Source organism: Acomys russatus, chromosome 29, assembly GCF_903995435.1.
Source record: "Acomys russatus chromosome 29, mAcoRus1.1, whole genome shotgun sequence".
NCBI lineage: Eukaryota > Metazoa > Chordata > Mammalia > Rodentia > Muridae > Acomys > Acomys russatus.
The window spans coordinates 6,917,775-7,042,795 of record NC_067165.1 but is presented as its reverse complement, the minus strand read 5'-3'; the positions used below and the strand labels follow the sequence as shown (position 1 = coordinate 7,042,795).

At 38.9% G+C, this 125,021-nt stretch overlaps 1 protein-coding gene across 5 annotated transcripts; it reads right to left on the bottom strand.

Moving 5' to 3' along the window:
- Positions 1-3,383: 3,383 nt before the first annotated feature.
- Tut4 (terminal uridylyl transferase 4) lies at positions 3,384-114,472 on the bottom strand. 5 transcript variants are annotated; one of them, XM_051171799.1, is made up of 30 exons: positions 114,371-114,472; positions 91,571-92,446; positions 86,858-87,021; positions 81,273-81,389; positions 77,788-77,965; positions 75,804-75,892; positions 73,777-73,828; positions 70,385-70,454; positions 67,478-67,604; positions 59,743-59,862; positions 59,328-59,540; positions 55,959-56,133; positions 54,570-55,267; positions 50,513-50,663; positions 45,787-45,873; positions 43,011-43,114; positions 39,055-39,112; positions 38,854-38,957; positions 34,699-34,788; positions 33,029-33,142; positions 22,951-23,028; positions 22,594-22,771; positions 22,321-22,368; positions 22,149-22,231; positions 16,980-17,095; positions 15,957-16,126; positions 14,522-14,622; positions 10,519-10,966; positions 5,938-6,096; positions 3,384-4,170 (listed from the first exon to the last, which is right to left on the bottom strand). In XM_051171799.1, the coding sequence occupies exons 2-30, from the start codon at positions 92,352-92,354 to the stop codon at positions 4,103-4,105; spliced, it is 4,944 nt and encodes a 1,647-aa protein (XP_051027756.1). In that variant the 5' UTR covers positions 92,355-92,446; positions 114,371-114,472; the 3' UTR covers positions 3,384-4,102. The 5 variants fall into 5 exon arrangements, with proteins under 5 accessions (XP_051027756.1, XP_051027757.1, XP_051027758.1 ...); XM_051171800.1 differs by having other exon boundaries at positions 15,957-16,123; XM_051171801.1 differs by having other exon boundaries at positions 15,957-16,111.
- Positions 114,473-125,021: the final 10,549 nt, after the last annotated feature.

Here is a 125,021-nt window from a genome sequence, read left to right as displayed (position 1 = left end):
CATGTATTCTTTATTCTGAGACAGGCTATAAGAAAATATTATGCCTCAGGAGGCAGAGGGAGGTGGATTTCTTTGAGGCCAGCCTGGTCTATAGTTAGTGCCAGAACAGCCAGAGCTACTAGAAAACCTGTCTTGAAAAACAAACCAAAAAAAAACCAAATTATGCAGAATGTATTCATATTAGTTCTGTTAAGATTTTTTAAAAGGTGTGTGTGCGCATGAGTGTGTGCGCATGTGTGTGCGTGTGCGCACGCACATAGATGCCCAGATGCTGGCGGGCCAGAAAAAGGTGTTGGATCCCTTGAAGCTAGTGGTTAGAGGTAATTTTGAGTCACCTGACACGGGTGCTGGGGTCCAAACCCGACTCATCATCATCAAACAGCAAATGCTTTTAACCACCGAGCTTTTGTCACAGCCCTTGTAGTTAGATTTCTGAACCACTAGATGTATTTCGCTTTCTACAACTGGAAATTCAGTTCCTTAAAACTTACATTACCTTAACACTAAGAAATTAAGAAAGATGTGATTTTACAGGGAAAACAATGTCAGACGTTGACTAGTAGGTTGTGTGAGAGCCCAACATAAACCTCATTAACCTCTTTCTATTTCTTCAGTAGTATAATCTGAGTTTAATGATCTGAATTCGATCCCTGGGCGCTGTATTATGAAGGAATGAGAAGCCACCTCACTCCTGGGATCTTTACATGCATCCATGTGCAGCGTGTTTCCACATACACAGAAATAAAAATGGAGAGAGGAAAGGTTTTGTTCATTTCTTTTTATATCAAGGATACTAATGTCTAAGAGAAACATGAAGCTAGGGAAAAAAAAGCTGCCTCTTCAGTGTTTTACAAAATTGTCCCTTAGTTTTGTGAGCAATCTTGAAATTAGGCTCCCTTGTGTGGAAAGACAGTTGTCTTCTAAGTGCCCCACTAGCCTAGTAGACAGGAAATCAGTTCCCTTCCAAACTTGTTTTATTTGTTAAAACATCACAAAAGCACATTTTTATAAAATCTTGTGCATATAACACTTGTGGGATGAATGAAGTTCACCAGATAGTGAAAGGATTCATTTTGGAGACAGGGTTTGCCTCTGCCTCCTGTGTGCTGGGATTACAGGCCATGACGTGCCTGGAACTACGTATGTGCCACATTTAGTAATGAGCCAAGCTAGAACCACCTCCACATCAAATGGCACAGTAATATCATCAAAATAATTATGACTTTAAGATTGTGTGTTTATTTTCTAGGATTGATAAATTTTTGTGCTGTTAATTGCTTTTTCAAACAAAAATTAACTATTATGTAAATTGCAAATAGGTTGTTCGGTTCCTCAGCTTAGAACAGTTTTGCAGGTTACTCCAATGGAGGGGCAGATATGTCCAAAATTGACTAAAACAATTCTCATATAAGTTATGCAGCCCTCACGATAGGGGCCTGAGCTCCCAACATGCTCCATTGTAGCAGCCTTTTCTCTTGTTTTTTTTTAAAGACTAGGTTCTATGTATAATTGCCTTGGTTGTCCTGATACTTGCTTTGTAGACCAGACTAGCCTGGAACTCAAGAGAGAGGCACCTGCCTCTGCCTCCCCAAGTGCTGGGATTAAAAGCATCCTGCACCATGCCCAGTGGTTGTTGCAGTTTTTTTAAGGGTTTCTTTGGTTTTTGTTTTCTGTGAAAATCAATTATACACAAAAGAAGAACGATAGTGAAAAGCCTATCATCCTCTTAAACCGGAGGTGAAATATTTGAATGTTTAAAAATGTTTATCTTTGTTGTTGTTTTTGAGACAGTCTATTGTAGACTCAGGCTAGCCTGGAACTCTATGTAGTTGAGGATGACCTTCACTTTCTTGGTGGCTGTTTGAGACAGTCTCACTACATAACCCTGGCTGGCCTCAAACTCAAGATCTCCCTGCCTGTCTCCTAAGCACTAGGATTAAGGTTGTGTGCCATCATGTCAGAAAGACTGTAAATTTCTTGATCCTCCTGCTTCAACCAATGCTGGGACTGCAGGATGCTCCACATTGTTTTTTAACACAAAAGTACAAAGGGATCAGGTGTATTATTAGCAAAAGAAAAGACCTGACCCCACTACTTATCTGTAATGTGAAAACCAACAGTAAACGTACTTTAACTTGGGGGTGTAAATATGGCAGGATACCCACCTGCATTTCAGGAATGTTTGAAATATCTTACGAGTAAAAAAATGTGGCAAGAGCCCAGACAGTCTCCAATTTAAGTAATACACTACCCTTAAAGTACATTTGCTTTTGTTTTTTGAGACAGGGTTTCTCTGTGTAGCCTTGGCTGTCCGGGGCTCGCTTTGTAGACCAGGCTGGCCTCAAACTCAGACCTGTCTGCCTCTGCCTCCCGAGTGGTGGGATTACAGGCGTGCCCCACCACGCCCAGCTTAAAAAACATTTTTGCCTACTAATAGCTTTTGCAAAGATTTATAATTCCAGTGGGCTAATCTAATTAAGGGACTAGAGACAAAAAAACATTGCAGAAGGAATAGCTGAAAAATACGTCACTACTATTGTCAAGCCCGAATTTCAATATAACATACACTTTATAAGAACATTTTGCTTGATGAACAATTTTATGGTCTATAATGATGTGGCTGAAAATTCCTATTATAGGTTTTATGATTTCAGCACTACCTGTACACTGTGGGTTTATGGTGAAGCTAGTGTATCAAACCTATTATTATACTGCCAGTTATAAAAATGGTATAGCACTCACAATTCTGTATAGTTCATAATATATATTTTATATAGTTAAACATATTTCTATTACTAGAAAAGTGTGACTTATCCCACTAGCAGCCAACCTCACACATCTCATGTTTATTTTGTCTGCTGATTGCAACAAGAAGCCAAATATGTTTAAGCAGACTCTCATGTTTGAACAGTGATGGCACCACCCCGTGATGTGTATCTCAGAATACATCCCAGGAGAGAAGGGGATAACAACTGATCACCACCAGTATTGACAAGCAAGTATCTTTCCAGGTGGCAGTACGATCAATGAATGGACAGTCTGGCACATACTAGCTCTTCACTAAAGACTTACTTTTCTGCTACTTTTATTTGGTAAACTAACCTTTTGAAAGAGTTTTTTGTGCATGTGGGCTGGAAGGAGGGTACTGCTACAGATAGAACCCAGTGTCTTGCACATGGTAGGAAAGCTCTTTGTAACACAACCACAATCAAAGGTCTATTCTGAATCAGACTGCAGCATGTAATTGCTACCTTTGGAATTCAAATTATTGCTTTGATCTTCAGTTTTCATTTCCAATGCGAAAAAAAAGACATGACATCTGCTTCTATTACCTTCATACAGAGGTTGTGAAAATCCAGGAAAATATATTTGAAACTCTGAGTCTGATTAAGAATAGTCACTGAGAGTAAAATCTTTCAATTACAATGTATTCCTGTCTAAGCCAGATGAATTAACCAAATTTGACTCTTGTCAAAAAGATTTATTAACTTAAAAATAGAACTTCAAATACAGACAAAAGCAACTTTCCATTCAAGTTTGAATATCTTCAATATACAAGTATGTAAAAGAAATTTTTTTGAATCTTTATGTTGTAATTTTATTTTATTTTTTTACCTTTTAAAAAGTTTTTGGCACTACAAGGTTCTGTAAAGAATAGAAGTGACAAATTTAAAACACATGAAATCCTTTCCTAATTCTTAAGAACAGTATATATAAAGTCTGAAGCAACCAAAGTATGAATACAGCTAATAGAAAATAAAGAATGTAATCTTTAAAATTCTCTCTTTATACAATTCATCAAGGTTAAACAAAACATAAAATTCCCTTAAAAATAGGGTAATAAAATAGATGAAATTTGTATCACTCAATTTAGTGATACCAGTAAAAACTATAGTTCATATTTATATACAAATAATACAGTGTTTAAAAACAGTCTTAGAATTTAAATAAGCTATCTAAATGTGTGTTAAAATTTTAAATCAGGACCTGATTTGTTTTGCTTTCCTTAAATGTCACTTTTTTTCTTCTGAGTGTAACTGACTACTGAGGTACGGATACCCTTGAGAAAGCAGGATTGGCTGGTTGCTGTGGGCTGGCATTATTACTCAGACACATTTCCTCTTGGTGGGTGGGGACAACGCTCTCTGCAGCGACGAGTGGCACATCTTTCTGTAGGAGACAACAACAGAGACAGCAGACTGAAGAAAGGCTTTTGACTACTTAGCTCAGAACCCCTTAAAATGAACTTGTTAACTAGTTATATGGTGTTTTAAAAACCCATATAATAAAAGAAGAAAGACAAAACACTTGGAAGGGAGGCCAGGCGTGGTAGTGCACGCCTTTAATCCCAGCCCATGGGAGGCAGAGGCAGGTGGATCTCTGTGAGTGAGGCCAGCCTGGTCTACAAAGCGAGTTCCAGGACAGCCAAGGCTACACAGAGAAACCCTGACTTGGAAAAAAACAAACAAATCAAAGGGGGGCAGGAGGCGGGGACGGCAGGAAACAAGGAGAAGGAACCCCACAAGCAGAAAAACTGCAAATTCTGTAACTTGAGAGAACTTCCTCAGCTTTAGATCTTTGCTCACAAGGTAAGCCCGCTCTTTCTACCTCTCCCATTTCTCTTACTCTTGGTCTCTCCCTTCCTCTGTCTCTTGTCTCTCTGGGCTCCTCCTTGCTCTTACTTCCTTCTCTCTCCACGTTCATATGATAAACTTTAAAAAAATAAATAAAAGGTAAACCCAGCCACGGTCAAGGTCCTGCCTTTCATTCTGGACCAGTGGTTCTCAACCTTCCTGATGCCGCACCCCTTCAGCATGTTGTGGTGACCCGACCGTAACATTATTTTCACTACTACTTCACAAGTGTAACTTTGCTACTGTTATGAATCATAAACCTATTTTCTGATGTTTTAGGTGACCTCTGTGGAAAAAAGGGCCCTTCAACTACCAAAGGGGTCACAACCCACAGGTTGAGAACCATTGTTTTATATTATCCAAGTATCCAGCAGCTCATAGGCCCGACAGTTAACTCCCTCTTAAGACAGATACTTTTGAATTAAGTAAGAGCTTAAATAAGGCCGGGCGTGGTGGCGCACGCCTTTAATCCCAGCACTCGGGAGGCAGAGGCAGGCGGATCACTGTGAGTTCGAGGCCAGCCTGGTCTACAAAGTGAGTCCAGGACAGGCAAGGCTACACAGAGAAACCCTGTCTCGAAAAACTAAAGAAAAAAAAACTTAAATAAAAGGGTTTTAGTCCTTTAAATGTATGGATTGTAATCTTTATTACCTCAGACACAGCTACTGTATATAATGCTACTGTATAGAACCAGAAAAATATACTTAATTCTAGTGTCATTCATGCCCTACTTTTACTGAACAAATCTGATTCAAATAGTATTAGATCCCCTATTTACAGTTTACTAAATGAAGTTTAAACTCCTTTCCAGAACTTTCCAGCCTACCTTCCCTATCTAGCATTACCATTTACATATCTTTGCCATCTACCTCCTCTCTCTAGTATTACTTTTTCTTTTTTATGTCAGTGACATTTTACATGTATTCCTTTAACTTAAGAACATCTTCCTTCCATCTAAATTCTAGGGTAATAAATAATTCTCATATTACAAGACAAACCTCAGGTGCAATTTCTGGTACATAAACCCTGTCTAGGTAGACAGCTAGGACACGGCTAAGTTATTCTTCTAAACTATTTCTGTTTTACATGCTTGGCTCTCCCAATACAATATGCATTAGTATGGGCGCTGTGTTTTACTCATGCTTGGGTAGCAAGTGCTGAATGTAGTGTAGCATACTGCTCTCTCAACAAATGTTTCCTGGATGCATGAATGTTACTCCTAGATCCTGGCCTCCACTGAGATTCCCAGTGTAGAGTAAAACCCATCCAGCTTGATGGATAACTGATTCATACGCACTAGTACCTTGAGCATAGAAGGGTTTGTTGGGCTGAAATCTTGGATTTCCCTGATGCATGAAGTTTTGATGCAAACCATAAGGCCACGAAGCTGGGACGAGGGGGAAATGGGGACGCGGTGCATGTTCCCATGGAATTGGAGGAGTCAGTCCTCGAAAACGTGGCTCTGCATTCCAACAAGAAAAGAAAATCACATTTTAAAATAATTCATTTACTAATTTAAATATCCTTTCAATCCATATACATACAGAGTATCTACCATCAACTATATGCTATGCTAAATCCTGATACTAAGTTTCTTTTAAAGGATCAGGAATTATTATTTGTCCGAATTACTGGTATACATACATACAACAATGTCTGCTATACCAAGGAAGTTTAATCTACAATTGGACTAACCAGAATTTTAAGAACAGACAAAAGTGGAAAGAAAGAAGAGAATGTATAAAAGTCTGGGAGCAAGAAGACACTGGTCAAGCTGCGCATGATGACACACACCTTGATTCCCAGCCACTTGAGGCAAAACCAGCTGGATCTCTGAGCATCAAGGCCATCCTTGTCTACACAATGAGTCCAGAACTGCCAGGGCAACACAATGAGACACTGTCTCAAAAAATAAAAAACTATACACATACACACAAAGCGTGTGGTAAGATGAATAAATGGTCACGTAGGTACGGATATACATCTCAAAGAATGCTACAAAACTTAAGGTTATCCTTATGATGTCAACTAGGCCAGAGTCCTAGGACTGAAAGAAGCATTTACAAAGAAAAGGTTGAGGTACTGTGGTTGAAAACTTGGGTTTTAGAACATATATAGGTACAAATCACAGATTTGAAAATTACTATGGCTCCTTTCTGAAACTCAGGTTGTAAATGAATATATATATATTTATGGGCTGGAGAGATGGCTCAGTGGTTAAGAACACCACCTGCTCTTCCAAAGGTCCTGAATTCAATTCCCAGCAACCACATGGTGGCTCACAACCATCTATAATGTGATCTGATGCTCTCTTCTGGCCTGCGGGTGTACATGCAGGCAGAGCACTGTATACATAATAATAAATAAATCTTTAAAAAAAAAAAGAAATCTATATATACACACGAACACATAGCTTGAGTCCAGAAATTCACAGTGGATGGAGAAAATAGACTCCTGAAAGTTCTACTCTGACCTCTAAACGTGTTACACATGTTAGCCAACATGGACACACTAATGAAAGAAAATTTTTGAGACAGGGTTTCTCTGTTTAACAGAGCCGTAGCTGTCCTGGATTTGCTTCGTAGACCAGGCTGGCCTCAAACAGGCAAAGGGATACACACCTGCCTCTGCCTCCTGAGTGCGGGGATTAAAAGCATGTGTCACCATGCCCAGTCTGAAACAAATTTAATATGAGTCATGTTCTTCCTATGTCCAATCTCCTCAACAAAGTATAGTTTGTGCCTTTAAGGTACAATTTTTTTTTCAAAGCACAGTACCCACCAAAACTGGATGTTTCTACTTTTCTCATTCAGGTAACAATATTTAACAAAGTAACTGAAAGGCACTCCTAGCCTTCAATTGCTATTAGGAGCTATGAAATGGAAAACCCTGTATTTGCTGCATTTTCTCAATCAATCAGTCTTCTTGGGTTTACAAACTTTTAAAAAGCTACATTGCAATTAAGAGAGCAAAACTTAAGGGCTCAGGGTCTGCAAAATAAATGAGAATAGGTATTATCATGGCCAACAGAGAAATGGCATTTTAGAATAAAAAGCCATTTTTGAAGGTTATACTTCAATTTGCCTTGCTCAGTTTTCACTGCCAAATATGTAACACAATATTAGCTCACTAAGATAATTTCAAAAATGGAAAGATCCAGACATGATGGAGCAAGGCTATAACACTAACCCTCCAAAAGCCGGGGATATCTGTGAGTTCCTGAATAGATAGGGCTAAACATAGACACCCCGTCCCATCACAAACAACAATAAAAAACCATGTAGAGGAAATTACAGAATCAGGTGGGCATAGTGGCGCACACCTGTAATCCCAGCACTCAGGGAGGAGGAGGCAGGCAGATCTCTGTGAGTTCGAGGCTAGCCTGGTCCAGGACAGCCAAGGCTACACAAAGACACCCTGTCTCAAAAAGCTAAAAAAGAAGAGGGGGAAAAAAAGAATGAAAATTACAGAACCTTCTACTTTAATAAATATCCTAGTTTTCAGCCTCATCCATTGCACTTGGGATATGTTGACCCCTGCAATTTTCCTAAATTTAAGAAGCTTGACTGCATAATTGTGGTACAGGGCAAATGCATTCGTGATCTCTTTAGAAAATAAACCTAACTTTCAATTTAAAATAGTCCCATGCAGTCCTACTTTATGCAACTTTAATATTATGAGTTATATAGCTATAAACCAAATACTTGAGTTATTATTTGGTATCAATATAGAACATAAGTAATGCATCTAACATTGTCAGACACTAATCTAGATACTGTAGATGCACAAAAAACAATTCTTAAGACTCCAGAATAGTGGTTCTCAACCTTTGGGTCGCACCCCCTTTGAAGGTGAGCAATCCTTTCACAGGGGTTGCATATCAGATATTTACATTAGGAATCATAAATGTAGCAACAAAAATAATTTCCTAGTTGGGGGTCACTACAACATGAGGCACTGTATTAAAGGGTTGCAGCATTAGGAAGGCTGAGAACCACTGCTTCAGCAGTTCTGTCTAATGGGTTAAATACACAAGTACAATTTTAACACAACTAGACAAGTGCTATGATATAGACACGAAGGTAAGAAGCAGACAAAAGATAAAATTCAACTGGAGGAAAAGATCAGAAAACCAAAGGATTCTTGAGGACAGCGATGTAAATTAAGAAATCTTGCCAGGTGGTAGTGGCGGCACAGGCCTGTAACCCCAACTCTCAGGAGGCAGAGGCAGGCTGATCTCTGTGAGTTAGAGGCCAGCCTGGTCTACAAAGTGTGTCCAGGATAGCCTGTCTTGAAAAGAAAAACAAAATCAATAGGGCAAGGTAGAAGGAATAAAAACGGTATCAGTGGTAATGGAGAAGACATCCGGGTAGCAGCAACTACTTTAATAAACAGAGTAAGAGAAAGTTTGGTAGATTTCCAAGATGTGTTGTTAATTAGCTCATTACGACAAATAAAGATACACCAATAGCACTCTGGAGGCAGAGGCAGGCGGATCTCTGGGTTCAAGACCAGCCTGGTCTACAAAGTGAACCAGGGATAGTCAAGGATACAAAAAGAAACTCTGACTCGAAAAACCAAAAAAGAAACGAAAAGAAAAATATACTACTGGTAACTGTTACGTTCAGAAACAAGAAGTTCATTGTTGATATCTGACTATCATTTTCTATGTTTGAAATTTCCCATAATAGTTGTGAGATGAATAGTTTTAACTACAAAGATGGACATAAAATTAGCAAATATAACAAACTATTTTTAAATAGGTTATGTGTAATAATGTTTTAGTAATATTACATAATCTTTAAAACTTTTTATTTTATGTCTCAAATCTAAGTATTTATTATGATATCAGAAAAAATAACTATTAATTCTACTAAATGCAGTTATCTTTTGCTTTTTGAAAGTAGCCAGCCATGGTGGCACATTTTTGTAATCCAAACTATGAGGCAATAGAACTAAGGCCTGCCATGGCCACCCTGTGATATAGAAGGAATGAGTAGAAGGCTAAAGGGAAAAGGAAAGGAAAGGAAGGGCAAAGTAGAGAGGGAAGAGAACAGGAAGGAAGAAGAGGTGGCATTCCCTTGAGGAACTCATGGCCATACTTGGGTATGTCTCATTTTCCCCAGCTTTGCTTTCAGAAGCCCCCATCCATGCTCGTGGGTTACTTTATTCTCTGCCTTTCTCCTAACCCTGTGTTTAAACTTGTATCAAAACATTTTTATTACCCCCTCCCAATTAAAAAAGAGGAAGAGAAAAGTGAAGGGATGAATAAATGAATGGCTTCTCACTCTAAAACACAGGTCAAATCAAACAACCTCACTAGTGTAAGTCCTGAATCTACCATGACCAACTGGGGGGCTGGGGGGGCACGTCTCATGTAGCTCAAGCTGGCCTCAATGCACTACCACAGCTGGCTTTCTGCCCTGCTTTTGTTCTGAGACAGAGTTTCATTCAGCTCACTCATCCTGAGTGCTGGGATTTCAAGTATGCAGCATCACACACAGCAGGCTCTCCATTTTATCATTCATAAAATGAGTGCCAATAATATCTACACTGAGTATGGTGACAATGAAAAGGCAAACAGTAGGACCAATATTTACAACTATTATCTCATTTAATATTCTCAACATTCCTGTTAGATGCTATTTATCACCTCAGAGATGAAACAAATGCCAGGAGAAACGTTAAAACCTTGTGAGAAATGGCAGACAAGATTCAAATCTTGATAGTCTGTGTCCAAAGCCCATACAGTTCATTTTTATCTAAATTCTATATTCCATCTCCATAAATACAACTTACCTTCCTTTCTTCTCATTGTTATCCCAGGCTCAACCCAACCAACCTTTCCACAGCCAAATACAAAAGGAGAAAAAAGGAAAATTACCCGAATTACCCACTGCACCATTGTTCACCAGGGAATTGGGAGGCACAGTACGAGGCCAGTGTCCATCATGAGAAGAGCTAGGGATTGCCATTGGTCTGGCAGCAGGCTGTGCAAAGATGATACTGGGATCATTCAAGCCAATGTTGCTTGGGGTACTGCCAGGTGCAGAGTGGAGCATGGGGCCATGGATGGGCCACGACGGGGCAGGGATCTGGAGGGGGTGCATTGGCAATAATCCCATGCCGTGCATGGGCGAATACTGAGCTGGTGGTGACTGAGGGAAGTTATACAAAGGCATCTGGACCTGATGAGGGGGCTGGCCTCCCTGCTGGGGTGGGCCAAGCTTCGGCTGGGGTCCTGGCTGGGATGGGGGCTGGGGAATAGCAGGCGGTTGGGGAGAGTTCTGTGGAAATGGCTGGGGCTGTGGAGAGTAAGATGGTGAGTCAGACTGCAGGAAACAAACAACAACAAAAAAAAATTAAACGTTAATATATGAACATCTATTTTTTCCAAAACATTAATATTATTAAAATATAGTTATTTCACTAGAACATCACATACATATAACAACAAATAAAATCTGCTATTGCAAGGAGGTAAAAATTTCCCCAAGGTGCTCAAATTCTCTCTCACATGCATAATGGTTCATGAGCCTTTTTCTTGTTCAGAGACAGACAGAACCTAGCATCATTCCCACCATGAACAACGTATTTCCTCTGTAAACTAGAAACTAACATAAAGGTAACTGCCAGCTACTTTCATTCAGCCCCTGAAGAATTACGCACATAGCCATTATTACTAGGTACTGATATTAGAATACCAACATCTGTGCACTGTGATGCTTAAAAGACTAAGGGCAGGGACATGAGTGAGCAGAAAAAGATTAAATAAGCCATGAGTAGTGGGGCACAGAGGCACATGTCTGTAATGATAATTAAAAAAAAAAAAAAAAAAAAAAAAAAAAAACACTAGTGAAACTAATTAAAAGGAGGCAGTGAAGCCTGGCATGACGGTACATGCCTTTAATCCCAAGCACTCAGGAGGCAGAGACAGGCAGTTCTCTGAGTTCAAGGGCAACCTCGTTTACAAAGCTAGTTCCAGGACAACCAGGGCTATAAGAGAAACCCTGTCTCAAGAAAACCAAAAAGAGCTGCTATGCCTCAGCAGTCCTGAGATTACAATACGGGGACAGAGGGAAGCAAAGGACTATAAGGGCTGATTATTAATTTATTTATTTATGTTTGTTTATTTGAGACAGTCTCACTATGTAGGGGCACCTGGCCTGGAACTCACTATGTGGACAAGGCTAGCCTAGAACTCATAGAGATCTCTCTCAAATGTGTGCTGTTATATTAAAGGTGTGCATCACAACAGTCAAGCCAAGATTTTTTTCCCCTGAGCACATACTGTACACACTGAACTCAAATTCACTATGTAATACACAGGATGACCTTGAACTTCTGGTCCTATTTCCACCTTCAAAGAGCTTACACCTGTATGCCGCCATGCCTGGTTTATACAGTGCTAGAATCAAAATCCAGGCTCTTGTGCATGCTAGGCAGGCAAGCATTCTCCCACCCTATAATGAGCTACATTCCCCACCCTATTATGAGTTATATTTTAAAAAATGAACAATAGAGCTTGGTGACTGACTGGATATAGAAGCTGAAGGGAAGAGAAAAGCAAGAGGAAACTAGACTGTGAGACTGACATTAAGGCTACAAACACTGGACGAAGAGACAGATCTGTAGAACTGGAAAGAAACACATTCTAGACAAATTACAATTGAATTGCTTTATTAAATACCAGTAAAACAATGTCCATCTATTAGGTTCTTATGGGAAAGTGAGATGAGACAGAAGGGCAACTGACAAAAGAAAACTGTGAAAATAACTTTTACTCTCCTGGCTCAGTTGTTGTCTACGAGGCTTACTGCCTCCTTCTGCTAACCCAGGCCTAGTCTTAGAAGCTTCTAGCCTCTCCGTACAATCTAACCTAGGCCTAGAATGTACCGTCTCTGACACTTACTGCTTAATAAGCAATAAGCTCACCTGTACTTGTTCTTTCTGAGCTCTGGCCTGGCTGGTTCAACCCAGCTGTTCTGGCTCGAACTCTTCTCCCAGCTGACTTATTTAATCTGGCTTCTCTCGCCACCTGGAATTGCTTTGCTTGGTCTCAAACTAATTTAGCAGTCTGTTCTAATCTTCTGGCTCCTTCTTGAGTTCTCTCTCTCTGCAACCCATATCTCTACTAAAGCCCTGGTAAAACTGCCTCCTCTCTCTGTAAAACTGCCTCTTAATTGACTTCCCTCTCCTCTCTTCTCATGAGAGTTGCCTACTCTGTCAAATCTTTTCTGATTTGTTACCTTTTCTGCCACTCAATTAAGACATAATTTTCAAACATGGATGCTTCCTTCTACAAACTACTTACCTAATTCTGGGATTAAAGGCATGTACCACCACACCTGGATCTAAGCTTTTCTTTACCTGATACTTGCTCTATACCAGACTAGCTCTGAACTCAGATCTGTTTGCCTCTGCCCTGGATTAGAGGCATGTTTGTATTCTAGTCGGATCACATAGACATAGAAGATCTTTGGATGAGATCTCTTGCCAGAACAGCCATGTTCTGAATTAACATTCCTCTACAGAAAATTAGGAGTGAGAGAAAAATAAATAAAGCCTAAGTTTTATACACAGAATATGTGGGTTCAAGTTCTGGTTTCGAGTTATCACTAGGTAGTAGACACTGAGACTTCCTACTATTCTTCAAATTCAAGAGCTTTTCCTAAAATACCAGTCATCAGATCTAGAAAGGCTAACAGTTAACACTTTCGAGGTAGAAAGCTTAGAAACTTAACTCTTCTTAGTTTCAGGCTTCCCAGCCTTCCCACATCATACTAACATCTACCACTTCGTATCGGCCACCAAAAACATAAAACTCCAGTGATTGAGTGTGATGCACTTCATAAAACAAAGCAGTAAGTTTGGAATAAGGAATTAGTTAGTATAGCATAACTAATTTAAGAGTAAATATAAGTTTATACAATGTTTAAGAACAACTACAAAAAGTTAATAAAAATCACGAGTCTGACCTCTGATTTGATATTCTGTCTTTACAAGTTATATTGTCACTCACTGGATAACCATGGCAACATACACAAAAGTTATTTGCAAATCTGGGCATGGTGGCATAACACCATTAATCTCAGCACTCTGGTGGCAGGGTCGGAGTTCAAGGGCAGCCTGTCTACACTGTAAAATGTGTGCTTTCAATATTACCTATGATGTGATGGTTAGTGTTAGCTGTTGTAGCGGTTTGAGTAGGAATGTCCCCACTAACTCATGGGTGTGAAGACTTGGCCCACAGGAAGAGACACTACTAGAAAGTGTGGCCTTGTGGGAAGAAATGGGTCACTGTGGAGGTGGACTTTTGAGGTCCCAATATGCTCAAGCTACGCCCAGCGTGGCAGTCTCCTTCTGCTGCCTATAGATCAAGATGCAGAACTCTCAGCTCCTACATCAGCACCACGTCTCCTGCAGGCTGCCAGGTTTCCTACCATGATAATGGACTAAACCTCTGAAACTGTAAGCCAGCCCCAATGAGATATCTTTCTTTTAAGAGTTGCTGTGGTCGTGGCATCTCTTCACAGCAATAAAACGTTAACTAAGGCAACTGTCAATTTGGCAGAATCTGGAATGCCTGAGGAGACAGGTCTCTTCCTAGCACACCTTGGCCAGGCTCTGGACTGCATACAGTGTAAAGAGGAAGCTGAGTGTGCATTCACCCCTTTCTGCTTCCTGAATGTGGATGTGATGTGTCAGCTGCTTCAAGCTCCTGCTGCCATGACAGACTAGACTTTGAACTGTAGGTTAAAATAATTCCTTTCTCCCTTAAGTTGCTTTTGTTGGCATAGTTCCTTATAACAAGAATAAAAGAAACTAAGACACATCAAGAAGAGCGCTCTCTTCCTGTCAAATTCATGCACAGACGGAGTACTTACACACTCTGAAGACTGTCTAGTCCTAATGGACTGGTCACCCTGTGGCTGGGCTGAACCAGCCACCTGCTGAGCATTGACAAGATTGCGGACCAGCTGGGCTGCTGAGAGAAGACATCACAGAAAAGAAGAAATCAAAAAATATAGAAAAGGCAGGCAGGCACATTGTTTCACATCTACACTATCAATGTTTGAAGCACTAAGGCAGAAGGATTTTTCTGAGTTCAAGACCTGAGCTACAGGAGTTCCAAGCGAGCTTGGGGTACAGTATGAAACTGTCTCAAACAAACGCCACAGGAAAGCAACAGGAATGAATAAACAAAAATCAATACATTAAGGTTATTTTAGTGGCATTTATGTTTGTGGCACTGGAGGTTATACATGGGATTTCATATGTTAAGGCAAGTATTCCACTCTGAGCTACGACTCTAAACACCAACGTCTCAACAACGTCAAGTCTATAAATGTTATCATTTATACTTTTTGAAAGATTGAACTGTATTTTCTCCCCTTGTTTGTTCTGGTTTTAGATTTTTACTTTTATTGTAACATTTTACATATGTAAGTGTTTTGTATACATGTATGTCTACACACTACATGCATGTAGGTGAGAAGACGGCAGTAGATCCTCTAGGACTGGAGTAACAATTTGTGAGCTGCCATGTGATGTCTAGGCAGAGAACATGGATACGCTCTGGAAGAGCAGTCAACGTTAACTGCTGAATCACCTCTTTAGCCCGCTTATGTTGTTAAGATTTGTGCGTGTGTATGTATGCACACTAGCACACACTAGCCAGAGGAGGGCACTAACCTCTCTGTAGCTGAAGTTGTACGCAGTTACCCATTGTCTATCATGGGTGCTGGGAACTGAACTCAGGTCCCCTAGCAGAGCAAGTAAGAGTTGACTCATCTCTCCAGGCCCTCAACAAACAAAAAGTCTTATTATGTAGCCCAAGCCAGCCTCTTGTTACTTACTGTCTCAGGAATGCTTTAATATAAATTGATTTTCTCTTTTTTTTTTTTTTTTTCTGAATTTGTCTTTAAATTTTACACAGTAGCATATCATAACTACAGCATTGTACACAGCAGATTTTACTCTCAGTGATCTAAATTCCCAGCTCAGATCTGTTAAAAATTAATACCTAGCCAGGGCTCTGTTACACAGAGAAATCTTGTCTCAAAACAACAAACAAACAAAAGAATACCTGAAACTAGGTATTTATATCTGAAATTCCAGGAAAGCTAATGCAAGAAGATTGCAAGTTTGAGGCTAGCCTGCACTATACAGTAAAACTGTCCCCCAAAACAAAGCACACTAGTACTGGGGCTGTAGCTCAGTAGTAAGCCATGGACTTATCAACATGCCTAACAGCCTTGGTTTGAACCCTAGAAACAAGCGAGTAAACAGCCTCAGCTATTTTTGATCTTTTCTACTTACCTGCCACACTGCTATTCCTCTGGCGTGCCATCTTGACCTCTGGGCATTCCCGACGTACATGGCCTGCATCGCCACATATGAAACACCTGAGGTCTCGGGCATCCTTCTCCTCTTCATCTCCTTCCCTCTCTTCTTCACTGTCTTTCTTCTTTAGTCTAAACAGTAAACTGCTGATACCAATAATGTGGAGCCAGGAACTTACAAACTGATCATTCTCAAAACACACTAAACCACACACAATGACAAACAGACTAATATACATAGTTCTATGCTGTGTACATTATAATATAGACAAAACTTGAAGTGTTGTAGGTTTGTTTGGTTTTTGAGGCAGGGTTGCAGTAACAGCCCTTGCTATGCAGGATCCACTGCCCTCAATGTAAAGCTTTTCCCGCCTCTACCTTTTAAGTGCTGAGATTAAAGGGGTGTTCTACCATGCCCAGCCACATTTTTTTTAAAAAAGTTAATATTATGTTTTAAACTTCTAAGATCCTTAGAGACTACATAGCTCTGACCATTCCACAGCTTTCCATGTAGACCAGGCTGGCCTCAAAATCACAGTGATCTACCTGCCTTTGCCTCCCAGGTGCTGGGATTAAAGGTGTGCACCACCACGCCCAGACCTACAGCTATATCTCAAGGCAGAATAGAGGGCATGTATTCCTCAATTTATATAATACACAGATACAGCCCAACGTGAATCTCTAGGATTCAGTTTATTCTAATTTTATTATGAGCTTGTGTGACTATGAAGTCCTTTTTATCTTGCTCCTAGAAATTACAAATTCATACTGTGTCAATAAACATGTCTATTTAAAAAACTGAGTAAATTAATAAACAAACATTATGAGACATCTCTAAACAGAAACATCATTCAAATGAACATTTATTTATTTAAGATACAATAAAAAACTTTGAACTTAAATAACTTTCACACTCAACACATTTCTGAATAAAATTATCAATATAAATTGGTTTCACTTTTATTTCCTCTATAAAGTTAATATAAAATTATTTGCCAACCTTTTCCTTTTGGGGCAGTCCTTCATGTAGTGACCTATTTTTCCACACACACGGCAACAACGGTCATTAGGAGCCAATTCTCCATCTGTTAATACTCTTGAATCAAAGAAGTACTCCTGAAGAAATAATACAATTTTATTATTTTTAAAATATCAATATAAAACTTGCAAAATGCCAAGGAAATCAAGATGCAAAAAAAAAAAAATAGGATTAACAAATATTTTACTATAACTGAAGCTGTGGGTAAAGAAATGAAATTTAGAATTATACAAGACGGTAGTGGCGCATGCCTTTAATCTCAGCACTCGGGAGTTTGAGGCCACCCTGGTCTATAGAGCAAATTCCAGGATAGCTAGAGCTACAAAGAGAAATTCTGTTTTGAAATAAAAATAATTCATTAATTTGAAAATTTAGAATTATTATAACATCATAGGTGGTTAACAGCACTAATTATTTATATCCACCACATTATGCAGTACAATGAAGAGACACTACAGATAAGTGAAACTTCAATAGAGTAAATGCTGTTTTCAATTTCAACCTATAAAAAAAGAAACTATAGTCCGAGAATTCAAATCACTTGCACATGGTAACGAGTTGGTTAAATCCCATAAAAAGGACTTAAAATTTTGTCTGTACTGATTAAAAGTTCATACTTTCTGTTAAACCAAGCTATTTCTATAAAGGAACTATGAGTCCAGGACAACCAAGGCTCTGTTACACAGGGAAACCCTGTCTCAAAAAACAAACAAACAAACAAACAAACAAAAAAACTAAAAACAAAAACAAATCAAAGAAAATGTTCTCCTTTCCAGATGGTTTTATGTAAAGAAATCATCTAGCTTGTATAAAATGTAACTGGATTTGCAACTTAAAAAAAAAAAAAAAATCATGTGGCCAGGCGTGGTGGCGCACGTCTTTAATCCCAGCACTCAGGAGACAGAGGCAGGCGGATCGCTGTCAGTTCGAGGCCAGCCTGGTCTACAAAGTGAGTCTAGGACAGCCAAGGCAACAGAGACACACCTTGTCTTGAAAAACAAAACAAAACAAAAAAATCATGTGTATGGGTATTTGACTGTGAGTGTGTGGGGACCATGTACGTGCAGGAGGCCAGCAGAGGGCGTCAGGCCTGCTGAAGTTGGCGTTGCAAGTGGCTGCAAGCTGCTCTGTGAGTGCTAAGAACTGAAAATGTGCTCTCAACTACTGAGCCATCTTTCTAGCTCTGCAAATAACTTTTAAAGAATATGTAACATTTACTATATAAAGTGGAATGTACCAGAGAAGGCTGGAAACCATTTTCCAAATCTCAGAAATAAGTTCATTTCTCTTTTATCCTCGCACCTTGCTTATTGTTCTTGGTTCTCAGTTTTTCAGAAACACTAGTCTATCCTAAAAACAGGCATACTTTTGGAAGCTAAGAGAGTAAATTTGCTGGCTGTAAATCATAAAAACCCTCAGAAATAAAAATAATAAAACTGTGGTGATACAGTTGTCCAATATTCTGAATAACTAAAATTTCTAAACTATCAAACTTATACCTCAACAAAGCTGCTTAAGTTACCATGATACATGGAAGCAGGTAGCCAAATGGCAAGGAGGGAGTCTTTAGGAAATGAGTAAAGAAGCCAAAGTGTTGGAGCAAACGTGCTTAGAATGGACACAGAAATAAACTCAGGCAAAGTTAAGAAGCCACATGACAGAGGCCCTATAAGACACTGGGACAACCAACCACTGGGATTACAGGAACGCACCACTGCATATAGCTACATTTTCTATCCAAACAACAAGAAGTCCTTTCTCACTTCACCAGTTGCTAAAAAAGGAACAGGCTTCATATAGAATCTGTTCTTCTTTATCCATCACTTCCAGTTAATCACCAAGCAGTGGCCATTCTATTCCTGAATAATCTTCAACTCATGTTTCTCTACCTCATCATCATCAGTTAAAGTGAAAAACTCAGAATACAAATACTTTAAGGAGTTTAGGTGAGAGCCAAACATGAAAAGGAGTACAGTAACTTACATAATGAAAAAGCAAATATTTGTAAAAATTATAAGAAATTCAAACTATGCAAGTAATAAACATAAGGTATATAATTTATGATTGCTGATTAAGAATGTAATTGTCTGTGTGTAGAGAAAGTGACACGTTTAGCTGAGGTTTAAATGAGGGTTGTCTATCCAGACTCATGGCAAACAGTCACCTGTAGTCCATTTCTAACAACAACAAGGAAAGTAGGAGAACTAAGATGTAAAGTGGACAAAGGGCAGGACTTAGTGAATTTTGAGCAAAACAGAACGCAATACTTAAAAGGACTTATTTATTCTTTTATGTGTATGTGTGAGGACCTGCATGTATGTATGCATACCATATGCATGCCTGGTGCCCACGGAGGCCAGAACTCTGGAACTGTAGTTACAGACATTTGTGAACCAATGTGGGTGCTAGGAACTGAACTCAGGTCCTCTACAGGAGCTATTAACACTAACCAATGAGTCATCTCTCCAGACCTTTAAAATACATTTTATAGAATGAGAGATTACAAGTAACTAAATATGTTAGTAAGACCATCAAATTGTATTGAAAGTCCAGCTAAGGGTGGTGAGTATTAATTTGTAATTAATTAATTACTATATATTAGAAACTGCCTAAGTTTATGACTTTTATCCCATCAGTACAGATGATAGCTGGAGTTAGCATAAGGTTGAACATATATGGACACACAAGGACAGTAGGCATTATTGAATAAGGAAAAGTATGAACCAGAAATCAGACAGGGGCTATGAGAAAAGAAGATGGAGACAAAAGACAACTGATGGGTAAGGAGAAAGTAGGTTAATATATATTAGAGGACCAAATGATAGAAGGAAGGAAGGAGAACTACCTAGATGAATAAGAAAGATAAGAGTAGAAAATATACTGTGTGTGTAAATGTTAGCATTCCTCAGATGAGAGCTGTACCCAAACTATATGAATACACGACTTGGGCCAAACCCAGAGCATTTCTTTCTCTCTTCTAGCTGTCCCTAGGCCTATCCCTGGAAGCCCCTAGCCGCCATATAATCTGATCTTATATAACACAAACCTTGAAGACTTCAGCTTCCAGCCTCTGTCTGCTAACCCAGCTCTTTCTGAGTTCTCACCGGCTGGTTCAACTGTCCTGGCCCAAACTCCTCTCCAAACTGACTTATTTAATCTGGCTTTTCTCTTGGCTTCTGACTGAAGTGCTCTGCTTGGCCTCTGACTCTAGCAGCATGTTCTAACCTTGTGGCTTGTTCTTATTCTGTCTGCAACCTGCCTCTAAAACTGTCCTGGTAAAACTGGCATACACACTATTCACACAACACTGCTCCTCTTCTCTCAGGAACAACTCCATCTTCTTTCTCCGTGCTCTGCTCTTAAGTAGCCTCTCTTCCTATGCTGTTTTCATGAGAGCTGGCCTATCGAATCTGACTCTTTCTGTCAAACTTTTCTCTGGTTCATCATTTTGTCTGTCCCTCAATTAAACATCACTTTCAAACTAACATACTTTCATTGTTTGGGATTAAAGAAAGGTGTGTGCTATGGATGTGCCTGTATTCCAGCTAGATCACACAGACCTACAAGGTCTTCAGATGTGATCCCTTGACAGAGAAGCCATATTGCTGGATTAAAATTCCTCTACATGTGTGTGTTGGCTTTTTGAGACAGGGTCTCCTGTGGCCTATGCTGGCCCCATGTAACCAAGCTGGGTTTTAATCCCACTGCCTCCACCTCCCAAGGGCTGAAATTACAATTGTGAACCACCAAGCCCTGCATACTTATCTTTCTGAACATTCTTACAAGTATGCAACATACTTAGCAGTTATTAAGTGTAAGCATTAGAGACAATGAATAGTTCCTGAAAATTTATAATACTGATACAATAAAAACAAATGTCAAAAAGAAAACAAATGACTATTATATTATAAAACACCATATACTAAAAATTAAAATAGAATGAAAGGATTTTAAAAAATGGCTGGCAGAGCCAGGTGTGGTGGTGCATGCCTTTATTCCCAGCACTCGGGAGGCCCAGGCAGGTAGATCTCTGTGAGTTCAAGGCCAGCCTGGTCTATAACATGAGTCTAGGACAGCGAAGGCTACACAGAGAGACCCTGTCTCGGGGAAAAAAAAAAAAAAAAAAAAAAAAAAAAAAAAAAAAAAAAAAAAAAGAGAAAAAGAAATATGGTTAGCAGGCTCATAGGCTCCGTTTTCTAGGCATCAAAATAACGAATGGTTTTAATATTAAATAAAGTACAAAACTTAAGATTTTTATATCTATATGTAACTAGGGGCTAGTTACAATGTATTAAATTGTAAAGTATCACTAAAACTTTTATCCATAATATGAACTTAGTTGATTTCAAGTTCCCGAGGTATCTTGCATGGTACTCTGTACTGTGTGCTTCCATTACCAGGTTCCTACTGAATACACATCAACAGTCAGAATGACCATACTTTCCAGGTAAAAATGTGTACTCTATGTCAATTAATGTATTACTGAAATTAGTATTTTTTTCTAAGTCATTTTGTTTTTTATAATTTTTGTTTTGGAAATTTCCTATTTAATTATGCCCAATATAATTATTATTACCTACTAAGAGGCTGACAGACAAAAATACAAGAGAACCAGTGTTTCAAGAGGAAAATACCCTGCTTTTCTTACTCTACCATAAAAAAGATTCCTAAGACTGGACTAAACAAGTTTTCAAGGACATTCACTATGTGATAACAAATACATGATTATTCTCACTCCAGATTTTTTTTTCTTCAAAGTTGTTCCTCTTAAACTGAAATCTCTTCTGGTCTCCTAACCAATAGGAAGCAAGCAAAAGCTGAGTGAGACCAAAAGCAATGTGTGACAAAAGCCACGGGAGTCAGAAGAAGGAAACTGGCCCTGCTGTCTACTCCTGTACCACTACGGCTGTAGCTGCTGTCTACTCCTGTACCACTACGGCTGTAGCCGACTTGGAGCAGAAGCTGAGGGAAACATCTACTTTGGATTCCTCTTTTCTGTGTATTTCAGAATTAGAAATTTTACATCTGAGGTTTTACTCCCTTCACTCTGTTATCTGTAAAAATCTCAATGACAACAAAGTTCTATAAGAAAAACAAAAAGAATGAAATTTTCAAATAACACCAACTTACAGCTTCTCTGCCAATGAGTGGATAAAAGGGAGTACCAAAAAGTTTCCTTCCATTGATGAAAGCCTTCATAATAAAATTGGTCACTGTTGGAGAAAGAAGATAATAAAAGACTCAGACACTACTATGTCAGAACTGTTAAAGCACACACATACTCTCTACATTTAAAACTTACTTTTTCTAGAAACACCAGCACCGAGGTTATGATTCAAGTCAAAAGGATCTAGAAAAGAAGTATTTGTAAATTAATGACTGTCAGTATCACAGCACAGAGTGGACTCTATAGGAACAGGAGTTTAATGCTGTCTGTTCTCAAACTATCCAAGCCAATGAATTGTTCTTTTTAAATTACTAAGTGACAAAAAAACAAGAGGCTGACTCTTTCAGATCAGTTTTCCTTGCTCAATTTTTCTTGTGTTCTTACATTAACAATAATGTAAACAATCACCTTCAATTGCAATGCATTTAGATGTCCACTGCTTTTCAAAAGTGGTCAACAGCTTTTTCTGCCGAATACTGATTACGTACTCCTTGAAATCAAACTCTTCAGTATAGAAGCGAAGGAGCCCTAACCAAAGCTCTCCTAGGGATTCCGTGTTCTTTCCAAGTGAAGGTAAACGCTTTTTCTTCAGTTAAGAAAACAAATAGGAAGGAAAAGAGAAAGATAGGAAGAGGAGGGTAAGGAAAAAGGAGAGAAAGATGCATATTATTAAAAATATAAAAGAATAAAATCAAGTAAAATTATTAAACTATGTAAATCTTAACATCAGTGAATACTCTATAATGTAAAAATTATACAAATTACCAGTTCTTCTGTTTTATCAAAGAAAAAAGCATTCCATCCATCAACCATTCTCTGTGGAATCTGTTTCCCATCAAAGATCTGCATAAAAAAATATAATTATTGGATCTCAAGTTATCCAACCTGAAGACCTACAAGACCTCTTATCATTTTAGAATTTACTGAATTACTTCCCAAAGAAAAACACTAAGATGTTGTAACTTGATGCTAAGTAATTAATTAATGAGATATACCTAAAACAAAGCTGGGAAAGTATATCTTAAGACTATCAGACTCTCCAAACATATTTAATATCATTTGATGCTGTTTAACCTAGCAAAGTGCATTTGTATGCATACATGTATGTGTATATATATGCATATAAATGCAGCCCAAGATTAAGTGAAATAAAAGGAAAAAAAAGAAAAAGAAATGAAAATAAGTTTCATTAAAGGATGATAAAGGCAGACATATACAATAGATAATATAGATTATATATCCAAAGGAAAGCAGTATCACTGTTTCCTATTACCTTTAAACAGTTACTAATATCAGATAAGGCTGAAACAATACTTAAATATCAGATACGTTTAATGGAAAATTAGGTAGCTTATCACTGACATCTTTATAAACAAATTACAAAACCCTTCTCATTAAATTGCATAATCTGGCCTCAAACTTGAAATACTCCTGTCTCAGTCTCCACAGCAACTGGTAACAGACATGTGTCACTGTGTCTAAGAAATACTATTTTATGGGGGGGGGGGGAGGGAAGCATCCTAAATAAAGTGTTTTAGACACAATTGACTTCCACAAACAATTTTGTGGTTTGTTTTCCTTTTTATGATAGGGTCTCATCATGTAGCCCAGGCTGGCCTTAAATCTCTTATATAGCCAAGGATGACACTGAACTTCTGATCTTGCCTCTAGGTTCTGTGTGCTGAGATTATAGGAATATGGCAGTGTGGCACAATGGCTAGTTTACAATACTAGGAATCAAACCCAGGGCTTTATTCATGCTAGTCAAGCACGCTACCAACTGAGCTACACACCCAGCCCTTCTGACTTGCTTTCCTAAAAGGTTTAATAAATGACTCAACAAAGTAGAAAGGTATACAGTATTGCTTCAGAGTCAGCAAAACTACGTTCTAGTCTCAGGCCTACATGCAGATTACGGTCAAGATAATTATCTGCATAACCCTCCATAAAGTTAACCCAGTAAAAATAAATGTTTACATTAACTACCCAAGTAGTTTGTAAGCTGACATTTTCTTTTAAAGTATTTATTTTGTATTTACTAATGTGGATGTGTGTGTAAACGAGTGCAGAAGGGTGTTGGGAACTGAATTTGAGTTTCTGCAAGAACAGTAAGTACTCTAAACTGCTTAAGCCATCTTGAGAGTAGCCAAATTTACTTTTAAAAAACACTTACTTATTTTTATTTTCTGTATGTGTCTGTGTACAATATGTGTGACCAACATCTATGGAAACCAGGAGGGTGTCTAATCCCCTGGAACTTGAGCTAGAGACTGTTGTTAGGCGTCATGTGGGTGCTGGAAATTCAACCCAGGTCCTCTGGAAGAGCAATCAGAGCTCTTAACCACTGAGCCATCTCTCCACCACCCAAAAATTTACTTTAAAAAATAGTTACATTTATTTATTGTGAATGTGTGTGCACATTACAAAAGAGCATGTGCCACGGCACATATCACACATGTGGTCACAAGACAACGTGCCTGAGGAGTCAGTTCTCTTCTTCCACTTTGCTGAGTTCCAGAGACAGAACTCAGGTCATCAGGTTTGGGGCCAAGGGCCTTACCTGCTGAGCCATCTTGCTGGACTCCCTAAAATGTAACTTTCTTGAAAACTGACATGTGAAACAAACAAAAAATAGAAGTGAATTATTCATTTTAATATTTGTTTTTATTTATTTACATATGTAATTGTGGGTTTTTTGTTTGTTTGTTTGTTTTTGTTTTTTTGAGATAGGATCTGCCTATGTAGCTCTGAATTACCTGGAACTCACTATGTGGATCAGACAAAACTTGAACTCAGATCTGCCTGCCCTTGCCTTTAGTGCTATGATTAAAGTCATGTGCTTCCACCCCTACTGCTAGCCGAGGTACAGAAGTGTTTTAAACATTACATAGCTTTTCTTTCCCTGTCTCCACCTTTCCCAACATATATACAGTAATGAGTCAAAATATCATGAAACCAAATAATGTTTGAAATCACTTGATAAGTTAATCCTCATGGCCCTTATCAAAGAGCAAGTAGCTTACACCCTCTACATGTCTGGCCTCTCAGATTTTATTCTCAGGTTTAAATTCTTTATGGTCAAAAGAGCTACAGCATATGTGTGAAAGCACAAAACCTCACCAGACCAAAGCTTACCATATTCAGGTTGTTAACTGAATACATTCTGTATGTTAAAGATCACATTTACAAACATTAAGCTAATTAAGTAGCTTTGGAATACAGTCACCCAAAATTGTTGAGTTATACATTCCGGTATTTCATAAAACACAAAACTTGAGGACCGGGGAGATTGCTCAGCCTCAAGGAACCCACATAAAGAGCTGGGCGTGGTGGTATTTGTGCTCCTGTAATCCTAGTGGTGATGGTATGATAGGATCCAGATAAGACAGTGAGATTCTAGAGCTGGAGTTGTACGCAAGTAGTAGAGTATTTGCCTAACAAGTGCAAGGCCAAAGCTCATGCTTCAAAGAAGTGAAAGCTTTAAGAGGCTGAAGGATAAATTTTATCATTTAAGATTTAGATGTGGGCCGGGCATAGTGGCGCACGCTTTTTATCCAGCACTCGGGAGGTAGAGGCAGGCAGATCGCTGTGAGCCTGAGGCCAGCCTGGTCTACAGAGTGAGTCCAGACAGCCAAGGTTACACAGAGAAACCCTGTCTCGGGGAAAGAAAAAAATATTTAGATGTTAGGACTAGGGATGTAGTTCAGTGGTTGGTATGGCTTCCTTAACATGTAGGAGATATAAGTCCAATCCCTAGTACCAAAAAGCCAAAATTACATTTGCATAAGAAATTTGAACATTCCCATATCTAATTTATTTTTATAATATTTATGATCTACTCATATACTAAAATTTTACCTTTTTTTAAAGTTATGTGAAAGCAGAATTTACTATGTTAAATATTTGGTTCGTTGGCATTAAGTACACTCACAGTACTGAGCTACCATCACCAGCCACTCAGTCTTTTTTCTTCTTGTTGTAAAACTACAACTCCGTATGTGTACAATTGTTATTTTCCAAACACCCTTTTCCCAGATGTTGGCAACCACCACCCACCAGTCTACTTTGTGTATCTATGAATCTGACTATTTTAAGTACCTAATTGGAATCAAATACTATGTCTCTTTATTAACTGGCTTACCTCATTTGCCATAATGTCCTCAAGGTTCTTTGATTAAATTTAATTTTCCAGTTGATATAGTTTAAGAAAGCATAAGTTTTCATGAAATCAACTAAGAACAACACTCCTAAATCTCTTTTACTGTTAATTTTTATGTAAAGAATTTTCTTGAACTTATGATTTGCTAGAACAGAAAAAAAAAACTCTGCTTAAAAAAATTCCTTTTGACCTGAATGTATTATTTGATCAACAATGAAAAAAACACCAAAAGGTGAGGAATTCAGTTTGGTGGTAAAGCCCTAGTCTAGAGGTTCAATCCCCAGTACTAGAAAAATGAAACAACACTCCAAAAGGCAGAACATAGCATAGTTTTATACCGAAAATTCCAACTACTCAGGAGGTAGAGGCAGAATCCTGACTGACAGGCCAGCCTGAGCAATTTAGTAAGGTTATCATAAAAATAATTATCTGTAACATAAAACTTTTAAATTCATAAAATATCTAATATTATAAGGGAACTTGAGATATAGCTCATTGGTACAGCACTTGCTTAGCATGGAAAAGGTCCTGGGATCAATAAAGAGAACCACAATACAAAACCCAGACAAAATCTTAAAAACTAGCTATTTAAAATTAGCTATATGAAGCCGCAGGTAATTGTTGTTAAATATATCCTTAACATTAAAAACACAGTAGTTTAGGCCAGAGTATACAGAGAAACCCTGTCTCAAAAATAAAACAAAGCAAGTACCATTAAGTATGATATGGGGTTTCTCCTTATAGAGAGATTTGCTCAACTTTGTTCTGAGTTCATAGACACAATAAGACAAGCCAACAGTCTTCTTTGCCATCAGTATGTGCCTTAATTGTCTTGGACACTGTGTCTATAACCTGGAGACCAGACTATGGTTGTGTTGGCAGGAGATAAGGAAAGGTTACTTCTGGGCACTACAAAAAAAGCCAAGCCAAGCTTAGTGGTGCACATCTTTGATCTAAGCATTTGGTAGGCAAAAGAAGGCAGATCTCTTTGAGTTCAAGGCCAGCCTGGTCTAATATGAATTCCAAGAGATTTATGGTGAGTGACTCTGTCTCAAAACAAAACAAAACAAAACAAAAACAAAAACAAAACAAAAAACAAAAAAAAAAACAAAAAAACAAAACAAAAAAAAACAAAACAAAACAAACAAACAAAAAAAAAAAAAAAAGAAGAAGAAGAAGAAGAAACAAAAGCCAATACACTGTACCCAGGAGGCCCACTCAAACTATGGCACCAGACAGGACGATACAGGCTGTAAACTTCAAACCCCTACCCAGATCTAGCCAATGGACAGGACATTCTCCACAGTTGAGTGGAGAGTGGGGTATGACTTCACACGTACTCTGGTGCCTCATATTTGACCACGTCCCCTGGATGGGGAGACCTGGTGGCACTCAGAGGAAGGATAGCAGGCTACCAAGAAGAGACTTGATAACCTATGAGCATATACAGGGGGAGGAAGTCCCCCTCAGTCACAGTCATAGGGGAGGGGAGTAATGGGAAAATGGGAGGGAGGGAAGAATGGGAGGATACAAGGGATGGGATAACCATTGAGATGTAATATGAATAAATTAATTTTAAAAATTAAAATAAAAATAAAAAATTAAACAAAACAAAACAAAACAAAACAAAACAAAAGCCAATACACATGAGGGGACCCAAAGCATATAGATTCAAGCCTTGCTAAACTAGTGTGGGGCATGGGGAAGATCAGGGAGTAAATTTATAAGAAGGGAGAAAGTTGATATGGACAACAATGGGCCTATGGAGACAGTATCTTCTGGAATCAGAAAAACAATTCTGAATTTCCCAATGTGGCTCCTGGTTTGAATGCTGGGCCCATAGGGACTGGCACGATTAGGAGGTGTGGCCTTGTTGGAGGAAGTGTGTCACACTCAGAAGCGGGCTTTGAGGTCTCCTATGCTTAAGCTACACCCAGTGTGGCCACAGTGTCCTGCTGCTGCCTGCACATCAACATACAGAACTCTCAGCTCCCTTTCCAGCACCATGTCTGCCTACATGCCTACAAGTTTCCTGCCGTGACAGTAATGGACTAACCCTCTGAAACTGTATGCCAGCCCCAGCTAAATGGTTTTCTTGATAAGCCCTGCTGAAGTCATGGTGTCTCTTCACAGAATAAAACCCTCACTAAGGCAACAGATAAATAAAGTATTTTTCTCTGGAATGTTGGTAGTAAAAGTCAGAACCTGGAACTTGTATGTTCACCCTCTGTGACCCATTAACCTGTTCCTCAGTTTCAAGGTAGCAAATGAGGCTAGAATCCAATAGCTTAAACCTCAAAATTAACTGGCAATATTTGATTTAAAAACAAAAACAAACAAAAAAAAAAAAAAAAAAACACCCATACTCACTACCAGCAAGGAAGTGAAAAGACCAGGGACATAAATTAACCTAAAAAGAAAATAGGCAACCACAACTATAGATCCCATGAATAATAAAAAGCAATACTATGGATTGTACATTCCCAAATCTAGTAACCTATATAAACCAGACCTATTTGTTTTGTTTTCTTTCTTCTTGCTTGGCTTCATGGTAGTACAGGCTGCTTTCAAACTCAGTATATAGCCCAGGACAACACTGAACTTCTGACCCTTCTGCCTCCACCTCCTCGGTGCTGGAGGCACCACTATGTGTGGTCAATGTGGTACTGTGGAACCAAACCCTGAGCTTCATGCATGTTAGGCAAGCGCGCTACAAATGAGCTGCAGCCCTAGGCTTTACTTACCTGTTTATCTTTTGAGACATGGTTTCACTCTGTAGCCCACACCTGGCATTAATGTCACAGTCTCCCAAATGCTCAATTACAAGCATGAGACATACACCCAGCTAAACCAATTTAAGAGACAGATTTGCCAAAATGTACATAAGAAAAAAAAACCACCCCATTCTGAATAGGCCTGTGTCAGTTAAGACAAAACTAAACTAAATAACTGCCTAATAACATTCATAGGAAAAAAAAAAAACCAACAATGTTTCAGAGTAATTATACATCAAGACCAAGGGAGACATACCCCAAGTATTCAAGACTGGTTTTTTGTTTGTTTTGTTTTGTTTTTTGAGACAGGATCTCTCTATATGGCTTTGGCTGTCCTGGACTCGCTTTGTAGACCAGGCTGGCCTCGAACTCACAGCGATCCATCAACCTGCCTCTGCCTCCCAAGTGCTGGCATTAAAGGAGTGTGCCACCATGCCTAGCTCAAGACTGTTTAAATGTTCAACATTAAAAAAAAAAAAAAGAAAAAGGATTAAAAGTCATACTACTGTTATCATTAGATTCTGAAAAACAATTTAACAAAACTCAATACCCATTCATGAAAATCAAAGTATAACTAGGCCCAGTGGCAACACAACTACTTCGAATTGAAGAAGAATCACATAAACTCAGGAGTTCAAGAGAAGCCTGGACAACACAAAAAACTACATCCTCCAAAATAAAGAGAGCGAGGCATGTGGTCCAGGACCACAATCCAAGCACTTAGGGAGCAGAATAAGAAGGATCACCAAAAGCTCAAAACCAATTTGGTGGATATATCAAGTTCTTTTATAAATTTAAAACAAAATGAAAACAAACAAACAAAAAATCCTCTATAAACAAGGGGGTGGGGATTTTTTTTTTAACTTGATAAGAAAAAAATATCTACATGCTTCTCTTCTCTGTGGCAGGGCGAGCCAGGCAATGGCACGTCTGTTCCGTGGAGCTCACTTGTACTTTTCTTTCCAATCATTGCTGACAGTCACGCTTGCCCAAGTCCCTGAATCGGTCTCCTCCTTATGCTGTCCCCTTGTCATACATGCCACTTTAAAGTTTTCACTAGCTGGGTGGTGGCTGGCACACACCTTTAATCCCAGCACTCAGCCAGCCTGGTCTACAGAGTGAGTTCCAGGACCGCCAGGGCTACACAGAGAAACCCTGTCTTGAAAAAAACAGTAAGACGAAAACAAACAAAAACTTGCCAAAGACCAGGACTGCAGAGATGATTTAGTGGTTAAAATCATGACCTGTTCTCAGAGAGGACCAAAGTTTTGTTCTAAACACCCACATGGTATAAACACACACACACACACACACACACACACACACACACACACACACACACACAAAGTCTGTGAGTGATCAGTAACCGACTCTACGTCAACACTGCCTCAGTCTACCCTGACCTGTTGAAGCCGGTCTTCCACAAGGTTATAGAGGTTAGGTTATAGAGGGCAGGTCCTACAAGTGGATTGTGGAACCCCAGTTTCACAGTATCTGTTTCCTAGCGCATTATATATGCAGCTGCTCCACCAAATACATGAAACCTGATATACTAAGAGAGAAAGGGGCCAACTAACCTTAAACTATACCCTCTACAACAATAAGCCCAAGTATAGCATTTAATTTAGGCTAACTGTCTTAGTTCACTGTATTAATATGAAGCTAACGTGTAAGAAAGAAGCCAAACACAAAAGGGTAGATACTGAGTATGACTGATTCCAACTATTTGATATTCTACACAATGACAAAATTATGGAGATACTAAAAAGATCAGTGATTACAGGCTGGGCGTACGCCTTTAATCCCAGCACTCTGGCAGGAAGAGGTAGGTGGATCGATGTGAGTTCAAGGCCAGCCTAGTCTACAAAGAGGGTCCATCCAGGACAACCAGAGCTTTACACAGAGAAGCCCTGTCTTGAGGGGAAAAAAAAAGAAAAGAAAAGAAAAGAAAAGAAAAAGAAAAAAGATCAGTGATTACTAAGAGTTGGCAGGAAGAGTTTTTTTGACAAAGCAAAGACAAGTTCAAAATAACTGTACTGTAAAACAACAATGTGCATACAATTATGTATTTATCCAAACCTACATGATATATAGCACCAAGAATGAACCCCAATATAAACTGTGGACATGGTATGACTATGATGTGTCACTGTAGAGTCACCAATTTTAACAACGTGTTACTCAGGTTACTAATGGAGGGGACTATGTGCCTGCCAGAATGGGGGTTATATGAAAAACCCTCTACATAGTCTTCATTTTGCTGTTATCTTGAAAATAACAAGAAAGTACAGACTTTTTGGCTAGAAATATGTCTCAGTGGCACAGTGCTCACCTACCATGTATCTATGAGGCTCTAGATTTCATTCACACCACCACAAAGTTTTAAATACAAACACATAATAGCACCAACATAGTACTTAGTTGGGAACTTTTGCCTAAGAAAAAAATAGTTAATTTTTATTTCCCTGATACTGATTATTTTTAAAAAGGAAGGAGCCAGGCGTGGTGACGCACACCTTTAATCCCAGCACTCAAGAGACAGATGGACTGCTGTGAGTTCGAAGCCATCCTGGCCTACAAAGACAGCCAAGGCTACACAGTGAAACCCTGTCTCAGAAAACAAACAGAAAGAAAGAAAAGAAAAGAAAGAAAGACTGCTAAAACCATGTCAATCATGAGACCATTTGAAAATTTAGGATGGCTACCAGATATTTATATCACATGGTTTAGTAGCCTGTCATTTCTTTTTTGCCATCATATAGATTATGTGAGAACAGAATGTGTGGTTCTCCAGCCACGCATAGAGGCACACACTTTTAATCTCAACACATGGGAGGCAGAGGCAGGTCAGTCTTTGAGTTCAAGGATCAAAGACAGCCAGGACTACACAGAGAAGAGGTTTTCCCAATGTTTCCTCTCCTATCTCTAAACAGTTATGCTGCTAAGAAGACAGATTGCATCTTCTCTAAGGCCAACAAACTCACCCTGTACCCAGAATTGGGAGAAATAAGCAGAAGTTGAAGAACTGTTTTGCATAGCTACAAAAAATAACTCTGAGTCACCAATTCTTGGTAAATACGAGCATAATAATCTCCTTTCAATGTGCATTCTTATGATTAACTAATACGACTTTAGAAGAAAAATTTTAAAAAGTCTTCCTGCTTATTCTTGACCAGACTTCTCAAAGTTGCCCAAGTATACACCAGACTACATAAGACTTCTTTGTCAGGCAAGAAGAAGAAAAGTACTCTACAAAGGAGAAATGTACATATTTCCATATGAGAGCCTATAATATGAATGAGTTTGTACTAAGCTACGGGAAGTTGATACACATCTGCAATATTCTTTTGTTTTTACTATTTTCGTGACAGGGTTTCTCTATGCAGCCTGACTGTCCTGGAACTTACTCTGTCTTGAACTCAGATATCTGCCTGCATCTGCCTCCCAAGTGTCAGAATTAATGGCATGCGCCACCACTGCCCAGCTCATCTGCAATATTCTAAGACTACAAAATCCTAAAATATTACAGAAGATACTCAATGTTCCAGTTACCTCACATTTTTCTGGTAGTCAATATGCTCCAATAATAAAATTTTCCAAAAGGTTCACTATTTTAATTATTGCATTAACTTTAACAGAAGCACTCTTGATATTCATGACAGAAAAAAACCCTCATGATATCATGAACTCAGCAAGCTCTCCTGTTTAAATCCATGGTTTGCCCAAAAATATCTACAACAGTTCTTTTTAAGACAGTTCTCACTCAATTGTCTAGGGTGTCCTGGAACACACTATGTAACCCAGGCTGGTCTTAAACTCAAAATAATCCTACTTCTTTGGCCTCCCATATGTTGAGAATGCAGGCATTAGCCACTGTGTTCTCGGCTTTACAACATCCTTAGACACTCACCTCTTGCAGAACGGGGATGACTGGCGGCTTCCTTTGCTGCAGGAAGTACAGCACCATAAGGATATACGCATACGAGGACAGGCTTCCCCGAGACGCGTCTCCAATGTCACAGCGCTAGGAACAGAATTAACACAAATAAAAACTAACTCTCATTCCACAAACCATTCACGACTCTGATATGTTATTTTAAAACCTCACTGAACTGAAAGATATCCAGAAATTCAGTGACGATAATTACAAAAGTGTGAGAAAACAGGCACTTTTACACATTACAACTGAGTATAGAAATTAGTATAATACAGGGAGATGAAGAGATGGCTCAGGGGTTAGGAGCAACTATTGCTCTTTCAGAGGGATCCAGGCTCAGTTCCCAGTACCCTGTGGGAGCTTCACAATCATCTTTAATTCTAGTGCCAAGGCATTCAAACACATGTCTTCTAACTTCTGAAGATACCACGCAGACAAATGCACATGCAGGCAAAACGTTCATACACATAACTTTTTTTTTTTTTTTTGTAGAGCCCTAGCTGATCTGGAATTTACTATGTAGACGAGACTGGTCTCTAATTTACAGAGATCCACTTGCCTCTGCTTCCTGAGTACTGGGATTAAAAGTGTGCATTAACATGCCTAGCAAGTCTTTAAAAATCAGTTTAATACAAACTCTATGAAGAACAGTTAGGCAATATCAAAAGAACAAAAGCAAATCAAATTTAATGACCTACTGTTTCCATTCCAAAAGTTATCTGAAAAATGTGTAAATTAGCCAGGCACAGTGGCACACACCTATAATCCTGGCACTCAGGAAGGCAGAGACAGGCGGATCTCTCTGAAGTCAAGGCCAGCCTGGTCTACAAAGCAAGTCCAGGACAGTCAAAGTTTCACAAAGAGACCTTGTCTCGAAAAAACCAAAAGACTCCAAAAAAAATAAATAAAAAAATAAAAATAAAAAAAAATAAAAAAATAAAAAAGGTGTAAAATAACTAAGAAATTAGATTTTAAAATTGGAATAGTTATAATAACAACACATCAGGGAAAAAATAAGTTTGTCAGTAAAGTTTAGGAGAAAAGTATTAGAGCTATCCACACAGAGTAATACATATACACTTTTTTAAAAATTGGGAAAATAGCTCAGTGGATTAGAATAATTGCTGTGAAAAGCAAACAGGCCTGAGTTCAAACTTCCCAATTTCCACATAAAAGCGCAGAAGGGCTGCATTTGCCTGTGAACCCAGCAGTGAAGGGCAGAGAAGGTAAAATCCTGGGAGCTATCATTTTTTAAAAGCTCAGGTACCAGTCAGGCATGGTAGTCCATGCTTTAATCCCAGCACTTGGGAGGCAGAGGCAAAGGGTATCTGTGAGTTGTGGCCAACCTAGTCTACACGGCAAGTCCTAGGCCAATTGGAGCTACATAGGAAGACCTTATAACAAAAATAAAACTTAAAACATAAATAAATTAAATAATTACATAATGAAAGCTCAGGTACAACTCAGGAGATTAAAACAAGATCACCTGAGTCCAAGAAACATAGCCAGACCCTATCTTAGAGGAGAAAAAAAAGTAAAAACTAAAATTGAGACACTTTTTCACAAGTCTAACGTCAGTGTGCTTCATTGTAGCTATCACAGGTACTAGAACAAGACAGGTAACTTAACTTCTTCGTAAGTACCTTAGCAAACACTTTCATTGTGTATCCCAAGTACTGTACTCTAGGATCAATGGCTGCATACGTAGCTAGCATTCTTGTGTTGTGTTGAGCCTGAAAAATAATTACATATCTGACATCAGTCAATATGTATTAGTTATACTTATAAATCAGATAAAAGATACAATATACTTTAAATATTTCAAGATGCCTAGGAATTAGTCAAACAAATCAACTTTACTCTGAAATCGATAGCAAAACACTAACATACTTTTTCCTTACACAGCTCACAATTGAAAATTTTAACAATACCAATAATCTGTCAACCTTTTTTAAGTCAATATGGGAGAGTGGGAATGCATTGCCTCTATATCACAAATGTCAGGTTTCCCACATTAGTCAAAACTGCAGGGGTCAGTCAGCATATCCAGTGCAAAACACCTAGGTGATCATGGTATCTTCCCTACAAAGGAAGTATTATCTGTCTCAAGTGAAATGTATAAACCAACACCAACCATACTGAGTAGGAGATCACAGACACACTTTCATTTACAATAGCCTCAAAGGGGAAAAAAAAGTATCTAGAAGTAAACCTAACCAAGGAGGTGAAAGATTTCTACAATGTAAACTTTAAATATCTGAGGAAAAAGATAATACACTAGACATAGAATCAATATTATGAAAATGACATTCTACCAAAAATTATGTACAAATTCACTGTAAACCCAATAAAAATTTCTACTGCATTCTTTATAGACATAAACTATCCTAAAATTCATATGGAAACACAAAAGAGCAGATAGGAAAAAAGAAATCCTAAACAACAGGAGCAATATTGGAAGGATAACAATTCCAGAACTGAAGATTCATTACAGAGCCAATAATAATAATAAACAAAAGGCATGTAGACCAATGAAACAAAAATTGAAGGCTGGGCGGTGGTGGCGCACGCCTTTAATCCCAGCACTTGGGAGGCAGAGGCAGGCGGATCGCTGTGAGTTCAAGGCCAGTCTGGTCTACAAAGTGAGTCCAGGACAGCCAAGGCTACACAGAGACACCCTGTCTTGAAAAACCAAAACAAGGGAAAAAAATTTCAAAGACTGAAACATGAGTATGCCTAGTGATAATCATCTAATAGTTGATAAAGATGCCAAAAACATAAACTGGAGAAAAGACAACATCTTCAACAAATGGTGCTGGGGAAACTGGATGTCCACATGCAGACTCTACCAATATCAATCACCTTGCACAAACACTAATTCCAAATGGCTCAAAGACCTAAATGTGAATCCTGCACACTGCAACTACTAGAAGAAAACCTAAGCAGTCCCTTACAGATTACAGGCGTAAGGGAGGATCCCACTTGCTCAGGAAACTGAGCGAACAATTGAGGACCTCATAAGACGAAAAGGCAACTAAGAAACAATCAAGTGAAGTGAAAGCCCACAGAATGGGAAAGAATACGTAACATCTGTAAATCTGACAAAGGATTAATGTTCAGAATATAAGGAATTCAAAATACAGTAAAAATGAAACAAAACAAACAAACAAAATCCATTCAAAGCCAGACTTGGGATTTGAACTGGCAGCTCTTTTTGTTTGGTTTTTTGAGGCAGGGTTTCACTGTGTAACCCTAGCTGTCCTCAACATTGCTTTGTAGACCAGGCTACCTCAAACTCAGAGATCCACCTGCCTTATTAAGTTCTTGGACTAAAGATACACAGCATCACAACAGGCTCAGGAAGTTCTTTTAAAATATAAAAATAAAAATGACTGAGAAATATATCCAAAAAATGTTCATCATCCCTAACAATTAAAAAGAAAAAAACAAACACACACACACTAAAACAACCTTGAGACTTTTGTATTACCTCAGTCAGAATGTCAAAGATGAACAAAACAGTAAACAATAAATGCTGGAGAGGAGTGGGAAACCTTCATCCTCTACTGGCGGAATTGCAAACTGTGGCAGCCACTCTAGAAATCAATGTAAAAATTTCCCTTTAAAAGCTACAAATAAATTTACCATATGTGCTAGCTATACCTCTCCTTGGCATATCCCCAACGGATTCAACATCCCATTCTACAAATACTTGCTCAACCATTTTTTTGTTTCTTTTTTGTTTTGATGTTGTTTTGTTTTTTGAGACAGAGTTTCTCCATATTGCCTTGGCTATCTTGGACTCGTTTTATAGACTAGGCTGGCCTCAAACTCACAGCAATCCTCCTGCCTCTACCTCCCTGAATGCTGGAATTAAAGGTACCACGCCTGGCTTGCTCAGCCATCTTAATTGCTGCTCTATTCATACTAGATAGATCATGTTATCAACAAAAAATATCCTTCAACTAATAAATGCACATATACACTAGGGAAGTTTTCAGCTGTAATGAGAAATAAAACCAAGAAATGTGCAGGAAAATGGATGGAACTAGGAAAAAGAAAATCACGTTGAATGAAATATTGCAGATCCAGAAAGGCAAGCATTACATGTTTCTCTCATTTGGGATTTCCTATGCTCAAATCATCAGATATGAGATAAAGAGTACATAATATGATGTAACTGCAGAAGCCAAGAAAGTAAAAGGAAACCATGGGGAGAAGAAAGGAGCAATAGACAGCAAAAGCAGGGCACAAGTGATTTTGGGAAAAATGGGGCAGACATTTTAATTATATAAGGAGAGGGAGATTAATTCAGAAGGAGGGGGAGAGTAAATTAACAGTAAGAATGTCTGAAAAAGTCAAGAATCATGTTATTATCTAGCTACCTAAAATACCTATAATAAATATATAATTTAAATGAAATTTCCCCATTTGGGCTGATAATGCTCCCCTCAAAAGCCAGACTTAATAAAAATTCCTATACCAGGCATGAAAAGCTCCTTACTGAGTCTCTGGTTAAGGTTATCCAAGACTTCTGAACACAGGCTACTGATGCTGCCCTTACTTACCTTCCAGAGGTTGACAGAACTTTCTACTGCTTAAGACATCATGTTCTTCTGACATAGAACCCGGAGCTCCAATCCAGTTCTGACCAGAAAGCCTCCATGCTAACTTCCAAAGGAGAAAAGCATCTAGTATTTCTATCCAGCTATGACGCCTATGAACTAAAATAATGACCAGCATTCCACCATTTCAAGGGTGCAATAGTGTTACATATACCTTGGAAGTGACCAATGTTTCTCTAATCAGACAAGGCTAGCTCAACAAGATGTAAATCATACTTAATACTGGAATATTAGCTAACTACGTGGGGCCAGTGAATTTAGGGATCTTAGAAGAGAACCTATTACTAAACCAGCAAAATTCCGAACTACATCCTATATATTTATCCATCTACCAAGAGAAGGCATAGGACTTACTCCTCATCAAAGGAGCATCTCCTTGTAACAGATGGAGATCATCAGAGAAAAGCAAAACAAATCAAATGCAGAGAACAAGGCACCATGTAAATGAAGCCCAGCCCTAACTGATCCACCTACAACACAACTCCTGAACCTAGGGCTCAGAAATCATAGCAGAAGAGGACATAGGAAGGAAGAGCTTACAAACCAAAGGAACAGGACATTTGCTAGAAATGTCAGAGAGGCAATACCCATGAAGTCTCATCAACATGGCTATCTAAATAAGACCCAAAGAATGCATCAACAGATACTTTAACATGAAAAGGGGAAGTCTCTACAGGCAACTAAAGAAAGCTAAGAACAGGAGACAACAGTCTTCCTCAAGGAAGAGCCCCCAAATTGGTTACCAATACCAGCTGATCAGCTCTGAAATCATATACATGCAAGAAACTTTATACAAACTGAGCAGATTGTATTTACAAATTTAGTAATATATAAACATATACAACAATTAAAGAAACTGATACCATCAATTTGTGGAAAACAAAGGGTGCATGGAAAGAGTGGGAAGAAAGGGAGGAGAGGAAAAAATGTAATTATATTATAATATTAAAATAGAAAAGTAAAAATTTTTTTCAAGACAGGGTTTCCCTGTGTAGCCTTGGCTGTCCTGGACTCCCTTTGTAGCCCAGGCTGGCCTCAAACTCACAGTGATCCACCTGCCTCTGCCTACCAAGTGATGGGATTAAAGGTGTGTGCCATCATGCCCGGCCAAAAGTAATTTTTAATTAACAATGAAGAATACAATTATAGTTGGGCCTATAAAGAAAAACTTACCAATGTGTTATATAAACTGATATCACCTTCTAGTCCACTTCGTCTGTGTTCAAATTTTACAATAGGCACTTTGGCAGTAGTTATAGGCAGAATGTTTCTTAAACCTGAAGGTGGGGCGAACAAAAATTTAAGCTAATTAAATAACTTTTATAATACTAAAAGGCATTTTTTAAATCATAAAGATAAGATATAAAATTTTACCTGGATGCCTCTTAAGAATTTTTGCCAAATTTTCAATTATTTCCTTACAGTTTAATTTCTGGAAAAATAATTAAGAAAATAAAACTCAATTTGTTCTACTGTAAATTCTATATTAACCAAAGCACTTAACATTAGTAGTTAAAATTTCTACTCATAATGAGCTGTATAACCTTATGAACTAACAGTTGGAAGACACACATCATCACCATAACCCTGGAGCCTGGTAGGATTGCAGAAGCCCAGGCCCTTCTCCAGTCTGAGTAATTACAATCTGTATTCTAGAAAGATCACAAGGTTATTCACACATGGGTGCAAGTCTGAATAGCATTCAAAGAGTTAAATGATTTTAAATATGTGAAATACTTTTACAGAAAATTATCTATGATATCTATTCTTTGGGTTTTGAATGAGTGAATTTATTATAAAATATAGTAAGTGGGAGTAAAAGAATAAAATAGTAAACAGCAAAAAAATAATGAGTGTTAGATCAGACATAATGCAGCAGTAACTACCAGAGAAGACTGGGCAACCAAAACAGCAGGACCCTTTGAACACAGGGCCTCGGCCGAACATTTAGTTGTTTACTTACTGCTTTACAGCTTTAGTTCTGGTACTATACATCCAATAAACTCATTCAAAACAAAACAAACAAAAAGCACAGCTATTCTAGGTCATTCTCTATAATACAACATAACCGGTGTAGTTGTAAGATCTATAAGCTATAAGATGTCATTCTGTTGAAACTTACAGAACAAAATTAAAGATAGGTTTAGTGAGGCAAAACACTGTAATGATAAGAACATAGGCACTAAATTTAGACAAACCTAGACTCAAATTCTGAAGGAGGCTGATACTTAGCATGCCCTGTATCACACTGCTACTCTGTAAGGTCAAGATAATCATAAGATCCTGCCCTACAGAGTTGCTGGAGAGTTACATAAAACCTGTTGTGAAGCATTCAGCAGTACCAGGTGGCAGTAGTGCAAGGTTTTAATACCAGCACTCCATAGGCAGAGGCAGGAGGTTTGAAGCCAGTTTGGTGTGAGGCCACCCTGGTCTACATAGTGAGTTTCAGCACAGTCAGGGCTGCACAGAGAAACCCTGTCTCCAAAAAAAAAATCAACAGCAAGTCTGATGCTAGATAAGCATTTTTGAGATCATCATCATTATCATCATCATTATATCCTCTTCCTCCTCCTCCTCCTCTTCCTCTTCCTCCTCCTCCTCCTCCTCTCAGGGTTAGTTTGTTAAATTTTTGGGTTTTTAAGACAGGATCACTTTATGTAGCTCTGGCTACATAAAGGCAGAGACCCACCTGACTACACCCTAAGTGCTGGGGTTAATGGTGTACATCACCGTACCTGACTTCAAGTTTTTTATAAAACAGGAAATGCTAAGCCTACAAAATGGTCATGAAAGTTTGATGACCTGAGTTCAATTCCTTGAACCCCAATCAAAAAGAGAACTGATTCCCAGAGAGCTATCCTCTGACCTCTAACCTTGTCATGACTCAGGCATGCATGAACATATATGCACACAAAATAATAGTAGTAATAATAATAATCTAAAAAAACGAGCAATTTCTTAAGAGTCAGACAGAAGGATGTACCAGACATCACTGCCATCTTTACCCCAGGCCTACCAATTTTAAATCATCTTCTGGAAGAACTGCCCCAGAAGCACACAATTGCACTACTCTGCTGGATTTTTATGTGTATATGAGAGTATGGACGGGTGAGTGCAGGGTGTGCACACACCACATGTATGGGAGCCCAAGGAGGCTGAAGGTTTCCAATCCCCTGGAATTGGCGTTACAGGTGGTTTTTTTTTTTTTTTAAGCTGACTGACTTGGGTGCTGAGAATGAAACTTGGATCCTCCAAAAGCGTAAGTAATATATACTTTTAATTGCTGAGCCATCTCTCCAGCTTGTGAATTATTTTCTAACAGTAGGTACACTGGTAACAATACAGGTGGCAAAAAGCCTGACCTTGTTCCACTCCAATCTTACAAATGGTACCTGATGTAAAAAACATAAATAACAACAGCAGGACAGGAATATGGCTCAGGTACACAATGTTCAAATAACGTACACAAGGCTCTGGGTTCAATCTATAGGACACTTGGGATTAGGAGTCAAGAGGAGTCAAGTTCTACGGAGACCGGACTATATGATACCCTGTCACAATGCAGCATAGCATAGCACAGCACAGCACAGATAAAAATGAAACCAAAATAAATAGCTTGATGTACTAGCAGTACTGTAGCCAATGAATTTTATCTGAGACACTATTATTGACAAAATAAATAAAGCCAAAGATCTCTACAAGAGTCCACTCTTTTTCTAGTTGTCCCAACAATGGCCTGAGGCACTTCTTTCCCCACCAAGAAACTCTTTTTCTTCACCGGAGCTTGAACACTCTCATTCGTAAGACCAAACTATGGAACACAAAGGCGGTAGGTAAGTTTGTTCATTCCCACTGCTGAGACTGTACTGGCAATGTCTCTTTACAGCCCAACGTTATTCAGAGAGCTTCTGACTTCAGAAAGGAGTGGTTGAGGTTCTACATTACTATTAATAATATATTCAGCTACATTATGGTCTTTAAAAAAAGAGAGAGGCAGTGAGATATAATATGAAGAGCATACACCTAGAAACCACACAGCTCTAGATAGATGCGAATGCTGGCCCAACATTTATAGGATGAGTGAGGTAAGGTTAAAAAAATAAGTTTTTCTTTTCTTTCTTTTTTGTTATTGTTAATATGTTTGTTTATTTATTTACTTGTATGGAGGAAGTGGGAGCACGACATTACGGAGGACAGAGGTCAACTTGCTAAAGTTAGTTCCCTCCTTCCATCATGTGGATCGCGGGTTCAAATTTAGGTAGTCAGGCTTGGAAACAGCATCTTTACCTGCTGTACTAAATCTACAGCCCCTGTTTTGTGTTTCAAAGCTTCAGTCTCCTCATTTTGAGAATGGGGTAATTAATATCTGCCTCAAAGAGGGCTAAAAACAGAAAAAGATAAGGCATCTATAAGTGTAGATAGCAACTCAGTAAGTATTAGTTTCCCATCCCACCCAAAAATAAAGTTTCTAACCCTCAATCATTATAACGTTCTAACATTGCTTCTATGGAAAAGATGTCAGTGTCCCAAAATTATATTTAAAAATGTAATCCACTTATAAATTAGATCACTACCTGTATTTTCTACTTACGGAGTACATAAACACAGGGGGGGGGGGTGAGGGAGAGGGAGAGGGAGAGGGTGAGGGAGAGGGAGAGGGTGAGGGTGAGGGAGAAGGAGAGGGAGAGGAAGAAGGAGAGGGAGAAGGAGAGGGAGAGGGAGAGGGAGAGGGTGAGGGAGAAGGAGAGGGAGAGGAAGAAGAAGAGGGAGAAGGAGAGGGAGAGGGAGAGGGTGAGGGAGAGCGTGAGGGAGAAGGAGAGGGAGAGGAAGAAGGAGAGGGAGAGGAAGAAGGAGAGGGAGAGGGAGAGGGACAGGGAGAGGGAGAGGGAGAAGGAGAGGGAGAGGAAGGAGAGGGAGAGGAAGAAGGAGAGGGAGAGGGAGAGGGAGAGGGAGAGGGAGATCGATGCTTACTACCAAAGAGAAGTACCAGCTTGTCATTGGTTCTAATGAAAAAATTCCAATGTATGGTAAACTAGTTTTTTTCACCCAATTCATTACTAGACACTTGTAAGTCGCAAAGACATAGCTGTTATATTAAGACATGATAAATAGTAAATTTACTTAAGTCTGAATATTTTTTAACAAAATGTATTTCCACATTAGCTGAGTTTGCGTGTCTTCTAAAGTGGTAATGCTAATGTTTTGGGTCTCAAACACTACTAGCTCATTGACACAAAGAATAATGCCATGTATAATGAGCGTGTATGAAATTAAAACAAATTCAACATTAGACAAAAACTTTCAAATCTCTTCCAAATACTAACTCTTACCTCTGCATTTTCATGGCCTTCCAGAGTCATACAAATATCCAGATCACTATCACGGAATCCAAATCCATTCTTAGAAGAACCAAATAAGCACAATCTTGCCTTTTCTAAGCTCGGGAAGACAAGTCAATGAGTAGGTTAGAGGAGTCATGTAACATCTACAAAGTGATAACAGTGAGAAATTCCAAAATACCCAACTCCCGCTAGGACCTTTCGCCTAGGTTCTAACACCCAAGACACTAACTACTTTTTCTTTTCAACATATCATAAGTTGAATATGTCTAAACTATGTGCTTCATTCACTCAGACCTACTGATATTCCTGTAATCCCAACTGTGGCTGGAAAGGCTGATGGTCAGCTTTATGGGAGATCCCCGGCACGCTTATGAGGCATTATCTACATTATGTAACTGAGGGGGGGCACCCTGAATGTGGAGAATATGATCCTATGGACTTAATAAAAAGGAGAAATCGAGCTGAACACAAACATTCTTCATTTCCTGCTTCCTAAGTGGACACACTGTGACCAGCTGCTTTCTGCTGCCATGAGAGACTCTAATCATTGAAACTATACGCCAAAATAAATCATTCCATGCTTCCTTAAAATTGTTTTTCTCAGGTATTTTGTCAAACCAAGGAGACAAGCAACTAATATAACAACTCTCAGCCAACAGTCTCATTACCTATTTAGAGGCTCAGCAGAAATGTATGCAATCCTTAGTACCTTCCTCAACCAGCCTAGGTCAATCACTGAGACCTTCAGCTTCTTCCAACTACACTAACTACCACCTACTGTTGTTAATCAACACCAGTACCAAAAGTGAAGTTCACTAGTTGATAACTTCTCTCTTAACAGTAAACTAGTTCTTTCAGTGTACCACTCAAGTACTAAATTATCAAGTACTAAATTATCACCTTGATTATCACCTTAGTTTTCCTTCCATATTCGCGCATGCCACAACATGTGTGGAGGACAGAGAAAAATTCATGGAAGTTGCTTGTCTCTGTCACCTTGTGGATCTAGGGGATCAAATTCATTGTCACTAGGCTGGGAATCTTTACCCAATGAGCTATCTCACTAGCCTAGGAGTTCCATATTTTTATGAGTTTCACTTTGAAGTCTACTAAAATATTCTGTAAAGTATTCTCAACATAAAATATTGTAATGCATGAGACTTTGTTTTTAAAATATACAACATATTCATTAAAAAGAGGCTATGATGGTCAAATAAAATTGAGTTTGAGTTGTATTTAAAAGGGAGGGGGAAGACATAAGATTTGCCTGGACCTCATCAATTAGGCTAGGATAGCTGACCAGTGAGCACCAGAGACAGGCAGCCTATCTCTACCTCCAAGTACATATATGTGCGCATGCTCATGTATGTATGCAAGTGCCTATAGAAACCAACAGAGTGTTGACTCTTCTAAAGCTAGAGTTATAAAGTCCACTAGACACTAGTGCTGAGAGCCGAACTCAGAGCTTTCTGGAAGAACAACTGTTCTCAACCACTGTACCTGCCCCTGTACCCTGTGTTTTTACACTGGTTCTGGTAATAAAATTCAGGTCTTCATGCTTACAAACACTTACCAAGTGAGTAATCTTCCCAGCCCTAAATAAATTACTATAAATAAACTTTCTAAAATATTTGATCAAAAAATAATTGATTCTCCACGCTCATGCTAAAAAAAAATAATAACTGTTTTGATATTCTGGAGCAAAAGCCTTGAAATCATGCTTGGTTCCTTTCTTTCCTTTGCATCACACATGTTTTAGAAATTCTTGTTAGTTTCACCTTCAAATATAATCCAATTCTAACCACTTACTTCCCCACTACTGGGCTTCATCTGTACTCTTGTCAGTTCTCTGCAATGCTGTTACTTATGCTCTTACAGGGCTACCATCTGTTCATTGAGATATCATTTAATGCTAAAAATTCTACATAGTTTTCATTAAAAGTCCTTCACCAATGTCCTTGGATCTAATCTTTAGGATATTTCTTTTTTTTTTTTTTTTTGTAAGATTTATTTATTACAAATACAGTGTTCTGCTTCCATGTATGCCTGCACACCAGAAGAAGATACTACATCTCATTATAGATGGCTATGAGCCACCATGTGGTTCTGGGAATTGAACTCAGGACCTCTGGAAGAGCAGCCAGTACTCAGAACCACTGAGCCATCTCTCCAGCCCTCCTTAGGATATTTCTATGACCTCATCTTTCTATTACAACCATCTTGCATATTCCAGTCCAAACACACTGGACTCCCAATTGGTCTTTAAACCTTTTTTTTCCCCCCATAATGTTCTCTCCTTGGAAATTCATATAATTTGCTTCTTCATATTATTTGAACTCAAGTCAAATGCTACCTCATGAGGGATTTACAACCTATACTTCTTTTATCACTACTTCTAGTAACATTTACTATTTACTGATATATTTATTTTTATTTAAATTAACTACTGTACCCTCTTTAAACTCCTCATGGGGGCAGCAATTAGTAATACAGACACAGAAACTAAAATAGTACTTAACATATGACAGTTTAAGTCTGTTTGGTTTTTGTTTTTTCAAGACATGGTTTCTCTGTGTAGCCTTGGCTGTCCTAGACTCGCTTTGTAGACCAGGCTGGCCTCGAACTCACAGTGATCCGCTTGCCTCTGCCTCCCAAGTGCTGGGATTAAAAGCGTGCGCCACCACCGCCTGGCATGACAGTTTAAGTCAATCAAACTCAAAACCATGTGATTATTGTAACAATCAACTTTTAGCCTATGACATACCATCATATTCTTTTTGAATAAACTTTTCCAAGCCAATTAAAATTTGCTCCCTGTTGTGTTGTTCAGAGCAAGGCGGTGATAATTCATCTATATTAAAAAGAGAAAGAAACATGAGACTAGATTATGAAAATTCTTAGGTTTTCAATGTAAAAATTTGACTCAATATTTTAACTACTTATTTACTTTTATGATAAAACCATGAGTGACACTAGAAAAAGAGCAAGAGGACAAGAAAAAAACTTAAAATATATGCATATTTTACATGATCATTTCCCCCATATTCTATAAATGCATTTACCCTTTGAAACTAATTAATACTGTTTTATTCAGATATTTAACTCTTTCCCACACCCATAGTTCCCTCTATCTCACAGTGTTCAGTTATCAAAGCACCCATTTAAATAAATAATATCTTGTCAAGGTTCCCATTTTCTCTATAAACTACTCTACCTCCCTGTAGTCTTGAGACCTCACCTTAATTTAACTTATTTACTATTTCAAATTGCCTGCCAAACACTACCAAATCATTTCCTGGTGTTTACAGTTTTCCAGTCTTCATTTACATTCTTTTTTTATTCCCAACAGGATCATACAAATATCTTAAGAACATGTCTTCCTCACCCCAGAGATACATACGCAAAACTCTACATAGTAACAGAAATAATACAAGAATTGACTTTAAATCTGTTATGATTAATTAAATCAGCATTTACTTTTTTTTCTTTTTTCCTTTTTTAAAGATTTATTTATTTTTACATATATGAGTGTTCTATCTTCATGTACACTAGAAGAGGGATTCAGATCCTATTACAGATGGTTATGAGCCACCATGTGGTTTTCGGGAATTGAACTCAGGACCTCTGGAAGAACAGATAGCAATCTTAACCACTGAGCCATCTCTCCAGCCCCAGCATTTACTTTTATATCTGTCCGGAGTGATGGCTCTGTGGTCAAGAACACTTGCTACAGCTGGGCGGTGGTGGTGCACACCTTTAATCCCAGCACTCAGGAGACAGAGGCAGGAGGAGCTCTGTGAGTTCTAGGCCAGCCTGGTCTACAAAGTGTGTTCTAGGATAGCCAGGACTGTCACACAGAGAAACTCTGTCTCAGAAAAAACCAAAACCAAAAAAAGAGGGGGGAAAAAGAGCACACTAGCTAATATTCTATAGGACCCAGGATCAATCTCAAGTACCCAGGTGGCAGCTCACAACTGTCTGCTGCTCCAGTTCCAGGAGATTCAACACACTCTTGGCCTCTGAGGTCACACTACACACATTTGATACACAAACACACTTGCAGGCAAAATACCCATACACATAAAATAATTTTAAAAACGAAAATAGTAGTAACAATAATAATATATGAGAACTACAGGTGAGAAGGATCATTAATAGATGAATATAGTTTGGGGGATTTTTTTGTTTCTTTCTTTCATTCATTTTTTTTATATGAAACTAGTCTATATAATATTCACATCATGGATAGGTGACATACATGTTATGGTTTAGTCAAGTACATGTGTTAGAATGAGATTTGGTCCTAAACCAGATGCTAATGAGATAGAACGTTAAGAGGTAAAATAATAGTTGGGAAATCTTCCATTCATAGGAGACACAGCCTGAACAGGGGACATACTGGAGTCCTGTCTACTTCCTCTTCTCTTCTGCACAGCAACTTTGAGAGGAATGGCTCTGCTACATCGTGCACTTCTACTGTTGCATACTCTGTCATCACAGGCACACAGTGACAGAACCAAGAGGTCCTAGACTAAATCCCCTTAAACTATGAGCCAAAATAAACCTACTTTTAAGTTGATGCTTCTGAAATTTAGCTTAATATGAGTAAATGCTAACACAAAAGTCATGGGACATTGTAGCACCGAGACTGCACCAAAGTGAAGTATAGATAATGTATATTTATAAAGATTCCGCAGAAACCTATCACCTTGGAGGTTAAACTAAAAAAATAATAAAAATAAAAGTTTTAAGGTCTACAAATTTTACAAAATGACATGAGATCATAAGATCTCATGATAGAATCAGATTGTGATTAAAGAATCTGTTTTACAGATGTATGAAAAGCCTTCACTCAAGGGCAAAGATAATGAATCTTAGTAATTATGAAAATGAACGTAAGCCTGATCTACATAGTGAGTTCCAGGACAGCCAGGGCTATATAAACAAAAACAAAAACAAACACAATCTAATAAAAAAATACATAATGAGCCGGGCGTGGTGGCGCACGCCTTTAATCCCAGCACTTGGGAGGCAGAAGCAGGCAGATCGCTGTGAGTTCGAGGCCAGCCTGGTCTACAAAGTGAGTCCAGGATGGTCAAGGCTACACAGAGAAACCCTGTCTCAAAAAACAAAAACAAAAACATAATGAATGAGTACAATCTATAAGTTTACGGCCAAAAAAAAAAAAAAAAAAACCTACATATAGGCACTCAATTTTAATGAAATTGTTTCTAAAGAGTTTAGTTCATCAGTTCTGAGGTTGTTAATACAGGTGTATTAAAATGTAACAACTAATTACTTTTTAGTAGTAGATTGTAAGAAGCAGTGTTTTTTGAGGAGAAAAGAGAATAAAGAATGTAGTGGTTCAGAATTGGAGATTCTGTAAATCCCGTTTAGACTAAGCATAAATAAGATGACCGCATATATAAACATCTGTAGCATGTATAGACATACACACGGGTTAATGCTTAGGCCTGTATTTTCTTGCTCTGAGAGAGCCTAAAAGCAATAACATTCCAGTAATGTTAAGAACACATGATGAGTGCAGTGGCAAAAACCTTTAATGCCAGAATTTGGGAGGCAGAGGCAGGCAAAACTCAGAGCTGGGTTAGACAAGGCTACATAGGAGATTGTTTCAAAAACGAAACAACAAAATAGAGCACTTTGTATTCACATATTGAATCCTAATACTATTCTCCAATGGAAGAAATCTGGGGACCTTAGAGAAAAGTCCTAGGTTAGATTTAAGTCAGAAAATATACACAATGAGCCTGGTGTATCTTGTGGTCCCCAAAGAAAGAAACCTAAAAAATACATTAAAAAAAAAAAAAAAATCACACACCAATGAGGTTATGTCAGAGACACAAACGCCAACAAGTTATATTGTGTTACACCAACAAGTATAAGACTCCAAAAGTAAGCAATTAAATAAATGACTAACTACAGAGATAGTACACTATAGCTTGATAAAACTACTTTAAGAAAACCAGCTATCAGTTGGGCATGGCAGCGTATGCCTATAATCCCAGCCCTGGGAGGTAGAGGCAGGTGGATTATCTGATTTTTGTTTTGTTTTTCGAGACAGGGTTCCTCTGTGTAGCCATAGGCTGTCCTGGACTCACTTTGTAGACCAGGCTGGCCTCCAACTCACAGAGATCCACCTGCCTCTGCCTCCTGAGTGCTGGGATTACAGGCATGTGCCACCATGCCCGGCTGGGATCTCTGACTTTGAGGACAGGCTGGTCTACAGAGCATTCCAGAACAGCCAGAACTGTAAAAACCCCTGTCTCAAGAAAATAAAAAACAGTAAATAATAAATTTAAAAAAGGAGGAGGAGGAGACAATGAAGACGATGATGACATGCTATGGAGCTAGAGAGATGGTTCAGCAGTTAAGAGCACTGGCTGTCCTTCTAGAGGACCAGAGTTCAATTCCCACATAGCAGCTCACATCCCTCTGTAGCAGCAGTTCCAGGAGATCTGACACCCTCTTGTGGCCTCCATGGCACTGCATACACTGTGGTAAACATATACTCAGGCACTCATATACATAATATAAACATAAACAAAATCAAAAAAGAAAAAAGAACATGATCTGATTATTCCACTATTGAGTATTTACCAAAGACAAATAACATATGACCATGTCAGACTCCTACTTGTAGCTAACACATTTTTTTAAAGCTTTATTTTTATTTTATGTGTATGAGTGTTTTGTCTATATGCATGTGTGTGCACCATATTCATGCTTGGTGCCTGCAAAGAGTATTGGATCCCAAAGAACTAGAGACACACAAGGGTGGCTGTGAGCCACCCTGTGGATGCTGGGAACTGAACCTGGATCTTCTGTAAGGGCTGCAAGTACTCTTGACTGCTGAGCCAACCCCTAATAGATTTGAGACAGTGTGTTGCTAGGTAGCCAAGGTTGGCCTTGAACTCACTATGCAGTCTAGATTAGCTCAAATCTGACAGTACTATCTCAGCCTCCCTCAGCTCGGATTGAAAGGATGTGCCACCATAACAAACCAGACTTAGCTATAATTATGCTAATTTAGGAAGTGTCTTTTATACCCAGCTAGGAAAACACTGTTCAAAAGCACACTGCAATGACAGAAATGCTCCCTGACGCGCCCATGCAGCGCCCATACACTAGCATCACAGAGCTAGTGAGAGCTGGAGATATACCAGTTAGTTGAGTTTTTAACTCTATTTAGCTTTAACTGATCTTAATTCAGTAAGAACAAAGAACTAATAAATACCATATTGAATAACTCAATTCTACAGTTTAAAGTAATATATATCGACTCAATTGTATTTTTCTTAGAATTCAACATTTTACTCTGAATATGGTCAACATATAGTGAATAACTGTTTGATATTTTCTATTACTAAAAAAACTCTGCCCAAATAAAACTAAAAAATTATTTTAAATCAGAAAATATTCATTATTCTAACAGTCTACTTCTAGTAGTTATAGTACCAAACACTTACCAAAACATCTTTTACATACTAAATCAAGTATTTCTCGAAATCGGTTTGTCATTGGTGGTAGAGGTTTTAGATCAATTTTCCTGAAATCCTCTGGGCAATCATTTTTTGAATGGCCATCCTTTTTGCAGATGCTGCATACTATTGTGGGTGGCTAATTAGTTAAAAAAAAAAATCTAGTAAGCATTTAAGTTATTTCATCACTTAGAAAGCAGATCCACAACTATAGCAACAACAAACATTGTATAATTATAACTTAATTCAGATAACTTACTCATTCAGGTTTTTGGAAAAAACTGTTATGAAATGTATAAAACATAAAATATAAAAATTTGCTTTAACTTTCCTCTCCCACCAAAATCATATTATAAACAATTTACTTGGAAATACAAGATATTGGAATTAGCAGGCTATACAAAAGTTTGTGTTATTTAAAAACCTTGGTCAACTTCCAAAAGAAAGCATATACCTTGTCTGGGACCACAACCCTCATCATTTGTCTCTATTTTATGTGTTGCCTGCAGGTGTGTCTGAGCACCATTTGCATGCCTAGTGCCCTGAGATCAAGAAGCGGGCACTGGATCCTCAGGAACAGGGCTACAGATGACTGTGAGCTAGTCTGTGGGTGCGGGAATGGAATCCAGGTCCTCTGAAAGAGCAGCCAGAGCATAACTGCTGAGCCATCTCTCCAGACCGTGTCCCTCAGGTTCATAAGACAGAGTCTCAACATCAATAGCCCAAGCAGCCTCAAATAACATAGAACTTCTGATCCCCCTGTCTCAGTTTCCTGATGGCTGGGATTACAGATGTGAACCACCACATTGGGTTTATGAATGCTGGAACTCACACTCAGTACTCTATCAACTGAGCTACAACCACAGTTCCTTTCTTGCATTTTTAATTTACTGAGACTTAATAAAGTCATTCATGAAGAAAATTTAAATTGCATCGTTCATTTTACTCCAAATATTTTTGATCTTCAAAATCAATCAAAGAATCTTCTTTCAGCTAGTATGTAAAATTATAGTATGGTTTTGGTCTCTGGAGACTGAGCTCTAAAACTTAGCTCTATATAATGAAACAGCTACTAACTAAATTTTCAAATTCTATAGCATCACTTTACGTATTTTCCAGTAGAACACCAGACGGGGGGTCAAATAGTAAACAGCTATGCCAACCAGTTACAAAAAGCACACATGGTTGAGGAAGATCATTAAACTCTCATTGCTGTTATGTGTACCTAAAGAGTTCCTCCAATGTTAGCCTGGGCATTTACATAGCCATAAACTCTGATTCAAATTATACAAAGGAGACTGGAAAGGTGGTTCAATGTTTAAGAGCACTGGCTGCTCTTGGAGAGGACCTGGATTTGACTCTCAGAACCCATACATAAAACAGTTCACACCCATCTGTAACTCCAGTCCCAGGAGACAACCTCTCTGGCCTCCTTAGGCACCTAGCACACACGTGGTACATATACATACATGAAGACAAATACTCACACATGTAAAAATTTTTAAACTGAACAGATTATATATAGAAACTAGAGAAATCATAACACCATAAACAATTAAAATTATGTGGATATGTAATTAAAAGTACCAAAAAATTTTCTATCAGCTTTTCAGTTCTGTTCTTGAGACCAAGTCCTAAGGCCTGCTATGTAGCCGAAGCTGGCCTCCAGCTCACAGAGATCCATCTGGAGCTGTTTCTGAAGTGCTAGGATTAAAGGCATACACAACTATGCCCAGCTATCAGCTTTTCAGCATATTCTGGTATGTTTTTAAAATGATATATGTAGAATAAAAATAGAAATTCTTAGGCCGGGATAGTGGTGCACGCCTTTAATCCCAGCACTCGGAAGGCAGAGGCAGGTGGATCGCTATGAGTTTGAGGCCAGTCTGGTCTACAAAGCGAATCCAGAACAGCCAAGCCAAGGCTACAGAGAAACCCTGTCTATTAAAAAATAAAAGTCTTTCCTATTGAAAAACAGTGTTGTTTTATAGGACAGGTTGTGTGGTACTCAAAACTGGCTATATGGTCCGAGTGGGTCTCAAACTGACAGTCTCCCTGTTTAACCCTACCATGTGCTAGAATTACAGGCACATCTAGCCACTGGTTTTTGGTTTTGTTTGTTTGGTTTTTAAGATATAGATTGTTAATAAAGTAAAAATAGAAAATATGGTACTTACCTTAGTATAAATTTGGGAGGAGGGAGAGAGGTTATAAAGAACGTAAGCTGTAATTATCTAGTAAGTCTTGCTAATAACCTGCCATTTAGTCATTCTTTCCGACAGTCTTTATAACTAAATACTATCAGCTGGATAATAGGCAAGAGATGCATCCTTATACAGGATACATAAGTACTATTTGGGTTGCGGGGGAAAAATAAGTATGGGGCCAAAGGTATAAAATTTCATTTTTACAAAATAAACAAGTTCTGGAGATCCACTGTTGTCTGGGCTTATGATTAATACTGTATTACAGTCTTAAAAGTTTGCTAGGAGATTAAGCTTACTATAAAAGAGAAAGAAAGGTAGAGAAAGGCTTTTTTGAGATAATGAATATATTTATGACATTATCAGTGGTCATCATTTCATAGGTGTTAACTGATCTCTAACATATCAAGATAGGAGTAGGAGTGTGTGTGTGTGTGTGTGTGTGTGTGTGTGTAAAATCTATAGCCCTTAAAAATATCAATCTGGGCTTGAGCAATTGCTCAGCAGTTCAAAGCACTGGCTGGTCTTACAGAAGACCCTGGATTCGATTCCTAGCACCTATGTGGCAGCTCACAACTACCTTTGTTAACTGCAGTTCCAGAGTAGCCAATATCCTCTTCTCACCTCTCAGGACACCTGGCATGTAAGTGGTGCACAGATACACATGTACTTGAAATACCCATACATATAAAATAAAAAGTTTTCAAAAATCCAATCTCATGTGTATGTATGTGCATGTGACTGCAGCACCCACAGAAGTCAGAAGAGAAAGTTGTTCCTTGGAACTGGAGATATGAGGTGAGCCAACAAGTGGGTCCTCTCTACAGAAGCAGCAAGTGCTCTTAACTACCCCGTCATCTCAACAAAAAATGATTTAAAAATAGAAATATTGCTCACGTTAAAAGGTTAACAAACTTAATGCTTGTCAATATGTAATTATTAATAAAAACAAAGTGATTTTCCAGTTCATCACCCCCTCCAACAATCTACTATGCTTGCAAATAAGTCTAATCATTTTGCCATTCTGGATGCAGCTATTTAGTTGTGTACACTGTACTTGAAGAAATGCAATTTATTATTAACAAAATAGTTGTTTATGTTCTATTCACTGCAGTATCTTGTAAACTCTAAAAAGCTTAAGTTCAGATTCTTTCACTTAAAAAAGTGCTCAATAATACACAAAGGATATTAAAAAGTCCAGAAATTATCAGTGTCAGAACATAAATATAGATTCTACACTTTTTGACTTTTATTCGTAGCTTCAACTACAACTTAACAGTATAGTTATACATTCCCACAAAATGAAGAGAAAAAATTATTAAAATGTAAAACTTTACTTCCTTTTTAAAAGAAAAATAACTTCATATATATATGTACACACACACACACACACACACACACACACACACACACACACACACACACACAATACATACTGCTTTACTGCTGGCAGTGCTGGCACACACCTTTAATCCCAGCAGTTGGGAGGCAGAGGCAGAAGGATTCTGTGAGTTCAAAGCCAGCATGGTCTTCCAGGACAGCCAGAGCTACACAGAGAAACCCTGCCCTGAAACAAAACAAAACAACTCCATATACAAACTGCTTTGCTAATGTGAATTTCCTAAGAGCAGGTAAATCATTTCATGTATAAAGAAAATAAAACCAACTACTCGAAGAGTACCGATGCATTCTTATATTTTATAAGACAGATACACGCCAAAATATCATTCCAGAACAAGCTGCTACCATAAAAGCTTTATATGTTAATCTTAATAAACTTAAAAACTCTCAATAGTCACACAGTAACCACAAGGTTTTATAAATTGTTTACTATATCCTACCTTGCCAGAGGTTAAAATAAACTTATCAAACACATAATATAATTCCTGGGAGGGGAGATTATCATCATCAATAAGGTCAGAAGCAACTTCTGTAGCTTGGCAGTTGCAGGAGGTAGCAGGTATGTTGTTGCACACAGTCTGATGTGAATTCTCCATTTCTAAATTTGATCTGCAGTCTGTCCCAGCAGAGTCAGCTCCATCAGGGGACCCAATGCAATTACACTGGCTGAGTTCTTTCTTTAAAGAAGTTTCTGAAGGTGTTAAATCACCTTGTTTCTCAGCTGATTTTTGCTCTAATTCACTGCCTTCACTGGCAGTAGAAAGAGAAGAAGAATCTTGTCCATGGTCAGCCAAACCTAGTTCATTTGCCAACAAACTGTCACTGTCAACAACACATCTCTCGGATGTAAACTCCACTTTATCATGTTTAGCAGGCTGGCCTCTTTCTATATTTACTTTTTCTGTGTTTTCCCCAAGAAGAATGCAACAATTGCTTGCCATACAATCAGACTTCAATGGTTTCTTATTGTTTATTTTCCCCTTCTCTTTTTTCTTGAAATCCACTGTAGATTTATTTCCATCCTTCCTTTGAGGACAGGCAAAATACCGATAAGCTGCCCTGAATCTCTCCACAACATATTCATAAACAAGCTGGCTGTTTAAGCTCCGTGCAACATTCCTCTTGACTGAAAATGGATCTAGTGAAAAAGAAAATGATTAATATTAAGTCTCTATGAGTAAATTAATTTCCACACTTATACAAATAGATCTTAACTGCTAGACTATCAATATAGTACATTTTCCCAAGGTTCTCTAGCCTAGGATGCTAGTGAGTTCTTGAAAACAGGAAAAGAGGAAAAACAAATGTGGTGCCTTTTCTTTTGTTTCTTCCATAAAATTAAAAGCTAAAAGGCAAAAAAATTTTAAATAAAAATTTTTTAAATTAATTTTTAAGAGATTAGCTACAGTTAAGTTCAATAATTCCAGGTGCAATCAAGAAATTACTAACAACCATGTCACTCCGCTTCCCCTATATACTGTCTCTGAATGAAACATTACATATTCCAGTACCCACATTAACAATTTCATTTCTTGTCACAGTACTTTCTGAACTAAGGTGTCACACTCTTGTTGTCCAAGCTGAACTTACACTCATTATGGCAACTCTCCTGCCTAAGCTTCCCAAGCACTGTGACTGCAGGCATGGACAACTACATGTGGCTTTTTGTCATAGCATACTTATGTGCTTGGGATTTTATGTTACCTAGTCAACATCAATGATCATTTTCTTTAGGTTACCCAAGGGATAAAGCTTAGAATACAGTATTAAATGGTAAGGAGCACACACACACACAAAATAGCTCACACACGTAGAGCCCATCATCTCACCTTCAATGGCTATCCGTCTTTTAGGCCAGTTTTTGTTCTCTCTTGTCAGAATATCTTGTATCCGTACACATATGACATATTCCTCCAAAGCAAAATCCAGTGTGTAAAATTTTAGCAGCTCCAACCACAACTGTCCCAAAGGTACCTGATTTGGTGCTTCCAATGTTAAAGGAGACTGGAAAAAAAAAATACTTTTCATTCAAGTTTCTCAAAACTATAAAAATCAATAAATTGTGAATTAGAAAAAGAAATTTTAAGTATATTTGTTTTCAAAAACAGGCATAAAAGAGCACTTTCAAAAAAGCAGTCGGTTTGAATTATAGAAATCCAAGGAATTCTGTGTTCTTTTCATTAAGCCAGTGATTACCAAGTTTGTCTACACATTACAATCACCAAGTAAGCATGAAATTCCATACCACTTCTAAGAATCTGATTTAACTGATCTGGGGTATTTGGACTGAGGATTGGGGTTTTATATGTGTGAATATGTGGGGTGAGAACACCATAAATCGAACCAAGGGGCTCATCAATGTTAAGCAAATGCTCTGAAACTGAGGTACATCCCCAGTTCTTTAATTTTTTCCCCTTTGCGTCTTTGAGTAGGTGTGTGGGCTTGAGACAGGGTTTCATGCTGTAACACAGGCCAGGTTCTAATCCAAGATTCATTCTCCCAAGTACTGGAATTACAAGCACCACACTTGTCCTTTAAATTTTTTAATGCTCGGGCTGGAGAAATGGCTCAGAGGTCCTGAGTTCAATTCCCAGCAACCATATGGTGGCTCACAACTATCTGTAATGGGGTGACTTTCTCTTCTGGTGTGTGTGAAGACAGAACATTCATATATATAAAATTTTAAAAATACTTAAAACTTTAAAAATGCTCTTTCTAGTGAACCTCATGCACAGTCAAGGTTATAAACTACTGAATAGCTACTACAATTTCTTGTTGCAAAATTTACTTTCAAAAATTAAAACAAACAAAAACCCTTCATTCAGCAAACATTTCTTTAGAACCTAATATGCTCCTGGATTTGTGCTAGGAATATCATAATAAAGAAAATTCACATTTTCAACATATAATGCCTACCACCCTTATTCACACTTCTAAAACCTAAACCTACATTAACAATTCTTTGAAGCAAGGATCACTGAAGACCACCTGGCTACTGTGTCTGTGTTGTAAATCACTACACTACACTGCCGAGATAAGGTGAGGTCCTACTCTACAGACTATTAGGACAGAGAGATGATTTTTGACAACTGCAGTAAGTTAAATGCTAAGGTGGGACTTGAGATAATCTTTGGAAAGAAGCCAAGCCCCTTGCCTTCGTGGAGCCTTCTTCCTAAGAAAGAAAACAAACACACTTCATAGGTAAACTATATAGTAAGTTAGAAGCTACTAAGTGCCGTGGGGAAAAAGTTTCACATAACAAAGGGGAAAGAGTACAGGAACAGGAAAAATTTACTGTGTTTAAACTAAGTGTCAGAATAAACTAAGTGTCAGAATAAGTTTTGTTGAAAAAGTATGAGAAAAAGATAAACATATACAACACAAAAGGGTGACTGGCTTTAAAAAGAAAACCAAGTGATTCTCAGCATCACGACGGTAAGGAAGAGGAAGGACAAGAGAAAACACTGAAAGTGAGTGTAATAGAAGGAAACAGAAGAAGCAAACACTGACCCAATGGCTATTTGCTTCTTTTCTATACTAAATTAAATAAGAAACACTGAAACATGTTTGTGTAAGGACAGACAAGGGTAATTATCTGACTTAACTTTTTACCTACCACTCAAAGATTACTGTGTTGTTGATTATAGATAAAGGGCAATAGGACACGTATGTGTTAGAGGTCTATGGTAAAAATCCAGGCCAGAATGTTAACAGTATGTGGTCAAAGTGATGGAATTCTGGATATATTCTGAAGTAAAAATAGCAAGATTCAAGATTTTCTGACATACTTCATATAGGGTCTTCATTAAAGAAAGGAATACAGGAAGCATCTGACGTTTGGAACTGAATCCTTAAAAGGAAATAGTACCATCTACTGATGAAATATGAAAATCTTCAAGTTTGAGAGTAAGATCCAAAGTCCAGTTTAGACACATGAAGATACCTAAGAAGACACTAAATAGGCAGTTAAATATAATTATATAGTTCAAGAAAGAGGATGTGTCATCCTACAGACAGCACTTAAAATCAAAAGGACTAGACAGCATCACCTACCACAAGAAAGTAGACAAATCAGAAGAAGAGAGATGATAGGCCCAGCTTGTAACACGTTAACATTAAGCGACTAGAGGAAAGGAGCAAATCAGCAAAGGAAACTGGGAAAGGCTAAGCAGTGACAGGTTTGGTGTACTGAAACTATCCCAAGGAAATAATCAGCTGGAAAGTGTTACTATATCAAAAGAGGTAATTTTTAGTGACCGTGAAACAACAAAATAGAAGCTGCGGGTATGTTTTGGCAGACTGATAATGTGTGTCAAGGAGACTCAGAAAAATAGGAAATGGGGAAGGTAAACCATTCTGTTTAGTTTTACTACAAAGGGAAACCATGCAATAACTGGGAGAAAGGATACAAAACACTTTTCTCTAAAATGGGAAAAATATAAAAATGCTTGATTCAATAAGGAATAAAAAACTAGTCAGTCATTTAGTAAAGAAAATTGCTAGAGTAATAAGAACTCTGGAATAGTTAAGGCAATGTAGATTGCAACCTGGGAGTTCCATTAGGAACAGAGGTAGCGAGGCAGAATTTGAGTATAAATGATAGCAGATGATGGTCAGTGTGGAGCCCTCCCTCATCTGACTGCTTCAGTGTTCTCAGTAAACTAAAAAGCAAGAGCATTAACTGGGATTACTGAAGTAAATCCAGGGAATGTTAGCAATTCAGTGTTAAGCAGAGCAATCACTTGAAACACAGTGCATCTATATTCTTGGAACAGTACAAGCCTCTGAGGGACAAGACCCATGTGTAGTTGCTTATGAAGAAAATGTCTGGAGCAGAGCAGGTCCTTAATAATGCAAGCTAAATTAATTAAATGAGCAAGCCATCCCCTCTTAGAGCAAAAGACTTTTATTTCTCCACCCAATCTGGCCACAATGTCCACAATATGCTTTAAAATTCCTCATAAAGAAAATTTTACTGGTTTAAATGACAAAGGAAACAGAATTACCTTGATACAATTGAAACATACATAAATGTATTAGATCATCTCAGTACCAAAAACTAAACCAGATCAACCCCTCACTTCATAGATGAGGAAAATGAGGCCAAGAGGTCAATCTACTACTAGTCAAATAGTTTCACTTGATGGCATCATAAATCTACAGATAGAAAAGGCAAAATTAAAAAACAAAAGGCTTACTCTGCCATGTTTTTCCTTCATGGCATTACTTTGGTTGTCTGTTTCTGTCTTCTTGGTATCCTCTTTTGGTTGGTCTGCCTTAGCTTTGTTTTCATCAGCAATTGCGTTTTTCTCAGTTGCACTACTTGAATTATATTCCCACTTCACAAACTTCTCTTCTACTATGCCCTTCAGCTGAAAGTCATCCATTCTTTTTGGGTCAAAGCCTTCAATCTATATAAAAAAGCATTCCAAATTGGTAGTAAAAAAAATTATTTTTAAAATAAAGAAAGAGAAAAGATAGACAAACCAGAATTCCATCTTAAAATGTTTGAGCACAACACCCAACAAGAACTATATATACGTGTGTGCGCGCGCGCATACACATAACACACACACACACAAACGCACATATATACCACAAAGTCAAGCTTACCCAACTTCCAAGTAAGCAAGGAAGAAGAGGGGGTTTTCTTTGTTGAAGAAAAAACATCACCATTAAAGCAAAGCAGTAAGAAGGGATTCCACCATCAGTTTGGGAGTCAATATAGCACAACTGCAAAATCAAAAGGAAAAGGTCCTAGCGTTTAGCTTTTTTCAACTTTTATAGTACAAGTAGCTTGTTCTTCAGTGTTTTAAAAAAAAAAAAAGTCCAAACAATGATGAAACCTAAGAGATAATCTGAAAGCTCATAATTCAAAACATACTACCTCATGTTACTAGTCTCTTGCACACACACCCAACTTTTTTGATACAGGGTTTCACTGTGTAGCCTAGCCTTGAACTTACAAGCGTCTTACCGCATACCGGTGTATACACAGGTGTATGCTACCACACCAGGGAAGAAAAACCTTTTAAAACCAAGGATCTCTTTTTAGAAGTCAAACAGTGCCTAGAAATAAAAGTCGGGCACAGTGGCATATACCTTTAATCCCAGTACTTGGGAGGGAGAAGGAGATGGTTATCTCTGTGAGTTCAAGGCCACCCTGGTCTACAGAGTACGTTTTAGGAAAACCAGGGACATGTAACAGAGAGACCCCCAAAGAAATCAAGATTTAAAAAACAACAGCAAAAATTTTAATTTTAAACATAATTCTTTTCAAATTCAGGTAACCTGACTAGAACTGACTAACGATAAAACAGTTGTTACCTTGATTTAAGAGGTTTTATCTATAAAACTACTATCATCAGAACTCAAAGAATGTATTATTATACTAACTACTTCAAAAAAAAAAAAAAAGTCAAAAATAAATAAATAAATAATTTTTTTAAAAAAGTCAGCCGGGCGTGGTGACACACGCCTTTAATCCCAGCACTTGGGAGGCAGAGGCAGGTGGATTGCTGTGAGTTTGAGGCCAGCCTGGTCTACAAAGTGAGTCCAGGATGGCCAAGGCTACACAGAGAAACCCTCTCTCAAAAAACAAAAAACAAAACAAAACAAAAAAAGTCAGAGCTGACCTTGGTGCTCAGACTTCCTGCCCATGTGTGTGCCTGCATGCTAATAGAGGGCACCAGATCTCATTATAGATGGTTGTGAGCTACCTTGTGGTTGCTGGGAACTGAACTCAGGACCTTTGGAAGAACAGACAGTGCTCTTTATCTTTGAGCCATCTCTCCAGCCGCCACCCTCCCCCTTCCTGGCAGACTTTCAACCTTGACTACATGATAACCAATGCCACCACGTATCTCTACCATCTATGAGGGTCTCCTGTCACTAAGTTCTGAGCTCCCATCTGAATGAACATAAAGAATTGAGTCCTCAGTACTTACTCTGAGACATAAAGTCACATCCAGCCTAACTAGCCACTCTACCAGCCTGTTGATGGACCAAAGCTAGATATTCCCCAATCCCTGGGAGCCCTTATCAGGCACCCAGCTCCTCTTGCTACAAGACTAAGCTCTAATGGAATTTCTCTAAGAGTGAATGCTGTCACTATCCAACTAAGTGACATTTTACCCGTGGTCTAGGTGAGTTACATCATCCAAATGCCACTCCAAGTACAGCTGGAACTCTACCACAAGATCTACTTTTCAGGGACACTATACCTATGGCTTGAGATGCCATTTTGTTCATAACCCCAACAAAGACCTGGCTGTCACAGGCACCCTCCATTTTCTTTCTGTATCAAAGCACGATCATTCCTACCCTGCCATGAAGCCACTGAACCTTACCACCAGCAACAGATCTGGCAGGTCCCTGCTGTAATGGTCTTTCTTGCCCTCCAGCTCCACACCATCACTTAGGAAACTTCTACTTTCATCCTCTCCCTTCTCTGCTGTCTCTGGACCCATTATGACTCAAAGGAACCCCAACTAAGCCTTTTGCCCTTCCAGTCAAAGACAAGACCGAATCCCAATGAATATGCCCACAGAGGAAACAGGAGCAGAAAAAGGAGCAAGAACAGAAGCAGGAATAGGGTGTGGGAGAATGTGACTCCTCTGTCTTTGAGGCTATGGTGTCTGAACCACTCCAAACCCCAACACAATCCACCATTCATCATCAACCATATCTTTACCTGAGTGATAAATGCCTGCCCAACACAGATCAGCTGTGTGAACCTGGGGAATATGAAAGTTAATCCAATGACCTTCTCTTCCACATCCCAAAAATTCATAAACTATTCCAGCTGCCAGGGTGAAGCAGGTCCTCAGTGTAGAAGCTTAGTATTGAAACAGAATGCTTCCTAGAATTCCTATGACATACTTGCAGGGCTTGCTGAATGGGGGGCAGGTGGGGGGGGGGGGAGGCTAAGTTCTTCCCCCGTCCAAGTCTGATTGTATATGAGACAGGGCCTCAGTATATAACCCAGGCTAGCCCTGAACTAGCAATTTTCTTGCCTTCACTATCCAAGTGCTTAAATTAAGTAGTGTATTGGCCCTGTTCAACTCTTACTTCCAGGAATATCGTGCCATTAAAGAACTGGTTCCTATGGACTATTTTTCCCTAACTGTGAGGTTCAGTATCTGGTGATTAGTCTCTCTCTCAATGAAGAATCTTGTCAAAACTCTTCTCTCCAAAGCCACTGCCAAATCCTTCCTCAACTACAAAGTCTTTTATGACAATTTTACTCATTACAGTGCCATTTTTGTATTTGTATGTACTGAGCCATTTGCTTGCCTTCTAATTTGGTCCTCTGGAATTAGAAATGATGTTATAATTAAAATACAGTATAATATTTAATAATGTATATAAAATAATAATTAATAAGCCAGGGAACAGTCAACTATGATTTCATATCAGTGATATAAGAAAAATTCATTATATGCTAAATTTTTTTTGAACCCCAAATGATAATCTGTTATTCACCAAGAGAATAATGAGACTTCATAAGCTTTCAAGAGGAAAATAAATGTTTCAGAACTTTAAAATAAACTTGTAAAAAATACACTAGTAATAATTTCTAGGTTTCTTATAATGAATTAGGAAAATTAAGTACATGAAAACACAACTGCCAAAAATGAAGCACATTATTGTATCAGAAACAAGAATAAACCATATTCTGCAGCTCACTCCCTACTCTATGTTCTAGTGCCTTACACTGACTGGGGTGTTGAGACACAATTATGTATCAAACACCATGACATGAAATCATGCTAGAAAGTTTAAGGCTAGAGAAATGGCTCAGTGGGTAAGAGCACTGGCTCTTCATCCAAGGTCCTGAGTTCAATTGCTAGCAAACACATGGTGGCTTACAACCATCTATAATGAGATCTGATACTCTCTTCTATCTGATGCTCTTTTCTGTCATGCAATAAAGTGCTTATATACATAAATAAGTAAACCTTTTTTAAAAAGAAACAACGTTTAAGATTACTTTTTTGTTTCTAATTCAAAATATCTTAAGAAATGAGAAGGGGCACACACCTATAATCCCACCAACCAGGAAATTTAATTAGGAGGACTTCAAGTTCAAGGACAGCATGGGAGGGGGCTGGAGAGATGGCTCAGTGGTTAAGAGAGCCGCCTGCTCTTCCAGAGCTCCTGAGTTCAATTCCCAGCAACCACATGGTGGCTCATAACCATCTGTAATGTGATATGGCGCCCTCTTCTGGCTTGCAGGAGTACATGCAAGCAGAGCACTGTATACATAATAATAAATAATAAATAAATCTTTTTAAAAAAAAAAAGGACAGCATGGGATGTGTAGCAAGTTTTAAAATAGCACTGGCTAATCAGCTAGGCCTTGTATTAAAAAAAAATTAGGTATCACATATACTTTTTAGGCACAGTTTACTTACATAATTGAATTTTTAAAATTCCTGTGAGACCGATTGGATTGGATATGGTGGCCTGTAGTGAGAAGAAATTAGATAGCCTGACAGCGAAGATCAAACTTACCCCCAGGGAGTTCGATGTCCTTAATCTGCAGGAAGTAGTCTAACGATAGTAAAGCCCACCCCCCTTTCTTCTCTATCCTTTTTTCTCTATCTAATGTTGGGGTGTAAGAGGTAAAAAAGGGTGGAAGAAAAAGAAACCCACAAACCAACAATGCCAGCGACAAGTGGCACACAGACGCAGGGGTAGGCAGAATGGTAAGTCTGATTGCAAATGCCATAGAGGAAACGGCAGGGAACAAAGGAATGGATATCTTGTTTCAAAACAACAGCAGAAAAATGTATTGTGGCTGCTTCCACTGGTATATCCTCCTCTTTGCTCCCAGAGGGGATTATCGGCTTTTCTTTTTCTTCTTCCTATATTCTGTCTTTAAAAAGGTTGGGAGAATGACTGAGCAGTTGGAAAAACTGCAGATGGAAATGGGAGTTGGGGGGAAGGAAAGGGGCACCAAAAAAAAAAGAAATAAAAGGCTCGGACTGGACAAGATAACTGGAGTTTCCTCCAAAAGGAAGGAAGGAAAGAAACTACGCTGAAGGCAGATCATGGGCCTGCCCAGCACCAAACTTTCGGTTCCCAGTGCCAAAAACCCCTGGACAGAGCAAGGAACTAGGCGGGCAGCTGGGGAAGGAAGAAGCCGCACAGGGAGGCAGGGTCAGGGAAAAGATCAATCAGCCCATTTTGAGAGAAAGGGTTAACCTTGAACCAAGAAGGCCACAAGAGGTAACTGAGGGCAGCCCAGGGTTAAAGATCACCATCAGTCATACAGTGTATGCCTCCTAATGGTGGAGAACAAGGTTATAAGATGGGATGGCGTCTTTTAAAGAGGACATGATTTCATATGAGATGCATTCGCCTTATGTGAAACAAATTCTCAATAACTGGGGTACTCAAAAGAGAATTATACCTCAAGACTGGAAGGGATTGGTGACAGCTGTACCAGACGATGGTCCACAATTACCAGGTATTAGAGGGTAGAAGCTGCAAATATTCAACAGCAAAATAGAGCGAGGGGGATGAATATAGTACAAGATCAGTTGCTAGGTGAAGGGCAGTACTCTGATACACAAAAAGAGATTCAATTTGATGACCCCATTATAGAATGATGTCACTTAGTGGCTTTAAGAGCTTGGGATAAAGTTGCAGAGCCAAGAAAAAGATCCACCTCGTTTACAAAGATTATACAAGGATCTTGAAAAGTCTTCACTGATTTTTTTTTAAACAAAGATTAGTCTCAGTTGTGAACAAAGTCTTGTGTCGATAGAGACCTTGGCTTATGAAAATACAAATATCAAATGTAAAAAAGTTATTAGACCTTTAAAGGTACAAGCAGCGCCTATAGACTAGTGGACAAGGGATACAATTAGTATTGGCTCTAATGTGTGCCATGCTAATATCAGAGATCAGGCTATAGTTAGAAGTCTCCAATACCAAAATGCCCAGTGCTTCAATTATAGGAAACTTGGTTATTTGCAAACAGACTGTGACCAAACCAAAAGCCTCAGATCTCAAAATGCCTGGTTTACCAATTGGGAGAAATACAATCCTTAGCACTGGAAACGTGAACAAGCCCTTTTTAGCAGCAATCATTTTTCTAAATATAAACCAGAAAGAAGGCCTGGGCTTCCGGGGGTGTACAAACAATGTGACAAAGGTTGCCATCTGACCAATGAGTGTAGGTCCAAGGCAATTTCTTACCGTCAAGAAATGGCTTTGGGGGCCTGGCTCAAGGCCCCACAGCAAAAAGTACCTGCCATTTCAGACAACATCAGACTGGAAGCTAGCAGAAGTTTTGCGTTGGGGACGTGGATTTGCTTCTATATCCACGGGAAATGAAATGCTGTGGACACCATCAAAACAAATAAAGATTAAAACTGGGCAAGAGAGGTCTTAGCCACTGATCCAAAAAAGCATTTATCTCATGGAAAATGTCTGTTTGTAATTTCCCACTGCACACAACACAATTAATGGCTTTAAAACAGAAAGCAGGAAATGTAGAGAGAAATTTGGAATTTTAGTTTCTTTAGAAACCACACAAATATTATAAGAATATGTTTTCATTTTAATCCCAGGTGTAAGGATATGGGGCTGCCTCACAGCAGCTGACTATGATTTGCCTCATGTTCTAACAGGGACACGGTTTTGCCAGCTGCAGATAGTTTCTCCAATTGTGTGACTTTTGGAATTCTGGGGACTTTCCAGAGCATATAAATGCTAGGACCCTGAGAGGTTGGTTGCAGTTTGTTAAGCAGCCATGTGCAAAGAAGAAATTAGATATCCTGATGGCAAAGATCAAACTTATCCCCAAGGACCTCAATGCACCTATATCAGTAGGAAGTAGTCTAACCACAGCCCCTTTCCCGCTATCCTTTTTCTCTCCTATCTAGTGTTAGCAAGTTGAAAGGGAAAAAAGGCGAAGAAGGGTGGAAGAAAAGGAATCCACAAAGTAGCGAACACCAGCTACAGTGGCCTGTAAGTGCACCAGAGGGAGCAGAGGCTGAACTGCCTTAAGTTTGAGATGAAGTTGGAAGACAAAGCAAATTCCAGATCAGTCAGAGTTACGTAACAAGTCTCTGTCTCAAAAGAACAAAGGGGGAAGGGGAGGTGGGAGTGATAAAAATGATACTATTTTAGCACTCCAAAGAACAGGCCACAATTAAGAATTATCTGCAATAAATTTTCTAAAGAACCTCTCAACCTGCAAAAATAAAGGCGAGATGGCTCCACAGATAAAAGCACTGGCTGTATACAACTTGATGACCTGAGTTCAATCCTTGGAACCCATAGTAGAAGAGGGAAAGAACTCCTGAAAGTTGACTGGTAACCTCTGCACAAATGCCATGGCACCCACCGGTGCATCCATAATCACAAATATACATAAACTATACACACACAAAAACACATATAAAAGGACAGTTCTTTATTGTTGTTGTTGTTGTTGATTTGTTTTAGACAAGGCTTCTCTCTGTAGTTCACCTGCCTCTGCCTACCAAGTGCTTTGATTAAAGGTACACAGCACAACTACCTGGCAAGAGAACATTTCTATAGCATAAAAAAAGGTATGACTATCAAAAATCCCAATGTAAGATGGCATGATGACTTTGCCTTTGATCCCAGCACTGGCAGGGTAGAAGTAAGAGCATCTGTTAGTTTGAAGTCAGCCTGGTCAACAGAGTGAGTTCAATGACAGCCAGGGCTACACAGAGAAACCCCGTCTGGAAAAAGAACAACAAAAACAAACAAACATACATATATACAGGCAGACAGGCTAAACAGATGATTCTTTAAAAGGAGGTTAACATGTAGAGGACCTTGGTTCTATCCCCAGCACCTACATAGCAGCTCACAATTGTCTGTAACTTGAGTACCAGGGGCTCCAACACCCTCTTCTGACCTCTCCAGGTACCCAAGACATACATATGAGAAAAACACTTGTACACATGAAAAACAAACAACAACAACAAAAAGTACATCAAAATTAAATGGAAATTTCCAAAAATGAACAATTTACAAGTTTCAAATAATTTAATGCATTGTACTGTTATATACGTTCTATTTTTTATTATTCTCTTACTTATAAGCCTCATGGCAGATAGGAATTTTTTTTAAAAACCTATGTTTAATGGCTCAGTATCATCTTCAGTTTCAAGCATCAGCTGAGAGATGGGTAAGGGAACTTTACTTTATACATGCCTACGAAACCTTATTTTAATGTCCATGATAATACCTGCCACACAACTGTGTGGGGCAAACAACTATTTTCTCTTACATGTCATAATTTATACATCAGGGTAAGAAACAGAAAAAGACTTGACTTATTTCCTTCTGTTCCACTTACCTTAGCCCAATAGCGAAAGGCTAACACTAAGGGAGTGAAGACTGGTTCAACTTTGCCAAGAGCAGTAAGTAAGTCAGTAGTGAGACATGCCATATCATTTCCTGCACTCACTCTACAGAGTAAGCCACTGTGAATGAGAAACAAATGTCACTGCATTAACACCTTTAAAAGCAACTTTAACACGCTTCAAAAACCTAGAGGCTATCTCTTTTCGGTCACCTCCTTTCATTTTGGGGGTGGGGGGTTGCGGGGTAGGGGGTTTAGAGACAGAGTTTCTCTTTAGCTATGGCTGTTCTAGAACACACTCTGTAGATCAGACTGGCCTCAAACTTGGAGATCAACTTTGCCTCTGCCTCCCAGAGTGCTAGGATTAAAGGTGTGTACTACCACCATCTGCTCTCAGTCACCATATTTTAATAACCAAAAATGTTATTATAGGGACTAGAGAAATGGTTCAAAAGTTAAGAGCCTATCCTGTTCTTGTAGAGGAATCCAGTTTCATTCCTAGCACCCACAGATATACAAATAATTTTTTAAAAATTAAGTGTCTTAAGTTATACTGACACATTTATTCTGTTTATTTATTGTATATGAATACATTTGTGCCATGATGTGCACATGGAAGTCAGAGAACAATTTATAGAAGTTGGTTCTTTGCTTTAACCATGGAGTCCCACAGATCAAACTCAGCTGGTCAAGTTTGGAGACAAGAGACTTTATTCGTCATATTATCAACCCACCCTTCGGGGTTGATGAGGACAGGGAACGTAAGGACAGGGTGTTACTAGATAGCCCAGCTACAATTACAAGCTCAAGCCACCAGTGACACGGACATCTTCAATGTCAATATAGCATACTTCTCTCCTAATTCATTCTTTTTTGCTTTGTACATGATAAACTAAAAAATACATTTACTAACTAAACTTCTCAACTTTAATTTCTTATTCAAGCTTTCATAATTTTGTTGTTACTTTCAACTTAAAGATTAGAGTTTACTTATTAATCCATGACTTGTGCTTTTGTAAACGTGAAAACAAGAGCTACCTTAAGTGGAGAGGAATACAGTGGAGAGTATCTAGGAGAGAAAGAGGGAGCAGCAAATATACACAGGCAATTATATACAGTGTGAAAAACAGTTTGACCTAATCAAAGTCAAATGCCTACATTCCAGTATTGATTTTGCCTTGAATAATAGAAATGTGTACAAATGCTTACCCCCTCCCAGTTTCAATTTTCTAATTTAGAAAAAAGGAAGTAGGGCTGGTAAGATGGCCTAACTAGCCACACAAGCCTGAAGACCTCAGTTCCATCCTTTAAAACACACCCTGGAACCTCGGTTCCATCCTTTAGAATGCATCCTGGAACCCATGCAAAGCTCTGAAGGAGAGCACTAACACTATAAAGTTTTCTTCTGACTTCCACATGTGTGTCATGGGACACAAATGTCTACACATAACACACTCAATAATAGGTACAAGTTTTTAAATCCCAAATAAGGAAATTGAACTAGATTTCCATAGACCTTTTTGACTTTGAATATGAAAACAGAATACTAGACTACAAAGAGAACAACTTAGCAATCAACAGAAGACCACTTATTTTGGTTGTTTTATGAGAACAGGCTTCACTCTGTATGTAGCCTTGGCTGCCCTGAGACTCACTATATACACAAGGCTGCCCTCAAAACCATGGAAATCCCCTACCTCTGCCCCACCCGTGCCAGGTATAAAACCATGCACCACCACACCCAGTTAAGTTTTCATTTTTCAAAGGTACTTTTATCCTCTCAGTCCTACAGACATCTGACTAGAAGGCAATGAGTTATGCTAATTAAACAAAAACTAGTCTGCAAAAACATTCTTACATTATTTTGTATGTATCTATGTATATGTACACACATACTTAAATGGAGGACAGAAGACAATTCTGAGGAGCTGGTTCTCTTTTTACTATGTATGTCTCAAGATAAGCTCACCTCACTAGCCCCAAGATTATAATATAGTGCTATTTCTTAATTCATGTTTACATCTCAAGATCAATACAGAGCTTACACAAAAGTAAATGCTCTTAGCATTGCTGGATGAGTACATGAATTTACACGAAAGAGAAGAAAGAAAGAAAGAAAGAAAGAAAGAAAGAAAGAAAGAAAGAAAGAAAGAAAGAAAAGGCTTTATGTAGAGTTGGTTTGGTTTTTTTGGTTTTTCAAGACAGGGTTTCTTTATGTAGCCTTGGCTGTCCTGAACTCACTTTGTAAACCTGGCTTGCCTGAAACTTGCAGCGATCCACCTGCCTCTGCCTCCCTGAGTGCTGGGATTACAGGCATGCACCACCATGCCCAGCGGTGTGTTTTAACTCTCTGCTAGCTGAATTTCTTATTCATATGGATTTGGCATGCTTTAATAAATGTCAATAAAGGTCATGTTAACCTAATGAAAAATCTAAAACATACAATTTCTTCTCTTAGGGATGTTTGCCACAAATTTGTTTTTTGTTTTTTGTTTTTTTTTTTTTGTATGAACAAGGGCTTACACGGAATACAAGGGGTGGAAGTCAGATTGTCAGTTTTATGTGGCAAATGAGCCATCTTGCTGGGGGGTGGGGTGTGTGTGTGTGTATTGTACACAAACAGAAAACAGATATGTTCACAAATGTGGTGACTAGAGGTCCATGTGGGGTATCTCCACCCTCTTGCTTAAAACAGGGTCTCTCACTGAACCTGAAGCTGGCTGTCCAGCAAATCCCTAGGGCCTCCCTGTCTTTCCAAGACGTAGGATTACCCAGCTGTTATCTCAGTGCTGGGGATCCACACTCAAGTCCTCATGCTTGTGCTCCAAGCACTTTACCCACTGAGCCATCTTAGTCCAAGTTTGTTCATTTTTATAAATACCTTATTTCTTCATTACCAACCTTTTCCGATCTTTGCACACCACAACAGGAACTTTAGCATGAAAATCAGATTCCACGTCTACATATAATGCTAATAAGAAGAGAAGGGAAAGTAAGTTAATGCCAACATCTCTAAGTATTTATAGTAACAGTAAAAGTTTCTTAAAAAATCACTCATTAATTCTGTAGAATAACTCAGTCTTCTCATTATGAAAATGAACCCCATAAAATCTCTTACATCTTCTGGAGTCAACTGTATGACCACAAGTATAGTCTCAAATACTGTTCAACTTCAGAAGCAGCTTAAAAGGAAAGGGCTTCTAACATCCCTAAAAGTTTGAATACTTCCATGTAAATATTCAGACTTCACAAATATACAGCAAGGAGGGAACATCACTTACTTCTGTGGGCTATAGCCATAGTAGAAGTATGCTTTCCATTCAAATAGAACTCTTAGCCTCACCCAATTAATATTTCCAAAATGTATCTAATGGAAGGTTCCAAGGAGGCATTAGCAGGGAGGGAACATATGTCTACCCTGAGGTCTACCACCAAAGTAGATCTCATGTCATAAATGCCTACTTCAGGATCTGGGGATATAGCCCAACAGGAAAAGTTCAATCCCCAACACCCATGTGATGGAAAGAGAAAAAAACCAAACAAACAAAAAAACATACACAGGTGTAGAAAATAAATTTAAATTAAAAATTAAATATCTGGGGCTGGAGAGATGGCTCAGTGGTTAAGAGCGCTGCTTGCTCTTCCAAAGGTCCTGAGTTCAATTCCCAGCAACCACATGGTGGCTCACAATCATCTATAATGTGATCAGATGCCCTTTTCTGCAGATAAAGTACTCATATACAATAAATAAATTAATTTTAAAAATTAAATATCCACTTAAGATAAATGGACTGACATTTCATTTGGAAAAACAATTGACAATAACAAAAAAAAAAAATCTCAGCGGTACCTGATGAGATGACTGATTTAAAACTATGTACTGGGAGCCTATTATGTCAGAAATGTATTTAAGCACAGCGGATATGGCAGTAACAAGAAACAAAAGCTCAAGGAGGAGTTTGAAACACAAATATGAAAACAAATCTTGTAGATGACAGGTTTCTAGAAGATACAATGAGGATAGTAAGTAAAACATAATTTAAAAATCAGAGACGTTTAAGCCTGTATTATAAGACTTAAGATTATCTCTCATGTAAAAAAAAAAATTTATTTATTTATTTTTAGGGTTTTGTTTTGTTTTGTTTTGAGATAGTATTTCTCTGTGTAATAGCCTTGGCTGTCCTAGACTTTTTAGACCAGGCTGGTCTTGAACCCCCAGAGATCCACCTGCCTATGCCTCCTGAGTGCTGGGATTAAAGGCGTGCGCCATCACGCCCAGCCGAAAAAATTATAATAGGCTGAACACTTTCCCGGGAAGCCTCAAAAGGCAAAAGCATTAAGTCTACCTATTTGTAATATGCTTTTAAGTTTGTATGTAATTAGACACAAGTATTTATTAGCAAAGGCAACTTTGTTAAAATATTTCTACATCATTCCTTATTCCTTAAAAACTAATTTCCCAGGACACTGGTCAAGCTTATAAATGGGCATTAAGATAACTCAGCTGAGCCAGGTGGTGTTGGCACAAGCCTTTAATCTCAGCACTCGGGAGGGAGAGGTGGCAGGTGATCTCTGTGAGTTTGAGGCCAGCCTGGCCTACAGAGTGAGTTCCAAGACAGCCTAGGTTATACAGAGAAACTCTGTCGTGAAAACAAACAAACAAACAAACAAACAAAAACAAAAAACATGACTCAGCTGATAAAGGCCAGTGCCTCCAAGCCTGACACACACATACCTAAACATATACATACATACATACATACATACATACATACATACATACATATAATTTTTTTAAAAGAATGAGCCAATTAATTACCAGTTTATAACATATAAACTGGGCTTGGTTCAAAACACTATACTTCTTTTTTATTTGTATTGTGTTTGAAAGTATTTTTACCTGTGTAAATATCTTTTCTTATAAAAACATTCGGGACAAGTAACATGGAAAAGCTACCTGGCATGATTCAGCTGATATAACACAACGATTACATGGGCTACTGTCAATGTTTCAAGCAGAAAGAAAGCAGCCAGGTGTGGTGGCACACTCCGTTAGTCCCAGCACTAATCAGGCAGAGGCAGGTATATCTCTGTGAGTTCAAAGCCAACTTGGTCTACATAAGGAGTTCCAGGACAGCCAAGGTTGTGTAGAGAGATTTTGTCCCAAACAAAGAACAACAAACTAACAAAAAAGATAGGTGGAAATAAAGTGTGTATCACTGTCTTTATTCTGTATCTTTCTACTTTTCTTTCACTGACTTTTCCATATGAGGAAGACAAGTCTATTTGTCTTCATTTACACATGAAATGCCCATAACATAGTAGTTCCCTTTTACTTAAAGAGATACTTTCTAAAACACTAATAAATAAATACTTGCAACCTAAGGCACTATCAAATCCTGAAATTCTAGTTTTTTCCTAATCATATGTGCATTTGACAAATTTTAATATATAAATTAGGCACTGTAAAAGATTAGCAGGGTTAACTAAATAGAACAAAACAATTACAACATAAGTTCTATGAATGTGGACTCTCTTCTGTACATAGTACTTTAGAACATCTAGTGATCTGATAACTAGACAGCTACTAAAAGACTGGTGAATGGAGTGACTGAGAATAGAACCCAGTTTTACAATGAGGAAGGGCTCAAGAGACAGCTGAGCAGTTAAGAGTCCTTGTTTTTAAACAAGGACCTGGGCTCAATTCACAACACCCGCATAACAGATCCAGTCCATCCATAACTCTACTTCCCGGGAATCCGACACCCTCTTCTGATCTCTGTGGGCACAAGGCACACACATGGTGTCCATATATACACACAGGTAAGATGCTCATATACATAAGCAAGTATATTCTTTAAAATAAGGAATTGCTTGTTTTTTAAACGTCCCATGTAATTTTCAGACTGTGGCTGAATGCAGGTTAACTGAAATCAAAGAAAGCAAAGCTAGGAGAGTGACTAGACTGTAGCTCAAGGCCCTCAGTTCCAAACCTAGCACTGAAACAAATACAGAAGGAAGTAACTCCTGCAGATAAGAAACCATGGCATTAAAATCTATTTTTTAATTATCCAAAGCTCTTAATGTATTTTAATTATTAACTTCGATACAGTATATCTGACTTAACCAATAGGTAAATTACATTTCCAGGTACACCTATTAAGTAAATATACACATATAGGCAGTCTCATAAATGGTAGCATTTTAACTTGGCTAGCCATATGTAAACAACACAGTGCATATACTTTTAGAAAAATAAATTCTTATAAAAGAAGAAAAAAAAATGAACTTACCACATTTTTTCAAAATTCCAAGCACTTGTATCAAAAGATCCGGATGATTCATCTAAAAAGTTTCATTAAAACAAAGGACAAGTAGCAGGGTATTTAGTAAGAATTTGACTTAATTAAAGAATAACATTAAACAAAATCATTCTTTGTATTTTAAAATAATTGAAAATCAGAGTAGTAATTTTACTTTTACATAGTCAAATCTTGTTCAGAGAAGTAGAATACAACAAATGCAGAACTATTGCTCAGAGAAAAATAAAAACAAGTTTGCCAAGTGACTATTAAATAGACTAGAAATTTATTTATTTATTCATTTATTTATTAAAGATTTATTTATTTATTATTTATACAGTGTTCTGCCTGCATGTACACCTGCACACCAGATGAGGGCACCAGACCTCATTATAGATGGTTGTGAGCCACCATGTGGTGGCTGGGAATTGAACTCAGGACCCTGGAAGAGCAGATAGTGCTCTTAACCTCTGAGCCATCCTTACATCCCTAGACTAGAAATTTAAATGCCAATCTTTCATTCAAATAAAACATCTCTGAGCAAAAAAAGTATTAAAAAAGAAAACATTAAACATTGTTCTGGCTAGTTTTATGTAACCTTGACATAAGCTCAAGTCATTTGGGAAGAGGCAACCTTGATTAAGAAAATATTACCACTAGAGTGTCTGCAGGATTGTTTTGTTTTGTTTTGTTCTTGATTAATGTGGGAGGGCCCAACTTACTACTGTGGGTGGTGCCACTCCTGGGCTGGTGATCCTTGGTGCTATAAAAAAGCAGATCAAGCAAGCCATGAGGTGTAAGCCACTAAGGAGCACCCCTCCATGGCCTCTGCTTCAGTGCTTCAGTTCCTACCTGCCTTGAGTTCCTGCCCTGACTTCCCTGGAAGATGAACTACATACAAGCTGTAAGATGAAATAAACCCTTCCCACCCCAAGTTGCTTTTAGTCCTGGTGTTCTATCACAGCAACAGAAACCTGAAGACAAACATGAAACTTTGACTGATACCTTTTTAAAAATTGTATTACTGTGTGTGATGGGATGGGGTGCATGCCACAGCCCACATGTGGGGGCCAGAAAACAGCATGCACAATCAGTTCTCTTTCCAACTTGATGTGGATACCACAGATTGAACTCCAGTTATCAGGCTTACTTACTTGGTAAGCACTTTCACTCACTGAGACATCGTGCCAGCCCTTGACTGATAAGTTTAAATGTGTGATTTGACAAAAATAAGCAATGTTGTGCTAAATATTTTAGACATTGTTTCTAAGAACACTCCCTAGCTACTACTTCTTTTAAGTATTTATCATTTATAAGGAGATTATATATATATATATATTTCCCCCCCCCCATCTCATTTAACATGAAAACTGGCCAGGTGTGATAAAGCACACTTGTAGTCCCAGCACTTGGCAGACAGAAGCAGGGGCTCTCTGTATCAGAAACAGAAACATCACCCCTCATTTGGAAGCCAGAGGTAACATACACCATAGAAACAGCATATTACAGCACAATGTAGTGGCGCATGCCTGTAACAGCAGCATTCAAGAGGCAGAAGCACAAAGATTACCATAAATTCAAGGACAGCCTGAATTTTATACTGAGTTCCAGACCAGAATAGATCTTGTCTCAAAAAAGCAAAAATACTTTTAAAATGTTGTTAGCTCTGCTTTTAAATTGAGGAAAACAATTTTCAAAAAGATCAAGTAATCTGTTTTTACTCTGTCAAGGCTTAAATCCAGCCTTCTAGTTTCAATCTTTCTACTTTCCCACACTGCTTACCGGAAGCACTACTACTCATCAAGCTCAGACACCAGCAGCTTTCCCTCTATTGGCTTTTTTCTCCCTATCTATTGGAAATGTAACAGTAACTTTTAAAAACACTGTTTAGTCTTCATGGTAATACCCATAAGCCAAACGGTTTGTTTCCTCCTCCCATTCTCTAAAAAGGTAACGCAATAAAATTAGCAAATACTAATTAAGCACCATAAAGAGATGGCTCTTTTTTAATTACTTACCTTGGAAGGAAACTTTATATCTATATTAACATCACTGCTTTTCAGAGCAAACTTTGTCAGAGATGAACCATACAACCTCAGTGAACACTCTGGAATAAACAAAAAAACACAAGAGCATAAAACTTTAAATATGAGTATGTTAAAAAAAAAAACAAACAAACTGGAAACTGAAATGGTGAATCAGCAGTTGAGAGCACTTGGTGTTCTTGCAGAGGACCAGAGTTCAACTCCCAGCACCCAAACAGGAGCTCACAACCATCTGTAACTCCATTTCCAGGGTATCTAATGGCCTCTTCTAACCTATAAGGCATTCATACATATGTACTACACATAAACTCATGCTAGCCCCCACCTACACACATCAAAACAAATAAATTAAAAACATGCAGACAACTACACATTACTTCAATCCCATATATTTTAATTCTGGCATAATGACTTTCACAAAACTTATCTATTAAAATAACAAATGTTCCCAATTACGGGAACAAGAACAAAGGACAAGAGAAAAAACTACCATAAAAGTTCAGTGTTCAAACTGAAACAGTTCATTTAGAAATAATCTAAAAATATTTACTCCTCTAGCAATGCTATTGTCAAAAATGTTTTATTTTAGGTAATTACATAAGAACCAACCTTAGAAAAGAACATTCAATACAAATGCTTTTTCAAAATACAAAGTAACTCGAAGTCAAGTGATGCTGCAAACTTAAAACACAAAAACTTAGTGGCTATCAAGAGTTCTTAGTACACGATAAACAGAAGACTATCATATGTGTTATTACAAAAACAAGACGTACTTTCAAAAGACCACACCAAAGAGTACAAGAAAATAGTATGTGGAATGGTACTGACCAGGCAGAATCACTTTCTTAGAAAATTAACATTCGTATTCAGTTGTATACTTTTCAAACTTGAAAATGCCTAAATGTTATCTATATCATTAAAATCATATAAATGAAAGTCCTGTATTTAAAGTAATAATGAATTACTTTTCAACAATTCTAATCAGTATTCAGTGCATTACTTAGGTAGAAAAACATTATTAGAGAAAAGAACAGGAAATGAAGTTCCATTTTTCCACTTCATAATTATTTCTTATGAATCTTATAGTAGGCCTATATGTAATGATAGCTAATCATTTAAGTTACATTTACATCAACATTAAAAAGAAAAAAGATAGACAACAGCTTATATATAAATATATACAATAAACTTGAACCCAAAAAAAAATTTCTTTAAAGTCTTTTATTTTTCCTTAACATTAAGCAGTAAGACTTTTACTTAGTGATGTTAGAATGTTTATACTAAAAAAAACAGTAAAATCCACTAAGAAATCAATGGTACTCAAGGGCTGAAGAGATGACTCAGTAGTTAAGAACACTTGCTGTTTTTACAGTGGATCCAAGTTCACTTCCCAGCACCCCCAGCAGGAGGCTCACAACCACCTGTAACTCCAAGGGATCTCACACCTTCTTCTGGCCTCTGCAGGCACCAGGTACATGTGTGCATACATAAACATACATATATATTTTTATAGTAATGTCTATCTTAAAAAAAACAATGATACTCATAGACCAATGTAAAATATATCTTACCAGTCAGAAATTACCTATGTTTGACATTTTAAAATCTTTTTCTCATACTACAAAATTATGCTTTTTTTTTTTTTTTTAATTAAAAGGAAATACTTTTAATAAAAGCAATTCCTAAAGAGTGAAATGGTAAAGGTGCTTGGTGCCTGAGGACCTGAGGTAGATCCAAGACCACACATGGGAGGAAAGAAATTGTCCTCTAATTCCATGCTTACATGCCCAGGCATAAGCATTCACATATACACACAAAAAAAGGCCATTCCTAAAACACTCAAATTCACCTACTTTTAAAAAAGAAGATATACATTAAGAAATGTACCCTACTTCAAAAGGAAGTAAAGGAAAATCTTTTGATTCTAGGAATTAAATATATAAAATGGTTCTGGTACCTGGTAAAAATGTCATTATCACCTTTGACATTTCCTCCACAATGTCCTGGCGGACTCTGAGGTCATCATCTGTTATTCCTTGTTCTTTTGCTAATTCAACAATTGCAATGCTTAAAGCAGCCAAGTGCGCAGGGGAAGGAGACGGAAGAGACCGAAGTTCACTTTCTTCCTGTTTTTCCTGTTAGTATAATGTTTCACAACAATAACAAAGTATCTACTTTAATGATCTTATACTTAAGAAAGAATAGAAATAACAAATATTCACCTTTTATACATACAAAATAAAACATATAATAACTGAGCCTAAGAAAAACAATTGCTTTTAGGACACAGGATTCAAAGAGTGAAAGGTACAGTGTTTATTAGTAAGATTTTTAAAATAATTTAAAATTTTTTGAGATTATAATTATATAATTATATTATTTTTTTTACTTTACCAGAACTAGAGAGAGAGCTCAGTGGTTAAGAACGTGGACTAGTTGGACAATGGTGGCACACGCTTTTAATCCCAGCACTTGGGAGGCAGAGGCAGGCAGATCACTATAAATTCAAGGCCAGCCTGTTCTACAGAAAAGTTCTAGGACAACAAAGGCTACACAGAGAAACCTTATCTCAAGGGGAAAAAAAAAATAGTATGCACTGCTTTTGTGAAAGACCTCATTTCTGTTCCTAGCACTCATATCCAGTGCCTCACAGCCTTTATAGCTCAATCTCCAAGGGATTTAATGCCCTCTCCTGGACTCTGCCGGCTTCCACAGACAGGAGGCATACACTTACACATACAAGTAAATAAGTAAATATATAAATAAATATTTTTTTAAAAACTTGTTTTGTTTTGTTTTGTTTTGTTTTTCAAGACAGGGTTTCTCTGTGTAATCTTGGCTGTCCTGGACTCACTTTGTAGAGCAGGCTGGCCTCGAACTCACTTAGATCCACCTGCCTCTGCCTCCCGAGTGCTGGGATTATAGGCATGCACCATTGCGCCTGGCTCAAAAATAACAATTTTAAAAGAAAAACATAACAATTTAAAAACTGCTCCACTGTGTATCAAGTATAAATACTGAAAATCTACATCAAAACTAACACAAAGGTTCAACAGTTGGCCAATGATTCTGTAACAGCAAAGATCTTAGGTATATTAGAAAGTTACCAATCTTATCTAATCAACATGGGCAAGATCAAGTCAAATGGTCATAAGAATACTCCCTAACATATACACACAATATATGTAAAATATCAGGTTTTACCATCAACTATGCAAGAGCTTCTACGCAAATGACAACAACCCAGATTTTCTAAGAAGATCAGGTAAGAGGATTCATAGAAATTATCTGAGCTGAGACCTGGGCTATGTATTAGTAATATTACAATTTTTAAGAGAAAATTAATTAGTTAACATACCAATATACTTAGAAAAGTACTCTATTCAAATCTGTATGAGATAATTTAATAAAATAATTTAAAAGTTGCAAATTCTGAAGTGCAAAATTTATGAGGATTTTATGGTCTATACTTCTCCAGCTTCATGTCATACTGTTTTCCTTCTAGTTCTTTCCTTCCATCTTCACATCCTTAAACACTATGTCCACTTTTCTCTAGAGATCTTTCTTTATGATGTTTTAATGTCCTACACTTACTTTTTTGCTTTTTAAACTACTATTTCAAAGTTTAGCTCAAAGGTCATTTTCCAGGGAAACATCCCTGTTATAGATAAAAAAAAAATATCCTTGTACATTTCTCCCTCTAATAGAACTCATTAAACTTAAACCCTTATTCACCAATTATTAGGAACTCTAAGGACAGGAACCATGATTATCTTATTCACCACTAGCTGGCAAGTAGAGAATAAATACCAGTAGAATGTGTGAGTAAAGACAGAAAGACAAGGAAATTAACAGGGATGGAGGAGGTAGAAAGAGCACCTCATCCCAGAATCTAGCTGAAGCCTCTTACTGAGAAGTCAAACTCCAGCACAATAAATGTTTGCTACGAAAGCTGCAGAGAGATAATAGTCTTTTCATATATATGAATATTTTATGTTAAAATAGCAAGGAACAAGGCTGAAGACCTAAATGTTTATGATCTTGAATAGGACTTCATTCCTGTCATAGACATTTTCTGAAAAAAGAGAGACAGAGATAGAGAAACAGAGACAGAAAGAAAGAGACAGAAAGACTGAGAGATTAACTTTTTAAAAGATCTCTATAGGCTTTTACCCTATCAACTGTAATACTGCCAGGTGCCCCAAAGGAACCACTCTATGATCATACTTAGGTTCCACTACCAAGCTTTTCAAGACAATACCTTCAAAACCCATTCAAATACTGTATGTGCTGTTACAAAGATAATAAAGTTATGTTCTTGGGTATGCCTTACTTCCTAAAGCCTTTATTTTCTTACCCTATATGATTAAAATCTACATTACGACATGTTCCTGAAGCTGAGCAGTGGTGGTACACGCCTTTAACCCCAGCCCTCAGGAGACAGAGACGAATGGATCTCTGAGTATACAGATGAAGTTCCAAAATACCCAAGGCTACACAGAGGGGCCTTGTCTTGGGGGGGTGGGGGGGGAGTGTTGCTGATCATGAACTTTAATCCTAGTTCTCAGGAAGCAGAGGCAGGCCAATCTCTGAGTTGAGGCCAACATGGTCTCAAACCTGTCTCAAAGAAAGACTTTTAGAAGGCAAGAGGGATGGTTTAGAGGGTAAAGGAACTTGCCACTGATCATGGCAATCTGAGCTTAATCCCAGAATCTACATGGTAGAAGAAGAAAACTGATTTCTGGAAGCTGTCCTCCACACATGTACTAAGGCATGTGAACCCATGTGCACAAAATAAATGACAATAAATGTGAAAGAATTCTCAAAATAAAAATATCTCTGGGGACTGAAAAGAAAACTTGGTGAGCAAGCATGAGGACCTGAGTTCAGCTCCCAACACTCATCTAAGAAGTTGGGCATGGTTGAGCATACCAATGGAGACAGAAAGATTAAGACTTCCTGGCCTGCAGCCTAGCTCCAGGTCAGTGAGAGACCATATCTCAAAGGAATAAGGTAGGTCGCGCCCTGCCCGACCCCACCCCAACACACAGTATTTTAACAAATCACAAGGTTTCTCTGTGTAACAGCTCTCGCAGTCCTAGAACTCACTGTGTAGACCAGGCTAGCCTTGAACTCAGAGATCCACCTGCCTGGGGCTCCCAAGTGCTGGGATTATAAGCTGCTGAAGAAATAGACAACTAACTGTACCTGACAATTTTAATTTTATCAATCAATATTCTTTAACATGATCAAACTAGCTCCTAGAAAATTCATTTTAACCACTAGAGCTAAAGAAGTTGATCAAAGCTTTCAACACTATCATTTCAGTTACTTATAGAAGACACATAGCATGCCTCTCTATTAGGTTCATAACTTTAAAAATTGCCTAATACACTTTTAGAGTTCAAAAAGTAAAAATAATTTTTAAAAGAGGTAACTTACCAAAATATTTTTCTTATGCCGCTTTTCTTTTATATGTTTATGTGCTCCTTGGATGTTTTCAATGTGAATTAGGCAAAGTTTGCATAGATAACGGCAATTGGTATATTCTGGTGATCGCTGAAGAAACAAGTTTTAAAATAACCTTTTCAGTAAGCGAAGGAGTAAATGATGGTCTATATAAGTGAACAATTTGATTATATAACTGTTACAGACTGGAATAGGCACTGAGTGGCTGCTGATGTAGCTCAGTGGTAGAACATATGCTTAGCACTTAAGTCAAGATATCCACTAGCACAACAAGAAAGAAAACCAGTACTTATATTCTCAAAATAGTTAGCTTTTCCAAAAGAGCCATTAGAGGATAGTAAGTACTAAATTCAAACTATATCATGAAGATGCTAGCTAAATAGGCTTACTATTCATCTAGTATCTTACTCTTAAATCTTATTCCAATGTTGTCCCAAAAACCAATTTCAAACTTAACTGAGTATTCTGAGTACTTTGTTCTGAGTATTCTGAAAAATAAAATGTACCCTTAAGTTGAAATTATAACTACTGAAGACAATTTCAAAGGCTGCCACTCTGAAGAAACAACAATTTGGGAATGTTAAAGTACAAGCCGTAATACTTCACTCATGATTTTGTTTTCTCAAAATAATAGAACAATAATTATAATTACTGTCTGCTAGATATAAATATTCAGATATAAATTGTCGTTTTAATTCTTTAAAATCCGGTAAGATTAACAATCTTTTCATTGTATAGATATGAAAGACATGGAGCTTGGATCTTCACATGGATTAAATGGTACTGATAAGGACATAATGAATTTCAGTTCATACATATCTGAATCCAGAGTCAATATTTTTTACAATAAAAATAAGAATAATAAGCATTAACAAAACACACACACACACATTAAGTAAAAAGAAAACTTTAAAATACAGATTTTAGGCCAAGCGGTTGGTGGTGCACACCTTTAATACCAGCACTTGGGAGGCAGAGGCAGGTGGATTGCTGTGAGTTCGAGGCCAGCCTGGTCTACAGAGCAAGTTCAGGACAGTCAAGGCTACACAGAGAAACCCTGTCTCAAAAAAACCAAAACAAAAAAACAAAACAAACAAACAAAAAAAAAAAACCCCACAGATTTTTAAAGCACTGTTTCTATTGCCATACACTAAAACATCAGTAACATTATTTTATTTCAGATTAATATTCAATATTCAGTGCAACTCCTGACAAAAACGGTCTCTCATCAGGGAATATATATTTTTAAAAAGATTTTATTTATTCATATTTTATGTGTGTGAGCATTTTGCTTACAAATATTTAAGTGTACCACATGTGTGCCATGGCCCCAGAAGAGGATGTCAAGGTCTTCCAGAACTGGAGTTACAGATAGTCGTGAGCCACAATGTAGATATTAGGAACTCAACTCAGGTCCTTTGTAAGAATAGCAAGGACTCTTAAACACTGAGCCATTTCTCCAGCCTCAGTAAATGATGTTCTTTAGATAAGAAACCTGCATCAAATTTAGCAACATTCCTACCATACACTACTAGAAACAAACAACATTTATAAATTACTATTAACTTTAACACTGTGAGAATTCTCCATTTTACTAACAACGGATTTATATTTCCCAAAGGCAACAAGCAAATAAATATGCAGCTCTAGTCTGTATTTTAAAAGAACTGTTTGTTTCCTAAGAACAGAAAAGACTCATTTATAGTCTTTAGCATACTGCAATAATCCAACAAAGAGTTAACCAAAGTGGCAGAGTAAAAGAGCTGAATTTAGGAACTGAAAATAAATATACCTAATACCTATAAAAACATAAACACTGATGAGGTCACTGAGGCAGTCGTGGAATTTGTGATATAAAATGTTAGTAGCTGGAACATGTATAGATTCTTTTAGTGGGGCAGGGGGAAACCCAACGTCATATAACACTGAGTGAGAAGGCAGAATGCTAGGATGGTATTCCAGCTGATAGCGTATCTGAGAGACCTGCTTCTCTGTCTATATTTATGTAACAATTAAATACAGACCTGGCTATAGAGTAGCTAATCTTTACTTAGTAGCTATTATATACTATATGTTATGTTAAAAACTTCACTTGCATTATCCTACCTAACACAACAGTTCCGAGATCTAGGTGATATGTACAGATGCTCACACACATGTGTATTTGGGCATGTGTGGGCCACAGAGCATGTGTAGACATCAGAAGACAACTTCAGCTGTCATTCCTCACCTTCTACCTTGATTGGGGCAGGGTCTCTTATTCACTACCATGTCTACTAAGCTAGGTGACTTGTGAGCTTCTACTGTTCTCATCAGCTGGAAATACAGACACATACTACCACATTTAGTTTTATGTGGATTTAGCAGACCCAAACCCTAATCCTTATGCTAGTGTAGTAATCACTTTATCCACTGAGCAATTGCCCTGATCCTAAGGAATTAATTTTTCAGCACCTTCATTTTACTGATGAAGAAACTTAGGTATGAAAAGTTTGAATAGGAGGCAGGAGAGATAGCTCACAGGTTAAGAGCACTTGGCTGCTCTTCCAGAAGACCCACATGGCAGCTCATACTGTCTTTTTTAAATCCAGTCTGATACCTTCTTCCAACCTCTGCAGGCACCAGGCACCTACATGATGCACAGACACACAAATGAGGGCAAAACACCTGTACACATTAAGAGAAGAGAGCAGCCAGGTGTGGTAGCACATGCCTTTAACCCGAAAACTCAGGGAGGCAGAGACAGGAGAATCTTTGTGATTCTTTGTTTTTCTTTTATGAGACAGGGTTTCTCTGTGTAGCCTTGACTATCCTGGACTACTCACTTGTTAGACTAGGCTGGCCTCAAACTCACAGAGACCCACCTGCCTCTGCCTCCCAAGTGCTGGGATTAAGGTGTATGCCACCACCACCCGGCGAGATCTCTGTGAATTTGAGGATAGCCAAAGCTACACAGAGAAATCCTGTCTTGAAAAACCAAAAAAAATATATATATATATAGTGTGTGTGTGTGTGTGTGTGTGTGTGTATTTTTGTAAGCGTTTAACAGAATATTGTTACCCACCAGTAAGTGGCAGTGGCAAACCTGGCAATCCAAAACCATGTGCTTTATTAAGATGCACACTAACTCTATTCATGGACCAACTGCTATACAGCAATAAATAAAATACCAAACAAGACAAAATAAGGATTTCTTTAGTCAATCTAGGTATCTTGTTTTTCTAAACTACATAAAATCATACTATTACTGTCATTCCCTTATTTAATAATGACCTATTTCTTTGTGTACATATTTATAAACACCTTAAGTATGTATTACTCTGTAGTTTGATTTGTGATGTTTCAATATCTAGTGATTTCTTTCATTGCTACAGCTATAGCTGTGTTTCTGTTAAGTAACTTTTATTCTCCTGATGCAACTGTTATCTCGAGACTTACTGCCTCTGCCTAGTCCTGGAAGCTTCCAGCTTCTGTACAATCTAATCCAGGCCTAGAATACTTTCAACCTCTGAGACTTACTAATGCATAGTCAGCTCACCCTACCTAGTTCTTTCTGAACTCTGGGTTTTTTTTTTTTTTTTTAGGAACGGTTGCTTTTGGGGGGCGGGTTGGTTTTTCAAGACAGGGTTTCTCGGTGTAACAGCTCTACCTGTCCTGGAACTCAATCTGTAGACCAGGATGGCCTCAAACTCATAGAGATCCACCTGCCTCTGCCTCCCAAGTGCTGGGATTAAAGGTGTGCGCCACCATCACCCAGCCTCTTTCTGAACTCTTGCTGGCTGGTTCAACTCCTCTCCAAGCTGAATGATTCAAACTAGCTTCTTTCACTTTCTCACTGATTTGCCTTGCTTGGCCTCAAACTAACTCTAGCAATCTGTTCTAATCTTCTGGCTCCTTCTGTCTTTTCCTGTCTCTAACTTGTTCTCCCTTCAACCTGTCTCTGTAACTGCCCTGAACTCAACTCTACTGCTCTCCCTCTCAACCTACTCTCAACTGAACTCCCTAAACAACACTAAACGAGAACTCAGAGATCTGCATGCCTGTCTCCTGAGTGCTGGGAGTAAAGGCATGTACCACCACACCTGGACTTAAGCTTTTCTTTACCTGAAAATTGCTCTATACCAGACTGGCCTTGAACTCAAGAGATCTGTTTTCCTCTATCTCATGGATTAATGGTGTCTCTGTATTCCAGCCCAATCACACAGACCTAGAAGGTCTTTGGATGTGATTTCTTGTCAGAACAGCCATGTTCTGAATTAAAATTTCTCTACATGTTTCCAAGTTAAGAAATTAATTAATCAGCACTCAGACACAAAATACCAATAAAATAAGTTTCTTATTTATAATAGTCAGTAAACATAAGGAAAAAAAGAATTTAGCAAATTGTATAGTAGCACTTAATAATTTAAACAATCTGAATAACTAAATAACTTTTGTGGGGACTGAACCTAAGGCCTTTTGCTTGCTAGGCCTTGCTTTGCTAAAGAACTACATTTCTAGCTAGACTTTTAACTTCTAATGAAAGAAACATGCAATTTTTAATCAATATATACCCAATGTCCAGCACAGTTGCTAGCACATAACAAACATTCCATATTTACTAAATAAGGGAATAAATCATCAGTGAACAATTTATTTTGTATCAACCAAACTAGCATTTTATTTTAGTAAATATCTTAAGCTTTGAAAAACAGTAACCATAGGGAGGCCCTCTTCTGGCCTCCAAGGGTACCTACCAGTACCCACATGCACACATTACCACACAGATAACACATACATAATTAGAGATTAAAATAAATATTTTTTATAAAGAATAAAAACAATAAATACTAGGAAGGCAGGGTCATTCATTCATATAATCACAATATTCAGGAACCTCTGAGGCAAGAGCATTGCTATATAAGATACAGCCTGGGCTACAGTCATAAGATGGAAAAAATAGAAAATGGAAGGGAAGGAAGAAGCAAAGGAAAGGGAAAAGCAGAAATAAAAAGGGAAAATAAAAGGCACAGAAAGGGGGAAAGAACAAAATAAGGAAATATTTTATGCAGACCATACAGTCTCACTGGTATCCAGTTAACTTTGTCATCACAGCATGGAAGTAGCCATAGACAAAATATAAAGAAAATAAGCGTGGCTTATACCAATAAATGTTTACAAAAAGGGAGGTAACATGCATCTTGCCATATTCAAACAAAACAAAGGGGATAGACCATAGTTTGCTAGTGCCTACAATAAATAAATGTCAACTGCCAAATGTAATGGCATGTTTTTAATCTCAGTACTCAGGAAGCAGAAGCAGAAGCAGAAGCAGGTAGATCTCTGAGCTTGTATGTGAGCTTGTAGCCAGCCTCATCTACCTAATGAGTTCCAGACCGGCCAAGACTACATAGTTAAGACTGTCTCAAAAAAAAAAAAAAAGTGGGGGGGGGAGGGATTTACAAGTGTATTTGCTGAATAGGGGGTGGGGTGCCTAAGAGATATGAAGTGTGAAGTGTTACACTCTGGAAAAATTATAAAGCTTATACTCCCTCAGTAACTAACATAATATAGCATACTTTTTCAAGTCGAAAGATGTGATCTCTTTCTAGGCGTTCTTCTGCTTGTTTCAAGCCTAGCCTCTGCTCAGGTGTCAAAGCAGATTCATCTATCACAGTGGCATTTTCTAAATAATCCATCTCAGAAGAATTTTCTTTGTTGGACTCTTCCCTCTTCATTTTACCTACAAAAAAAAGCAACTGCTTAGTTATCATCATTAAATCAGTTATTAAAAATTAGGAATTAAAAAAATAAACATTTAACTATGGGGAGGAGGATTCTTTCCCTATATGTTACTTAGTTGTTCAGTTGTTAGATTATGTTTAATATATAATATAGATACATATAAGTGAATATAATATGTATTATGTGTGTGTTTATGTGTGAGATTGTGTGTGCGCGCGCGCGCAGCATACACTCATAAGCTGGTTTAGCGAGTAAGAACAGTCGCTTCGAAGGCGGATAACCTGAGTTCAGTCCCCAAGGCTCATACGGAGGAAGAAAATACACTTCCACAATTTGCCCTCTGATCTACACATATGCCATGTGCACACCCATACATAAATGAATAAATCTAACCTTTTAAAAAAGCAGTGCTAGGCCGGGCGTGGTGGCGCACGCCTTTAATCCCAGCACTCGGGAGGCAGAGGCAGGTGGATCGCTGTGAGTTCGAGGCCAGCCTGGTCTACAAAGCGAGTCCAGGACAGGACAGGCTACACAGAGAAACCCTGTCTAAAAAAAAAAAAGAAAAGAAAAGAAAACGCAGTGCTAAGGGACTGAAGAGATAGATGGCGTAGCAGTTAAGCGCATTGGTGGCAGGTGAGCATAACAATATACCCCTTTAGTCTCAGCACTGGGTAGACAGAGACAGGCAGATTCCTCTGAGTTCAAGGCCAACTAGGTGTATCCAGTGAGTCCCAGAACAGCCAGGGCTATATAGAGAAACCCTGGAGGAAAGGGAGAGCACTGGCTACTTTTCAAGTGTCTATTTCCAGCACCCATATGACAGCTCACATCATCTATACCTGCAGTCCCATGGATCTGATGCCTTCTGGCCTTCATAAACACCAGGCAAAAAAAAAAAGATACACCAGACATTCATGCAGGCAAAACACCCATAAGCACAAAATTAATTATTTTTTAATTTTAAACCAGTGCTTATAATCAATCAATAAAATACTTCATTATCTTCAAAAGCCAACTATTTGCCTTATAGAAAAATCTGATAGTCAATTTCACCTTTGGTTGGTTGATTTTGAGGTAGGTAACTGTATGGATAGAAGGGGGGTGGTGTGTATGTGTGTGTGCGTGCGCGCACGCAATACTAAAGCTCTTATTTTCTAAACAAATAAGAAACAGTCTTTGTAAGTGGCCTATTTCTTACCAAAGGGCATAGGACTGTCTAGAATAAGAAGCAAACTCTTAAATAAAATGTTATAAGAAGCAGGCTAGAGAGATGGTTCAGTGGCTAAGAGCACTTTTTACTCTTATAGAAGACTCAGGTTTAGCTCACAGGAACAACAGTCTGCAGCTTCAGCTCCAAAGGATCTGACACGTTTCTGGTCTCCAGGGGTAATACACAAGCAAATAATCCATACACACAAAATAAAACTTTTTTTTTTTTTAATTGAGATCATGTCTTTTTACATAGCCCTGGTTGTTCTGGAACTCATTATGTAGACCAGGCTGGCCTCAAACTCAAGATCCACTTGGTTGAGCCATACACCCAACTAAATAAATCTTTTTTTTTTTTTTTTTCTTTTAAGAATGTTATAAAAACCACAAATTCCCAAACATTACTAAGTTAAGATAATGCCTCGGTGTCAGAGACAGGAGGACAAGTCATAGAGGCTATGCTTGACAAAGCTCTGACTGGCCAGAATGATCTTTAAACATCCAGAACAGCTATTGAAGCTTTGCTTGACAAAATTCCAAAGATCTCTGGCTGATCAGCATGGTATGGTCCTTAAACATTTTCTATAGTCCATGTCTATAGATGGAATAATTTTACCTAAAAACTACTTTGAAATTTGCTTTTTCTCCTATTTCTCTATTTCTCACTTTGACTATGAGTTCAGTCCTAATGAAATTTACACTGGAAAACTTTTTCCCACAGAGTATGTTGAAAGAAGGCAGCTAGCTAAAGGCTTGAGAGAGTTTTGGCTCTGACTGTTTTGAGCAGCCAGGAAGAAACTACTTCAAAGAAAGTTAGGACTTTGACATAACAGTACCTGGTTAGATATTGTTGGCTGTAGAAAAGTACAACTTGTTCTCATAATAAATCAAAAGTTTCTTTAGAATCTGCTTTGTGAACAATAGAAGATGGCTTGGAAGGTCATGCTTTACAGATATTTCACAATAAAAGACCTCTTGGCAGTTAGTCTAGACTTGGATAAAGATGGATAGCACACCTGTTGGTTTGGGATTGGTCAAGCAATACTGACTACTGCCTGGACATTGTTTGATTTTTGCTATATGCTTTATTGTAGGTTATACAGAACTGTTTTTATTTCTTTGCTAGATTGTTTTCTTGCTCTGTTGATTTTTAGATGCTCTATTGACTGTAAAAGATTTAAAAATCATGATGTAATCTGTAATGAAAAGATTAAACTTCACTTTAAAAAAGTATTGGGTTGACCCAAGGGAAGAGAAGAAAAATAAAGATCTGGGCTAAAAGATCTTTCAGTTTTGTAATTTATGCCTGGGCCTCAATAATTCTTTTCTCCTCAATTCCTCAATCTCTCCTCAACAATTAGTTTCTTTAACTGATTGTTCACCAACAGTTGGTTCCTTTAATTAACTGTTCCCCACCAGCTCAATTCTCCCTGCCTCAGAACCACCAAGACTTTCTCTTCTCTCTTCCCAAAGCTGGTCTATGAGACCTCAGTCTAACAAAGAGCTTTTTTTCAAAGGGGGGGGAGGGGGAGAGACAGGGCCTAAAGAGATGACTCAGCAGTTAAAAACACTGGTTGCTTCTCTAGAGGTCCCAGATTCAGTTTCCATCACCCATAAGGTAGCTCACAACTGTCTGTATTCCTTGAGCTCTCACACACTCTTCCAGTCTCCACAGGCACCAGACACTCATGTGGTGCACAGACATGCATGCAGACAAAACATCCATACGTATAAATAAAACGATGTTTATTTTTTTTAAAAGTATTGTTTTGTTTTGTTTTTTTAAAGAAAGAAAAGGTCTTGGCCAGCCTTGAATGTACAGAGATCCACCTGTTTCTGCCTTATGAGTGCAATGTCACAACCTGCATGGTAAGTGTTAAGTAGTAAGCCGACGATGATACACTATGTGGTATTTGGAATTATCTCCTAATAGTTGGGAAATCTGTAGCAACTTTTATTATAGAACAGTAAAAGCTTTTTCTGTAGTTCATGAAAAAGAACAATAATATAACCCTCTTTTTAAAAAATGTATAACCAGGTCTGGTGGTGCACACCTTTAATCCCAGCACTCAGGAGGCAGAGGCAGGTGGATTGCTATGAGTTCGAGGTCAGCGTAGTCTACTAAAGAAGCTCAGGACAGCCAAGGCTACATACATAGAAACCCTGTCTCCAAAAACAAAAAACAAAAAACAAACAAATAAAAAAAAAAAATGTTTAGGGCTGGAGAGATGGTTCAGAGGTTAAGAGCACTGGCTGCTCTTCCAAAGGTCCTAAGTTCAATTCCCAGCAACCACATGGTGGCTCACAGCCATCTATAATGTGATATGATGCCCTCTTCTGGCCTGCAGGAGTTACATGCAAATAGAACACTGTATATATAATAAATAAATAAATAAATAAATCTATCTTTTTAAAAAATTGTTTAACTTTCACTAGCTAGGGCTGGAGAGATGACTCAGCAATGAAGAGCACACACTGTTCCTCCAGAGGACCCAGGTTCAAGACCTAGCACCCATATCAAATGATTCACAGCCATACGTAACTCTATATCCATGCAATTCAAAACCTTCTGCCTCTGAATATACATGTAAAAACACACAATTCACATGCACACACAGGCAGGCACACATGCACACACACCTACACACACATATATATACATAATTTAAAATAAATTTTAAAATTAAGAAAAAAAAGAGTTCTACGCCAGTTTGAGTTATATAGTTCAAGACTAGTCTGTGCTACACAATGATACTGTCTTTTTTTTTAAAAAATTCCAGCACTCAGAAGGCAGAGACAAGTGGATCTCTGTGAGTTCAAGGCCAGCCTGGTCTACAAAGTGAGTCTAGGACAGCCAGTGCTGTTATATAGAGAAGCTCTGTCTCTAAAAACCAATAAATAAATAAATAAACCAATTAAAAAATAAAATAAAATCCAGTGTAGAAGACCAGACCCAGTCGTAGAATACTCGTCCTTGTCCAGCACAAAGGTAAGACAGATCTCTGCTATCAGTAAGTATGCAGAGTACATACATTCACAAACCCACTGAACTCTTATGTACACAGCCTTTAACACAAAAAAGAAAAATAGAAAGGCTTTGCTTATTTCTGTTTTTAACTTTTTCTAATTAAAGTAGCTAAACCACACTCGGAAGGCAGGCGGATCCTTGAAATCAAGGGCAGCCTGGTCTACAACACCAGTCCAGGGCAGTCTCAAAAAACAAACAACAACAAAAAAAGTAGCTAAACCAGAAATAGCTACAAAAGAACATTAACTTAAGAAAATCCTGCCTACAATGAAACTTGTGGAAAACATTATGTATGTTTGTTTATACTTACTCAAATCATCTGCTGTATCTTCAATTCCTGAAGCACTGTCATCAGAATCACCAACATTATCTGGCCGTGTCTGTTGCTTCTGAGATGGTGATACGTTCTCCAGAGTCGATTTTTCTCCAGGTAGAACTTCACTATTCCTTTTGTCCACAGAAACAAAGGAGCTTGTAAGATTTTTTCCAGTCTGTTGTGATTCTGTCTGCTTCATATTTTCTTTCAACAATAAATTGGGTGCATTTTCTGTTTCTAAAGGTGAGCTGGGTGTCTTTTGTAATTTCATCTGAGAAATGGGTTCATTTTCTTCTTTCCTCTGTGAATTAAGTGCTTTTTCTGTTGTTGCTGCTACTGTTGTACAGGGTGTTTTTTCTGACTTTACTGGTAAATGAGGTGACTTTGGTAATTTTTCTGCTTTTGCCTGTAAACTAGGTACTTTTTCTAATTTTGCCTGTGAAGATCCCTTCTGGGCTTTCATGGGTGAATTTGGTAACTTTTTCACTTTGCAATGACTTTGATCTCGAAGTACTAACCCCAAATCTTTAGGGCCTGGAACACCGGCAACATTTACTTTACATGATTTAACTTCTGTTTTTTCTATACAAATATCATTTTGCTTGGTTTTTTTACTACTATTTCTATTTGGAGAGCTGGTTCCAATTTCTGTCACGGACTTATCATGTCTAGGCTTCAAGGTTTGATTAGTTATAATTTTAACTGGTTTGCTTTCTTCACAAATAATATTCTTCTTTGGTTCATGATTTTCGCTTTTAGAAGTCTTAGGCTCTTCCATTATTTGAAAATCTGATTCTTTCCAATTTTGATACTATAAAATGGCAGATCTCAGGTATATGAACTGCTCCAAATCGATTTTAGGCAAGCACACTATAGGATTTAAAGATAAAAATAAAAATCTGTTATTTAAAATGTAAAAACATTTTTAATCATTAGCCATTTTTTAAAACTTAAAATCTGTTCTAAAAAAAATGTTCTAAAGAAACATTTTTCAAGCCGGGCGTGGTGGCGCTCGCCTTTAATCCCAGCACTCGGGAGGCAGAAGCAGGCGGATCGCTGTGAGTTCGAGGCCAGCCTGGTCTACAAAGTGAGTCCAGGATGGCCAAGGCTACACAGAGAAACCCTGCCTCGAAAAAACCAAAAAAAAAAAAAAAAAAAAAAAAAAAAAAAAAAAAAAAAAAAAAACAAGAAAAAAAAAAAACAAGAAGAAAAAAAAAAAACAAACAAACAAAAATAAAAAATAGAAAAAAAAAAGAAACCTTTTTCAGAAAGCTATAGAAAAGGGCTTAAATCCCCATTCATCAGGAGGCAGAGGCAAACAGATCTGTGAGTTCCAGGCCAGACTAAGCTACATAACTAGGCCACCCAAGACTGCAGAGTGAGAGTGTCTCAAAAAACAACAAAACACTCACAAAAACAAAAACAAACAAACAAAAAAGAGCTTTTTATAAAAGCAAAGTTGTTTTATATTACCTAATAAGAATTTCCACTAATAGAAAAATAAAACCTGAACTGATACAGCTCCATTATTGTAAAGAAATGGAAACTGAAGATGAGCAGCATGGCAATCTCTGTGCATTACATGGAAAGTTACAGAACCCTCAGCACTGAAGTCTTGCACCCACATGACTTCCTACTAAACATGTCACAACCTACTTCAAACTCAATTCTCTAAACATGAGAATCACCACTGAAGTAAAAAGAAATGTAAAAAGCTGGGCGGAGTGGCACACTCCTTTAATCCCAGCACTAGGTAGGCAGAGGCAGGCAGATCGCTCTGAGTTCAAGGCCAGCCTGGTCTACAAAGTGAGCCCAGGACAGCGAGAAAACATAGAGAAAGACATGTCTCGGGAAAAAAAATTCAAGTAAATAAACTTTAAGATCTGTTATTATTTATTTGCTAAAACCCAAAAAATAGACATCACCCAGTACAAGTGCTGTTTAAAGCTATGGGCTTAGGGGGTAACAGTGTTGGTGCAGTCAGCTGTAATAAGTTTATCACTGTAGTGCCAAGTTTTGGTAGTAGGGTAGCCTAAGTTCAAGGGAGGACAAGAATCATGTGGGAACTCTATTTTCTGCTCAATTTTGCTGTCAACCCAAGAAAGTGACAGTAAAAGAGACATTAAAATCAACTAGTCTATTTTTCTCTTTAAAAAAAAGTATTAATAGAGACAGTTTTACTGATAGAGAAATATTAAGTTTACAGACTGTACATATGGTAAAAAATTGTTGCATTCTGTTATTTATATCAGAAATACCTTATATATTACATTTTATAGAAACCTTTTAACTGTTTATGAATAAAAAAAGTCTACTAACAAAAGCAAATTCCACGGAATTAAAATGTATTAGTATCTCTGACTTTTACTAGGTATTATTACTCAATTATAAATCAGAGCAATCAGGTCTAACCATATAAGCACAAGAGTATTATCTGCAACAAAAAGCTCAGAACATGAAGTCAATTTACTTGCAGCTGTAATATATGTAAAACTATACACACAAAAAAGAAAACTTTAGTCTAGGCACCTCTGCATTAAAGCATTTCATCCAAACTGGAACTAGAGTTTGTAATTCTAATTTGTAGAAATGTCCTCTGTATATTCTGCTTTGATTTCAGCCTAGATTACTATTATTTTTATTTAATTTTTACCATAAAGTCAAGTTCTTCTTTAATAAACTTCACATGCAATTAATTCACTGTCCACTGAAGAAGTTTAGGTTCAAGATTTTGTAAAAAAGCCCTTTCTCAAAGAATTGATGCTTGACCCAGTTGTATTATTAATACCCATAATTCTTTTCTCTCTGCATGAATCAAGGATAGACATAATCACAACTTTAAAAAGTTCTTTACTGGAAATCTTTGACATCCAATTTCTTCTAATAATTTATTTTAGGAACTGTTTTAGAATGGATCTGCTTCTCATTTACTGACACCTCATAATTCTCTAACAATAATAAATTCAGACTATATTTCTTCCTAAAATATCACATTTAGGAATACTGTGGCTCTGTAGAATATGAAATAAGAACCCATTCACAGTAAGACAAGTATCTTTAACCCCTTAACTCATGTTCAGGGCAAGCCTCATTATTACCACCATTATCATTCTGAGCTGTCATATTAGATTCCTTATTGTATGTATCACAAACTCACACTGAACAATGAATTATTGGTAGTAAAGGATGACTCATTCTGCACCTGTCTTTCATGCCTTTGTCCACCAGTTGAACAAAACCACCTATCTGTTTTTTCACAAATATTAGGTTCTGAGACTAGAGGGATGGCTCAGCTATTAAAAGCACTGGCTACCTAGGCATGGTGGTGCACGCCTTTAATCCTAATGTTCAGGCGGCAGAGGCAGGCGGATCTCTGTGAGTTCAAGGCCAACCTGTCTACAAAGAGTTCCAGGACAGCCAAGGCTACATAGTGAGACCTGTCTTGGGGTGGGGGAGACAACACAACAAAGAACACTGGCTGCTTTTCAGAGGACCCAAGTTGAATTTCCAGTACCCACATGGTGGCTCACAACTCTCTGTAACTCCAGTTCCAGGAGATCCATCACCCACTCCTGGCCTCTGGGCACACTGGATATACCAAGACTCACATACCTACACACACACACACACACACATATGCATACATATTGCAAACACTCATACACAGAAAAATAAATATTAAATACATTTATTATTTGTGTGTTGGGAGGGGGTGTGCTCATGCCATAGTGTGCAGGTAGAAGAAGGAACAACTCTGTGGAGTCAATTCTTTCTCTTCCTCTTTATGTGGATCCCAGGGATCAAACTCAGATCACCAAGCTTTTATGGCAATATTTTAAAAATATTTTCTGGTAAAATCTACAATCATTTACAATTGTAAAAAATTATTTTACTCCTAGGTTTTGTTTTTGCATTTTAAAATAAACACATTTTGCTTTTCCTATTCTTGATGTTCTATACAACTGTTAAAAGGGTTACCAAGGGCTAGAGATGGCTCTGAGGTTAAGAAATGCACTGCCCTTGCAGAGGACCAAACTATAATTCCCAACACCTAAGCCAAGGCAGCTCACAAGCACCTATAAATCCAGCAGTGTCAAGGGATCCAACAGCTCTGACCTCCATGGGCACCAGCACTCACATGCACATACATACCGTGGTGTGTGTGTGTGTGTGTGTGTGTGTGTGTGTGTGTGTACACGTGTACAATTTTTTATAGTTGTCTAAATAAATGGTTCTTCCTAAATTCTTACAGAAACTGACATGTCTTATTTTTAAAAAGGGGAGGGGGAGCCAATGAATGGCTCAGCTGATAAGAGTTTGTCTCAAAGTCTGACAACCTAAATTCAACCCCTAGTTCTCACATAGTGGAAGATCTAAGTACCTCCTCAAGTTATCTTCTGACCTCCACAGGCATACACATGCATTTCCACATACATATTCAAAGACAGACACACATATAAAATAAATGCAAAAAAAAATAAAAACAAGCAAAAAATGGACTATATTTTTTTAAGTTTTATTTGTTTCACCTAGTAAATAAAATATTTTTAAATTTTATAGTGGTGTTCTATTAGTCTTTAATAATTTGTAGACAGTGTCTTACTGATGTGAACTGAAATTTCCAGGAAAAAAAGTCACACCTGTGTTAAAGATTGATTGTACTAGACAAATTGAATTAGAACATCTAAGACTACAGAGAGCAAAATGATCTCTATCTTTCGTGCCCTTAAGAACTACTTCTTGCCCTGCTCTGCAGTTGACCTAACAATCTAATGACTATCAAAGAATGTACAAAGAGATCCCAAGCTTCTACCATCCATAGGCTAAAATATCAGATAGCACCTGAAGTCTGTAACAGAGATTTCCCTGCTTTATTGTAATCCATCTAAACTGATGTTTCCAACAAAAGAGTGCCTTGGTTTATGATGTTCTTTGTTCAGTTTTATAAAACTTGATTAGGGCCAATGAGATGGTTCAATGAGTAAAGATATTTATTTACTACCAAGCCTGACAATCTGTGTTCAATCCCCAGAACCCACATAGTGGAAAAAGAGAACTGTCTCCTACAAATTGCGTTCTGACCGCCACATATGCGCTGTGGCATGAGACGGTGCACATATGCATGATACATTGATAACTAAATGCAAAGACCTCATTCACCTGTTACCACACTGGAAAATGGTATTAAGAAACCTAAATCTAAGTTCTCAGGCCATGGTCATTCACATTTGACTCTAGAATAAGCTAGTATACTCCTTTTGAGGTAAGAGCTATGTTTCTGTATATTGACAAAAGCCATAAACAATAAAGACTTTATAAAATACTAGATCACAATTTTGATTAACTCCACTGGGGGGGGAAAAGGTGCGGAAGAACTGTGAAGACAATTCAGTGAGTAAAGTGCTTACAAGGAAAGCTGGGAAGACCAGAGTTCAGACCCCCTAGAACCCATGTAAATGTTAGGGTGACACAGAAACCAGCCTTTAATCCCAGCCCTTAGGAAGCAGAGGCAAGCAGAGCTCTGTGAGTTCAAAGCCAGCCTGGTCTACAGAGTGAGTTCCAGGGAAGCCAGGGCTACAACAAGAAATGAGGGGAGAGGAGTATATAAGGAAGATACCTGGTGTCCACTTCTGAGCCTACACACAAAGAAGGAAGTGAGGAGGCGGGGAGGGAGGGAGAGGGTAGGCAGAGAGGAAGGAAGGCATGCAGGATGGGTGGGTGTGGTGGTATACACCTATAATCTCAGCATTTAGGAATTAAGGTAAGAGGATGAGGAGAGTTTGTCATCTCTAACTGCCTCCTGAATTCAAGGCCTACAACTGGAAAAAAAATTGTAATTCACTGCAAATCTTAAATCAGTGATCACAAAGTCTTTGATGTTTTCAAAGACTTTATTTATGTGTTTATATCTATGTAAGCAGGTCATGTATATGTATGTATGTCCACGTGTGCTCTTGGAAGCCAGCTAGAATTGCAGATAGCTGTGATGTGGGTGCTGAGAGCTCCACTCAAGTCTTCTGGAAAATCATCAAGTGCAGAACCATCTCTCCAAGCCCACCTCTAATATTTTTTTACAAATTAAAGAAACCTGCCAGGGACTACCCTCCCCTAGACTCCACAAACTGAATCACTTTTCCCTTTCTCCTACAATGAAAACAAAGCAAACCACAAAAAAATTATTGCTATGCAAAAAATCTTGCCTGACTATAGTAGAAGACACTTGTAATCTCAGAAGTTATAAGGCTAAGGCCAGAGAATCATGAGTTCAAGACCAGCCTGCACGACACAGTAAGACCATTAGATAAGTGTTGAAATCCTGCCCTCAGTCTTTCCAGTGTTCAGATAACAAATGTGTGAAAGCATATCTAGCATATTTTAAAGATCATTAAAATGTTGAATTATATAATCTGGTATACCTGTGTTTCTAACAATTCAATATTAGCACTAAGCTTGGTTTCAAGCTTTTGGGGGGAGGGGGCGGCAGGGGAGTTCAAGACATTGTGTAGTCTTTATGTCCTGGAACTAAGTCATTCTGTAGACCAGACTGGCCTCAAACTCAGAGATACGCCTACCTATGCCTCCTGAGCACTGGGATTAAAAGCATGTACCACCACCGTCCAGCTGAAGCTTAAACTATGAACTCAATCATTCTCAAAGTTTCTTCTTCAGTAGACCTGAAATGGGCCTAACAATTTGCATTTCTAACAAGCTCTTAAGTGGTACTAAAGTGGCTGGACAGGGGCTAACAATTAAAGAACCACCGCTCTAAGGCACAGTCCTGAAAGTAGAAGTGAAGGTAAATAAAGCTCTTCTGTATAATTTTAAACACAGCAAAGAATCTGATTCATGTCAGTATACTTCATTATGAAAGAAACCATTTCCAGTTTTCCTTACCACCATACTGTCAGTGCCTACAACAGTAAACAGTATATAAAGTAGGTACTCAATAAATTTTTAAATGGACTAATGAATATTAGATTGAATTATTACCTGTCTCATATATTTAAAATCTCAAAAGTTTAAAAGTATGTTTAACTGAGTCAAACTTTATATTATCTGAAATAGAACTAGGAAGCATCTATCTTTCATCTGTTCCTCTAACCTCTCATCCAGGATGAATTCAGTTAAGTATATCCCATGACCCTCCCCACTTTCATTTTATTTTATCTTATTTTTAAAGACAGGGCTGTACTATGTAGCCCTGCCTGTCCTGGAACTCTCTCTGCAGACCAGGCTGGCCTTGAAATTACAAACATCTGCCTGCCTCTGCCCATCAAGGGTGTGTGCCACTCAATATGCTTCCTAAGAACTCTGTTCTCATCTTAAAACTATATATTAACAAAGCAGTCTGCTAGATGTAAAAACAATAAATAAAACATATAAGTATTAATTTCTTTTTTAATTTTCTCTTTATAAGATTTAATTTTTATTATGTATACAGTGCTCTGCCTGCATGTACACCTGCAGGCCAGAAGAAGGCATCAGATCTCATTATAGATTGTTGTGAGCCATCCTGAGATTGCTGGAAATTGAACTCAGCTCCTCTGGAAGAGCAGTCAGTGCTCTTAACCACTGAGCCATTGCTCCAGCCCAAGTGTTAATTTGTTACTCAGCTTTTTCAAATTTGTTTTTAGAAAAGAACACATTTTGGGGGTCTTTGGTGGGGGGGTGGGGAGTCTTTGCTATATATATATATATATATATATATATATAATCCCAGGATAAACTTGAACTCACTATATATCCCACACTAATCTCAAACTCCCAACCTTAATACTATCACCTCCAAAGTGTTCAGATTATAGGAATTTACTACCACCACATCCAGCTTAATCAAATATATTATAAGTTGTTCAAAAAGTCAGAAATAGGAGGTTAGAGAGATGGCTCAGTGGTTAAGAGCATCTGCTGCTCTTGCAGAGAAGCCCAGGTTGGTTCCAAGCACCCACACAGCACCCACAACCACTTGTAATTCCAGTTCCAGTGGCTCCATCATCCATCTCTGGTCTCCTCGGGCACCAGGCGGCAAACATGAGGTACACATACATACACAGAAGCAAACACTCATACACATAAAACAAAATTTAATCTTTTTTAAAAAAAGCCGGGTGTGGTAGAGCATGCCTTTAATCCTAGCACTCAGGAGACAGAGGCAAGTGAATCCCTGTGAGTTCAAGGCCAGCCTGGTCTACAAAGTGAGTTCAGGACAGCCAAGGCTACACAGAGAAACCCTGCCTCGAAAATCCAAAAAAAGAAAGAAAGAAAGAAATTAAGGAGCTGGAGATATGGCTCAGTAATTAAGAGCACTTCCTGTTCTTCCAGAGGACCTAGGTTCAATTCTCAGCACCTACATGATAGATCACAACTGTCTATAGCAGTTCCAGGGCTTCTAAATCCCTCACATAGACAAGCATGCAGACAAAACACCAATGATCATAAAGTAAAAATAAATTTTAAAAAATAAGTTAAAATACTAGGAGATATAAATGCTATTCTTGGTTGTAAACCTGACTACATTTGGAATGAACTACAATCCAGAAACAGGGGGCACACCTGATCCAGATCATGAGGCAAGTTCTATAATGAAAGGAATTAAAGGAAAGCTTAGATCCGGGTATGGTGGTATATGTCTTTTTTTTTTTAAGATGTATTTATTTACTTTACATATACGAGTGCTCTGCCTGCATGTACACCTGCTGGCCAGAAGAGGGTGCCAGATCTCATTATAAATGGCTGTGAGCCAACATGTGGTTGCCAGGAATTGAAGTCAGGACCTCTGGAAGTGCAGTCAGTACCCTTAACCGTTGAGCCATCTTTCCAGCCCAGAGGTATATGCCTTTAATCCCAGCACCCAGGAGACAGAGGCATGGTTCAAGGCCAGCCTGGTCTACAGATCAAGTTCCAGACTAGCCAAGGTCAGGCAGTGAAGGACGCCACTGAAATCAAAAAGCTGGTGAAAATGTAATAGAACAAGTGGGCCATGTTCCAGGACAGCCAGCAGCAGAACTTGGCAGCTTTGGCCATGTGGCTCTAGCTTTGGAGTCAAGAACAGAAGAAGGAGTTAAACCAGGAGGTAGTGGCACACACCTTTAATCTCAGCACTTGGGAGGCAGAGGCAGGAGGATCTCTGTGAGTTCAAGGCCAGCCTGGTCTACAGAGTTTTCCAGGACAGATAGAGCTGTTACACAGAGAAACCCTGTCTCAAAAAAAAAAAACAAAAACAAAAACAAACAAACAAAACAAAACAAAACAAAACAAACCAGAAGAAGGAGTTAGGGATCTCCCTTCATGACTAAGGAAAGTTGATGAGACCAGATGTGTGGCAGGGGTGTATCTGCATGAAGACCCAGAAAGGCCACTGCATGAAACTCTGCAGGTGAAGCCTGTATGGCCTTGGAGACCCCAAGAGGTTAGAGATGCCAGAGCTGTGTGATAGCTGCCAAGTAAAGCTGTTAACAGGGAGCGGAACCAGCCCAAAACAAAGAAGTGTGTTGTCAATAAAGGTGAAAGGAGTTGGCAATCTGAAAAGCAGTTTGACATCAGACATGGAGATATAGAGTTTGGAGTTTGCCCAGCTGGTTTTTTATCTTGCTTTGGTCCAGTGTTTCCTATGTTCCTTTCCCTGTGATTATGGAACAAGAATGTATATCCTGTGCCATAATACGTTAGAAATATAAGGTCTGCTTTCTGATTTTGATTTTATAGGGGATTATAGCAAAGAGATTGCATGACTCTCAACAGAGACTTTGAACTTTTAAACATTGTTGAGACTGTGATAGACTATGGAGAATTTTGAAGTGGGACTAATGCATTTTGCATTACGTTATGGTTATAAGTCTATAGGGGCCAGGGAGTAGAATGTGGTGGTTTGAATAGGTATGGCCCCCACAGATTCACGTGTTTGAGTGCTTGGCCACAGAGAGTTCTGGCACTATTAGGAAGTGTGGCCTTATTGGAGGTGTCACCTAGTTAGAGGAAGTGTGTCACTGTGGAGGCTCTAAGGTCTTAAATGCTCACACTTCAACCAGTGTAAAACACATCCAGTCTCCTTGCTGCCTGCAGATCTGGATGTGGAACTCTCAGCAGCTTCTCCAGCGCCATGTCTGCCTACATGCTGCCATGCTTCTCACCATGATGATAACGGACTAAACCTCTGAACCTGTAAGCCAGCACCAATTGAATATTTTCCTTTATAAGAGTTGCTGTGGCCATGGTGTCTCTTCAAAGCAATGGAAACCCGAAGACATGTAAATAAATGTAAATGTCATTATTATGTTTTGATTTTGGTTTGTACCTGTTGGGCTGATTCCTTTTACATGATTAAACAGACAAATACTGGGGAACAGGAAATAGCTCACTGGGTAAGAGCAACTGCTGCCCACAATGAAAACCTGGCTTCTAATTCGCTGCACTTAATTTAAAGTGCAAGCCCTCAATGGGGCACAGCGGTGCCCGCCTATAATGACAGCACTCAGGGAGGCAGAGACAGACAGAGCTCTGTGAATTGGAGGCCAGCCTACTCTACAAAAGGAGTACAGGACAGCCAGGGCTACACAGAAAAAATTTGCCTCAAAAAAACAAAAAATAAAATAGCAACTCCTGCCCCCAGAGGCGGGGAAAACTTGGGTACGGGGACCAGGACATGAGAGATGGCTCAGCAGTTAAAAGCACAGGCTACTCTTCCAGAAGACTTGACTACAATTTCAGTAGAGCAGCTCACAATCCACTGTAACTCTAACTCCAGTCCCAGAGGACCTAACTCCCTCTTCCGGCCTCCACAGGCACCAGGCATGCATGGGGAACATAGACACATATGCAGGCAAAACATTCACATAAATTAAAGTTAATTAATGTTTTTAAAGAAAGGAGATGGCTCAGCAGGTAAAGGTGCTTGCTGCATAGTTGTCATGTCAGTTCAATCCCTGGAACTAACATAAATGTGGAAGGAGAAAATCCACTCCACAGACCTGTCTTCTAACCTCCATACATACTCCATGGCACATGAGCCCGACACACATATCATATACACACGCACACACAAAAAAAAAGTTAATGTTTTTAAAAAGTGAAATATAACCATTCCTGTAACAACCAGCACTGTAAAGGTTGGAGACAGAGCTTGCTGGCTACCAACCTAGCACCAGGTTCAATGAGAGACCCTGTCTCAAAGGAATAAAGGTTGGCAGTTATAGAATGGGACAGCCAGCATACTCCTCTGGGCCCAAATATGCACTTAAAACACACACACACATCCCAAAACATAAAAATTATGAACCTATGTTTTTGGTTTTTGTTTTTTTTTTTTTTAAGATTTATTTATTATGTACACAATGTTCTGTCTGCCAGAAGAGGGCACCAAATCTCATTATAGATGGTTGTGAGCCACCATATGGTTGCTGGGAATTGAACTCAGGACCTTTGGAAGAACAGCCAGCCAGTGCTCTTAACCTCTGAGCCATCTCTCCAGCCCCCGAACCTATGTTTTTGACCTATATTAATAGAAACCATATAATAGAATATATAGACGCATGCAATATAAATCAGCAGCAGTACACATGTACAACAGTCTCATGAGATTACTTCATCTATGGGTACATCAACATCTCATCATGAATAGGGGAAGTATCTCTGAGGCCTCACCCTTCCCAGAGAGACTATTGAAATTAGTGGCTGTTATGGGTGGAGAGAGCACTTTCTTTAGTGGTATAGCCACTAGTAAGTTGCCCTAGCTATGGAACCACCCACCCATATTCATGCAAGCAACCCTAATCAAACCCAGTGGGTTTCTCACAAAGTCATGAAAGTGGAAAGAAGGAGCAGGAGGAGAGAAAATAAAAGGATAGAGGGGTAAACACAACTAAGCTTCATATAAACATGTAAGAAACTGTTGAAAACTGTTAAAAGACTAAATATAAACTAGTGATTGCACAGAGACCTCAGTTTATATAAGTATACTCCAATGTTTATGAAATAAGAAAACTGCCTAATAATGCATCACATCTCTGTCACCATGAAACACTTGAAGGAAATAAGTACAGAAGTAGAGTGTTCATACACAAATGAGACTGTCCTGACACTACACAAACTAATTGGTAATAAATACAAGGGTTTTAATTATTATTATTGCCAAGTTAATTACTGAAAAATAAGCTGTAAAACAAATAAAAATAAAAAACAAAAAACAAAACATGGCCAGGCTTGGTGACTCACGCCTTTAATCACAGCAGGCTAGATGCAGACAATCTCTGAGCTCCAGACCAGCCTGGTCTATCTACTTAGTGAGCTCTAGGCCGAGAGGGCTAGACCCTGTTTCAGAAAAGGGGGAAGAAAAAAACAAAACTAAAACTAAAACTAAACCACAAAGACTACTAATGGTAAAATATTTGCTTAGTATGTATAAGGTCCTGTGTTCAATCCCCAGTGACAAAAAAAAAGGGGGGGGGGGAGAGGGACAAAAAGCTCCTAAAACATACAGAAAAGAAATAGCAAATGGCATACATTAATCTTCCCTGATTATTAATTACTCAAATGTAAATAAACTTAATAGTTAACAGAACAAATTGATAAATCAACTAAAAAAAATATGATTCATCATCAACTCTTAAGAGTCACTTTAAAGTTAGGTTATAAATGTGTATGTACAAAAATAAAGTACCTTTTTAAAAAAGATTCACTTTAGGGGGCTGGAGAGATGGCTCAGCAATTAAGAGCACTGTCTGCTCTTCCAGAGGTCCTGAGTTCAATTCCCAGCAACCACATGGTGGCTCACAACCTTTTATAATGTGATCTGATGCCCTCTTTTGGCATGCAGGTGTACATGAAAATAGAGCACTCATATATACATTAAATAAATAAATCTGTTTTGTGGGTTTTTTTTTTAAGATTCACTTTAGGGGGCTGGAGAGATGGCTCAGAGGTTAAGAGCACTGGCTACTCTTCCAAAGGTCCTGAATTCAAGTCCCATCAACCACATGGTGGCTCACAACCATCTATAATGAGATCTGGTGCCCTCTTCTGGTGGACAGGCACATATGCAGGGAGGACATTGGATACATAATAAATAAATAGATCTTTTTAAAAAACTATTCACTTTAGATATAAAAAAGTAAAAAGGCAAAAGGTAAACAAATGGAGAAAATTATCCAAGTCAACAGTAACCAAGAGAAAGCTAGAGTGGTGATATTATCAAATAATAAATCAAAACGCTTATTAAAAGGGCATTATATACTGCTGTAAGTTCCCATTTAGTAAGCATGTAACAATTGGTGCCTCTATTAAAGCAAAAGGAAACAAAATTGAAAATAGAAAAAACAGTTCCACAGTGATACTTAGGAACCTCAATATCCCACTTGTTAATAGTGGACAGGCTAATCAAAGAGAACAATAAGGAAACAGGACTTGAACAACAATAAGTACCAATTAGACCTAACAGATGCATTCGGAAGACATTACCCAACAGCAGAATATAGACATTCTATCTTCAATGCATAGGTTGAAAAACATAAATACTCCTGTTGTAGGAGGGAAGGAGAGGAACAGGAATGACCAAGTAATTTTTTTTTTTTTTTTAGTTATGTTGTACTAAAAATGATGACATGTAACTCTGCCAATAATCAGCTATGAATGAGGAACAGACTCATTGGGGCTGATGAACTACTGGCTACTGATATAATTCTGGGAGGAGGAAATAATCCTCACCACTGTGTGCCCACTGCTAAGTCTGCCAGACTCCAACACCTAGCTACAAATCCAGGCTCACACAAAGCGGTTAAACTCAGTGGGTACTAGAACAAAAAATATCCACAAGAAAGAATACGTATCTGCTGCAAAAGCATGAAGAGCTGACTTTAGATCCCAAGCACCATATAAAACCCAGCCCAGACGGGCGGTGGTGGCACACACCTTTACTTATTTAATATGTATACAGTGTTCTGCCTGCATGTACACCTGCATGTCAGAAGAGGACACCAGATCTCATTATACATGGTCATGAGGCACCATGTGGTTGCTGGGAGTTGAACTCAGGACCTTTGGAAGAGCAGCCAGTGCTTTCAACCATTGAGCCATCTCTCCAGCCCAGAAGCATAGAGGGTTGAGACTCTGTTAATTTCCTGGCTGTAAGATAAACAGTTTTGCAACTCACTGTCTCAATAATGTGCTACCTCACCAAACAGCCAAAAGCAACATGGTCAGTCAATTAGAATGAAAGCTCCAAAACAGCACCAAAATAAACTTTTTCTCTTTGTAAGTTGATTTTCTTAGGTTTTGGTTTAGTTATTCAATTTTACAATAAAAAAAAAAAAAAACCCACAGAAAATTTACTCCAAAACGTGAAGTAGTGCTTGGGAGATGGAGAAAAGAGAATGTAGCGTTCAAGGCCAGCCCCGACAACACCGCAAATCTGAGGGCCACCTAGGGGTATCTGAGACCTCGATTGTTGCTGTACCTGAGATAATGTGAACAGAGTCTTTGGAACTGGTTTGCAGGAGTTTGGAAAAGTCTGAAGGAAAGCTAGATAAGCCAAGAATGCTGAAAAGCAGCCAATAATTCACAGGCCATTTTAATGGGGGTTCAAACGACCAGAGCACTGAGAGGAATGTGGGTCAGTAAAAGCTATGCTGAGGATGTTGACAACTGAATTAGAGGCTCTCCTGTTAAACAATGGCAACAAAGATGACTGCCTTTTTATGCAAGTTCTCTTAAAGGTGACAGGTAAGTTTACCTGGAGTAAAGCACTGACAATGGCCTGCACATCACTGGCTGCTTTTAGATGAATTTTACAAAGAATGGAGCACAAAGAAAAACAGAGCAGAAAGATTTGGAGAACTTGCAGTTTGGAAAATGGGGTTGGGTGAGGTTAAAGGTGAAGCCAAGAAAGGTACAAATGCTAAAGAGATTATAGAACCTGTCAAACATCCATAAGAAATGGTTTACGGGAAAGGATTTATTTTGACAGTTTTAGAGACTTCAGTCTACAGTCACTTTGTTTTATTATTGTAGGCCTGAGATGAAACATAGTATCACACAAAAAAGAATGCTGTACAACTGAGGTGCTGCCCTCACGGTGGCCAAGCAGAAAGATGCAAAAGAAATCTAAGACAAGACACACCTCTGAAAGACATGTTCCAAATGACATACTTCCTGTAAGCACGTCCTACCTCCCAACTATCCATTCAGTACTAACTCATCAACGAAATTAGGTCCCTCACGATCCAACCACTTCTCACCACCAGCTATGAAACAGGCCTTCAATAACATGAGTTTTTCCAAGAGTGTGTAGAATTATGGAGGCTGCCACTGAGATTTCAAAGAAAAGTTTAAAAGACCATCAATGTATGGCAGGCTTAACATCCCTGTAAGCAGCACCTGAAAGGACAATCATGGATCTGTTTAAGAAAGCTAAAGCTGCAATAGACACACCAAAAAGGTAAAAAGAGATGCCTGGACACAAAAATTGTCTCACAAGGGAAGCTACAGACAGTACTCAGAACCAACCCAAGAAATCTACCCTGTGTACTGCAACCAGCAAAGCTGTAAGCAGGACTAGATAGCCCAAACCATTGGAAACCCTGACCTTTACAATATGCCTATGATGCCACACCGAAGCATCAGTATTTAATGTTTGCCCTACTAGGCTTGGGTCTTTCTTTGGTCCTAAACCCTCCTTTTTACCCTTTTGGAGTCGGGATATTTACTCTGTGCCATTGTATCTTAGAAGTCTGTAACTTGTTTTTCTACAAGTACTCACAGATGAGTTTGCCTTGAATCTCAGAAATTTTGGAATTTTCCTTTTCTATAATGCTGGAGGCCAAATCTTAGCCACTGAACAAGTTAAGCAGATGTCTTACCACTAATACATTTCCAGACCAAAATTGAATGTTTTTTAAAATATTTTTCTTAGATTTATTTATTTTTATTGTATGCATATGAGTATTTACCTGCATGCATGTATGTGCACCACTTGTGTGCTTGGTGCCATAGGAAGACAGAACAAGCCATCAAATCCCCTGGAACTGAACTTACAGACCACACTGAGTCACCCTGTTGGTGTGAACTGAACCCAAGAACTCTCCAAGAAAAGCAAATGCCTTTAACTGCTGAGCCATCTCTCCAGGTCTCCGGCTCCTCCCACTTGGATTTTTAATGATGGGATACTCAAGTTTTAGGGATTTAAGTTAACGGATATTTTGCATTTTAAGATAGATAAAAGCCTTGCTTGTTTTGGTTTTTTGACACAGGGTTTTCCTGTGTAGTCCTAGCTGTCCTGAAATGAGCTCTACAGACTAGGCTGGCCTCACACTCAAGAGACCCACTTGCCTGTCTCCTGAGTTCTGAGTCTGTTTTTGCCTGAAGGATGTAAGTCTTTCTAAACTGGGAACACAATGCTACAGTTTGGATCTTGAACTTCCCCTAAAGGTCTGTATATTAAAGACATATGGACCTTAGTGCTATTGGGAGGTAGAAGAAATAATTTTTAAAAGTCAAACATAATGAGATCCTAGGATATATGGTTATTAAAGAAAAGGTAAGATACCAGCAAGTTTCTTCTCTCATTATGCAGTCTTCAGCAAACTGCTGATACGGTGTACTATCTCTTCATAGGCTCAGAAACAACGGACCAAGAACTGAAACTCTAAAACTGTAAGCTAAAATAAAACATCTTACCTTCTAAATTAATTATCTCAGGTATTTGTTCCAATACAGAGAAATGACTTAACACTATGCACATCTAGCAATTTCACTTCTGGATATATACCCAAAAAAACCAAAAGCAAGGTCTCAAGGAGATATATCTGTATTGTCATGTGGCATTATTCACAACAGCTAAAACATGAAAGCAACACAACCATCTAGGAATAGATGAATAGAAAAATCAAAGTGTGTAACTACCTGTGTATGTAATCTATGTATGTAATATATGTAATATATCTAAATTTTTAAAATGCAAGTTATTGGGATGAGGGAGGCCAGTGGAGGTAGCACACACCTTTAATCACAGCACTCGGGAGGCAGGGGCAGGTGGGTCACTGTGAGTTCAAGGCCAGCCTGGTCTACAAAGCAAGTCCAGGGCAGCCAAAGCTACAACAGAGAAACCCAGTCCTGGGGGGGGCAGGGGGGGACCCAAACAAACAAAGATGTGGGGCTGAAATGATACTTCAATTCCCAGCATCCTTGCCAAATGACTTATAACTCCCAGGACTTGAGTTCTAGGGAATATGAAGCCCTCTTGTGGCCTCCTTGGGCACCCTCATTTATGTGCACAGACCCACACGAATACAAATACTATTAAACTAAAGTAAAACTGCTGGATATGGTAGTGCATGCCTTTGATCCTACCACTCTAGAAGCAGAGACAGGTGGGCCTCTGAGTTTGAGGCCAGGCTACATAGTGAAAGCCTGTCTTTAAAAAAATTTTTTTTTAAGTGTCCATAGTTCAGTTACTATTTGATTGATGAAATAAGCAGATTGAGTCAGCTGGCAACAAAGCTATAATATATAAAAACAGGCTTATTAGAAGCAGCACAGGACAGGGAAAGGAAGGGAGTATGTGCTGGGGGTGGGGGAAGGGAAGGAGAGAGGTGATGAGGGTGGGGAAAAGAGAGCTCAAAATCTACACATGACTGGTACTTAAAGAGTTAATGACTAGATGATTTGAATGATCAAAATCATTTAAATTACAAATAGGTAAGATTCAACTAGGTTTAGTTATTCTGTATAATTCACACTTTCTATACTTATAAAATCTTCCGAGACCCTGTGACTATCCAGAATTGATACCCTTTCTATACTACATCTGACATTAACATGGTGTGCTGGTGTGGCACTTTGGCTCTAGGACAGTCTAAGAACAAATCCTGACTCTGTGTAAACTAGATATAATTTTATCCTTAACTCTTCTCTCCTTTCCTCACCTGTAAATGAGAATAATATAAAAGATTGTTATGTAGACTAAGTTAATTTTCTAAGATCTCTGAGATAGTAATATGTATAAAGTACTATGATCTCTATATCAATTATCAATCTAAAAATATCTGACTTGTGTAATTAACAGAAAATATCATGTTTCTTCCTTCAGTGCAAGGAATTAAACTCAAAGCCTTGCATATGCTTTACATTAACTTCTCCCCAGTTTCTTAAAATTATGTGTGTGAGAGTGTATGCATGTTTATGTATTGTGTGTGTGTGTGTGTGTGTGTACATACATGCATATGCCACAGCACAAGAATGGAGCTCAGAGGACAATTTCCAGGAGTTGATTCTCTCCTTCTATCACATGCACCCTACAGATCATACTCAGATTGTCAGAATCAGCAGAAAACACCTTTACCCACTGAACCATCCTGCCAGCCTTCCCTAACTTTATGTACAAGATGTTGTGTATAGAGCTGGTCTTTCCTCATTTTCAGTGGTGAACACCAAGCTTGGATACTTTTCCTCTTTCCAACTAACTCACACTCCCCAACATCCTAACCTACTGCTTTCTAGTATTTAACTAGAAAACAGTAAGTTCATCCAGTCCAACAAGTGAAAAACTTCCTTACAGGTCACAGAAGCGGTAAGTAAGGAAGCCAAGTGGAAAAAAAATACTGAACTAGAAGTCAGAAAACATTTCTTTTTTTGTTTGTTTTTTTTGGGGGGAAGGTGGTTTTTGTTGTTCTGTTTTGTTTTGTTTGCTTTTTAGTTTTTGTTGTTATTGTCTTGGTTTTTTGATACAGGGTTTCTCTGTGTAGATTTGGCTGTGCTGGGCTCACTTTGTAGACCAGGCTGGCTTCAAAAATCACAGCAATCTGCCAGTCTCTGTCTCCCGAGTGCGGGGATTACAGGCGTGCACCACCGCATCTGGCTCAGAACACATTTCTAAACACAGCTCAAAACATTACCTCACAAGGTGATCTCAATTACAAGATTTTTTGTTTTGTTTTGTTTTTCAAGACAGGGTTTGTCTGTGTAGCCTTGGCTGTCCTGGACTCACTTTGTAGACCAGGCTGGCCTCGAACTCACAACAACCTACTAGCCTCTGCCTCCCGAGTGCTGGGATTAAAGGTATGCACCACCATATCCAGCTCAAGATTTAAAGTTTTTTTTCATAACATGACTTAATATAGAGTAGAAATAAAAATGTTTGTTAAAGTAAATAACAATGAATAATAAATGATCAACCTTAAGTAGTTTCCCCATCTATAAAACAGAAAATATTCACTAGATCTGATAGGTGACATATATACATATGTATACTAAGGATGTTAAGAATAGAGACCTGCTTTGAAATCTGTTACTCCATGCTCTTCAGCAAATAACCTCATTAGCTACAGTTTTCAGAGGGTTTTAGGTAAAGCAAGTGAAAAATTGCATAAGCTTTAGTACAGTGCCTGGAGAGAAATAATGGGTACTCTAAGAAATTTTTTTCTCTCCCTCAATACACAGAATAATTATGGGCACACAATGAAAAAAATTACATGAAGATAATGTTGAAGCTATTAAATCAATGGAAATTTCTGAATTGTTAATACGTACATTTAGGTACCTTTCCCTTTTTGGAGGTTTGAAAATGAAGCACTTGGAGACATGAGGGTTTTTAAACTTCCTTGAATTATATGATCACTTAGGAGTCTAAACCTACAGCAATTTATTTAGAAGCATGTAAACTACCCTAGGTCCTCTAACATTTTTCTTAAATCTACATACCACAGTGTCCCCCCCTTTACCTGCTGCAGCTCTTCCTGGAATTGTTAAATTTGTCTGTGTGTTTGGCTGTTATACTAGAGACTGTACTAGGGCTTCGCACCTAGACAGGCACTCTACTACCAAGTTACATCCTAGATACTATTTTTTGTTTTTTAAGAACATATTTCTAGCCCCGTATGGTAGTGCACACCTTTAATCCCAGCACTCATGAGGCAGAGGCAGGTGGATCACTGTGAGTTGGGAGGCCAGCCTGGTCTACAAAGCAAGTCCAGGACAGCCAAGGCTACACAGAGAAACCCTGTTTCGAAAAAGAAGGAAAAAAAAAAAAAAGATACCATCTCCCCCCCCCCCATCCCAGCCATGGTCTCTCTCTGTAGCCCTGGGTGTCCTTGAACTTACAAAGATCCACCTGCCTCTGCCTCCTGAGAGCTGGATTAACGGCCTGTACTGCCTTGACCTGTGACACCAATTTCTTAACATTATTTTATTAATCAAAGTGTTTGCAATTTAATCCAGAAAGGAAAAAAAAACTCAAATCTGTTATATCTAAATATTCACTTTGTTTGTCTGTTTTGTTTGTTTTGTTTTTGTGATGTAGGTGTTTTTTTGTTTGTTTTTGAAACTGGATCTTCACTATACCTTCGTGGCTGGCCTGGAACTCACTACGTAGACCAGGCTGCCCTCAAACCCAAAGACGCACCTGCCTCTGGCACTAAGGACAGAGTTTAAATCATGCACCATCACACACAGCTAAAAATGGTAATAAACAAAAATTACTAGTATCAGTATTTACATCTTAAATCTTAAATGTCTTGTTTCTCTGAAACCAAATCTTTTCATTGTTTAAACTCAAACATTTTTTTTTTCAATCCACAGGTCCTGATTTGACTCCATAAAGAACCAACACTTGTGTATGCCAAGGGTAATTTTGAAATGGGGAGGAAAAAAAAAAAAACCACAGTTCTCTAGTTACTTTTACTGAAATAGACATGCTATAAGAACAAATAAAAATCATCTTTAAATATTTTCTTATAAAATAGAAGTATTTATAATTGCAGTCATAAAACTTCATTTTAAAGCCTAAATTTAAAAGGCAAAGCACTGTTCTAGCTAAATTAACCAAGATCAGATGTAATCCTAGTAATCCAGAGTTTACAAATTTGAAGTAAGTTTAAATATGTACACTAATACCTTGCTGACTTATCTGTACTAACAGCCTGGCCAAAGCCAACGCAGACTAATTTCCTTTCTATGGTTAGATGTTTGAAAATACTTAAAACATGAAAAGTCATTCACTTTCACTTCCACTTTTGGATTCTTTTAAGGAAGCTTTACTTCTTCCTCCTCCCCCCCCCCCATTTTCCACACTAGCCAAATTAAACTCTTAAAAAGAAAAGAGCATATTATCTAAGAGCGTTAGGAAACTTTCTTTTGTTTATAATAATTTTTTTTTTTTTTTTTTTTGGTTTTTCAAGACAGGGTTTCTCTGTGTAGCCTTGGCCATCCTGGACTCACTTTGTAGACCAGGCTGACCTCGAACTCACAGCGATCCGCCTGCCTCTGCCTTCCGAGTGCTGGGATTAAAGGTGTGCGCCACCACACCCGGCTCATAATAATTCTTAATACAAGCAGCAGCTTAAACTTATCTTCCCCAACAGACATGGTTTTTAAGCCCTCTGTTAAATTTGTTTATAAAGGCATCATAGAGCACACTGCATCCTAGTGAGCTGCCTTAAGAACAGCTGAATAAAACAATATTTCATAGTGTTACAAGTTGTGACTAATCAGTAGTAGGATGCACTGTGCACCACATTTCTAAGGGGAAACACAGGCTCGGAGTAAAGAGAATGTTAACACATACAAGTCAACAATTTAAACCTTCCCACAAACTAGCATTTTCCATAAATCTACAGATTCCGTTGGGATTATTCTATTTTATTAGTTAATAATAGTTGATCCTTTTCAAGCAAATAGGGTATGTTGTTTCACCAAGTGTTTCAAACATTTTCCTGCTACAAGGCGCGCGAGGTAAGTCTATAGATATAAAAGGTTATAGTCTGCGAGCTAATTATTAAATGCATGCCAACAAGACACGACTCAAATTGCATTTCTGGACACTAAGAATACAAAAGATTGCAGAATGTCAAATGTTTAAGGAATTGCTTTTGTATAAAAAGGAAGGAACGTGGTATGCTGAAGCTAAGATCTCACACAAGATACAAGAGTCACCTGATTTAAAGTTCGATATTCTTTGTGTGTGTGTGTGTGTGTAATGTTTAACCAACGTTAAAATAACAGTAATTAATCCCATTCAGGGACTGACTAGAAATCCCGCTGCTTCTTTGAGGTCTAACCACCTCATTCGTCTGTAATCCTGATATCAAAAGGATCAGAAACCACTTGCGGAGGCGTGCGACACACTGGGGAAGTGCCGTCTGTTTACAAATACGAATCTCACAGTTACCCACGTCAAAAGCGCGCATTACCACCATTCGACTGGGGGAGGGGGGCGGGGGACCGGGACGGCGGGCGACCAGGAAACGAAATCCACACAAACCTACCTCTGCCTTCTGCCTACAACGACGAGCCCAGAACAAAAACAAAAAAAAACAAAAAAAAAACAAAAAAAAAATCTAAATAAAAATAAAACAACGACAACAGTTTTTGTGTGTGTTTACGTATCTACACGCATCAGTACAGGGTGAAAGAAAAGGTACATAACACAGAGACACGCACTGCATCTAAGAGAAGGCTAGACCAATCCCGTTAGCTCAGGTCCTCCGAGCGCCGGTCTACAACAGGTTTCGGTGGCCGGCCGGGCGCCCCCGCTTCCCTGAGGAGTTGGACCCCCGAAGCCCTCCTCAGACCGCCTCCTCTACTTCCCTCCTTCCCTCAGCTTTTCCCCCCCGGGACGCTAGAAGCGCGTTCCAGCAAAGGAGGAAGCGCCAGGCCCCGAGGGGGCGGCGGAGACGCGCTCCCGCGGCCCCGACACCTGCGAGGCGCGCCGCACCTGAAACAGGGGGACGAGCGGGGGGGGGGGGGGCTCCCGGCTCGGCCGAGCACACCCCCTCGGCAGCCCGCGCGGCGCGGCGGCCCGAAGCTCCGTACCTGCGAGGCCCGCGAGCTACTGGCGCGCGCGACGCCTCCTCATCTCAGAGGCTCCGGCTCCCCCTCCGCCTCCCGCCGCCGCCGCCCCCGTCGCCGCCGCCGCCGCCGCCGCCGCCGCCGATGGAGGCCAGGACACGACGAGCTCAGGACTCCACCGCCATGTCCGCCGCGCCGCGAACTGCATTGTGGGGGGGAAGGGACGGGGAGGGGGGGAGGAGGAGGGAGCGAGAGAAAGAGGAGGACCCGCTGAGGGGAGGGGGCTGAGGGAGAGTGGCGCCGGGAAGAGGGGGAGGGGGAGTGGGAGGCGCTCCCCCCACCCCACCCCCCACCCCGACTCCGGGTCCCGGCGGGAAAGGGAGGAGAGAGAGAGGCTCGCGGGCGGGGAGCAGCGCCTCCCGGGGCTGGGTTCGGGGGCGCCCTCTCCTTTAATTCTGGGGACTCCCCCCTCACGTCCCCCCCCCCGCCAGGCACCCGTCAAACCTCAGCGGGGGAGGGGAAGGCCTGGGGGGGAGGGGCTTCGCTCCGGGGCTCGTGGCGGTCGCCCGGAAACAATGGGGATGGTGGGGGGAGCGGGAGGGGGTATCGTGGTGGGAGGACGGCACGCACACACCCGCGCTGAGGAGGGCGAGCGCGCGCGGGCTCCCGTCGGCGCCCGAGCTGGGGGGCGGGCCCCTGAGGAGGGAAGGGGTCGGAGCTGCCCGCGGCCGGCTGGCGGGCGGACGGGAGCGGGCCTGCAGGGAGAGAGGGTCTTGCGGTCCAGCACGCCGACGCCAGGGAGCGGCGCGGGGACGCCAGCGAGCTCAGGGTCGCGTGCACCGTCGCGCCGCTCACGTCAGGCTCCCAGGCTGCGGGCGGCTCTGCTGAGGCCCCCGGGCGGGAAAAGGGGGCAGGTCGCCTAGCTGTTCCCCCGGAGGGGGTAGGGGGGGAGAGGCCGTAGACGTGCAAGCTGGGGCTTGTCACGGTCCTACTGCCCTGGCTTCTCAACAGCGTCCCGGAGCTACCGGGAGAAAAGACAGAGAGAGACACCCCCGCCCCTCCACCCTTGCCACCAGTACAGCTTTGCATCACCTCAGGAATAACAAAGCAGAGAGAGAAATCTTGAGAAACATTTCGAAGACCATTTCTTTAGTTTCCGGTGGGCGTAGAAACAACTACCACGAACGGGTTCCCTCCTTCCTCCCTTTTTTTTTCCCCCCCTTTTTCTTTTTTAAATGTATTCGGTTCCTCTCATTTAAATTTACACTCGTGGAAGACTTGAAGGCTTTGTTAGTTTATTTTAATGACCCCAAGCCTTGAGGTTATTGTTTGACCATCCTCCTGCTTCATTTAGCGCTGGACAAATCACAAAACTGCAATCCTTGAGTTGGATGTTTACTAGACAGAAAAAGTATACGACACCCTAAACGCGGCTAAATCTTAACTATTTCCAAGGTAATGACAAATTTTCTCATGTCTCAGAGGCCAGAGCTGCTAAGAGGCTACAGAGAGGCAATTATCTCTGCATAATTCATCGACTTCCTGCTGCATCCCAGAACTGAACACCTTTTACTTGATTTGTCCATCTGAATCCCAAAAGCTAAAGGAGTATTAGAGACCAAGAATTGCCAACTTACAACTTGGCACTGAGTTTCATACACCTAACCACCTAGTCTTCATAAAGATCTTGAGACAATAGATAACTATGGCTTCCATTCGCAGCGAGAAAATATGCTGTAAAAGTGCACTTCCCCCAGTCTGTCAGCAGACTAGGAGAGTGGATACAGTACTGGGTTTGTAGTCAGCCCTTCCAGGTCTGGGCAGTTATCAACTGGATGGTTTCAAATTAATAAAAATCCAGAGTTCGCTCATCTGAAACCTTTCAAATGTGTCCATATTTCAGAGAAATAAGGTAACATCTGATGGAATATGTCTACAATCTCAGCCCTCTGGAAGGTGGGACAGGAGGATCACCAGTTCAAAGCCAGCATTGCAAGATCTTTAAAAGTAAAATGGCTTGGGCTGGTAGAGATGGTTTAGAGGTTAAGAGCACTGACCTTCCAGAGGTCCTGAGTTCAATTCCCAGCAACCACATGGAGGCCCACAACCATCTATCATGTGATCTGATGCCCTTTTCTGGCCTGCAGGAGTGCTTGCAGGCAGAACACTGTATACGTGATAATAAATATTTTTTAAAAAGAAAATGACCTACAGCTTCCACAGTGAGATGTTTATTTTTTGGGTCCCCCCCCCTTCAATAAGGGGGTTGTAAGGGAAGAGGACAGCCACAAAGGAACTGGAAGAAGAGTAGGATTGTGGTGTATGATGTGAAATTCACAAAGAATCAATAAAAAGTTAAGTAAATAAAAACAACCTGTGTGGTGGAGCACACCTTTAATCCCAGCAGAAATCGGGAGGCAGGGGTAGGTGGATCTTTGAGTTTGAGGCCAATCTGGGAGGAAGTCCCAGGCAGACCTTCTTTTAAAAAAACATAACAAGATTGTCTCAAAAAACAACAGGTTTTATCCAGGTGGTGGTGGCCCACACCTTTAATCCCAGCACTTGAGAGGCAGAGGCAGGCAGATCGCTATGAGTTGGAGGACAGCCTGATCTACAAAGCAAGTCCAGCATAGTAAAGGCTACACAGAGAAACCCTGTCTCAAAAAAAAAAAAACAAAAAAAAACAGGTTTGGGCTTATAGCAGCTCAATGTAAAAGTGCTTTCCTAGCATGCAAAGGGCTCTGGTTTGATCCTCGGTGATGGAAAAAGAATATTGAAAACCTAAAGCTGATAGACACATTTAAAATGATTACCAGCACGCTCCTCGCTAATATTAATGTCCTTGGACCACATTCAGTTGAATTCCTGAGTACTTAGTATAAGCAAAACATAGTTGAGTGCCTAGACAAACTACGCAGCCCGTTGCTCAGAAAGCTCACTGTTTAACAAGGAAGGTGGCTTCATTAACCCGTAGTCAATAGATCATGTGAACAAAGGTTTGCCAAATTCAGAGGAGAATGTGATAAATTCCACATGGGTGAGGCTTCAATGCAAGAGATAGGCTGTAGCCCTTCAAGGATTACCTGGTTGGTGCCCAGCACATGTTTATGATTCAGAAGGCAGCATTTAGTCTAGAGTGTGAAAAAATATTGAGTCTAAAAGAAAGCTGCTCCAGATGGCAGAGTTCTTGGTCTCTGCCCTTCTGCTTCCAGATAATACCATTTCCTTTTTTCTCAACACCCAACCCACCTCATACGTTCTTGGTTGTTGTTGGATCCTGCCCAACCTGGCCTCCAGCTAGCCATGTAGCTGGGGATGACAAACTCCCAAGTCTTGGGATTATAGGCATGTGACACCATGCCCCAGTATTCTTGTGTCCTTTACTAAATCTGATCACACACACACTCCATCCTCTCTCTGATCCCTAAATCCCAATTATCTTGTCTGTCTGATAGCAAATAGATTATAGTCTTAAACACAAGTACTTATATTTGGTTTTGGTTTTGGTTTTTCAAGGGAGGGTTTCTCTGTGTAGCCTTGGCTGTCCTGGACTTGCTTTGTAGACCAGGATGGCCTCGAACTCACAGCGATCCACCTGCCTCTGCCTCCCAAGTGCTGGGATTAAAGTCATGCGCCACCATGCCCCACATTTTATATTTGTATTATAGTACCTACATACTTGTTGAGTTCAATGTTTTGGCAACCATATTCCTGTTTATTATTACAATTAAGTAATTCAGGTATCTAACAGAAAGAATGAAGAAGTATAGAGTTTTTAATTAATGCCAAAGTTCATAAATAAATCACAGACAGAACTAGAATGCCAGCTCTGTGTTCTTTGCTTTGAACTACAGATTACTGAGAAAATTACAACTGTCTGACTGCTCTGTGAAAATCCTGAGAGCCTCTCTGTAATACTTTCAAGAAGAGTCCCATGGCTGTAGTTAAAGTTTTAAATTTAGACTTCCAATCTAGATGTTCCAGGAACTCTGCTTCATCCTAACAGGTGAAAATTACTTGCAACAAACGTTTTATTCCATCGTACTATGTGAGAAATAACAATTGCCTAATGGATCAGTACTTCTATCTTTTCTTCTCTTAGATAATAAAGCTGCACTACTCAGCTTTTGTTACTCAAACAAGATAGCAGAACTAGCTTCCTTATGAAGGAAACAGGCTTAGGCCTTGTAGTATAGTCCACTATCAAACTGCTTGCTTAGTATGCTCCAAATTCCCATGTTTGCTTTCTATCTCTGGGGGAGGGGGTTACTTGGCTAATAATTTTGAGGTTCAGAGTTCAAGATCTGATGATGGTTTGGGGCCTCTGATGAGGGTGAGAAATGCTGTCACATCATGGTAGGAAATTTTGTAAGAGAACAGGCTGTCACATCTTCAGCCAGGAATGGGGCTAGGCTCAGGCATTTATAACATCCCCTCTCAGGAAGGTTGCTTCCGTTCATCCTAATAATCTTTCACTGGACCCAGCCTCCTTTTGTAAATTAGTTTGGGGGTGGGCAGGGAATGCTCAGTCTGCTATGTGCATACTTACATACCTAGGCTAGAAAAGGACACTGGGACTCTTCCTCCATGTCTCCATCCTGTTTGTTTGTTTGTTTGTTTGTAGCCTTGGCTGTCCCAGACTCGCTTTGTAGACCAGGCTGGCCTCAAACTCACAGTGATCCACCTGGCTCTGCCTCCCGAGTGCTGGGATTAAAGGTGTGCGCCACCACCCCCGGCATCTCCATCTTATTTTTGAAGACAAGGTCTCTCACTGCTAGCTGGCCAGTGAGCTTCCAGGATCTATCTGTCTCCACCCCTTAATGTTAGAGTCATATGAGGCCATGCCTGGCTTTCAAATAGCTCTTGGGGATTTGAACTCAGTCCCCTGTCCTGTTTTCCTGCTGACTCTCTGACCACCCACTCCTTCCCAAAAGTTTCATCTGGTTTCATACTGCCTCACTGGGAACCAAGCTTCTAATTTGTGGACCACTGAGGGACAATCAAATCCTAACCAGAGCAAAAACCTACTAAAAAAGAAAAAAAAAAAAACTAATATTGAATAAAAGGGCAATTTAGTTAGTAAATAAAATCAAAGCAAGCAAGAAAAACCTAAGAGATAAGTCTGTTCAAACTAAGATCTGCTGGTTCATTATAAATGCCTGTGTATGTGATGTGAGGAGAAAACCCCTGGCATTCGCATATGCACCATTGCACTCATGTACCTCCCTCCCATACACACACACACACACACACACACACACACACACACACACACTGCTTATTTAAAAAAAAATCTTCAGCTGGCCAGTGGTGGCGCACGCCTTTAATCCCAGCACTTGGGAGGCAGAGGCAAGAGGATCTCTGTGAGTTTGAGTCCAGCCTGGTCTACAGAGAGAGCTCCAGGACAGCTAGAGATGTTACACAGAGAAACTCTATCTTGAAAAACAAAAAACAAAAACCAAAAAAAATCCTTTAAGAATGCATCACAGAACCAGGAGCTGTACATGCTTATAATCCCTGGCAGATCTCTGTGAATTTAAGACCAGCCTGGTCTCCAAAGCAAGTCCAGGACAGCCAGGACTACACAGAGAAACCCTGTCTGGAAGGGGAAAAAAAAAAAAAAGATATATATATTGCATTGCAACCATGAAGTGATCCTATCCATGTCTTCTACTTTGTTTTTGTTTGTGTTTTTTTGGTTTTTCGAGACAGGGTTTCTCTGTGTAACCCTGGCTGTCCTGGACTTGCTTTGTAGACCAGGCTGGCCTCGAACTCACAGTGATCTACCTGCCTCTGCCTCCCAAGGGCTGGGATTAAAGGCGTGCACCACCACCACCTGGCTGTCTTAAACGGCTGTCTTAAATGTTTTCTTTTCTTTTTTTTTTTCCCCCTGAGACAAGTTTTCTCTGTGTAGCCTTGGCTATCCTGGACTAACTTTGTAGACTAGGCTGGCCTCGAACTCACAGCGATTTGCCTGCCTCTGCCTCCCAAGTGCTGGGATTAAAGGTGTGTGCCACCACCACCCGGCTGTCTTCTACTTTGTAATCCCAGCACAGAATCCTGAAATGTAAGAAGAACCCAGAATTTGTTGACCTATAAGTTATCTATAATCAAGAAAATATCTTCAAAGCTTAAAAGTTTATGAACCCAAAGCTCAGGGTAGAAGTGTATGCACATAACTTGGTGATAGAATACTTGGCTACCATGCCCTGGGTTAGAGCCTCATTATGAAAAAAAAAAAAAAAGGTGCCTGAAGTATATCTTCTCACCTGGAAGACAGTATAAAGAACTATTTGTCGGGGCTGGAGAGATGGCTCAAAGGTTAAGAGCACCACCTGCTCTTCCAGAGGTCCTGAGTTCAATTCCCAGCAACCACATGGTGGCTCACAGCCATCTATAATGTGATCTGATGCCCTTTTCAGCACTGTATGCATAATAATAAATATTTTTAAAAAAAGAAAAGAAAAGAAATACATTAAAAAAAAAAAGAACTATTTGTCTTTGGCTCTTTGCATTCATAAAATCAAGTAAGATAAAGTATGTAAAACAACTGTTTCAGAGTAAACTTTTTTTTATCCTTCTCAAATTTAAGGGTCTCATCTGCCCCGGTTTGGATTTAATATTCCCTTAGACTCACATTAGCACATGTGTGTACTTGCTACCCATTGATTCATCTTTGTCCAGAGGATTCTATGTTTGAATTTAAAAAAAAAAAAAAAGACACCCACACCCTTTCACTTACTTGAAGCATTATTAAGTTGTTGTTGTTGTTTTCCAAAGTGGCAGCTTTTTTCCCAAGAGAATCTAACTCCATGGGCACCTGCATTCCTACGTATATACCCACACTTTACACACACACATATACATAACTAAAAATAATTTCGAGCGGCTGGAGAGATGGCTCAGAGGTTAAGAGCACCACCTGCTCTTCCAGAGGTCCTGAGTTCAATTCCCAGCAACCACATGGTGGCTCACAGCCATCTATAATGTGATCTGATGTGCTCTTCTGCAGAAAAAGCATTCATATACCATAGATAAACAAATAAATTAAAAAGTAATAATAATAATTTCAAAAAAATTTAACCCAGTGATGGTGGTGCATACCTTTGACCCTAGTACTCAGGAAGCAGAAGCAGGTGGATCTCTTGAGTTAAGTTAGAGGCCAATCTGTTCTACAGGGTGAGTTCCAGGACAACCAGGGCCACATAGAGAAACCCTGTCTCAATAAAACAAAATTTTAAGAGCCTTTCTTTATCCTAAATTTACACGGCAGTTTTAGAACAATCTATAAGCCTGAAAGATAATCAAAACTGCTTTGTACAGCAAAACTTACAAGTGCTTGGGAGTTGTAGTACAGGCCTTTTTTTGGGGGTGGGGTTGTTTGTTTGTTTTTTCGAGACAGGGTTTCTCTGTGTAGCCTGGGTAGTGCAGGCCTTTAATCCCAGTACTAAGGAGGTTGAGGCAGGTGGGTCTCTATGAGTGTAGAGAACATACGAGCATAGAGAATCCAGACCAGCCAAGGATACATAATGAGACCCTGTCTCAAAAACAAAACAAAACAATAACAACTTATAGGTGATCATTAAATAATTTGAATATTTGTACATTTAACAGAGGTTGCATTCCTTTATAAATATTTCTACATTCTGTGGAACTCTTATTTCTTTCTCTCTCTCTTTCTTTCTTTTGTTTTGTTTGTTTGTTTTTTCGAGACAGGGTTTCTCTGTGTAGCCTTGGCTGTCCTGGACTCACTTTGTAGACCTCGAACTCAACAGCAATCCACTAGCCTCTACCTCCCGAGTGCTGGGATTAAAGGCGTGCGCCACCATGCCTGGCTCTTTCTTTCTTTCTATGAGACAGAGTACTAGAGTATCATGTAGCCCAAGCTGATTTTCCACTTATTAGCCGAGGAAAACCTTGAACTTCTTATTCTCCTGCCTCAACCTCCGGAATGTTGTAGTTCCCCCACAGCTGCTCAGCACTGGGGACTCAGACTTTGAGCTTCATAAATACTGATGAACTCTGATCTGCTTTTCCAACCCAGAAATCTTCCTTTCTTAGTTTCTTTGCTGGTAATTCTGGCTTCAAAACTAACATCACTCTTCTTTTTCTTCATATGTGAAAATGAGGGTGGAGTTTTAACCAGTTAGGACAATCTGTACTATGAATCGTTTTTGTGCCCTATAAAATGCCTCGCCCTCTGTCCAGAAATAAATCTTTAAATATATGGTCAAATTATTTCAATAAGGATGCTGAGTCAGGTATCCTCCCCCTGGCCCCCGCCCCAGCAAACAATGCTCAAGAAATGGGATCTCCACGTGCAAAGGATGAGGTTGGACCTCTACCTTAGACTGTATACAAAAGCCAACTCAGAAGGGATCTATGACCTGAACGTAGGATCTAAAACTCTTACAAGGAAACATAGGGAAGAGCTTTATGGCATTAGTTTGGGCAGAGATTCTTGAATATGACATCGACGGGACAAGCAACAACACCTAAGATGAACTACAAGTAAACTGTAAACCTTTGCCCCCTTTTTCCTTGATCACAGACAGCTTATGTTTTTCACATTGTTACACCTTGTGCGTGTACGCGCTCGCGTGGACTACAGCATGAGAAGGAAGGTCGAAGGGCAGCGTGTGCCAGTCATTTTCTCCTCCTACCATGTGAGTTCTTGGAATGGAACTCAGGCTTTGAGGCTTAGCAGTAAGCACCCTTGCCTGCTGAGCTATCTCCCTGACCTATAAACCCTATGTTTCCAAAGATACAATCAACAGAGTCCAAAGGTAGCACAGAGGAAGAAAGAAAATATTGACAAATTACGTATCTGGTGGAGAATGAATAACTGCAGTATACAGAAGACTCCTAAGACTCAAGAACAGGGAAACAATCTAATGCAAATCACACAGGATTTGAACAGTTTCTCCAGAGAAGATATTCAAATGGCCAGTAAGCACAGGGAAAGATACTGAAAAGCAAATCATTAGGGAAATGCAAGTCAAAACTACAATAAGATATTATTTTATTATTTTGGCTAGTATTAAAAAAAACAAAAATAAGATCAGCAGTCATGGCCTCACGGCTATGTACAAATGTAAACATTCATTGAGTTATGCATGTAAGTCATGTACTCTTATTCAGTAATTTTAAAAAAGCAAGTAGTCTGATTTAACTAGGGTAAAGAAGAAAGAAAAAAGCCAGCAGACATGATAATTAAATCTTGATCATTAACTTGATGAGATTTAGAATCTTATGGAAAGTCGGGTGTGGTGGTGCACGCCTGTGATCCCAGCACTTGGGAGGCAGAGACAGGCAGATCTCTGTAAATTGCAGGCCGGCCTGGTCTATAAAGCTAGTCCAGGACAGTCATGAGTACACAGAGAAACCCTGTCTTGAAAAAGCAAAACAAACAAAACAAAGAATCTCATGGAACAAACCTCTGTGACACTGAGGATGTTCCAAAGAGCTAAAGTAGAGGTGGGAAAACCCACTTGAATGTGAGCTGTATAACTCTCTGGTCTGGGGTCCAGACTGACTGCCAAGGAGAAGACTCAAATACCAGCATTGGTACGTCTCTGCTTCCTAACAGAGAACACAGTGTGGCTAGCCACCTCACACTCTTACAAGCAGGCCTCCCTGCTATAATACTGAATGCTATCAAACTGCAAACTGAAATAACAACCCTGGTTTTTTTTTTGTTTTTTTTTTTTTTTTTAGACAGGGTTTCTTTGTGTAGTCCTGGCTGTCCTGGAACTCATTGTGTAGACCAGGCTGGCCTCAAACTCAGAGAATCCACCTGTCTCTGCCTCTCAAGTGCTGGGATCAAAGGCGCCCAGCTAATCCTTTACCTCTTAAGTCACTTTTGTCAGGTGCTTTGTCCTATCGATGAAAAGGTGGCTAACATAGTAAGCTGTTTAACGCAGTTGGAAAGGTAAAGCTTCAAAGAGCCATCTTAGGTTGCTAAGAGCCATATTAAAAAGACTAGACTTGATCCTGGAGGGTTATGTTGAGAAACATTCAAAGTTTACATTCAAAGTTTACGTAGGAGCAGTGTGTGCTCACATTTCCACTTCGGAAAGTAAATTCTAGGGGACAGTGCAAAGTCAGCTTAAAGAGAGAAGATGGAGAATGGTTTTCTTTGATGCAGATAGGATCACAGCTGCTGCCACTTGGCCAGAGAGATACAAATTTTATATCCTTCCTTCAAGGGTAATGTAATAGTTACCTGCGAAAAGACTTGGTGAGTGAGCTTGATTCAAACATTTTTATTTATATACATAATATTAACCATATCATAAATTTTTTAAACTTTTGAGAAAAAAAATAGCATTAAAGTAACCATGATCCAGCCACAGTCTTATTACTGCTTTAGTGTGTTAGGTTTTGTTTTGTTGGTTTTTCAAGACAGGGTTTCTCTGTGTAGCCTTAGCTATCCTGGGCTCGCTTTGTACACCAAGCTGTCCTGGAACTCACAGTGATCCAGTTGCCTCTGCTTTCCAAGTGCTGGGATTAAAGGCGTGTACTACCATGCCTGGCGAGTATGTTAGGTTTTTTTGTTTTTGTTTTTTCAAGACAGGGTCTCTCTATGTTATCTTGGCCATCCTAGACTTGCTTTGTAGACCAGGCTGGCCTCGAACTCACAGTGATCCGGCTGCCTCTGCCTCCTGAGTGCTGG

Excerpts from the sequence above, each read along its gene's own strand:
- Tut4 (XM_051171799.1), bottom strand. The coding sequence starts at position 92,354 with ATGGAAGAGCCTAAGACTTCTAAAAGCGAAAATCATGAACCAAAGAAG. Across the intron at positions 59,863-67,477 it reads CCTTTCGCTATTGGGCTAAG|TTGTGCTATATTGACTCCCA; the intron begins GTAAGTGGAACA and ends TTGATTTTGCAG. Across the intron at positions 38,958-39,054 it reads AATTCTTAAGAGGCATCCAG|GTTTAAGAAACATTCTGCCT; the intron begins GTAAAATTTTAT and ends CCCCACCTTCAG.